Here is a 144,179-nt window from a genome sequence, read left to right as displayed (position 1 = left end):
AAGTATTGTGTATTTCTTCAATTATTATATTATTTAAGGATCAAATTAGTTCACTTGTCTAGAAATCGTGTATAAATTCAACTGTACCATTTTACGTGCAAACAAAAATATTTTGGCTTTTTTAAATCCTTTTTCTTTTGAGATAATTGTTTTGTCATACATTGTAGTTAGTTGTTCACTCCAACGTGAGGTTTTTAAATAAAGAAATTATTTCCTTCACAAAACTTCAGTTTTCAAATAAAATGCATAATCAAACACAATTTAACTTTCAAATATCATTTCCAACTTCAATTTCAAATAAAAAGATTTTCAGATTTTTACCAAATATATGTCCAAATTAAAACGCCTTTCTAGCTTAGGAAAATAAATTTTAATAAGACATATAAAAATTAACTATGTTTTTACTTTAATGAGAAAAATGTCACTATTAGCTTACTAATAAAGTGCCACGTCTTCCCTCGTACTCCACTTCACCTGAAAAAGGAATTATATGGCAGAGACAGTAAAAATCTCTGTCACTCATTTCTCCATTTCCACTGTACTCTGTAGATACTCCTCCTACCACTAACGTACAACGTACCGCTTCCGTCAGAGATTCTGACATTCTTTCCCGCCGGCAATGGCGAATCCCGGCCAACGGGAAGGGTACAACTTGGAGTACAGAGATAAGGTTGATGACTCATGGTATAGTGTACGACTCGTGTTGAAAGGCCAAACGTTGAAGTCGACACGATTTTCGATGCCGGAGACTTCAAGTCAAAGGAGGAAGTCGATGAACTGGTTGAAAGGTTCCGGTGTGTGTCGCCGCAGCTGCAGGATAGCGAATGCTGTACTCTCAAGGAAGGTATGATTGTCTGTAGTGTTGCCTGTAATGCTTTCGGTGAGGATGACATGCTGTTCTACGACGCTGTTATTGAAGCAGTGAGTTATGCATCTCAGTACTTGCTTATTTCCTCTGTATAATTTCATCTGTATATTAGTATAAGATAAGTTTATAGCTCCTGTGCGCTAAATTGAAGGTGAAAATCTATTTTTTAGCTTTTTTTTTCCGTGAAAGGTTTGCTTACTTTTCTGTACAACTGGGTAATATCTATTGTATGTGAAGATATGCATTACTTTACGCTTTAGTCCAATAAAACTTTCTTTTGCTTAAAATGAAGTTCAAAATCTGTTAGCAAAAGCCTTGCTATTACTTCACGTAATATACTTTTACCCGACGCGGTTTAGCATTTCAGAGATTTATAGGTCAATAGAAAATATAAAGAAGTTATGGTACTTTTTTATTTTTATTTTGTATAAATATTGGTCCAGTTTATATGGAATAACATGGTGAGTGAGGATTAGCCGACTTCAACTTATTTGAGATTGAGACTTAATTGATGTAATAATGTAAATATTCTTCTATTCTAGTCTTATAGAATTTTGTCTATTGCAAGGTGCTGTTACTATTTACTCTGTCAAATTCTGTCAGTTTTCCAACCTCGATCTAACACCGGAGAAATAGAAAATCGAGCTAACCGGACTCCAAGTTCCAATTTCTCTATGGTTATATTTCTGTTTCATTACACAATTTGATAAGGGATCATATTCTTGAAGCATATACTTTTCATTCTTCTGTATTTAGATTCAACGGTGTGTTCATTCTTTTTTATCAATAAATGAAAGCTTAAATTCTCTTAGCTTGCTTGACTTTGAAAATAATTAAGAAAGCAGAAAGTCTAAGTATATATATGTTATTTGACAAGTGACAGCGGAAGCTACTGAATTGCTTCAAATTTGACTCTACCTCTCTTTGGTAGATACACAATGTGGACCATTGATTTCCCAATGGAGAGGAGGAGGGTTTATGCACCTTCATAATATCTTGGCTTCACGGTCCAAAGGAAGGATACACTACTAAAAAAACAGTATAATTCCGTCTGCTATTTCCGACCGAAATCGGTCCAAAATTGATAATTTCCGACCGAATTCCGACCGATTTTAATTGGTCGAAAAACGATGGTCGCAAATGTGTACCGATCGAAATCGGTCGAAAATTTCCGATTGAATTCGGTTGGAAACATCAAAGCGTTAACTGACTGTCAAACTTTAATTTCAAACAATTAAATATTTTTTTTTAATTTTTAAATTTCCGACCGAAATCGGTCGGAAACTATTAATTATTTTTTTTAAAATTTTTTATTTTCCGACCGAATTCGGTCGGAAATTTTAAAAAATAATAATTTTATTTAATTAAATAATTAGTTGTAAATTGTAATAAATTATTAATTTATTTTAAAAAATAAAAATAAATTTATAATTGCCGACCGAATTCGGTCGGAAATCTGGGTAAAAACTGGGCAGAAAATGCCTATTTTTGAGCTACACCACCTGCCAATTACAATCAATATCCATCCTATAATGGCAATATTACATTGCTGCCATTCAACCATAATTAATCAACAACAATGAATATACTAACAACAATAATAATAATTAACTAACAAAAATTATTAACTAACACTAACAACCATTATCTAACAACAACAACAACTAATAACAACCACAACAACAACTACTAAAATGTTCAATAACAGAATAACAATATAATCATCATTCAAAACTAGTCTCAACTAAATATTGACAAGTTTAATACTTTGTTTAGCAATACACACCATTCAATAAATTTTTTATCTAGCATTATCTCCATCTTCACTCCTAGAACTTTCATCGTCGGCACATGGGGAAGGCTCACGAGACCGGGGAATGGGAAAAGCACCATTAGCAAGAAGATTGGCCAGCTGACCTTGAAGGAGATTAAATTGCCCACCCCTCCTTTCTAGCTGAACTTGAAGGGTACCAAATTGTTCATCTCTCTTTTTTTCTCTAGCCTTTGTCTCTTCAAGCTCTGTTGTCATCTTTGCGATCTTCTATTCCACAGACGATATAGTCGACCTATCAATCGCCTCGCCTTGGGCGAAAGTCCCTATACTTTGCAATCCAGCCTTGTAGCGCCAAAATAATTTATCTGAAAGGTCGTATGCTATCCCCTTTTTAGGACCATCGACAACATCCAACCATATCATCTGCGCTTCTTCGTTTGAAATGGGCGGTCGCTCGCCTTGCTCATTCGGTAGCAAGCTCTGAGTGTACTCCTCCACATTAATCTTGTAGCGACCCTTTATTTAAAAGATAAAAAATTACTAACTATATAATATTATAACCATTTATAGTAGTTATGAAACTTACATGTGTAGTCTCCGCCCGATCCTCAACCCATCTAGTTGGATCTGTCGGTGCCTTCTTCTTCCGGATGTGAGTCTCCATGAAGAACTCATCATGACTCATCTTCATCCCATATCTTTTTTTCCTACAAATATAATAAAACGTGTTAACGAAATTAACATATATAAATATAGTTCGGTAAAAATAGACCGAAATATTTTAAGGAATTACCAGTTGTCTCCCCGTATCCCTCATGCTCCTTGAACCCAGACAGTGCAAGGAGTCACCCTTCTCAGATGCTCGGGCCTTCTTTCCCAGTTCACTCTGCTTCTCGAATTTTTCGGTGACCCAATACCTCTGCAGATCCTCCCATAAATCCGGTAGAACCCATGAAGGCTTCTTGTTAACCTTTCGAGCGGAGCAGAAGGAATTAGAGAGTCTCCTACGACATTTGTACTCCCAATTTGCACAAATTTCACCGTTATACCGGTCCTTCCATGCACACTTAGTCTGCAAATAAAGTATGTAACGTTAGATGAAAATATTGTTAATATAATTCTTAAATAGATAAGAATTGTATTAAAACCTTAAATTGGTTGAAGTTGCACGGGATCCTCTAGAAAGTCACTCCAAGTTGGATATGGTACATTATACAACCCTCCAAGAATATCAGTGATTATCTTTGTAACCTGATGATAGAATGAACCTGCAACATAGCAATTACATTAAATAAACATGAGTAGCTATTCCCTTCCCTTAGTGGACGACTAACGGCCTCTAACTGTTCATAAAAATATTTTGCCTCTTCGTTAGGAGGTTGTTCAACACTTTCATGGGTTTCAAAATCGAAGTGCATCCCAAAAGCATCCGCAACCATTTCATGGTATCTAGGATGTTGAACATTATTCTCCACCGACCTACTACTTTCACCAATAACTACATTATGAAATACACCATCACTACCATCAATCTCTCCATGACTAGTCCACACAAAATAATTATCCATAAATTCTTTTTTATAAAGATGAGCCTTAACATCCTCCGATCCAAAAAATTGCAAACACTTGCACTTCACACAAGGACACCTAATCAACCCTCCAATCCGAAACGATTCAAGTGACATTGTATGCGTAATAAATTCCTTAACCCCTTCTATAAATTCCTTCCTCAAAAACCGATGATTAGGATAATTCCTATTATACATCCAACTACGATATTCCATCTACATAAAGAACAAATAAATTATATTAATCATAGTTCAAATTAATTTATAGAATTAAGTTACATAATAAACTTTAGTTACAATATAATTAATTTAAATAATTTGAGTGCTTATTAATTTGAAAGTTCATATATATCCCTAAATAGTTTTTTTTTTAATTCAATTAGACCATTAAAGGGAAATATAATTAAATAAAATAAAATTAGCTAACCCTAAAATTAATCATAATTAAAATTAGTTAAATTAAAAGAATTAAACCCTAGCATTAATCATAAATCATAATTAAACTAATAGAACAAATAATTGAAAGAATTAAACCCTAGCATAATCATAATCAATATAATTGAAAGCTATAAAATTATCTAACCCTAGCATAATAATAATCTTCTAACATAGATAATGCTAGCATAAACATAATCAATAGGAGTAAACCATAAATCTAATTAATCATTAATTAAGCCCTAGTTTATACAATAAAAAATTAAAATTACTTAAATTAAAAAATGTAGATAACTAACCTTGAAAGAGAAGAGAGGGGGTTTGATTTTGGGTGCTAAAAGCAGTGGGTGGTGGCGGCGGAGGAAGCAGTGGTGGCACTCGGCGGCCGAACAATGGCGGGGGAGGGGAGGGAGACGGTGAGGGGCTTTGATTTTAGGTGAGGAGGGAGACAAGAGTTGATTTTGGGTATGATTTTAAGTGGAAATGCAACTCGAGAGGAGAAGATGAGAAATGGAAGAGAGATAGAGAAAATGGGGAAATGGGGAAGAAGCCCATCTCTGGCAGATCTAAATTGGAAATTTTCGACCAAAATCGGTCGGAAAATACGGTCGAAAATATTAAGTGACATTTGACCGCTTGACCATGCCATTTCCGACCGAAATCGGTCGGAAATGTTTAGTTAATATTTAATAATTAGTTAACTACTTATTATTTATTATAAGTTATATATATCAAATAAGTATTAAATATTATTTATTTAAAAGCTCTTTATTATTTACACACACAAATATATAGTATAGTATAATATATATATATACTAAGTATAGTATATAAGCTATATTCGATATAACATTAGCTATATTAAGATGTATATATATATATAGTATACTATATATATATATATATATATATATATATATATATATATATATATATATATATATATATATAGTATTAGAGTTGTAGGTTAGGAGGTAGTTGAGTCTTGTCTTATTTCGTACCGTTGTGAGACTAGTCTGGTAGGGTTTCTGTCTAAGCTAGCTAGAGGCAATGTCGTGTCTTACTATTTTGCGTTTCAGTGTCAGACCTATTTATTAGTTATCGTTTTTGTTTTTGCTTTTTTTCGTTTTTGCTTTGCATCTTTCTTCTGGATTTCATGGTGTTCCTATTTTTTCTATGATTTTTGTGGTGATACTGATATTGTCTTTTTGTTCTCTTGAGCCGGGGGTCTTTCGGAAACAGCCTCTTTGCCTCTTCGGGGTAGGGGAAAGGTCTGCGTACATACTACCCTCCCAGACCCCACTAGTGGGATTTCACTGGGTTGTTGTTGTTGTTGTTGTTGTATATATAGTATAGTATAATATATATACTAAGTGTATAGTATATAAGCTATATTCGATATAACATTAGCTATATTAAGATGTGTGTATAATTAACTACTTATTATTTATTATAAGTTATATATATATCAAATAAGTATTAAATATTATTTATTTAAAAGCTCTTTATTATTTACACACACAAATATTGTTAAATTTATATTTTAATTTGTATAAAAGCGTTTTTCCGACCGAATTCTATCGGAAATATTGAATTATAATTATTTCGGTTGGTTAATTAAATATATATAATTTTTGTCTTGGGCGGGAAACAAAAAATTCAAACTTTCCGACCGAAATCGGTCAGAAATTCTGAAATATTTTAATATATAATTATTTTTGTACATTATATACAAGGATGACCAAATATTTGACAAATTTCCGACCGATTTCGGTCGGAAATTTGGAAAAATTTTAATAAATAATTATTTTTGCACATTATATACAAGTATGACCAAATATTTGACCAATTTCTGACCGAAATCGGTCGAAAAATTGGAAAACTTTTAATAAATAATTATTTTTGTACATTATATACAAGTATGACCAAATATTTGACCAATTTCCGATCGAAATCGGTCGGAATTTTTATTTTTTTGTTGTTAGAAAATTTTTGTTGACTTTTATGACCAAATACTCTTATTTTCGACCGATTTTGGTCGGAATGCCTTGGACGAAAATAACCTGATTTCTAGTAGTAATACTTAACCGCTACCAGAATTGAAGGCATGTGTACCATAAAAGGTGTTGCTCAAGTTGATCCTAAAATAGCTTCCTTCTTGAAATTGGTGAACCAGAATCTCGGAAAATCCTCTTGCATATTAATTTCTGCTTCGAAGAATGACAGTCCAGCATCTAAAGGATCATTTTGTGAAAGAACAGGCAGTAATCTGTCTATTAATTCATCCTTTGAGGCAAGTTTTTACTGTATAATGTTCATAAATTTGGGTTAGGATACATGCACCTAAAACATTAACTGCTTCCTTGTTCCATAGGAATTAATAGTGCCAAGAGTATTGTTGGTGTGACAACAGGAGGTTTGTTCTGAAACTCCATCACCTGTTATGATGCAATACTTTCGCTTTTTTTTTTTTAAAACTTTTTCCTTGTGAGCTGCAGCAACAGACAATAAATATAGCAGGGATTGGGAACAAGACGAAGATCTCGGAGGGCAATATCCGAGTTCCCATCTTATTCTTATTGAAAACTTGGAGAGAAACTTATTACCATCATCATTCAGGGATTTTATACATGAAAATACTTCTGTTTCATCAGAAGTATACATTTTACCAAGTCTATCTATGCCATATGCGAGAAGTATTATTGTGGTAGATTGTGAAGTGAAGCTGTTGGGTTTTTAAGCTTAAATGTAGCTTAAAATTATTAGGTTTTTAAGCTTAAATGTAGCTTAAAAGAGAGTGAATAGGAAATTGAGGGAAATTAAAAATATTTGAGTTTCCCTCCTTGACAAAGGGATATTGTCCCATATTGAAAGAGGAAAAGATTTTGATGGGTATATATACAATTGCACTTCTTCTAACTCTTAAAGAATTAAGAAGAAGGCAAGCCTCGCACCGTCGTCGTCGCTCGGCTTCGGATTGATTGATTAATTTTTTGGACCAAATTTATTTGTTAATAGTAAATATTAACAGAGTTGTTATTAAATATTCGATTTTTTGTAAACGGAATATTAATATTAAATCCAAACGTAATAGTATATGCCCTTCGTTTTTTGTAAAAGACATTTACAAAACAGTTTGCACCTCTTCGGATTTGAAGAGTTGCACCTCTTAAGTTTGAGCTCAACATTTTGCTATAAATACCAGTCCATTCTCTCAGATTTTCCATACGAATTTATGACTTTTCCTCATTTCTTCTGTATTGTTTTAACTACAAATAAAGCAACAGTAAGTGTGATTTGCTACCGATCTTTGTGTTCGCTGAAACACTGGTGTTTGAAGTATCGCTACACCAGTGTGTAATTCGTTCTATCCTGGGAGGAAATAATCCACAACCTTGGGTACTAGGAGGGGATTAAATTCCTTAAAGAAATACTGTGAAGTCAGTGGGCTCGGATTAAATTCTGTTTCGTTTACATTTCTGTTTATATTTATTTTATCTTCTCCAAAATTATTTTACAAATACAGTTCAATAACAAGCTTAAGGAATTTAATATTTTCTGTATTTGTGTTATACTCACTGTTTCTGAAGACTAAAACTTGTGTAGTTTTCTACTCCAGTGGAGATTAAAATCTACGTGATTTTAACGTTTGTTTGTGTCATTCTTTTACAGAAATGACGAATGACAACGGGAACCAGAATGTTCCTATAGTGACTGCCAATGCATCGACAAGCCGAACAACACCGGCATTGGCACCCGCAGAAAAACCCGAAAATTTTTTCAGGATTGATTTCAAGCGTTGGCAGCAGAAGATGTTCTTCTACTTGACGACTTTAAGTTTGTAGAAGTTCATTAAGGAAGATGTTCCTGTTCTGTCCGACGAAACTTCAGAAAATGAACGCTTTCTCGTGACTGAGTCGTGGAAGCATTCTGATTTTCTATGCAAGAATTACATTCTTAGCAGACTAGAGGACGATCTGTATAACATCTATAGTAATATGGAGACGTCAAAACAACTGTGGATAGAGCTTGAAAGGAAATACAAAATGGAAGATGTCGGGTTAAAGAAATTCGTTGCCGCTAAATTGTTGGACTATAAAATGGTAGATAGCAAGTCTGTTATTACCCAAGTCCAAGAATTGTAAGTGATTATTCACGATCTCCTTGTTGAAGGTATAAGTCAAATTAATACTAATGTTGAAAGTATTAATTATATTGCTTCTACTGACAGAATTTTCGCTGAATGTCTTGTCATCAATGAAGCGTTCCAAGTTGCAGCAATGATTGAGAAATTTCCTCCTTTGTGGAAGGACTTAAAAAACTACTTGAAACACAAACGAAAGGAGATGTCCCTTGAAGATCTCATTATTCGGTTGAGAATCGAAGAGGACAACAAAGCTGCTGAAAAGAAAGGCCGTGAAAACTCAACAATAATGGGAGCAAACATTGTTGAGGATACAAAGAGGAAGAAGTCTTATGGACCGAAAAGCAACTCAAGCAAGAAGTGGTTCAACGGAAATTGCTACAACTGTGAAAAAGCTGGACACAGATCTGCAGATTGTCGTGCTCTAAAGAAAGATAAGAAGAAGGGTCAAGCAAACATGGTTGAAAAGCACGAAGATATTGATGACTTGTGTGTTATGCTTTCTAAATGCAACCTGGTGGGAAATCCTAAGGAGTGGTGGATTGATTCTGGAGCCACTCGCCATGTTTGTGCTGTTAGAGAAGCGTTTGCTACATATGCTCTTGTTGGACCCGAAGAGACGCTTTTTATGGGAAATTCTACAACGGCCAAAATTGAAGGATCTAGAAAGATATTTATGAAAATGACTTCTGGTAAGGTGGTGACCTTGAACAACGTCCTTCATGATCCCGAGATTAGAAAGAACTTAGTCTCTATTAGACTTCTTGTTAAGAATGGGTTTAAGTGTATTTTTGTATCCGATAAGGTTGTAATAAGTAATAATGAAATATTTGTAGGAAAAGGTTACCTCACTGAGGGCCTTTTCAAGCTGAATGTAATGATTATTGAGAATAATAATAAAATTTCAGCTTCTTCTTACTTACTTGAGTCAAATGAATTATGGCATATACGTTTGGGTCATGTCAATTACAAAACCTTGCGAAAAATGATTAATTTGGAAGTATTGCCTATGTTTGAATGCGACAAATCAAAATGTCAAATATGTGTGGAATCTAAGTATGTTAAACATCCTTATAAGTCAGTTGAAAGGAATTTAAATCCTTTAGACTTAATTCACACAGATATTTGCGACATGAAGTCAATACCATCTCGCGGTGGAAAGAAGTATTTCATAACTTTTATTGAAGACAATACTCGATATTGCTATGTTTACTTACTTAATAGTAAAGATGAAGCAATAGATGCATTCAGGCAATACAAAAATGAAGTTGAAACGCAACTTAATAAGAAAATTAAAATGATAAGAAGTGATAGGGGCGGCGAATATGAATCTCCTTTTGAAGAAATATGTTTAGAATATGGAATAATTCATCAAACAACTGCCTCTTACACGTCCTAATCCAATGGGATTGCGGAAAGAAAGAATCGTTCATTAAAGGAGATGATGAACGCATTGTTGATAAGTTCTGGTTTGCCACAGAACTTGTGGGGGGAAGCCGTTCTTACGGCTAACCGGATACTAAATCGAGTACCCCATAGAAAAACACAATCCATTCCATATGAAAAATGGAAAGGAAGGAAGCCCAACTTGAATTATTTTAAAGTGTGGGGGTGTTTGGCAAAAGCGCAAGTTCCTAAACCCAAAAGAGTAAAAATAGGACCGAAAACCGTTGATTGTGGTTTCATAGGATATGCGACCAATAGTAAAGCATATCGATTTCTGGTTCATAAATCAGAAAACCCCGACATTCATAATAATACGGCTATAGAATCAGATAATGCTGAATTCTTTGAAAATATATACTCATATAAAAAGGAATGTGAGTCGATTGGTGAAGGATCTAAACGACCTCGGGAAGAAACAAAAGAAAGTACATTTAATTAGGAGGATCCAAGACGTAGTAAACGTCAAAGAACGTCTACTTCATTTGGACCAGATTTTGTGACTTTCTTATTGGAAAATTAGCCTCGAACATTTAAAGAAGTTATGTCTTCTTCGGAATCATTGTTTTGGAAAGAGGCAGTCAATAGTGAAATAGAATCCATATTGAACAACCATACATGAGAATTGGTTGATCTTCCTCCTGGAAATAAACCTTTGGGTTTTAAATTGATTTTTAAGAGGAAAATGAAAGATGATGGCACTATTGATAAATATAAGGCAAGACTTGTAGTTGAAGAGTATAGACAACGAGAATGTCTTGATTATTTTGATACACACTCTCCAGTTACAAGAATTACGTCCATACGAATGTTAGTAGCATTAGCTGCAGTTTATGGTCTTGAAATTCATCAAATGGACGTTAAGACGGCCTTCTTAAATGGAGATTTGGAGTAAGAAATCTACATGGAACAACCTGAAGGGTTTGTGGTTCCAGGTAAAGAAAAAAAGGTATGTAGACTTGTTAAGTCTCTTTACGGACTAAAACAAGCACCCAAACAATGGCATGCGAAATTTGACCAAACAATGTTGTCAAATGGTTTTAAGATAAATGAATATGATAAATGTGTGTACATTAAATATGTTCCAAATCACATAGTCATTGTTTGCTTATATGTGAATGATATGCTGATAATGAGTAATGACATTGCCAACATAAATGCGACTAAGCGCATGCTAACTAGCAAGTTTGATATGAAGGACTTGGGAGTTGCTGATTTAATTCTGGGGATTAAGATCAATAAGACTCCTCAAGGTCTGGCATTGTCACAATCTCATTATATTAAGACAGTACTTGGAAAATTCAAGCACTTAGGGTTTAAAGTTGCAAAGACTCCAATTGACGTGAATCTTGCATTAGCAAAGAACAAAGGCCAAAGCATATCACAATTGGATTATGCTCGTGTGTTGGGATGCTTAATGTATATCATGAATTGTACACGATCAGATATAGCTTGTGCTATAAGTAAACTGAGTCGATACACGAGCAATACAGGTCAATCTCATTGGATGGAAATGAAACGAGTTTTGGGATATTTAGAATATACCCATGACTTTACTTTGCACTATAATAAATATCCTGCGGTGATTGAGGGATATTGTGATGCAAATTGGATCACCGGTTCAACTGATTCTAAGTCCACAAGTGGATATGTATTCACTATTGGTGGAGGAGCGGTATCTTGGAAGTCGTCCAAGCAAACTTGTATTGCCCATTCTACAATGGAAGCTGAGTTCATAGCCTTAGATAAAGCTGTTGAAGAAGTTGAATGGCTCCGGAATTTCTTGGAAGACATTCTATTTTGGCCCAAACCGTTGGCACCAATATGCATACATTGCGATAGTCAAGCGACAATTGGAAGAGCTGGGAGCGTGATATACAACGGTAAATCTCGTCATATACGACGAAGACATAAAATCGTTAGGCAATTACTCTCTAGAGAAATTATCATGATTGACTATGTAAAGTCAAGCGACAATATATCGGATCCACTTACAAAAGGCCTAACTAGAGAGGTAGTTGAGAAATCATCGAGGGGAATGGGACTATGGCCGAGAACAAGCCACTGTGGCGGTAACTCTACCTAAAAGACTGGAGATCCCAAGATCTAGGTTCAAGGAGATCAAACAAAGTCATTAATGACGGTTCAACATTGTCAACTAAAAGTTTGGTCCATTCTCGTGATGAGACAATGTTCAGTACCAAAGATAAAATATTAATGCTTTTTAATGATTTCTAAATTTGATACGGGGTATATCAAATAGTGTATCTACGGGATGACACGTTTAGGAATCACCTATGTAAGTGTGAAGTGTTAGCCGCTTCAAGGGAAATTTTGTAAGGCCAATTCTCTACGCACTTATTAAACCAGGCAGTGTTCATGGCTAAAACGAACACAACAATGAGAGCCAAAGACGGTTAAGGGTTGGTTGTGTGACTTATGGTTGTCTAGGTATACACCAAAGTTCGACGGTTCAAAGATATCAAATCTACTAATTGACCGAGTATATCCGACATAAGTTCACTACGGAAAGTTCAAAGGGAAACCTACTTATCCTGATGCAATTAATCCTTGCTTGCGAATCACACAGTTTTTCATGCATATTTCCGTGATATAGCCATTCCCCATTTATGTGGGGGATTGTTGGGTTTTTAAGCTTAAATGTAGCTTAAAATTATTGGGTTTTTAAGCTTAAATGTAGCTTAAAAGAGGGTGAATGGGAAATGGGGGGAAATTGAAAATATTTGAGTTTTCCTCCTTGATAAAGGGATATTGTCCCATATTAGAAGAGGAAAAGATTTTGATGGGTATATATACAATTGCACTTCTTCTAGCTCTTTAAGAGTTAAGAAGAAGGCAAGCCTCGCGCCGTCGTCGTCGTCGCTCGGCTCGACTTCGGCTACGACTACGGCTTCGGATTTGGATTTGGATTTGGATTTGGTCAAATGATCGATTGATTGATTAATTTTTTGGACCAAATTTATTTGTTAATAGTAAATATTAAAAGAGTTGTTATTAAATATCCGATTTTTTGTAAACAAAATATTAATATTAAATCCAAACATAATAGTATATGCCCTTCGCTTTTTGTAAATGACATTTACAAAACAATTTGCATTTCTTCGGATTTGAAGAACAGTTTGCATCTTTTCAGATTTGAAGAACAGTTTGCACCTCTTCAGATTTGAAGAAACAGTTGGCACCTCTTCGGATTTGATGAGTTGCACCTCTTAAGTTTGAGCTCAACATTGGTTATAAATACCAGTCCATTCTCTCAGATTTTCCATACGAATTTCTGACTTCTCCTTCTTTCTTCTACATTGTTTTAACTACAAACAAAGTAACAGTAAGTGTGATTTGCTACCGATCTTTGTGTTCGCTGAAACACTGGTGTTTGAAGTATCGCTACGTCAGTGTGTAATTCGTTCTATCCTGGGAGGAAATAATCCACAACCTTGAGTACTAGGAGGGGATTAAATTCCTTAAGGAAACACTGTGAATTCAGTGAGTTCGGATTAAATTCTGTTTCGTTTACATTTCTATTTATATGTTATTTTATCTTCTCCAAAATTATTTTATAAATACAGTTCAATAACAGAAGTTTCAGCAGATACACCAGTTTTTGGAGAATCCGGCCCACCTTGTTGTGTCCTCAACTGGAAGGTATGCCCCATGCATTCAATTTCGTCATTGCTATAGCTGACTATAATAAATGCTAACATATCTATAAATACATAGGAGCTATAGGTTCAGGTAGTATTGTCCCGTTTCACAATACTGATTCCATGAAGCAGTTAAGCAATTTTTGTAACTATTTGCTTTTCTTTATTTTTCAGTCTCTAAAATTGGTTTACTCCAATCCCCAGACATCTATGTGGTGATGAAGCATTACGCCGTGTCTCAGTGCCACTTTCGTTTTTGATGCTTTTATAAGTTCCTAACGATTTAGGTATTCAAGATCGCCAAGTAATCCTCTCCAAATTTGTGCTAGAATTGTAGACCCTGTTGCTATTAATGCATAAAATCCAGATTTTCATGCTCGTGCATCCATCTTCCAGACTGTTAGGGAGTCGCGTGTTTCTCACTTGTCTTTCACAGACCATTGGTTATAACTGAAAGAGATTAAAGGTATGACATGATTAACATGTGGTCTGGGAGCTTGGGCTACGGACCTTAGGTAAGCCTTTACAACTTTATAGGTTACTCTTCAATCAGGTTGCAAGGCAACAAAGGATCCACCTTTCCTGGATGTGCAGCATTTCATAAATGAGTTGAGAAACATACAAAAGTTTAAAACAGTTTAAAAGATGTCCTATATGAGGACTGAGGTACTGGATAAAGTAGAAAAATTGCCCGTATATATAGATACCTGCTACTTGTCAAAAAAGAAGGAAAAAAAAAGAACCTGGATGCTCCATTTGTCACTTGTCAAACTCAATTACACTAAACAAGCAGGATAATATAAAGGTAAGAATGTAGAAATATAGGTCATGATTATGAGGAAGTTATGCTATTTAGGCGTATTAGAGAAAAGGTTCAGTATCGGAACCAAACTCTTCTTCATCAGTAGTAGTTGGATGAAATGAAGAAGAGCAAAGTCACACTGGCCCGGACCTTGTTGGAGTAATCGCCAACTCCTAAATCAAATTTCATGCACAGATAAACTTAATATATTGGTCCATGCACATCCATACCTGCAGACTGCAGTATAGTATCTCCATAGATTATTTTTTTAAATTGGAACTTGGACAAGTCATAAGCTTTTGATTTCTCGTGGTGAATAGATGTTCTATAGCAGTTCGTCGAGGTTGATTTCTGTTTACCCGAAAAATGGATAGAGTTGAATTTATACGTAGTTCCAAGGATATGTGGCGTAACTTAATACAAATTGTAAGGATAAATAGAAATAGAAATATGGATTGTAAAGAATACGAAATAGATAAGGTTGTAAAGAAAATGAATCTTAGGGAGTCAACAAGTAGAATCACTTTAAGAAACTTGAAGGGACGATTCATTACTATGGAAGAATATAATATTTTTATTACAATCTAAGCCTGACAAAAAACTTGCCCTTTCATAAATGATAACCATGCCCTTTATAATAGAGGGACCTTGCTCTAAGCATAATTAAAAAATACTCAATGGGAGACCCATGATAAATCAGTTTTTCCACAATTTCTGCCAAGATTCTCGCTAGTGGGATTGCAACGACTTTTGTCTGTGAGCTCGATCTTGCCTTGAGCCCTCGATCATGACTCGATCTCTCGATTCTGACTCGAGCTCTCGATCTTGGCTCGAGCTCTGGAATTGATTCGGGGTCAATGTTGGTTGGTCTCTGGATCATAAACATGATAGCTTTACTCTGTGTCATAGTTCGATTTGGATTCGAGCTCGGAAACGATGTCTAACTCGACATGGATCAGCCCCTCGGGTTCGAGACTTGTTTGTTCCATCTTCGGAGTCTCAGTTTGATCGATTATCATTCGAACTCGATCGAACGTGTGAAGACCGAAATCTATTTCGACCGTATACAGATAGTGCCCTCGTTTTCAGGAAGAATGTAGTGATAAACGATATGATTTTTTAACAGCTCGATCGAATTATAACCTGACGTCCCCATCGGGCTCGATCATGATGCATGTGATAGCTGTCCCGTCGGTTTAGTCTTTCAAGGCATTTAATGTATGTCAGACGGTGGTCGGCCACCGCTGATACTGAACCGCCATCGCTTAAGCCTATAAATAACCCTTCCTCTTACCATTTAACACTTTTACATCTTCAATCTTCCAAATTTCCCAAGTCCCTTTTCGTATTTTCTGATTTTACCTGCAAATCTGTGATTTCCCAAAAGCCTCTCTTCAATTCTACCAAATCTTTGCCACTTTCTTCTATTTCTCACCTTTGAATTCGAAAATGGCAAAAACATCACAAACCATTCCTCAGAAAGAGAAGGCTCCATCTTCACAGTGTGCCGCCGATGAGACACCGGCAGAACCACGGCCTGAGGAGTGCGTTCCCGGGGCGTATGTTCTTACTTCTGATTTTAAGGTCAATAAAGGTTTATCGGTCCCTGGCCGGTGTGAGCTGGTATCGAGGTACATGTGTTCGATAACTGAAAAGCACCTCAAACAGCTAAAGAAGGATTGCAATTGGGGTGAAAAAGAAATAATAATTCCTACTCCTGACGAAGATATCACTTCTTACGCGAAAGGGTTTTTGAATGTGTATACTTACCCTTTCACTTTAGGTCCCCTCGATTCCGTTATTATTGACTTCTGTCATCAATACCAGGTAACCCTAGGCCAGGTCCATCCTTCTTTGTGGCGGATCATTATCCTGATCCGATATTTTGTTAGCAAAATCGAGGGGATGTCGTTCACCCTCGACCATCTTATCCGATTGTACCGTCCTCGACTTTTTTGAAGAGGGTTAATAAAACTTCAGCGTCGGGCTGCCAAGGCTCTGTTCTCGAGCATTGACGAGGATAGGGATTGGGGTTGGATGGGTAGGTTCGTTCGAGTAAGGACTTTGGACCTGATTTCGGCTGAAAAGATGCCCTTTCCCGAGGAGTGGAATATGAAACGTAAGTGTGATCCTGCTGTTACTTCTACTTTGTTCTTTCATTTCTTCTCTCATCGACACTCCTCCTTTTGTGATGTAGCGGTTTCCTGGATGTCCGGAGCAGTTTCCGATCTCAAGAACTGGGCACGAGCTCTTGTTTCGACCTCCACATACGCCGAGAGCTCATGGCATGATTTGTCAAAGGGTCGGTGATAGGCCAAAAATCATGGTAAGCCCCTTTCTTGCACTCTTCGATAATTCGAACGAGGTGGTTTTCAAATATTTTATTAAGATTTTCCATATGCAGGTTTGGGTAAAGACGCAGTTTTGAGGCCCTTGTCCAACGAGGAAGAAATCTTGGCCTCTGTCCCAAAACTAGTGAAGGGAAATAAAAGGAAAAGAGCCTCCGTTCCGGAAGATCCAAAACCGAAGAAGAGGACGGCTCGTAAGCCGAACATGAATGCCATTCCTTTGACCGTGGAATCAGTTCTGCGTCTAAGGGATGAAGATGAAGATGAAGATGAAGATGAAGAAAATAATAGGTCCGCGCTGGCGGCCCGAACGAAGAGAACCAGCAATGCCCCATCGACAGCTGGATCGATGATGCTATATGAGGCTCTGCCTCGAACTGAGGATATACCGGTGAAAGATTCGGGTGGAGTCCCCGAATTATCAAAGATCGGAGATGTATCTCATCGAAGCCAACAGATGGGGGATATGACTGAAGGGGCCCTCGAATCCCTTCGAACCGAAGAGAATGCTCCAGGTGATTCATTCGGGGCAGCAGCAATCGAAGATTCGCCTACCTTTCTCGCTTTTTCCGCAGGGGTGATTCGGGAAGCCCAAGCTTTGGGGGCCTCGATCTAGACAAGCCTCACGATGGAGAGGATCCCTTTTATGACCTGTTCACCGGTATCGAGGACGTTGCCGGTACTGGTGATGAATCAGATCTTTTTCATGGGGTGCGGCAGGCTTTGAATCAGGTAAGCTTTTAAAATTATTTTGTCGGTACTACCTTTATGTTTACTTTTTGTTAACTTCATTTCTTGTTTCTTTGTAGGAAGCGGCAGTTCATCGAGAAGCATGTTCTTGGTCCCAAAACGAGCTGCGTCGATATGAGGCCGACCTTCAACGGGTTACTGATGAGAGGAACTCCCTAAGACTTCTCTTAGGGCAGAGAGAAGAGGAAGTAAAAGACCTTCGAGCTGAGTTGGCCAAGGCTTACCGAGATCAGACCGATTTGTCTGAGCAGGTAATGATACTTTTGAAAGCCTATGGGCTTGATACCGGAACGATGGCTAACTTTTCGGTCTCACAACTGCAGCAAAAAATCGAGATGATCGGGAAGCTTCGTGGGGAGGTCGACGTAATAAAAGCGGAGTGTTTGCAGTGGAAAGAAGGTATGGACCGCTTTGCTGCAGAAAAAGAAACTGCTCGAGTCCAGTTATCATCGGCTGAAACCCAACTTCAGAGAATGAAGGAAAAATGCATGGTTCAAGCAAGAAGAATAGAGGAGCTTGAGGCTCGGTTGGCCTCTGTACTTGCCAAGGCCGAAACTGATGCCGAAAAGGCAAAGACCGATGCGGATGCCCTCGTGGCCGTCTATCGGGCTGATGTTGAAGCTGCCCAGGTTCAAGCAAGAGAGGCAGCCGAGACCTCCGATACTCGAGCACATCGGGTCGCCGAACTAGCTAAGTGCCGATCTCGAAGGGAAACCCTCGAGAAGATCCATGCTAGTGGTTTCGATCTTGCTGAAGAGATAAAAAGGGCCAAAGAGCATCAGCTTTGATGATGCTCTAGTTTTCGATGGCGATGATGATGATGATGATGGGAGAAAGAGCGGATTTGAGAACGGGGGGGGAGCCCGATAAATAAGAGACCGCTCCTGAGGATGACCAAGAAGTTTAGTCCTTAGGTTTTATGTTGTAATCAACCATGTAGATAATTTTGTATATTGATAATTCTGCCGACTTGCTTCTGTTTTGTGAAGATTTTATTCATGCCTTTATGAATGTTTTTACAAGGATCTAAACAACTTAATCGAATGTGGACTTCGTAGTCTCTATGATTGATCGAGTGCTTTTTCAGACTTGAAGTAATGTAGCCCTTAGGCTTATTAATTGAGTCAGTGAGTGCTTGCTCGAACTCGAAATAAAAGTAGCCCGTAGAGAAATTTCGTAGGCGTAATGGTCGAGTGAGTGCTTGCTCGAACTCGAAATGAAAGTAGCCCGTAGGCTTATTAGTCGAGTGAACGATTCGAACTCGAATTAATGTAGCCCGTAGGCGTAATAGTCGAGTGAATGATTTGAACTCGAAATAAAAGTATCCCGTAGGCGTAATGGTCGAGTGAGTGCTTGCTCGAACTCGAAATAAAAGTAGCCCGTAGGCTTAGTGGTCGAGTGAATGTTTCGAACTCGAAATAAAAGTAGCCCGTAGGCTTAGTGGTCAAGTGAGTGCTTGCTCGAACTCGAAATAAAAGTAGCCCGTAGGCTTATAAGTCGAGTGAATGATTCGAACTCGAATTAATGTAGCCCGTAGGCATAATGGTCAAGTGAGTGCTTGCTCAAACTCGAAATAAAAGTAGCCCGTAGGCGTAATGGTCGAGTGAGTGCTTGCTCGAACTCGAAATGAAAGTAGCCTGTAGGCTTATTAGTCGAGTGAACGATTCGAACTCGAATTAATGTAGCCTGTAGGCGTAATGGTCAAGTGAGTGCTTGCTCGAACTCGAAATAAAAGTAGCCCATAGGCTTATAAGTCGAGTGAATGATTCAAACTCGAATTAATGTAGCCCGTAAGCGTAATGGTCGAGTGAGTGCTTGCTCGAACTCGAAATAAAAGTAGCCTGTAGGCTTAGTCGTCGAGTGAATGATTCGAACTCAAAGTAATGTAGCCCGTAGGCATAATGGTCGAGTGAGTGCTTACTCGAATTCGAAATAAAAGTAGCCCGTAGGCTTAGTCGTCGAGTGAATGATTCGAACTCGAAGTAATGTAGCCCGTGGGCATAATGGTCGAGTGAATGCTTGCTCGAACTCGAAATAAAAGTAGCCCGTAGGCTTAATCGTCGAGTGAATGATTCGAACTTGAAGTAATGTAGCCCATAGGCGTAATAGTCGAGTGAGTGCTTGCTCGAACTCGAAATAAAAGTAGCCCATAGGCTTATTAGTCGAGTGAACGATTCGAACTCTAATTAATATAGCCCGTAGGCAAAATGGTCAAGTGAGTGCTTGCTCAAACTCAAAATAAAAGTAACCCGTAGGCTTAGTCATCGAGTGAATGATTTGAACTCGAAGTAATGTAGCCCGTGGGTGTAATGGTGGAGTGAGTGCTTGCTCGAACTCGAAATAAAAGTAGCTCGTAGGCTTATTAGTCGAGTGAACGATTCGAACTCGAATTAATGTAGCCCGTAGGCGTAATGGTCGAGTGAGTGCTTGCTCGAACTCGAAATAAAAATAGCCCGTAGGCTTATAAGTCGAGTGAATGATTCGAACTCGAATTAATGTAGCCCGTAGGCGTAATGGTCGAATTTATCTTAATTCTGTTTGCGTAATAAATCTCCAAATAGAGGAATTTTTCTTGGGTATAAGATGTCGATAAAGAGGAGAACTTTCTTTGCAAGTCACTACACATGTGTTCATGTTTCGTGCCTGGGTTCGGGCCAACTACATGAGCATGGTTCGTTTTGACTATTTGGCTCTTACAACTTTTCCTATTGGAACCCTGTTGTTGCGAAATAACTTTCGTGCATCTGAACTTGATACATTTGAGGGCCTAATGCCTCCCAGTATTTGAGGTCGATTGTAAAGAGGCCCTGGATACTGTTGTAAGTGCAGCACGATCATTGGTTGCCTCGTTAAAAACCTTGCCGAAAAATCCATTTGGGATAAAACCGGTCTAAGGAAAAAAGAGTGCAACGCGTGCTTTCAGATCTATGGCTTCGTATCGAAGGATCCATCTTAGCTCCTGATCGGACTTCTGCAGGGGTCAGTTTTGAAATGTAGATGAATATGGAGGGGTTGTACCTTAGCAGTAGTATCGTTTTAGATGTGACACATTCCAATTACTTGATAGTTGTTTGCCGTTTATAATACCGAGCATGTATGATCCCTTTCCGACGTTCTCGAGAACCTGATATGGTCCTTCCCAATTCGGTCCTAGTTTTCCTTCGTTTGGATTTCGGGTATTGAGGGTGACTTTCCTTAGCACTAAGTCCCCGGGCTTGAAATGGCGGAGCTTGGTTCTTCGATTATAATATCTTTCGATTCGTTGATTTTGGACGGCCAATTGGACGAGAGCAGCTTCTCGTCTTTCGTCCGATAATTCGAGGCTAGTGTTCATAGCCTCGTTATTTGATTCTTCTGTTGTGTATCGAAATCTGGCACTGGGTTCCCCGACTTTGACTGGTATCAATGCTTCGGACCCATATACTAAGGAGAACGGGGTTGCCCCCGTACTGGATTTTGACGTCGTTCGATATGCCCAAAGGACTTCGGGTAGGATTTCTCTCCACATTCCTTTAGCGTCGTTCAACCACTTCTTTAGGTTCTGAATGATGGTTTTGTTCATTGACTCGGCATATCCATTACCACTGGGGTGATATGGTGTTGATAATATCCTTCTTATTTTGTGATCCTCGAAGAATTTCGTCACTTTGCTGCCCACAAATTATTTTCCATTGTCACATACTATTTTGGCGGGTATCCCGAATCGACATACGATATGATCCCAGATGAAGTCTATAACTTCTCTCTCTCTCTCTTACTTTCTCGAACGCCTGTGCTTCGACCCATTTAGAGAAATAGTCAGTGATAAATAAAATGAATTTAGCTTTACTTTGGGAAAGAATCTTTGGGGCATGCTTTGTTTAAATCCTTATAGTCCACACGCATTCTAAGTTTGTTTCCTTTTTTAGGCACTGCAACTATATTGGCTAACCATTCGGGATATTTCACCTCCCAAATGGACCCTATCTTGAGAAGTTTGGTTACCTCGTCTTTTACGAATGCGTGTTTTACCTCGGACTGGGGTCTTCTCTTTTGCTTTACCGGTCTGAACCTAGGATGCAAGCTTAGCCGATGCATCGTTATGTCCGATGGGATCCCTGTTATATCTAAATGGGACCATGCAAAGAAATTAATGTTATCGACAAGAAATTGAATAAGTTTCTTCCTGAGTTCGGGGATCAACCCCGTTCCCAGGTATACCTTCCATTCGGGCCAGTGCTCGATTAGTGTGACTTGCTCTAATTCCTCAATCATTGATTTGGTAGTGTCGGAATCATCGGGTACCACAAAGGATCGAGGGATCCTATGATCATCATCTTCTTCGGACTTCTGGTTATCTAGTCGGGTCAAAGCCGATGTCTGTGATTGCTATTTGGTATCTCGTTCCCTTTCTGAGCCCGATCCCTTTACTGGCAGAGGCAATGATATTGATTTCGCTTCCTTGATGGCGAACATTTCTCTTACGGCTGGTTGTTTTTCGTACACTGTTTTGACTCCTCTCGATGTTGGAAATTTGAGGACCTGGTGTAGGGTCGAAGGTACAGCTCCCATATTGTGGATCCATGGCCTTCCGAAAAGGGCGTTGTATCTCATGTCGCCTTTGATTACGTGAAACTTCATTTCCTGGATGGTTCCGGCCACATTTATTGGTAGAATTATCTCGCCTTTGGTGGTTTCACATGCCATATTGAATCCGTTTAGAACTAGGGTTGCGGGTACAATCTGGTCCTGCAGGCCGAGCTGTTCTACAACCTTCAATCTGATGATGTTGGCTGAGCTACCTGGATCAATCAACACACGCTTAACTTTAGTTTTATTCATGAGTACGTATATTACCAGTGCATCGTTATGAGGTTGTATGACTCCTTCTGCATCTTCATCACTGAAGGACAAGGTTCCTATGGGTGTGTAATCTTGAGTTCGAGATCGCTTTTCTCTCACAATCGATGTCTTAGTGCGTTTAAGCACTGGTCCCTGAGGGGTATCGGCGTCGCCGATGATCATGTGAATGACGTGCTTTGGTTCTTCTTGTTCATTTTGCTTGCCGAAGTCCCTGTTTTTAAAATGGTTCTTTGCCCTATCGCTTAAAAATTCTTGAAGGTGCCCTTTGTTGAATAATCGGGCTACTTCCTCTCTTAGTTGCCTGCAATCTTCCGTTCTGCGGCCATGGGTGCCATGGTATTTGCATATTTGATTGGGATTCCTCTGGGCAGGATCGGTCTGCATGGGTCAAGGCCATTTAGTGTCTTTGATGCATCCGATAGCCGATACGATGGCGGATGCATCAACGCTGAAGTTATATTCTGATAACCGAGGTACTTCCTTAGATCCGGCAGACCTATCGAAACTACTTTTGTTTCCTCGGGACCCTTGACCTCGATCACTTTTTTTGTTATTTTGCCGGAGGTTATGTCTCGATTCACTGACTCTGTGGCTTCCGTTGTACGATCGGTATCGATCCCTAATCGGATCCAGTTCTCCATTTGTAGCCCTTTGAACAGCGGGTTCAAAACCCAATTGATCGTCTTCGACCCTAATTTTTGATTGGTACCGATTGTGCACGTCGGCCCACATGATGGCTGGGTATTCGATCAGGTTATGCTTTAACCATCGTGAAGCCATCAAACTTTGCTCATTCAAACCTTGAGTGAAAGCCTGAACAGCCCAATCGTCTATGACCGGTGGCAAGTCCATTCGTTCCATTTGAAAACGAGATACGAACTCCCTCAGCATCTCGTTATCCTTTTGTCTTACCTTGAAGAGATCTGATTTCCTTGTTGCAATTTTTATGGTGCCGGCATGTGCTCTCACAAAAGAATCTGCTAGCATGGCAAACGAGTCGATGAAATTTGGCGGTAGGTTGTGATACCAAATCATTGCCCCCTTCGAGAGGGTCTCTCCGAATTTTTTTAGCAACACAGATTCTATTTCATCGTCTTCTAAATCATTGCCATTGATGGCACATATGTAAGAAGTGACATGCTTGTTGGGATCGGTCGTTCCGTTATATTTGGGAATTTCTGGCATACAAAATTTTTTGGGGATTGGTTTCGGGGCTGCGCTCGAGGAAAAGGGTTTTTGTATGAATTTTTTCGAATCCAACTCTTTTATCATTGGTGGAGCTCTCGGGATTTGATCGACCCTAGAGTTATAAGTTTCTACTTTTTTATCGTTGGTTTCGACTCGCTTTGTGAGTTCCTCGAGTAATTTAGCAATTTTGAGAGTAGTCCCCGATTCTTGCTCATTTGACTTCACTATGGCTGGTTCCGTTCTGTGGGTGATTTTTCGGGGTGGATTGGGCTCCGGCCTACTTTATAGCTGGGTTTGCCTCTGTAACTGAGCTATTGCTGCCTGTTGGGCTTGCAATATTTCGAAAATCATACGCAAGCTAACACCGTTTTCCTCGACGTTATGAGTGTCTCGAGCCGCAGACCGAGTGCCACCATGGATGCTATTCTCGGGTTCAGCATGTAGGTTCGCCTCAATGGCTACATGCGAATTGATATCAATTGGCGCTCCGATTCGAGCTCCAACGGTGTTGACAAGTGGTCTTTCAGTATTGGGTGTCAAGTTATTAATTTCGTCTTGAAGATCGGCCCCGTTATCGATCGGTGAAGCCATTTGATTGATGGTTATTCGTAGTTGATCCGAAATTCAAGATGTTTTCGGAAATAAGCGCAAAACACAATGGCGTGTTTTTTCAGATTCGTATCAAATAACCACTGTTATCCTTGGCCCCACGGTGGGCGCCAAACTGTTTACCCGAAAAATGAATAGAGTTGAATTTATACGTAGTTCCAAGGATATGTGGCGTAACTTAATTCAAATTGTAAGGATAAATAGAAATATAAATATGGATTGTAAAGAATGCGAAATTGATAAGGTTGTAAAGAAAATGAATCTTAGGGACTCAACAAGTAGAATCACTTTAAGAAACCTGAAGGAACGATTCTTTACTATGGGAGAATATAATATTTTTATTACAATCTAAGCCTGACAAAAAACTTGCCCTTTCATAAATGATAACCATGCCCTTTATAATAGAGGGACCTTGCTCTAAGTATAATAAAAAAATACTCAGTGGGAGACCCATGATAAATCAGTTTTTCCACAATTTCTGCTAAGATTCTCGCTAGTGGGATTGCAACGGCTTTTGTCTGTGAGCTCGATCTGGCCTTGAGCCCCCGATCCTGACTCGAGTTCTCGATTCTGACTCGAACTCTCGATCTTAGCTCGAGCTCGATTCTGGCTCGAACTCTCGAATTGATTTGGGGTCAAATGTTGGTTGGTCTCTGGATCATAAACATGATAGCTTTACTCTGTGTCATAGTTCGATTTGGATTCGAGTTCGGAAACGATGTCTAACTCGACATGGATCGGCCCCTCGGGTTCGAGACTTGTTTGTACCATCTTCGGAGTCTCAGTTTGATCGATCATCGTTCGAACTCGATCGGACGTGCGAAGGCCAAAATCTATTTCGACCGTATACAATTTTCCCAACCTCACCTGAACTCCCTATCTTTATGTAGGATATGCGTCTAGGAACAAGTTTGGACAAAGATCTGATGGTGGTCCATTCAGGAATAGAAGCATACAAAAGAGCAAAGCAGTTAAAAGATTTGTTTCTAGAGTTCACAACTCATCTAAAGCAACTCTATAAGAAGTTCTCTGTGGAAGAGATGATGATTTTTCATACACAGCAACAGTTCAACCAGTCTTTTATTCACAGAGCTAGGTGTGAGCACTAGTATGTAGTGGTATATTGCTCGTGTATATCTTGGCCAGTGCAACACGTACGTTTCTATAACATTTGAAGATTTAGGCTTTTATATATTTTATATTGTCAAAGTTGGAGTTCACTTTCACCTCTCCTTAAAAGGTGATTTGGTAAAGTCATTGTTCACTGAGCCTCTGAGAAATGCCTTTTAAACGAGCTTGTTATATACAGTATTTTTTTCAATTTTCATTACACCAATCGAACACGAAATTACACTATACTAGAAGCTTTCCTTATGTGAGAATTTAACATTTTTTTAAATGTAGTTCTGACCTTTGCCACGAAATTGTTTTTATCATATTTGCAAAATATAATTTCACGACAACGTGATTTAATTAATTTCCTTTTAATACATGTATATGTAGTCTTGCCCATCTTTGCGATGATACTGGATGTGATGTATCTAGAATCTTGCGTTCCTGTGGGGTTAAGTGTACCTCTAGCCACTATTAAGTCCGTTGTTCAAAAACTAAGCCACCTCTCAATAACTAAAATAAAAGTTAGGATTCACATTTGGCATTTGAATTTGGTTTCCGAATTATTCTGGGAAACGAATATATGGAAACTAATGTTTGGGAAATGGTATATACGGGTTGATATTTCAAAATATGTTTTCTAGAAACATTTGTATCAGTTTTGTGAAAACTTCATATAGATTTTTTTCTTCTGTTTCGAAAAATATTTTGATCTTTTTTCAAAAACCCAATTTATATTTTAAACCGAATGATTTTTGAGTGAGAAAAACTTCTCAAAAACCCAAAATCTAGATAGAGTGGATTAAAAGAAATGTAAGTTTGTATTATGAATTTCAAATTAAAATTTCTTTTACAATATACAATATAAACTAAATTATGGTTTTGTAAAAACGAAACTCAAATGTTAAAAAAGAAAGTTAGAGAAGCATAGCATTTTTGGACCCTCAGTTATTCATAAATTCAAATTTTAGTTTTTTTTTATATGACTAAGCATGTTTAAACTTCAATTTAGTGAAATATTTGTTTCCGGTCCATTTATGTAAGAATTTGTTTCATTTGGACTACTTTTACAACTCTTTCAAATGATATAATAATAGTATACATTATTCTTGTGAAGATTTACAAATAAAGGAATCAAAAGTGCACATTACAATAAATTGAAAGTTAAATTTGCTTGACAAAATATCACAAGGATCAGAAATACAATCTATTATATTTTGGGGACTACAAGTGCAAATTGTAATTCCAAACACAAAAAATGTTCTTCAGAAAAACTCTTTTTCTTCCAAAACCAGTAATCACAAAAACTAAACAAAATCAAATCTCAAATTTTTAGGTGATCCAGTTCAACTGTGAGGCTCTTGAGAAAACTATATGATTGTGAAAAAAAAAAAGGAATAAACAAAACGGGTGAAATACATGGGAATCTGCATCAATTGTTTAATTATTGATATACAATAGATGCTGAAATGTGGGGTTTAGTAACGTTATACTGAAGGATAGAAATTCCAAACTCAGAAAAGGGAAATCAGTGCAATAATATTCAATGGGATGGGGAAGAGGAATATACGAGGGAGTAATAGGAGTGGGATCGTTAACGTTACTGGGGTGGACGGGACTATGGTTCTTGAATCGGCGACTGTATAAAGAGTATGAAGAGAAGAGAGTACTGGTTCAGATCATCTTCAGTGTTGTTTTTGCTTTCTCCTGCAACCTTTTTCAGCTTGTCCTTTTCGAGATTATTCCCCTTCTTTCTAAAGAGTATGCTTCTTTTTTTTTCTTTTTTTTTTGCAGTGTTCATTTCTGCTTTGTATTGAGCTTATTGTTGTTTGATTTATTTAGCTGCGAACTAGGTTTGGAGAATTGTTTTGTTTTATTTACTATTGAAGGTAATAGAGCATTAATGGGATGAGAAATGTTGTTTATATTCCACTGTTCAGCTTAGTTGGGGATTATGTTATTTCTAGTTGGAGAGAAACAATTTCATTGGACCTATGACATGGGAATAGAAGAAATGATGATCTGGGGCTGGAATAATTACATCGTGATTGACATCCTGATTGATTAATGAATGAGCTAGGCATCAATTCTAGTTGTGTCGGTTATACGAATCCTCTATGTTTGAAATAATAGTTTTTAGTGTATAAAATGGAATGGTTAGTTTAAAAAAACGTCATATCATTTTGATATAATATGAATTAGTATTACCTTATATTAGATTGAATTGTTGGAGAAAAAAAAGTTTCCTAGAATTGTTGGTTATAACTATTTTTAATCAGCAGAAATTACTTGTCAGTAGGTCAATCTTTTGGGACAGAGGGAACAATATCTTCAGTTTGTTTTACTAGATTTGCACTATCTTTTAGGTATTTAGATCTTGTTTAAAATTAACCATTCATTGTTAATTGTAGGGCAAGATGGATGAATTGGAAGGTGGACTTGTTTTGTTTGATATTGTTACTAGTCTTCATGTTGCCCTACTATCATTGCTACCTGATGCTTTGCAACAGTGGTAAGTTGCTCTAACTATGACCATGCTCAATGGAGACTTCACTTTTCACCTTTTACATACCTTAGTTGAATCTGGTCTATCCCATTTTTTCCTTTTTTATTTATTTTACCTGTTCCGTTCCTGCTATTGATGAGAATTGGCCGAAGCTGCTTACTATGCTGTCATTTTAGTACCAAGATCCTTCATGGCACAAAATTATAATCCTTTCTTTACCTCTGGCATGAAGAAGTGCTAAGACTATCTTGAGGCCCGCTAAACATGATTTCATTTATTAATCTCTCTACATAATGTATTTTCTCAAATACTTTTAAAGTTCCGATGGAGGTTTTGTGGAGATGTTTGGAGGCTAGAGATGTACTTGTTGCCTACGTTAGGGTGATTAAGGACATGTATGATGGAGCAAAGACCCGAGTGAGGACGGTGGGTGGAGACTCGGACCATTTTCCGGTTATGATGGGGTTGCATCAGGGGTCGGCACTCGACCCTTTTTTGTTTGCCCTGGCGATGGACGTACTGACGCGCCACATCCAACGGGAGGTGCCGTGGTGCATGATATTTGCAGATGATATTGTATTGATTGACGAAACGTTAGGCGGTGTGAACGCAGTTAGAGGTATGGAGGCAGACCCTGGAGTCTAAAGGTTTCAAGTTGAGCAAGACCAAGACAGAATACTTGGAATGTAAGTTCAGTGGTGAGACTCAAGGAGGGGAAGGGGAGGTGAGGCTGGACTCACAGGTCATCCCTAGGAGAGGAAGTTTTAAGTGCCTTGAGTCTATTATTCAGGGGGAGATGGGGAGATTGATGAAGATGTCACACATCGTATTGGGGCGGGATGGATGAAATGGAGACTCGCTTTCGGTATTTTGTGTGACAAGAAGGTGCCACCGAAACTTAAAGGTAAGTTCTACAGAGTGGTGGTCAGACCGACGATGTTGTATGGGACTGAGTGTTGGCCAGTCAAGATCGTTCATGTCCAGAAGATGAAGGTAGCAGAGATGAAGATGTTGAGATGGATGTGCGGCCACACCAGGTTAGATATGATTAGAAATGAGGTTATTCGCGACAAGGTGGGTGTGACCCCTATTGAGGACAAGATGCGGGAAGCGCGGCTTAGGTGGTTTGGTCATGTGAGGAGGAGGAGCACAGACACCCCGGTGAGAAGGTGTGAGAGGTTGACATTGGAGGGCCTACGGGGAGGTAGAGGTAGGCCAAAGAAGAGGTGGGGAGAGGTGATTAGGCAAGACATGGTGAAGCTTCAGCTGACCGAGGACATGACCCTTGATAGGAAGGTATGGAGGTCGAGGATTAGGGTAGTAGAGTAGATAGTCTAGAGTGTTCTTAATAGTAGTATCGGCACGCAATCTCGCTTTCTGTTGGTAGTAGGTTTTTATTGACTAACCGTTGTTTTCTTTCATTGTGATCACCTTACTATCTTGTTGTCTTTATTCTGCTTTTTATATAGCTTTTTTGGGCTGTCTCTTCTTGTCTATATTTTCATTAATGTGGTGCTTATGCTTTCCTGAGTCGATGGTCTATTGGAAACAACCTCTCTATCCTCACAAGGTAGGGGTAAGGTCTGTGTACACACTACCCTCCCCAAACCCCACAACGTGGAATAATACTGGGTATGTTGTTGTTGTTGTTGTTGTTGTTGTTGTACTTTTAAACTATTTATAACATGTGATGTTGCTCATGTTTTATGGTTATTTCTAAGGAGAAAAAGTGATAAGATCCCAAGTATTGGATAGTTTATGTCCTCAGCAACTTAACTCCTTAGCTATTCAGGAAAAGAGAAAAGAGGATAAACCTGAAATTAGACTGCATTTAATTTCAGTCTAATTTAATTAGACTTTTTGGTTATCGAGAAGAGGATAATATCTAGTTGCTCCTGTGCTAATTTGATATATCTTTGAAGTATCCCAAGTACCGGATACTTTCTGTCCTCAGCAACTCAACTCCTTAGCTATTCAGGAAAAGAGAAAAGAGGATAATACCTAGTTGCTCCTGTGCTGATTTGATATTCAGTTTAGATAGATGTTCTTCGCGGAAATACTGAGAGTGTGTTTATAAGAATCTTTACAGCAGCGTTATTTGCACAATTTCCTTGTGTATGTATTACTCTTGCCAGAAACCTTAACTTTTCTTTTTCATGCACATGGAGGTTCCATGGTGGTAATCTCTAAAGTTTGAGTAGACAGTGTCCTTCTGCATGCTTGCTTCATCAATCTTTTTTTTTTTTTTTTTTGTATATTTTAATAATGGTGGTATCTAGATCAGTTGTGCACCTACTATTCCACTGGGTACCTGCTATCTCCCACCAACATTGGTATCAGGTAACTCTGCACATCAAGGCTTAGATAAAAGGGAAAAAATCAAATAGTGTTTTTGCCTCTCACTAGGATTTGAACCCGAGATCTTATGGTTCTCCTCCCACTTCATTGATCGCCTGGGCCACAATCTTGGATGCCATGCTTGCTCTATCACCTTTAAATGCACTTTATTGGAAGTACTATGCCTTTAAGGTAGAAGACAAGCCTTGTGGATTAATTGATAAGACATGAATTTAGAAAGCTATTTATTTTGGAACGAACGAAGACTTGATCTTGTTAGGGGTTATTCAGGCTAGCTTAGAATTTTAAGCATTTAGTACGCTTTGATAGAATTGATTATATGGTCTTGTGCAATTCTCAGCTCATGAGCTAACTTTTGTCGTTGAGTTAGGCCCAAGGTTATTAACTCATCCCAGTTCTTGGTTTATTCAATGTCGAGCCCCCATGTTGTATTGTCCACATTCTAGTTGTCCAACCTTGATTTGCAGGAGGGTTGGGGGATTTAAGTGTACCTTGTTGTATGAACATGTTGTCTGCTTATGTGGTCTTGGAACTTTTTTTTACCTCAGAGCTAGTCTTTTGGGTTGAGTTAGGCCCAAGATCCTTATTTTTAATGGTGTATTTGATGACACATCATTGTCCGGTTATGCAACTTCATTGCAAATCAACTGACTACTCCAAATTCTCCTGTAAGGGCCAACAGATAATATCATAATAGCCAGGAATAAGTAGGTCAAAGTCTTCAATATAATCATAGAGCAAATTGATTATATGTACTCCACTGCTGTTCCAACGTTCTCTCTCTCACGCCACAAGTTGCATAGTGCTATCAATGCTATGCATTGTTGGCTTTAAACCATAACAAAGATTTGTTCACACTCCAATCAGATATTAGATTGTACCACCTCAATCGCCTCTTTCAATGAATGTTCTGAATCTTGAGTTTTTATTTCAGGCGTGAGGAAGGAACGGGCTGCGGTGGGTGCTATCTTATTCTTGTTGGCTTTTCTATATGGTTTTTGGCGCTTGGGCATTCACTTTCCAATGCCTTCACCCGACAGAGGTTTGTATCTTTCCTTGTTGCACATGGATCTTGTTTCCACTCTCCTTGTTGATTTTCAGAATATTGCAATAATGTTCTCTAGGCCACATCTTTATATGAATAAATCATAAGGACATGACTATAAAGGACCAGAAGTTTTCCCCTCTGTTCTTACTGTAATTTACAGTATTTGCATAAAGAAAGAAAGCTACTCTTTCTGGCCATCCTTTTAAATCTTTTCTTCTGCATGTTTTCAGTACCGAACAGGAACAGACTCCGGATTTTTTCTACTTATCTTAGTTGTCATAGTGTTTGCTTAGTATCCGCATTTGATGAGGCGAAGCTGTAATGATTTGTAAAAACTTAGTTGAAATAGTTAAAAATGATAGAAGATAAAAATGTAAAATTGTCTAAATGTATTGTTAGAGTCCTGCATTAATTCAGGGTATGAGTGGTAGTCTCCTTTTATGCTTTTGGACAATCCCCACCTCCTTAGTTAGTGTTGGATTGAGTTAGGCTCAGTGTCCATTTTCTTAACATGGTATCAGAGTCAGCTAACCATATTCTTGGTTCACCCAATTCGCGCCTCAATGTATGTTGTTCACACTCAGGATGTCTAGCCTGGGTGTGCGAGGGGTTGTCAGAGTCCACATTGGTTGAGGGTATGGGTTGTAGTCTCCTTATATGGGCTTGGAAAAATTCTTACCCCGTATACTAACTTTTGGGCTTGAGTTAGACCCAAAATGCATTTTCTTGACAGGTCTCTTTGAAATTCATAGCCATACTCTATTGACATCATCCACAGTCCTAGTCACAGAGTTTAATGGTAAGGTTGGTGTCTATAATTACACATTAGACTACAAGCGTGGTCCACTTAATATATTTGAAGTGGATGAATAAATAATTTAGCATGAGTATTTCTATAATTTGTCCTCAGAGACTCTTGTCATCTTTGTATCCCCTGCAATATCATTATGTTTCTACATTTTTTTTCAGGATTTTTCACCATACCTCAGCTGGTTAGCAGGATTGGAGTGATTGGTGTGACTGTCATGGCTATCCTTTCAGGTTTTGGAGCAGTAAATTTGCCATACAGTTATCTCTCTCTATTTATCAGGTAAGATGTGAACATAAGATGTAGCTTAAGTTGGTGCAATTGAGTGCATACTCAGTTAGTTTATAGTTTATCTTCTAAGAGAGGGCACTGAACTAGATCAATTGTGAACTGTACAGTATATTCATTTCTGAAACCTCCTTAGTTCAATGGAGTAACTGTTATTGGTTAATAACCCTTTTCATTTACAACCTACTACACAGCCTTACTTAGACTGGTTTTTTACCAAATTTAATTTGATACTCCTAACATTTAGTCAAATATATGTTGAACTGAAGTTTATAGCAAAAGTAGTGATGTTATGTTTCCTTGTGTTGTTTATAGTAATCATATTTGGTTTTTGGTATCCTGACTCTTTCTGTATCGAAGAGAAATAGAGGAATCAGAGATCAAAGGACTGGAAAGGCAGCTGATGCAGTCAATTGAAACTTGTATTGCAAAGAAAAAGAGAATTATTCTTTGTCAAAGGGAAATGGAGCGGATCCAAGATTCGGAAGAGGTACTGATTAACTTAAGTTTTTTACTTTTGTATGATTGTATTACGTATACACATGCGCGCCCAAAAAAAGCACGGAAAAACAAACAGCTTACTGTCTGGAGGTGACCTGTGTTTTTTCCTCTTTGTCATCCTAGTGCAAAGTCATTGATGATAGCTGAGTTTCTATATGGGCTATTAGGATATTTTATGAGACACTTTATTATGCCTTTGTATACCCCTATCCTACCTGTATTGGAAGTTATAGGTACTCCGATCCTTGAAAATATCTAGAGTTGAGTATATAAAGTACTACTGCAATTTCATTCAAGTGATTCAACTGAAATGACCTGAGGCACGGCCATTCATAACATAGAAATCACACTTTGAAAGGGTGGCAATTAACTACAACTGTGGTTGCTGTAGCGTTTGTAAGTATATCTTGCATGAAGCACTTTCTCGAGTATCTCTCTCGTACTTTTTATAGATTGAGTAGCAATTTGTGACGATACTGATGCTTTTAAAAAAAATCTATAACTTGCTTTAGAAACCAAAACATAAGTTCTCTGGAATTATACTGCAATTGCGTGTATTTAAAAGAAAGGTTAGCTGATGTTTGCTATTTGAGTCAATAACTGAATTTTCACATCTGCTATTGCCAAGAGATAATAAAAGAAAGAAAAGGGAAGGTGTCGTTTCGTGGTTCTGAACATTTGCTGTCTCTTTATATTTAGTTTTGAAATGTGTTCCCTGATATGTTTCTGCTGCAGAAAACAAAATCTAGTTCCTTCTTTAAGCGCATTGTGGGAACAGTTGTAAGATCCGTTCAGGATGACCAAAAGGAACAAGGTTAGTGTATGGTCGAACATTTCTCTCCGAAAATTTATTGATTTAAGTGCAAAAATGGTACAAGATTCTTTTTTTTTCCCCACTTCTCCTGCATATACTGATTGTAATTAAAATATTCAAGAAGAAAGTTGATTATTACGATTCTGATTAGCAGGAGCAGAAGTGGCCAAGTAGGATGAAAACTCATCTTTTTCTATTTGAACTTAAAAACAATATTGTGGATTAACTGTAATTGTTTAAACAACACTTGATAATGACGAATTGAGTGGTGTAAATTGCATTTTGAAGAAATGACTCTTTTTGGTGGGCATCTTCTAGTAATATCGCATTTGAATGGAGGGAGAAATTATACTTGAGATAGATGTACTGATATTCCATCCCTGCAAATAGGACAACAGCTAGGTGGCTTCCTTTTTGTCTCTAATTACTAGGATCTATGAACATTGCCATTACTTGCCTATTGGTTCAGCTTTCATCTATTTAAGTTTGGTTTTTCCTCCTTTTTTTAAAACATCAAATGCGCTCGGCAGCGTACATGATACTTGTGTTACTTTCTAACAATCCTCTGACGCACTTCTCTTTGGTGTTGGATGCACGTCATGCATGAAGATATTAGAAACATGGAAAACGAGGTTCAGGCCTTAGAGGAGCTATCAAAGCAGCTTTTCTTGGAAATTTATGAGCTTCGCCAAGCTAAGGTTCATATTGAACTGTCTTATGCTGTACTTCTTTTTACTCCTCCGCCTCGTTAAAAAATGATCTAGTATGACCAATGTGATTGTTAAGAGTGTAATGTATGAATAAATTATCATATTGATTTGGTAGAAGAAGGTTAAAACTATAGTTTGAAGTGTGAAAAGTTGGAGTAGTTGTTCTGTAGATATAACATCAATGTTTGAAATAATGAGAAGTAGTTTCGAGTTACCTTCTCAAAAAAAGTAGTATCGAGCTATATTAATTTGAATTCACTAAAAAATAGTTACTCCCTCCGTTTCAATTTGTGGCGTAATTTGACTAGAGTGAGAATTTAAGAAGAAAGAAAGACTTTTGGAACTTGTGGTGTTGAACATGCCATGAGATTTTTGTGGCTATAAAAGCATGCTATTAAGGATAAAATGAGACATTTAAAGCTAAATTATTTCCAAATATAGAAATGTGCGGGAGGGAGTATCTTAATTTGAATTGTTGGAAAGGGTGGAAAAACATAAAGAAATATTAAGTGTTTTTGGGGAACATCGAATGAAGAAAGTAAGTCATTACCGCTCTTGATGGTGTGGCCTAATGGTCAGTAAAGCGGATAAAACTAAGGTTCAAATACCAATAGAGATGCAAGAACACCAGATGATTTTTTTTCATCTGCCTAAGCCTTGGTGGGCAGAGTTACCTGGTGCTTATACTTGTCTGAGGTAACAGGTAACTGACGGAATAGTCGAGGTGCATGCAAGCTAGCCCAGACACCACCATTTTCCTATCGTTGAAATAGAGGGAGTGCAAAATTGCTACTTCATTCCCTCTGAAATTTTACGTATCAGACACTCCTGTGCAATATAAGTTTTCTGATGCTGAACTCAGTGTTCTTGAGGTTGGAAACTTGTGCTTCCACTAGTATCACTCCTTGGCTTCTCTTTCTCAGAAAATCGCAGCCGGCTCACTTTCTTACTAACAGTTGGCACCTTTAATTATATCAAACAGACTACCATTTTGCAGGAATGACACACCTCGTCTCTGGTTAAAATATTAATTCTGCTCGCATGGTTTGAGCAAATTATGCAACCAAGAAACCTTCTCCTCCTTCCTTCCCCCTTTCCCCCAAAATGTATACATGTATGACAGTCAGCTTATGAAATTCGTTTTCCATTTGACTTCTTAGAATTCAAGTTTTCATGTTGCTATTTTTGTTGTTTTTACCGTATGAGAACATCAAAATATTCCTTTGTTTGTCTGCAAGCTCATAATTTTATGGTCCCTCTTCTTCTACAGCTCGTATTATCAAATTACTTTCATTTATTATTTAAATCAATTGGTTTGGAACTACTTACTTTGTATTCAGCTGATTAAATTAGTCCATCACGTCAGGAAGCTGCTGCTTATTCTCGAACATGGAAGGGTCACTTGCAGAATCTTTTGGGCTATGTGTGTTCTGTGTATTGTGTGTATAAAATGATAAAGGTATGAGAATAACGTTAAATTTGGTAAATTTAAGTACCTCTCACATGATGTCTACTCTTTTCCTGTTCATATGACAGGCCTATATTAATGTTAGCAGGAAACTTGATTGATGTACTTATTGTTGATTGACACTACTGCACAAACTTTTATGGTCTTCTTCATTTTCTATATCATATTAATACTTTCACATGGACGCTACAAAGTTTGTTCATATTGTGGATTTGCTGCACTGCACATAGGTCTTTCTATGATCTTTCATGTTGCTTTCACCCCTTCCAAGTTCTGCTTGTTATTGTTTGAGCCAGATTGCTAATTGACCAATTTAACTTTTGCAGTCTCTTCAAAGTGTTGTTTTCAAAGAGGTATGCTTCTAAACTAGAATTTAATCTTCTTAATGATTACTTCTCTTTATATAACTAATAGCTGAATCCTTGCATTTGACAAGCATATCATTATTTGACAGGCCGGTTCTGTCGATCCTGTGACAAGGACAATCAGCATATTTTTACAGTTCTTTGACATAGGAATAAATGTCAACTTATTATCACAGGTTCGTCTACTTCTGCATTATTTCATTTACTCATGGTATTCATGGTTATGGTGCTACTTGGATGATTAGCCTATCATCTGAGTGGAGCTATTATTTCGTTAATACATTTAGGAGATGAACCTTCAGAGACGAGGTTTGGAAGCTAGCTTCTAAATACTTGCATGAAATTGAGAGTAATTGGGTAGAAGATGAAAGTGCTTGAAGAAGGTGGCTTTTTATGTTACCTATAGCAAAACCACTGAAGGGAAACAAGATCAAGATTCTTGAGTTTGAAAAAGTGAAAGTTGAGAAGCTAATTCAACACATAACGGATGAGTAAGCACATTAAAAATTTCTAAGAATTAAATAAGATGTGGCATCTAAAATAACCTCATCGATAATAACGCAATCTTTAACAGTATACTATTGTATTTTAATATAAAGTCGAGGTTATCTTTACTACCCGAGTGAAATCAATTTTTTTTTTAAGAGTGAAATTAATTGTATATCATTTAATAGGGAACAGTGTTATGTTGGATAGGTGAAGGGGTCACTCATCACTGGTTGTATGAGTGACATTGTAAGCTTTAGGTGCTCATTCTGAGGCTCTTTCTTAGTAGTTTATTGTTTCTGCTAGTATTTCGTCTTTTATTTTCTGGACAGGAGTTATCTGACCATTGCTCCCTTGTGCAGTACATCTCTCTCCTGTTCATTGGGGTGTTGATTGTGGTATCTGTGAGGGGCTTCCTGACTAACTTGATGAAGGTAAATTTATGCTTGATAGTCTTTTTTCAAAGTTTGCTGGATGTCATCATTTATGGTTTATGAATCTAGAAATCTGTCCATCTTGTTTACGTTGTTTTAGTATATCGGTTGCTTTCAGATAACAATATAATTTCAATTTTTTTAAGGTTTAATCTTAAACATTTCTTCATGAGTAAATCCTCCAATTTGGTTGCACATGTACCTGCACAGATAGAATCAAGGAAACTACTTGACATCCTTTAACTGTTTGGAAATGAAAACTCAGCTTTTTATTGACTCGAGTATCCTTCAGCTAACTTGAAGCATTTTGGTATGTGCCCAGTTCTTCTTTGCCGTTTCCAGAGTTGGAAGTGGATCATCAAGTAATGTGGTGCTTTTTCTCTCTGAAATCATGGGAATGTATTTCCTGTCGTCCATTCTTTTGATTAGAAAGAGCCTGGCAACTGAATATCGGTATGGTTACTAATAAGCTTTTTATTTTGAATATCTGTTACTGAAGATCTTGTTTTATAATGATCAATGCTTTAAACTAATCAAACCCGGTTTCCTAACATGAATTGTTTTCTTCTCAATGCGACTTGCTGAGTGGTTTGCAAGAAAGAAACTTGAAAAATGGTTGGTGTGGGTAACTATGGCTATAACGTTGGAACTGACCATTTTGCGGACATGGGAAAATGATATTAAGCTAGTACCTTAGTCGATTTTGATACATGATCTGACATTGAAAAATTTTATCTGCACTTGATGTTTACACTATGCCCTAACCTAATTTATGTTGGCAGGATAATCATAACGGATGTATTAGGTGGAGACATACAGTTTGATTTCTATCACAGGTGGTTTGATGCAATATTTGTTGCAAGTGCTTTCTTATCTCTGCTTTTGCTATCTGCACACTATACAGCTCGAAAGGCCGATAACAAGCACCCAATTGATTAAAACATTTTCCTCAGTGAAGAGGCAATTTTTACTTTTAGGCCACAAGGAATTACCACTATTCTTTGTAATGTTGTATCGTTGATATAGTAGAAATTTTTGCATGATCAAAGCCCTCTGGTTTACATCTATTTGATATCTTCCAGAATTCAAGTTGACAACCCAAACTGTTCCTCCCCCCCCCCCTTTTTTTTTTCCTTTTGGAAAATTAAAGTACGCAATTTTAGTTATAAATCAAGTTATGCTCTGTGAAGAAAGTAGTATACCATGTATTGCACATTGCAATTAGTTCATACTTCCAATGCGCGCCAAAAGAGGATTAAACGTCAAACTAGCCACCACTAGAACTGGAAGCGTTTTGCAAAGTGAAAACTAAGTTTATGAAATGCTCAAGATTACACTGGATATATTGTTGTTGTTTGTCAAGACTCAAAATTATGCTAGTAGGGTGGTAAGGTTTAATCAGTATAATGCGGGAGAATAACTATAAGATCTCATGGATTAAGTTTTAAAGGAGATAAATAATAATAAAAAAAGATCTTTGTAAGTCCAGTTAGGGAAGGAAAAGAAAAAACGTGTAAGAGTTAAACGTAGCATTGACAGGCATAGGGAAAAAGTAGGAAGAATTTTAGTACAACTGAAACCGAAAGAGTTCGTTACTTCTTTCCTAGAACTACTAGTATATATATTGTCCAATTAATGTTCTCTCATTGGTCAATCATCAAATATTCTCTCTTAAACCTGTTTTGTTCAATCCATTCACTTCTTCCTTCGATTTTGAAGGTAAATAAAAAAGCAACCATATATCCAATACATACTGTTTTTGGCTCTAATTGATGAAATTGAGAGATGGGAATTGGGTCATTGTCAAGAATGGCAGTAACAGTGGCTCTAGTACTGTTGTTGGGGCTGTGTTGGGAGAAGGGAATTCATGCAATTAGATTTGTAATAGACAGAGAAGGATGTTTGTCTCAGAATGTAGAATACGAAGGAGACACTGTTCAACTCTCCTTCGTTGTTATCAAAGCTAACACTCCCTGGCATTATGCTACTGACACTTTGGTGGATCTTGTGGTAATCTCTTCCCTTCTTGAAATTCTGAATTAGTTGAGATGTGTTTATAACTTCTATTTGTTGTCTGTTTTTCCATGGAATCCATATCTTTTCTGTTAATAAAAAGGGCAGTCCGGTGCACTAAGCTCGCACTCTGCGCGGGGCCGGACCATTAGGGTCTATTGTACGTAAACTTACCCTGTATTTCTGCAGGAGGTTGTTTCCACGGCTCGAGCCCTGACCTCCTGGTCACATGGCAGCAACTTTACCAGTTACGCCAATGCTCCCCTTCATAACTTATAAAAATATATTGAGAAAAATCGATTCTTGTTTCTGTGATATATATATATATGTCGTGCGTATTCTGTGATTTATCTTGCCTATTGTTGTTGCTGCTTCCTTTTGCATCTTTTCTTGTGCCGAGGGTCTATCATAAACAGTCTCTCTACCCTCACAAGGTAAGGGTAAGGTCTACTGTTGCGGAAGCCAAATGTATATAGTGTGAATGAGTCATAATTACTATACCAAAAATTATGACAACCACTAAATAATAAACAAGACAATAAGACAACAATAAAAGAACACCAGAATTTACGAGGTTCGGCCAATTTTGCCTACTTCCTCGGACACAATCAATATTTTATTCCACTCCAAAATTACAAGTGAAATAATACTAAAGAGAGAAGATACAAATGCCTTAAGAAGATAAAAGGCAAATGAGAAGTGTACTTAAATCCTAAACATTAGACCTCCTTTTATAGGGTGAAATTCCCATTCAAAATTGTCATCCACCGATGTGGGACTTTTGACAATTTCAACAAATCTCCACCTTGGCAAAATTCCACATCTTCAATTTTCTCTCAATAACAAATTTTGGTTGTGTCTTCATCTTCAATCTTTAGTGTTCAACAATGTTGATCAAATCCAAACAATGTTGAAACTTGACCGCAGTCACCACTTTTGTCAGCATATCAGCAGGGTTCTCCGTAGTATAAATTTTCTTCACCGTGACTCAACCTTCTTCTATGATTTCTCGTACGAAATGATACCGAACATCAATGTGCTTCGTCCTTGCATGATAAACTTGGTTCTTTGCTAATTGAATAGCACTTTGACTATCACAAAAAATTATAATATTTTTTTGTTCAATACCAAAGCTCCTTTAGCAACCCCTGAAGCCAAATTGCCCTCTTCACAGCCTCTGTAATAGCCATGTACTCTGCCTCTGTTGTAGACAAAGCAACTGTTGACTGCAAAGTAGACTTCCAACTAACTGGTGCCTTTGCAAAAGTAAACACATAACCAGTAGTTGACCTTCGTTTGTCCAGATCACCCGCAAAATCTGAGTCACAATATCCAACTACAGACCGATTGCCTTCCTGCTCAAAAACTAACCCAACATCTACAGTACTATGAATATACCGTAGAATCCATTTCACAGCTTGCCAATGCTCCTTTCCTGGATTATGCATATATCTGCTAATAACTCCAACGGCTTGTGAAATGTCAGGTCTCGTACAAACCATTGCATACATCAAGCTACCAACAGCATTTGCGTATGGTACCCTTGACATATACTCCTGTTCAGTTTCATCCTTTGGCGACATAGTAGTACTTAGCTTAAAATAGGGAGCAAGTGGCGTACTAATTGGCTTAGTCTTCTTATCTATGCCAAAACGTTGTAGTACTCTCTTCAAATATTCTTTCTGAGATAAACAGAGTTTCTTTGAACGTCTATCTCTTATTATCTCCATGCCAAGAATTTTCTTTGCCTCACCCAGATCCTTCATCTCGAACTCCTCCTTCAGTTGAATCTTCAACTTATCAATTTCTTCCGAATTCTTGGAAGTTATCAACATATCATCAACATATAGGAGAAGATATACAAAGGAACCATCATTAAGTTTGCGCAAATACACACAATGATCGTATTTGCTTCTCTTGTACCCTTGCCACAACATAAACTTGTCAAATCGCTTGTACCATTGTCTAGAAGATTGTTTCAATCCGTACAACGATTTTTCAAGTTTGCATACCATATTTTCTTTTCCAGCAACTTTGAATCCTTCTGGCTGAGTCATGTAGATTTCCTCCTCCAAGTTTCCATGTAAAAACGCAGTTTTTACATCCATCTGAACTAGTTCCAAATCCAACTGTGCTATCAAAGCCAACATAATTCTAATGGAGGAATGTTTTACAACTGGAGAAAATACTTCATTATAATCAATTCCCTCCTTCTGATCATATCCTTTGGCCACCAATTTTGCTTTGTAGCGAACATCTTCTTGGTTAGGAAATCCTTCTTTCTTTGCAAATACTCATTTGCACCCAATTGTTTTCTTTCCCTTCGGGAGATTGGCCAATTTCCATGTATGATTCTGATGAAGGGACTGCATTTCTTCATTCATGGCAATCCTCCACTTATCTTCTTCTGAACTTTGGATTGCGTCTTTATAAGTGGTAGGAACACCATCAGCTACAATTGAGGTTGCACAAGCAACCGTCTCTATGAGACGAACAGGTTTCGTTATTGTCCTTTTTGGCCTGCTGGTTGCTATTGATTCAAGTTGTTATCAAGATTCCTGAGTTGGAATCTCCCTCTCTATTGGCTCTTCTTCCAGAGGGTAATCTTCATGAGTTTCCTCCTCTGCTTCTTGTGTAGGGAAAATATATCTTCCCTCAAACTCCACCTGCTTTGATGCACCACCAGTTTGTTTGACATCTTCAACTGTCACCTTATCTGTTATGGCAGATTCATCAAAGGTAACATCTCTGCTGAATATAATATTCCTTGTATCTGGACACCATAAGCGGTATCCTTTAACTCTAGAAGTAATCCCAATAAATATAGCCTTCTTTGCTCTCGGATCCAATTTTGACTCTTTCACGTGATAGTATGCAATTGAGCCAAACACGTGCAAAGAGTCATAATCTACAGCAGGTTTTCCATACCATTTTTCAAATGGTGTCTTGCCATCAATAGCAGCAGATGGTAGACGATTAATGAGGTGGCATGCATATGTAATTGCCTCAGCCTAAAATTCTTTGCCCAAGCCAGCATTGGACAACATACACCGTACCTTCTCCAGTAAAGTCCGGTTCATACGTTCTGCCACTCCATTCTGTTGTGGTGTATGTCTGAGAGTGAAGTGTCGGACGATGCCATCATTTTCACAGACCTTATTGAAATGATCATTTTTGTATTCACCTCCATTGTCTGTGCGAATACACTTGATCCTCCTGCCCGTTTGATTCTCCACCATCGTCTTCCATTTGAGAAAAATTCCCAACACTTCATATTTTCTCTTCATTGTATACACCCACACTCTTCGGAAAAAATCATCAACAAAGGTTACAAACCACCCAATGAAGGTGTTTTGGAAGGACCCCAAACATCAGAGTGTACATAATCCAAAATGCCTTTAGTATTATGGATCGCTGTACCAAATTTAACCCTTGTCTGTTTTCCTTTAACACAATGCTCGCAAAACTCCAAGTTGCAAGTCTTTACGCCTTTTAACAATCCTTGATCAGATAGAGCTTTCAAGGATTTCCCTCCAGCATGTCCCAAGCGCATGTGCCATAGCCTGGTTGCTTCTGCCTCTTTGTCATCACTGGATGTCATTGTCGCTGTCCCAATAACTGTACTACCACAATAGCGGTACATGTTATTGTTCTTCCGATTGGCCTTCATTACCACTAGTGCACCGGAGCATATTCTCATCACTCCATTTTCTGCAATGATTTTGAACCCTTTTGATTCTAGGGCTCCCACAGAGATGAGATTCTTCTTCAAACCCGGTACATATCGAACATCTGTTAATGTTCTGATCATTCCATCATGGCTTCTTAATCTTATTGAACCAATGCCATATGAGGTAAGAGGGCTGTTATCCGCTGTGTGGATGACTCCATATTCTCCTTCTTGAAAATTCACGAACCAGTCCTTGTTGGGACACATATGATAGCTACAAGCCGAGTCCATCAACCATATGTCTGATGATGTTGATAACTCTGTTGTAACTAATGAGAAGTCTGAATCATCACAATCAGCTACATTTGAATCCATAATGGCCTTTCCATTGTTATGTCTGGCCTTATTCTTCAACTTCGGACAGTCTTTCTTCCAGTGCCTCTTTTCTCGACAAAAGGCACATTCATCTTTGCTGGGTCTAGATCTCGACTTGGATCTTCCCTTCTTAGTCCTCGTTTGATTTTGAGGACGACCCCTCACAATTAGTGCTTCTCCTTCTCCGCCCTTCTGTTTTTCTCCCTTTCTTTGTTCATAGCTGTACAAAGCCGAACAAACTTCTCTGAGAGAAATTTCATCATTTCCATGGAGTAGAGTAGTTTCAAGGTGCTCGTACTCATTAGGAAGTGACCCCAACAACATCAAGGTCAAGTCACCATCATCAAAAGTTGCATCCATATTTTGCAAATCTGTGACCAATTTATTGAAACTGGTGATATGTTCATTCATTGTGGTACCAGGAATATAGGTAAAGCGAAACAGTCTCTTCTTCATGTACAATTTATTTTGACTGTTTTTCTTCAAAAATTTATCCTCCAGTGCTTTCCATAATTTACTTGCAGAAGTTTTCTTTGTGTATGGATATTTCTGCTCTCTAGCAAGGTAGGATCGAATGGTACCGCAAGCAACACGATTGATAATTTTCCAATCTCCCGAAGGAAAAGAAAACAATTGGGTGCAAATAGGTATTTGCAAAGAAAGAAGGATTTCCTAACCAAGAAATTCCTGGGTTTGTGAGATTTCACTGGGTTTGTTATTGTTATTGTTGTCGTCGTGTTTTGTGATTTGTGGAATGATGACATAGAATTAGTGAAGGAAATACTAACTAATTGAGATGAACAGGTTTAGGTGTAGATTGCTGAGAGTTTAAAATGCATGACCATCTCTCTAACAGCCTATTTCTGTTTTCAACACGCCATCTCACATGCTACCCTGATTCTTTTTTATGAGCCAAATTAAACACGTGGAAATTTTTCCTGATAATAGGTGCAGTGAGAGTCGATAACGAGTGGCAGCGAGACTCGAACTTTCAGCCTGCTCTGACTAATACCATGTTGAATTGTGACCATCTCATCTAAAACCTTAAGTTGTGTGAAAGCACACTTTTATTTACGTAATTATGTTTTCAACTTTTACCATTAGAAAGAGTCAAAAGCAGCAGCAGATGGAACAGAGCGAGGATTCTAAGGAAAAAGAGGAACAAAAAGATCATGACGATTTCATTGAATTACTCTTAATATGTGGCTAGTCCTGTCAAAATAAACTGAGCATAGGATCTAGAAAGCATAACAAATTACGTTTCTTATGTCTAGTGTTAAACTGTTTCTTCCATTTTCTTCATCGCAACGCTGTTAACGTTCAGTTCTGTTCAATTATCAGATAAAGGGGCCTTCTGGTGAGCCGGTTCATGAGTTTCGCGACAAAACTAGTGAAATGTATGAGTTTATGGCTCAGAGAAAAGGCATTTATCAGTTTTGCTTTACAAACAAGTCGCCTTACCATGAATACATGGACTTCGATTTACATGTTAGCCATTTTACACACTGCAATCAGCCTGCAAAAGATGGTAATAATTATCTTGGTTCATAACCATACTTTCTTCTTTCTTCTTCGGTCAGTTTTTCTTATTTTTTTCTTGCAACTCTCTATGGTTACACTTACACTGGGACTAAGCTACACTTCGTCGGAAAATTACACTGTATATATGTAAAATATTATATTTTACAAGTATATAACATATATAGAACACCCTTTGTCGGAATTGTTTTTTACTTCTTTCAAGTTTGAACACCCTAGGAAAAATTTCTGACTTCGCCATTGCACTTACAAGTGTAACGTTTTCATGCTAAATGCCTCCAGAACACTTTGATCCATTGCTGGAACAGATATCAAAGTTAGAAGCAGCTCTTCAGAAGATACAGGTTGAACAGCATTGGCTTGAAGCACAGACTGAGCGCCAGGCATCAGGTATCATCTTATGAATCTTTGCGTTACATTCTTCACCACCCGACCCCGAGCCCAATCCCGAGCCGACCCCGATCCCGACCTCGAACTCCAACCCCTGAACCCTGACTCCGAACTTGGACCCCGGACATGTCTTCTTGATGGTGGTGGGGTTAGGGTGAGGTGAGGGGTAGGGGGCCGGGGTGGCGAGGGTGTGGATTGGGGGGGTTGAAGGAGAGTTTTGGAAAATATTTTTCCTACTCTTGGTAGGGAAGTCATTTTGTTCACAAGGAAAATATTTTTCATATTTAAGCCAATCAACGACAAGAGTGGGTTGCTCTAGTGGTGAGCACCCTCCACTTCCAACCAAGAGGTTGTGAGTTCGAGTCACCCCAAGAGCAAGGTGGGGAGTTCTTGAAGGGAGGGAGCCGAGTCTATCGGAAACAGCCTCTCTACCCCAAGGTAGGGGTAAGGTCTGCGTACACACCACCCTCTCCAGACCCCACTAGTGGGATTATACTGAGTTCTTGTTGTGGTTGTATTTAAGTCAATCAACCATGGAAAAATTGGAAATATTTTTCAAAAATACCAAACACGCCTAAAGAAAGAAAAGAACTTGCTTTTTATTTGAGAAAATGCATATTGATGTGTGGGCTAATATTTTCCTACTTGAAATACAGTGAATGAAGGTATGGGGCGAAGAGCGATGGCCAAGGCCATTGTTGAATCAATAGCTCTATTTTTGGTTAGTGAGCTTCAGAGTTTCCTCCTGCGACGCCTTTTTGAGAAGAAGCTTAGTTCATCTAGAGTCTAAAGCAATGGCAGAGTCAGAAATTCTAATAAGGTAATTCGAAAAATGCAAGAATGCTGCACATGATATTCCAACCTGCAACCTAAGGCACTCATCAAATTAGGCAACTTGTGCTAGTCTTGCAAATCAAGAAAATTTTGATGTCTATAATGTATAGTGATTCCTTAGTTCGATACACAAATGATGATAGTTGAATGATTATAACTAAGTGTCATGTTCTTTACTGAATTGGATTATATTCTTGAGGTGTCTTGCCTCTGACTTTTGATAGGTTATAGGAGTAGTACTCTCCATTTTACTGCTTTACAATATGTAGGAGATTTGGATTTTGTGAATTCAGTAGTTATTTATCTCCAGTAAATGCTAGGAATACTTATTAAGATATCTTGGCAACTTACCACTTTAAACTAGTCTCTCTTTGATTTGGATTGTCTAAATTGTTTTTGATATGAGCATGTTTAGATTGGCGTGTCAAAAATTTCACGTCATTTATAATGTTGTAAATAGATAAAGAAAGGGCCGGTGTATGAAGCTCCCGCTATGCGCAGGGCCCGGGAAGGGTCGGAGGGTCTATTGTACGCAGCCTAACCCTGCATTTCTGCAAGAGGTTATTTTCACGACTTGAACTCGTGATCTCCTGATGGCAGCAACTTTACCAGTTATACCAAGGGTAATGGTGTAAATAGATAATAGGAGAAAACAATTCAATAACTACAAACTATGTGTGATTAATGAAGCTAATTTAAACAAACACCTTACAACAATGATAATTAGATAAATGTGTGCGTGTGTGTCTTTGTATAGCTCCCGATATTTATGTTTTCGTTGCAAGGAAAGCCAATCAAGAACGCCAATAAATCAATTAACACAACCAATCTGTCCTTAGCCTTGGCAAGAAAATAAAAATAATAGGAGCAATAATGTAGTTAAGAACTTAAGATTAAAAAAATAAACAAATATATATCATTCATATTTTGGCAGCAAAAGCCTGCAATTTGAGAAAATATTCCAAAATACAACAGCAAAAATCCCAGTATTCCTCATCAGATCTTGACTACAGCTCCAGTGTTATACGGCGCACTCGTATCGTCTGGTTCCAACCAACATCACTTTCCAGTGCAGCATGTAAGAGCTAAGACAGTTCATGATTCTGCCGCAGTAGATTGCATACAGCAGAACCATTTTTTCTGAAAGAAAGTGCACCCATAAAGTCATAATCTGAAATTTACGTATAAAATGCAGACATGCTACTTAAGAAAAAACTAAAATACTAATGCACAACTAATCAGTAATCATATTCACCTTTTCCAAATAGTGAAGCTCCAAAAATAATTGATGAAAGCAATCAATTCTTGGAGAATTTGCATAATAACATAGTATACTGCTTACTCACTAAGGTGGAATTCCTCGAGTTATTTGTTATTATCTTGTTTTTTGATGATATATGCATGGCATTTGGATTCAGGTTCTATAAAAGAAACGGAAGATAGTCTACAGTTTTAGTAGTAACTTCTAAGGATCTTGTAGGATGAGAATAATACAGTTTGAAGATAGTCTACAGTTTTAGTAGTAACTTTGTATTTAACTCGAGCATACAAAGAAGCTCGTTCTCTAAGTACTACCTCGTACAAAAAGAAGGCTACCCCTAGCCTTAAGTGTTTTCACTCTTGAAAACACACTTAGGAACCCCTTCCTAAGTTGCACCTGTACTGAAAGAAAGACTGCTCTCAGATTTTCCCTCAAGACTAACTCTTAGCCTTCGGGTGTTTTCACTCTTGAAAACACAGGCAGAAAGCAAAAATACAAATCATAAACAGAAATGCTCTGATATATGGATTAATCTACAAAAGCAAATTGTTCAACTATATAATGGATCCTTTGTAAATAATACAGAACATATCGTTACAAATGTTAATCTTTATTGTTTTGAAAAATGATAATTGATGTTGTACCACAATCGCCCTTTAGTTCAGCTGTTAGTATGGGACATACTATTAGAACACCAGTTCGAACAACATTCTCTATAAACGCAACTTAGTGTGTCCTTTTTCCTCAAACAATCAAAGTTGAGGGAGGAATGGTAACACGTACTAATACTATAATATAACACAAAGTACCAGAACTAATAGCCTTTTTTTATAAGTAGAACTAATAGCCATTATGTGGTTAACAACTTACTGACTGAGGTTTTCCAAGCATTGCTTTATTCTTGTGTGCAGAGTCACCTTTCGGTGGTGAGTCTATCTTGCCAGCTTTCTTCTCATTTCGAGCTTTATTAAAAATCACTGTGAATCCCTCAGCTGAAGCTGGGTCATTTACATCCCACTCTCCAAACTTAGGAAGCGGACGCCCTTTTTCCTGTAGAGAAATATAACTATCAGATTATTGCAGTTCTATAGTTCTATGTTATAAAGATAACAATAACAATAATAATAACATCAACAACACATTGAATTGACATGATAAATGCCTACTAATGATCAACAAGTCAAAGCATCACATTTCACAAATAGCTATGATCAGACAGAAACAAGAAGCATCATATCATCAACCCACCCCATCCATAAAACCTCCCCTCACATTTCACAAATAGCTATGATCAGACAGAGGGCTAGATTATGATTGCTGACGATATTGAAATGTCACAAGAGGTAATATTAGAAGCTGCAAATCATCACACAGGTACAAAAAAGCTACTAATGGCAGATTAAACATCGTCAAATAGATAAATATATTAATTAGCCTAACGAAATGGTATTTCCAATTAAAATAACCAAGCTATGGCTTGCACTAAGCAAATGCTTCAGTATTGCAAAGTAAGTCAAGCAGCAAAAGAGAGCACACACATAAGATTCTCAAGTGTATGCAAAAACCTACTGGGAAGGGGATGGGGCAAAGGACATAGGGAGCTCCGTTTATCCCATGGATCACTCCCCCTCCCCCCAAACACCCCCCCCCCCCCACAACACACAGAAAAGCATATGACCAGAACATGATTTTGAATCACAACTTGGTGTAGCATTACAATTTCGGGTACATTGCATTATTTTTGTCATGGTTTTTGTTGTTATCCAAAATAAAGAAAAGTATTCAGGTGCTGACTACTACGAATGAATAAAATCAAATATGCCAGCAGATAGCAGCTCGCCTGTTAAAGTAAATATTTCAGAAGAATAGGATTACATCAAAACCATATAAGTAAATTGTAGAAGCAAATATTATCATTTACTGGTGAATTTGTTTCAAAATATTAAGCAAAAGGTTGTAGCACACTGTTTTATCCAAAAAAAACTAGAAACTCACACAATCAATCTGTTTCTTAGCACAGAGAGAATTAGAATGACTGAAACAGAAACAAAGCATTAAAATAAAAGGGAAATGTCTGAGTATTATTTTTTTTAATGACGGTGGTGTTCGGGCAGAGCTTGGGCGAACATACTATTGTACCTGCTACCTCTAAACCAGTTATTTTTTTTCATCGGTTAAAGCCTTGACGGACAGAGTTACTCGGTATCTGTGCTGGTGTGAAATAGCAGGAACTCGGTGAAATAGACCGATCACTACCGTTAAAAAAAAAATCCCAAGATATTAACATTAACCTTATGAGCTTCTATTCTATTATTAGTTTCAACCACTTAACTTCTAAGAAACCAAAAATTCAATCTTTCAAATATAAAAGAAAAAGGGTTTCAAACAAGGGCAAGAACAAAAACCAAAAAAACAAACAAATTCACCATGAAAATAGATAGTTTCTTTCCTCAACATTAAAACAAGACACAAAATACATAGTAAGATCTCAAAAAGAAATTATACTAAGACCTAAAATATCATAAATCACCCAAAATAAAACATCTTAGAATTATAAACAATAATTTTAACACAAACTGGATAATTCATAAGCCTACTCTTCTCCTTTTTTCTTCTTTTCCCCCCTTTTTACCAAAAGGAACTCAGAGAAGAACAAAGAACTAGCCCATAATCAAAATCTTAAAAAGGGTATTTTTTATTTAAAACAAAAAAATAATAAAAGAAATGTAAAGGGGATTGAGAATCATACCGCCATGACTTCTTTACACAGAAACAGAGAGAAAACTCTTTCGGAAAACAAAACGGTTATGTCTCTTTTGGGAATACTATTTGATTTATTTATATTTGTAAAGTTTTTTTTGTGCTATAAATAAAAAAGGAAAGAGAAATTCTCTCCTTTCTGTCTCTGCAAATGGAAACGGAAAGGTTACAAAGAGGAGAATATGAGAAAGCAAAGAGACTCTCAAATGGAAGGTAGATAGATAGACGTACAGCTGGCTTCAAAGTGGGCCATCCTTCGATTGTGGGCCCACTTTCAGGTTTAATTCTCTATTTTCTTTTTCTTTTTGATGAATTTCATCATGATTTAAATGTAAATTAAGAATTTGTAACCCCACCTCATTTTGGGAAGATGAATGGTGTTTTTATTGAAAAGATTTATTCGTATATAAGTTTACTTCAAATAAATTGATTAAAAAATAATATTATATATTTTTTATATCATCACTATTTAAACTGCAAAGACTAATTACATATAATTTATTAAAAAATCTCAAGCAATCCTATTAAATATAGTTACTTGTGTAAATACTTTTTATACTGACAATGAATATAACTTAAATTCATTGATTAATGCATATTAGGTATTTATTAATTGGTGTCATCCATCTTAATAGTTGAGTAACACTTGTCATTATTCATTAATTCATACACTAATTTAGTATTAACATTGATTTTATGTAAGTTTTTATTGTCTATTTATCTTCACATGACCCAAACCTTTAATCCATGGATTAGTGATGGAGGTGCTCGAACATTAAAGCAAGTCTCACTTGTCTTAATTTGACATAAATGCGAAAGCTAATTATTCATTTCTTTCTAATTTAAATGTTTTAATTCGACTAAATAGGAATATGTTAAAATAAGAATCAAATACTTTTCTTTTCTGGTTCAATAAGGAGCCGAAAGTTAATCGATAAAAAGAATATGAACTCTTTTATTTTAATGAAAAATGTCCACCTTTTAGAGTGATCGGATAGGAAAAATGTACTGAATATTGAAGAAAATCTTATCGAAGAAAAAACCAATTTTTAAACAACCTAATTAAAAAGTATTTTCTTTATTCTTTTTTACTTGTCCACTATTGACTTTGGTTTTGCACACTTCTTAAGAAATAATAAATAAAATGCATAATTTATCATGATACTCATACTCATATTAATTGGTGTATAGTCTTAATAGATTTGGAAAATAATTTGGAATGAGTAATTAATGTTAATGACAAAATAAGAAAAATAAAATATTTTTCTCTTTATATACGAAAAAGTGACAAATAAAAATAAAATATTATTTTTAAAATATTTGATAACTAAAAATGAACGGAGTAAAAATAAATATATCTTAGAAAACGATATTATATTATCATAAATAGTCAGGAATTCAATACGCATGCCAGAACACAAGGGCGGAAGCGTGGTGCATATTGTGATGGAAACCCCATAAAGATTACATAGCTGGAACACAAGGGTCGAGGCTAAGATTGTGAGCCTCTATACTACAAGTTGATATATAGGCCATAAATAGTTTATGGTATTTTTCTCTTTACAACTGGATCCTCTTGTTTGGTTACCACTTTCTTGGAGTAACACTTTGATTTGTTTACTTCAATGACATAGGAATTTGTAATTTAAGGATATAATGTCTGCAATTCCGTGTAATTTATTGATGCTTCTTTTTGTTTTTCTAAACGGGGGTGAGGACGACACCAATGGACATCTCATACTTAGCTGGCTAAAATTAATGGTTTTCCTATGATTTTAGCTGCTATTTTCATTAATAATTCCAAATTAATATACAAGACGGCAACAACAACAACAACAGACCCAGTATAATTGCACAAGTGGAGTATGGGGAGGTTAATATGTACGCAAATCTTACCCCTACTTTCAAGAAGACAAAAATATTATTTCCAAAAGACCCTTAGGAAAAATAAAAATAAATTTGTGTACAAGAGCCTTAGGATATTGTAAATCTTCTTTTAAGAGCTAGTTGGAGTTGTATGACATGAGCGGAGGCCTTGCAAAAAGCAGGTGATTTTTTATATATACAGTAGTTTGCAAGCTATTGAAATTCAATTCTTTTTTTATGATGCATTAGCTAACTATGAACATCCTCTTATACCGGTTACTGGATATACATAGTTGTGTCATGATTCACCACATCACCATGCCACGTATGTGCCATTTGGCATATATTAATGCTTGAAAGCTTACATATGAGGGAATGCTAGCATTTGTGAGAAGATTATAGAGAAGTATGGACATTTCCGTAGGAAAACCTTAGATACCTATGGATTTGCTAGAAAAATCCTTGGAATCTTCTAGATTTGTAGAGAGTTCTAGAGAAAGCCTTATCTTGTAAATATTAAGAACTTGTGTAACAATTAATATTTACATATTAGCCCCTAGGAGACTAGTATATAAAGGGGGTCATTCATTTATAATTCATCAAGCAAAATAATCAAGTTCTATACAATAAAAAATTTCATTTGGCAAATTTCTCTTTGTCTTTCTTATCTAACATTCCCTTAGCGATCTTGAGTGTGTATTTTAGGCTGACTTGGCACAGCAAGATCATGACCGAATTGTGTAAGATCGTAAATAAGTTGTCAAATGCCGAATGTACGCTTAGTTCAAGACTAAGGACGTGACAGTTGTTACTTACAACTGGAAAAATGATATGCAACTCTATGGAATCCTCAGTCTTTTGTCGTGGTCTGATAAGGTTATGGCGATAGAACTTCTATCTAGTGAATGTAAAGTCACTAATGAACTCCTTTTTTTTCATGTAACAAATGTGGACACTATATTGCCTACACATGAAAATATTGCAAATATTGTGAGGATTAAGTGCTATGAGGAATGCAATTGGATTGCTGAAATCGGGAGAGGGGAGAGGGGATATCTGTCTTTAACTCTGAAGAAGCAACTTTCATTTATTTAGGAAGAATACAAATTGAAAGAACACTAACAAGGAAAAAGAAAAAAAAAACAGAGGTTGCACAATCATCTCTGGCTGAAGGCGCACCGCCACTTCTAATCCACCGCAAGCACCATGTAACCTGCAAATGGAAGCAATTGCTAAGGCAACTAAAAAATGACTCCAATGCAAGTGATAAGGCTTGTACTTAGAACTTTTTATTGCTCTATTTCTCCGCAAAGGGATGTTTCTTTTTTTTTTTTTTGGTTGGAGCCTTGGAGGTGGGAAGGCACTTCCCGGACCCGCGCATAGCGGGAGCTTAGTGCACCAGACTGCCCTCTCTGGTTGTAGGTGGGAAGGGGTGCGGCGGAGGGACAAGGACAAGAGATGGCAATTCAATGAGCAATCCCCTAGCGATTTAACCATTTCTTAGCTTATGTTGTGAGTCAAGGAGATATTGTTTTTCAATGTTTAACAGCACCAGTAACTACATTGTACAGCTGCTCTAATTTTATTTGAAGAACAAAAAAGATGATCATGAATTCAGTTGTTAATTGACTGGTGAAATTTTGGAGAACCCTTATTAAAGCAAGTAGCTCTGGAATTGTGGTTATCTTAATAAACATCCCTTACATACTATTCCGATTCTAATTACCATTCGCTAACCGGTTGAAAATCGATCAGAGCACCTCTGAAATCCATAGCAGCAAATGCAAGGATAGTATATATCCAATATCACATTGGTAAACTTAATTCTCAAATGAGTTCCCAATCTTCAGACTTACCAAAAGCCAACAAGGATTACACAAGCTCTAGGACAAGGGCTGAGGCACCTCCTCCGCCATTGCAAACACCAGCAGCGCCATATTTGCCGTTTTTCTGTCTCAATACCTGAAACATCACATTGGGAAAATGGATGTGAAACAAACATCAAAAGGATGATAAATTTTCAACAACCATGAATAGGAGACAAGATCATATTAAGAACTACAAGAAGCAACCATTTAACTAAAAACCCAAAAATTTATGACAAGAACCAAAAGTAAAAGTTGGGGGATTCCAGTTCATAGATTTCATGGTTAGCAGAATAAAGGACGAAAAATTTAAGAGAGCAGGGGAATGGCTATGTTCTTAACATTTATAATCTTATTCCAATAATAGTTATGTATTGCAGTAATAACACATACCCCAAGAAGTGTAACCAATATACGAGCTCCACTGCATCCAAGAGGGTGCCCCAAAGATACAGCTCCACCATGTACATTAACTTTTTCCTGAGTGAACAAACCAAAACGTTACTTCATTGTACGGATCATTCCATGCTTGTTGCCATACTAAATAAAGTACTGCAAACCAAATAATTTATGCCTTTATGTATCTTATCCTTGTTCCATTTTTACATAAAAGCATATACTGCAAATTAGTTTTCTAAAAATAAATAGATCCCATCTGAAAAAAACCCGAGGTTGAAGAGAGTAACAAATTTTGAATCTCAATAATACAGCCTATTGGAGAGATAGTGAACTTACTGGATTAAGACCAAGCAGCTTTTGATTTGCAAGAGATACCACCTGCAAGCAGATCTGTTAAGGAAGGTGCTCACACAAATAAAGCATGCTAGTTTAAAAGAACTAGGTAAGAGTGCATACAGCAAAAGCTTCATTAATTTCATAGAAGTCAATTTGAGAAGCCTCTAAGCTAGCACTTTTGATAGCTTTTGGAATTGCTAGAGCAGGTGCAGTTGTGAATAATTCAGGTGCCTGCAAGATTTAATTCAAATTTGAACATCAAGAGTGCAAGTCTATCCACCAGAACAGGAGACAAAAAGATATATTATCCATTAATACTAGTATTTTATTTGGAGGGTAGCCTTAAATCTTTACTCAAAGATAAAGTACCTGAGCAGCGTCAGCATAGCCACTGATCTTTGCAATCACATTTAGTCCAAGTTTTATCGCCTTCTCTCCACTTACTAAGACCAATGCAGCAGCTCCATCACTGAAAACGAAAGATTTCACTTGCCATTAATTTTAAAGAAAGGAAGACCAAGAATCTTTTGAAGTTCTGTAGCTAGTTCTTAAAAAATGTTTTTAAGGCAGCGTAGTAGATGACTAGAATAACTTCACTCCCTCTATGGATGCAAAGTGTAATATATTCACTTTTCAAAAGGAACCAGAAATGTAAAGATACTGTTACTGTAATTAGGTGATCTTTATCAGCTATATTTTGCGATGCAGTACTTTCAGAGAGATCGATAGTGCAAGTAATATTTAGAGTAGTTAAAATGTATTGGAGTAGGAGATGCATTTGTTTGTTAGGTTAACAAACAGTTTTTGTTAAACATGTGAGAACTAGCAGAACAAAATTAAGTCCACAAACCTTATGCTAGAAGCGTTACCAGCAGTCACAGTACCATCCTTTTCCTTAAAACTTGGTCGGAGTTTTCTCAATTTTGCACCATCAAACTGCAAGACGGAAACAAAATTATATGTGTGACAAAGGCAGGAGACGACAAGCACTATAAATGCACGTGACTATATCATGAACATCTTTTAAGTGCCAAAAAAGTAAATTCACATATCTGATCCTTTTGGTGCCCCGAAGGCATAAAGATGGGGTACTATGTAATTATTCCTAATATTCTTTAATCCCGCTAAAAAAGAAATTAAAGTGATTTCTATGCTGCATTTAATATTCACTTCTAGCTATTCTACTTCTCTTCTCATCCAAGTAGGTCTGAGGTTCAGTAAATTAAGTATCAAAGAGGACTTGATACTTGAAGAGAAGATGTGAAGAACAAAGCATGTATGTCATTTTGTTTTGCTTTGAGTGACAAAAAGCCAACTCAATGTACTCACCTTTCCTAGACCGTCATCCTTATCAACAATAATGGATGGTTTTCCTCTTCCCCCAGGCACCTCAACCTGCAAATTGTCAGGATTCGTCAGAACAGCGACAAACAAACTGTAACATGCATTTTTTGAGTATGGAGCAATATTTAGAGACCAAGAGCAAGTCATATTACCGGCACAATCTCCCATGCAAAAGCACCAGCTTCCTGAGCAGCGATGCCACGTTCAAAACTTTGAACTGCATAGTCATCCTGCATATATAAGTGAGACATAAGTACTGGACTCCTTCAGAAAATAAAAAGATTTTCAGCAAATTTACAAAGCAGATGGCTGATATCAAAGAAAAAACAGAATGCTACTTTACTTTGGTTTCAAATATGAGGAGTGTGGTAAGATAGATAATCTAAAGGGTTCAACTTCATATTAAAAAATAAAAAGAGAAATTAGAAAAGTGGGGGACAGCATGTATCGGAACCTTTAATTGATTCTCACAAAAGCGGAACCTTCTTCAAATGGTGGAATCTATTTTTAAACATCAAAACAAAGCAAAAGGAAAGATAGCAAGGAATTGGCATATAAGCAAAAATTAGATAAACCAAGAGCAGACAAAGCTATACGTCAGAGTTAAAATCAAAGCCGACCTTGCAGCACATCAAGTAAAAGCAAAGACGTGTGAAAAAGACAAACCTGCTCCTCTCTTGTGATTTTATGATTTTCAGCACATATTTCTGCACAAACTCCCATACCACAATCCTTATATACGTCAGTCAAACCATCTTTAAGCATTCCGTCAACAAGACTATCATGTCCAAGACGAGATCCCTTCCTGCAATCATGGCAATGAAGGGTATTGATAACACAGAATTGAAGTACCATAACTAATCAGAACTTCTTCAAAGGCAAAAATACAAGTGACCAGCGCAACAGTCTACCATGTTCCAAACAATAAATAACCATATAAAACTCGGTGGGGAGAGGTTAAAAAAAATTTGGCTGACAAAGAACAGATCATAAACTGGTTTAGGTGGAAGCATGAAAAATAAGAAGTGAGGAAAGCTGGTCAATAGCAATACGAGCTGGCTTTGCAATTGTTAGGCTTATTAAGAATTGGGGACATGTGTACATTGTTGAATCACAACACGGGTAGGTATGAAGTTGTAGACATTACTATGAGATGTGCCTAAGGAATGTGGGAAAAAATTGGGAAAGGGCATCATTCTTTGTAAAGTCCGTCATTCGAAAAAAAGTTTCAACTGTATCACTATCCTTCTTTGCTTAGGGGAGACTAGGGGCTTCACAGCTCAAACAAAATGTAGTAGCACAATGATTCGACTCTTGAAGAACGCAAACCTTGCTTCTGCAATGTATTTCGGAACATTGGACATGCTTTCCATTCCACCAGCCACCACAACATCATTGATGCCCAACTGGATACTTTGAGCTGCAAGCATAGTTGCTGCAAAGCCATAAGAATTATATCTTGTCAGAAATGAATACCACCTCTTTCACTCACATAACAGTTGTAAAAGGGGGAAGAGGTCTCTAGGAAATCAATATAACAGGAAGGTGCACACCTTTCAACCCAGATGCACAGACTTTGTTCACAGCTGTACAAACTACTGTATTGGGTATTCCTGCACCTAATGCTGCTTGCCTAGCAGGAGCCTGTCCCAGGTTTGCACTGAGGACATTCCCAAAGAATACTTCTTCTACTAGTGATGGATCAACATTAGCTTTCTTAAGAGCACCTAAAGTTCAAAGAATAGAGAGATTAATTGAAACTCAACGAAATTGCAATTGCCAGTGATCGGGGGTTTTCACAAATGAAATAACAGTGTAAAATAGCTAGAGTCCTACCCTCAATGGCTATTGATCCAAGTTTGGTCGCTGACAGCGAAGAAAGAGAACCAAGGAAGCCTCCCATTGGAGTACGGGCAACACCAACAATGCAAACATCTGTTCACATTAAAGCACAAAGAATGAGCAATTATCAGAGCGAACAGTTTGGAATTTTTTTTTCATGACATAGCAAACCAAATCTAAATAAGCATAGATCCAGCTATCTTCTGCACCAATTCATCAGATAAAAGGATGAGAGACATCAAACATAATGAAATTACTGTTTTTGACAATGGAGACTTTTATCAATCGATCATCTAGGCCTCTATACCAAATAAGTTGGAATCAACTGTTTGAGTCCTCTGTACTGGGAACTCCAGTAGAGAAGTTATGGTTTTGGAAAGGAGATTAAGATGTGCTATCAGTATTGGACTCCACGGCACATACTACATAAAATAAAAGTAGTAAGAACATTCCGTTGTAAAGGTTTTAACTAGCAATTTTAGTTTTTTCCCGTTTTAAGTGACTTTTTTCCGCACCGTCCTATCTATTTAAAGTCTGTTTTAAGTAACTGAATACAAGTGAACCTTGAAACGTGCATTTGAAGCTTCCGCGTTTCGTGTATATACAACTTACAATGCAAAATAAAGACTTGCTGAATGAAATCCACATATAGGAGCAAAAACTAAAGTCAGACACACCTATTTCTCATGGTAAGACAGACTTATAGCAATGATCACAGTTTCAGTTTATTAGGAACGTTGAAAACAATGAGATAGATAAAATATTTCTTTTTCCTGTTTATCTACAGAAGACAATATCCTCCAAATAGAAATCAAATGATTGTTTCCTAAACACTGTCTACAGTAAGTCAGTTTTTCTAATTTTAAATTTTACGCAAAATAAAAAAAAAAAAAACACAAGTGAAGAAAGTGCTAAGTTCTTGCTTAAGCATAAAAGAGTTGATCTTTGCATGCGAATTGCTTTAGGACCAAAGAACAGCCCTGCTCCTAATAACACGAGTACACCATGAAAATCATTTTTACAGAGATCTCATACTGCAATCACATCATCGCTAAATCGATTTGCTATGTTTTACATCAGAACAGTCTACACATATTCTACGTGAGGTGCTAAGATAACAAATGTGTTACCTCTAGGCTTGATGGAGTCTGCTGCAGCTGGAGCCATTGTGAATATGTATAAAGATGGATGTCTGTTTCAATAAAAAACAATCAAAAATTATTGTATCAAATCATAGCATAAGCATGCACGAATCGTAGCAAAAGCATGAATCATTTGACCCAAAAATTGCAGAAATTTCAGATTATTATATCAAATCATAGCATAAGCATGAGCTACTATCTTTGGCACCTAAAACTTCGTCGATTAATGAGGACAGTCAAGTCATTCCAACGAGAAAGGAAAAATAGCTGATACTGTTTGGCGGGAGCTCAGGTAGCTAGGGAACGGAGAGAAAGAAAAGGATTATGAAATATGTCTTAAAGCATTTTTTTTTTTCTTTTTTCTATTTCCTTTATATGAGCAGCATATTAAATGACACTAAAAAATAAACAGCAATTGTGACGTAATTAGATCTAGAAAATGCTCAAATGATCCACTGAAAACTGTAAATCTATAGTTGCTTCAACTGATTCGATCGCAGATCTAAACTAGAAAACAAATAAAAACTCAAAATTCAATCAAAAACTAAAACATGAAAGCATGAATTTGCATGGAATACGTATGAATTTGAACATTAAATTCGAAACACAGAAATAAACAGGGAAAAAATAGAGATGCAAATTGAGAAATGTTGTTTGTAGGGGATGATTAGCAAAGTGAAATTACCTCTGAGCGTCAATGGAGGAAAGCACAAAGACAGAGAGCAAGAAAAAACTACAAATACGAAGGTCCAACAGAAACTGCGGATATATATAGATGGCGAGTAGGAGTAGGGGTATTTGAGCGGGGGGTGGGGGTGGACAGGGAGCAGGGTTGTTAGTTATTAGTAGCAGAAGCAGTGTAGTGTTTGGGACAACGGAGGGGCTGCACGAGCATAAAAATAAAAAATTAAAAATCCTGGACCGGCTTAATTGACTGGCCCCTCATTTTTTTTTTGGTTTTGAAATAAATGACATTATAGATTAAATGTGCTTCATTCCCACAAAAAACTAATCAAAATAATTTATTATACGCTACTTAGAAACATAAGTAATTTGAGTCGAAAATAATAAAATTTTATATATGGAGGAACAAAAAGGATGGCTAACCTGTAATTTGAACTTCGAATTTGCTGCTATGAAGGAGAATGAAGTTCTCTTTGTATTTATAAAAAATAAAATTGAATATTCGTTATTTTTTGGAGATATTGGTAGACTAGCGGACAAGATAAAGAATTGAGAAAGACCATAATTAGGGTTTCAATCAATAAAAAAGGTCTTGACTTTTAAATTTAATACATTTCAGTTGCTTTTTTAAAACTTTTGAGTAATTACCAAACTGAATTTTGAGAATTTGGATATTATATGAATGATTTATTCAACAAATTTTGTTTTAATTTGAAAAAGTTTCTGAGGCTTACGCCTCACTAAAAAAACGCGTCTCACGTACGCCTCTTGAGACTTTCGCCCCACACCATCGCCTCGGGACGTTTTTGGTGCGCATCGCCCCGAAAACACCTTTTAAAACACTCGTTGCTACTAATACATTAATAAATTAACGATTTCCGGTAATAAATTTCCTGCAATAATAATAATAATGTAGTAACAGAATTTGTCGTCTCCCCTTACCTTTTCTATGGAAAAATAGATCTCTAACCATTTAACAAAAAAAATAAAATGATAAATAATTATGATAGACCAATCCGAACACCACAATATTTTGAAAAAGAAAATGTGTTCGAAAAGTTCCTTCTGATCAGTGAGAGGCCCAGAACAGTTATAGTCCCAAAAGACTTTAAAGAACAATCATCAGATTGAACGTGGGAGAAAAATATTTGAAATGTTATTTTCTCTATTTCAAATTGAATGCCTTGGTTTAGTTTAAATGAAATTCTTTTGAATAAATTTCATATCAATAGTAATCTATGTTGCTCAGACTCTTCAAAAATATAGTCGAATGCGTATTGGATTCTGCAAAAATAGTATGTATATATTTTTGGAAAGAATATTTTAGATACTCGGCTCAAGATAAATAGTGACATAAGAGTGAAAAATTAACTCATCAGTCCCACATATGTAATTTTTTAGTAGTATTTATGTCTTTCTCTTTCATAGAAATCATATTTATTGCGATTTAACCCCTTTTTAGTTTTCATAAAGGTACAAAATATGGTATCTTCATCATAGATATATCCGCCAATGCCATCTGTTCAAACGAGAATAGGAAAAAAAGTAGAGTCATTTCAATATATACACAAAAGTTTAGGTAATTTCTTTTTATGTGTTTAAATTTTGATGAGCTAAGTTTATCGTATTGATGTTTCAGTTTATCAAGGACATGACCTTTAATAAGAAGGTGTGAGGTCGAAAATTAGGGTAGAGAGTTAATATATAGTCGAGCGTTCTTCTTTTTAATACCAATAGTATTAGTGTTGTCTTGTATTTTTTTATTCGTAGATTTCTATTATTACCTGTTGTCAGAAGCGTATCTAGCTTTGTGATATCGGGTCAACTGAACCCATAACTTTTAACGCGTAACATAAATTTATGTGTAAAAATCCACTAAAATTGCAACAAATAATAGAAATGATCCACTAAAATTTATGTGCATCTGCAAGTTATTTCTTTCGCTCCGATTGTTACTGCTTGTTGCTACTGTTTTCTTTTTTCATCTTTTCTTGAGCCAAGAGTCTATCGGAAACAGTCTCTCTACCTTCTTAAGGCAGGGGTAAGGTCTGCATACATATCACCCTCTCCAAACCACACTTGTAAAATTACACTGAACTTATTATTGTTGTTGCTGAATTTATCGTATTGATAAAATATAATGAATATTAGATAAAATAATTAAAGTGCGTGCAAATTTATATATATATATATATATATATATATATATATATATATATATATATATATATATATATATATATATATATATATATATATATATATATTGTTGTGACGATAATCTTTCCACTTCCAACCAAGAGATTGTGAGTTCGAGTCATCCCAAGAGCAAGGTGGGGAGTTCTTGGAGGGAGGGAGCTGAGGATCTACCAGAAACAGCCTCTATACCCCAGGGTAAGGGTAAGGTCTGCGTACACACTACCCTCCCCAGACCCCACTAGTGGGATTATACTGGGTTGTTGTTGTTTGTTGTTTTCAATCAATTATTTCCATATTTCTTGTCACGTTTATTTCCTTTCATATAATTGAGAAAGTACGGAATTTTTTGGTTATCAGTAACCCAAGTTCTTCTAAAAAATAGGCTTTGATCGAGAATCTTATTTCTTTGGTTTCTGGATACTGAAATATGTCTTCTTATTTTTAAAAGTACTATACTACTCCTTTATTTAATAAAGTATTATATAAAGGTGTTGGAATTTGAAAACTATATAAAATGTTTATCTTCTTCCTTCACTTGTTAAATATTGACATGCCAAAAGAGAATCAAGTGAAAGGTCAGTTAGAGTAGCCGTTCTTGACTTCAAGCAGTCCAAATGGGCTGCTATAACAATGGCATTTGAACTAAACAATGATGTTGTTTTCTTAGCGCGGCCCTTTCAGTTTTCGGACTAGTAATAAAAAAATAACTAGTGTTTATAAAATCAATGAAAAATAGCCACTATTTTGCTGAAACTTTTGCTGAAACATGAAAAATTCTAGAATAATATGCTGGATTATGGAGCTCCTGCGTATAAATTTCTAGCATATTATGTTGGAACTCCAGCACGGAAAATTCCAACAAAATATGTTGGATTATGGAGTTCCTCCATTTAAACTTCCCGCATATTATGTTGGAACTCCAACACATTATAAAATTTCAGTATATTATATTGGAATCTCATATGCAAAAAATTCGAACTCCATCATATTATGTTGGAACTTTTTCGGATTTTTAATGATGTTTTTGTTCAGATTATATTTTTACATGAAAAAGTCGCTAAATTTCGATTACTTTTGAAATTGTGACCATTTTTTAATGATCAGTTGTAAATCTGATTATTTTTTATTTTTTCTCATTGTTTTCGGGGACAGAGTTAGGTGTCAGCTATAGATTCGGTTGGATAAAATAATTCTGGTCCAAACCTATATTTATTTTAAAAGATTTATTGAATATGTATAAATTAATTTAAAATTCAGTAATTTAATAAAATTACGATTCCCAATTTATAAGTTTCAAATCTTGGATCGGTCTCGTCATATTGCGCTGATCTTGTTTTGCTTTTAAGTGTTCGGATGGAGTTATTATTTTTTACCAATTATATTATTCTTTTAAATTCTAAAAAATTAGCACTTATTTACGTTTTCTGCTAGCCGGAATTGTTTCTTGTGTTTTTTTTTTCTCTGGGTTATGACAAGTGGCCAAACATTCTTGACTTAATCTTAAGGTTATGAGTCAAGACTCAAGAGTCAAGACAATAAAACGTTTAGTACATTGGTTAAATTTCCATTAAGGTATAGCATAAAAGTATAGTGAAAGGGCCATAATTAGAATGGTGAGTTCCCAAAAAGCTTGTTTGGATGGTTGTTACTCATCGTTTCATAATGTATCGTATTATATTGTATTGTATAGTTTTATGGATGCAATATTTGGATAGATTGTATCGTTTGATATTATTTAATAATATTTTATTATTTGATTCGACTGTATGGTATTGTAATGTAACTGATAAATTTATTAAAATATCTTTAATTACAGTAAAATTTAGATTTAATCAATAATGACTCATATAAGTGGTTTAAGACAACTGTTTTCGACTAAGTTATCACCCGTTCTATTTTGTATATATATAAAGTTATTCAATCCATGGAAACAATATCATAAACCTAATTAAAGAACAAAGTTAAAAATTATTAGCAATAAAAAAAGTAGAACGATGGAAGAAACAAAAAGAGAAGCGGCAGAACTAACCAAACGTTTACGAGATATGAACGAAGATTAGACAGTAGGTCTAGGTTAGATTTGGAGTTAAAATAATAAAATAAAGGAAAGGGTAAAATAGGATTAATAAGTAATAAATAGGGGTATAATTGAAAAGAAAAATACGTAACGATTCGACCACACAAAATCGGTCGTTACGCAAAATGGCTCTTTTCGTTATTACGTAACAATGGATTTAATAATACAATACAATAAATTTTAAATAACAATCAAAACAAACATTGTAATTATAATAACGATACGATACGATACAATGGGTAACAATCATCCAAACAAGGGGTAACAATTATTTGTGATTGATTGTTTGGTGTTTATCACCAACCCATTTTGCTGTGAATTTATGAGCCACGTTCTTTCTATGAATCAGGTCATCTTTTACAGAACTTCTGAACTTGTATGAGTTCTGCGACCGTGAGCACGTAATTTTTCTCCTGCGTAAAATTGCTCATAAACTCCTAAAAATAATTTTCTAATTAGCTTTGATTTTCTTAGAATTATTAGAGATTTTTCTCTATTTTTGCTGTTTGCATTTTTATGGTGTTTGCCTGCATTTTTAGCATAATTAGAAGCATTTTAAATCATAAGAGAGTCAAAAAATATATTATCCTTCACCCTTTACATTTTTAGATTTTAATTGCATCATTAGCATTTAGTTGCATGTTAGTTGTATTCATAAAAATAAAAATCAAAAAAATATATTTAGCCATTTTTATTCTTGTAGGTTCATTTAGTTAATCAATTTGTTAATTCAAATTTTATAATTTTAGACTAGAACAAGTGTATAGACTAATTTTGCGAATTAGAATTTGCTTGAGATATTTTTGAAGTGTATAATTGTGCAAAAGCTAAAAGGAAAGAAAATTGGGTTTGGTCGGCCTTCAAATGTTAAATCGGACCTTTTTCATGCGGCCCAACACAAACCCCGTACAAACCCAAGCCCAGGTCTCAGCTGTTACCCGGTCCAGACCCATTAACCCCCAAGCGACCCCATTTCAAGTTCTGTCAATCCTGGCCCTTCATCTTGGCCAATCCAATGGATGGGAACTCACTCCCCATTCTCTTGAAACTGTCCGAGACCACCCCACCCCCAAAACGACCTCTCAAACCATCTCTCGCCCTCTCTCTCTCTCATCCCCCGCCTATCTCCACCGTAAACCACTGGCCGGAAATCCTCGCCGCCGGCCAAAGTTATCCAAATAACCTCAAACCACCACCAATCAACTCCATTTTTCCTCCTATGTCCTGTCCCACTAAGATCGAACCTTCATTCTCGTCTCATTACCATTAAAATCTAAACCCTAACCGCCACTGTCACCTTTGGATTTCTCATTCGAACCTTGATCGTAACCTGCTGGAATCGACATCATTCGATAGATTTTGTTAAAATCCATCAATTGATGTTAATTTCGGTAGATTCCGTGATACGATCTAAAAATAAAGCAGTTGTGAGGAGTAGTAGTTTATGATTTTGGAGTAGTACTATGATTGTTGAGTCGGTCATAATAATTTTTAGTGATGATTACAGTTTAGTCATTTATCTTTCTTTTATTACTTTCTTTATTTACCTTCTAGTTCATATCTAGTTTTAGGATATATTAGCGTTGTATGAGTTATTTGGCATGGCATGAATGAAGATATGTTTAGCTTTTCTTAGTTTTTCTTCTTCCGTAGCTCAATTTCCATTTTCAGTTTCTGTTCTGATTGAAAGTTGCATCAGTGGTATCAGAGCGACTATCCTCGCTTTGTGGATATCCATTAATGGCGTTCCAAAATCCTCGGTATGTCTCTAATTTCACTCCCAGCCCATATGGTGGCCCTCCAAGTCCTAACACTTTACCAGGTTATGGAGGAGATGCTTATGATTATAGCAATATAAGATATGAGGCTTATTATAGTGGGTATCAGCAGCAATTTAGTTCGATTAGTCCTCAGTATGCATACCAACCATCGAAATTCTCCATTAGTTTCTCTAATTTTTAGCCATCTGGAGGTTACGCATGTGTTATCTACAACAACTACACTAGTTTGAGGAAATATGATGACTGCATTTCGCATCTATATACATATTATAATCCATATCCTATTGTTGCTAAAAGCTCCACCATCGCCTCTGTCGATTCACAGTATCAACGATATTGTAATAAGTGGAAAAATAGTTATGTCGTAGGCAAAAGACTCGTTGTTGATCCATATCAATTCTATTCATATTCATTTGAAGGAAATTGGAAGCAGAGGGAAGATATCCTATCGGGTGAATCGAATTTTTCATCTCTCGTGGAGGCCCAATTGGGAGAAAGTCTTACTCTTATGGGAGGCACGACACTAGATTCTACTATATTAGAACGAGACATAGAAGCCTCATCATTAGTTGTGTATGGGAAAACTAGTCTTCAAAAATATACGTACACATTGTTCGATGAAATGCCAACTGACGAGGAGGATGGTATCAACAGTAGCAATAACAAGGAGAATAGTGTACAATTGATGGAGTAATCCACTGATTCAGAATTTATTACTTAGGTTTCCATGAATTTTATTGATGTTGCAAATGCAGAACTCTTGCCGAAGAGATGAGATTAACAAAGGCTGAACATAATTTGATTATTGTTGAGTCATCACTTGAGATTCCAGAAGCTTCGTCCAAGAGGAATAGGTTAGAGAAAGCTGAGCTGTTGAAAGGGGAAATGCATCTTGTTAATCAGCTACTGTCGGAGCCAACGGTGAGTCAAAGGCTCGACAATGAGAGAGATGTGCATTGTGACCATGTGCAAAAGATGTTTTATGAAATGCCAATGTAGGAGTTAGTGGAGCCTCTTGACAATTTAACCTATCTCTCTAAGGATCGACAGAAATATGAAGCAATAAATGTTAACATGGTAGAATTTCGGGATGATACTAAGGTTTCACTAGAAAGAGAGAAATGGATAGGCGTCAAGCCATTGAAGGAGAAAAAATGTCCTGCTCCTGAACTGCTACTGGAGACCACTTAAAGTTCAACTAACAATGATGATTTTGAGTTGCTGATTGATAGTGTTTATAACATTTGCAGCCCTAGTATTGGTGTCAATGAGTCTGAGATTCCTCAATTCACACTCCTGTAGGACTCACATGATACACACACTCATAGACTAGCAATTGTAGATTCTGAAGAACACACACAATTCCAAAAAATCAGATCTGAAAATAATTCAAAAAAGAGAGTTGTAGTTTAATTATATGGATTCAGAAACAATTTCTGTTGCATCGCCTAGCAGTTGAAGTATACTATTACGGGATATTATATATGATTACAGCATACTGTTGTAGTATATTGCATATTATTACAGTATACCGTTATAGTATATTATATACTATAATATTGTTGCAATATAGCTATATACCCCTACAATATATTGTATATCATAGCGGTATACTGTTAGATAACCGCGTTCTTCTTCGATTATTACAATATACAATTGTAGTATATTATATACTATAAAAAGTTATTGTTGCAGTATAGCTATATACTCCTACAACATATTATATTATATAGCGGTATATTGTTGGGTAACTGTATTTTTTTTTCGATTTTCAGCTGAAAATTTTGATCTCAATCACCTCAAATTAACTCCAAGTGCAGTTAAATTTTAGTATGAACTTCCAGAAGGTACTATAAGCAATATTTAATAACACCAAAATCACAATTAAATTCTGAAAAATGACTAGGACTAGAACAAATAGCGACGAGAAAATATAAAATTTGTAGGGAGTGAGAGAGCGTTTTGTGGCGATGAAAGGTATTCAATAGGTGACGATTTCATTCAACAAGAGAAAATTAAACTACATGCTTGTAGTGAGTTAATTGAATCATAATTTGTAGATATTGAGCAAACCTCTTTTGTTGTATACACAAAATCATCATATAACTAAATAAAAATTGCTACTCCCTGCACCCATTAATTTGTCAATATTTTACTTTTTGAATATCATAAAAATATTGCCTATCAGATAAACAATTTTACTTATGAAAATAAAAGCAATTACAGAGAAATAAAACGTTTCTTACCTTGGATTGAAGGAAGGAAGATCACATGTGGGTTAGGTATATGTTCATTGCCCCTGAACCCTTTAAAGACTTTCTTGATTGGTGGACGAGTAATAATTTTATACGGAATATATATATGTATAGTAATTATTATCCAAGTGGGTACAGTCGGATAATTAGTTTAAGTTTAATAGGTAGTCCCCTTAAATTCGAGTGAAATTAAAAAATAGTCAGATTTACAAGTACTAATTGAAAAATAGCCACAGTTTCAAAAGTAATCAAAATTTAGCCACTTTTCACGTAAAGATAAATCTGAACGAAAACAATGTTCAAGATCCGGAAAATATTCCAGCATAATATACCGGAGTTCGAATTTTTTACATGTGAACTTCCATCATATTGGAGTTCCAGCATAATATACTGGTATAACATAATATGCTGGAAGTTCATAGACAGGTGCTACAATTTCCAGTATATTATGCTGGAACTTTCCGTGTGCTGGAGTGTGGAAGTTCATACACAGGTGTATCAATTTCTAATATATTAAAATAATAGTTATTTTTTTAATGACTTTACAAATAATGACTATTTTTTAATTATTTGTGTGAAAACTGACTAGCCCGTGCTATTTACAGCTTAAATTCCTCAAAATTTCACGGGGTGTTGCGAGTTGGTATTTAAATTCTAACACAGTTTTTAGATATTTTGCAAATATAGACCAAAGGATACCCTTCCATCCGCTATTTTTTATGCTACTGAATAAGGAAAGATTTGCCAATATTTTTTTCTGCAAAACTCCCGCAACCTTGGCATTTTCAATTCCAATACAGAGAAGAAGCCGTCGAGGAGAAGTAGTTAATCGTTGATGAGATAGCTCCGGAGCCCAACGCCGGTATGAATAAGCATTACTAGGATTTTGCAGTTTTAGATGCACATTTTTTTATTAGAATTACCTCTTATTATCAGGTGTTCTGATCTCATCAATTTCACATTTATTGCTTGTGATTTGTGCTTTTAGTTTATCTTTATTTTAATTGCTTTATATTTGTTCCTTAAACCCCAAACCTAGATTTTTAATATCACATTCTCTTTGTTGCTCACTATATTGTGTGTCCAACTTTAATTGGTATTGTTCATGCTTTTTGAAACATATACTTATACTATTATTTGAAGTTAAAAAGAGTATACCTGCATTAAGTATTCTTGATTTATGCTTCATTTTAGTTTGGTTGTAGCAATAAAAGTTGCATCTTTTGGAGTACTCTTGATTTATGCTTGAATTTAGGTTGGTTGTAGCAATAAAGGTTGCATCTTTTGGTTATTTTGCTGCCCACGTGAAACATTTAATTAATCTCGGCATTCTCTTTGCTGCTACTGTATTGAGTCCAACTTTAGCTGGTATTGTTCATTATTCTCGAAACATATATAATTGTCTGAAGTTAAAAAGTGTATACCTGCTGCGTTCAATATTCTTGGTTTATGTTTGATTTTAGGTTGGTTATAGCAATAAAGGTTGCATCTTTGTTATTTTGTCGCTCACGTTGATAGATTTGATTATTCTCGACTTCTTCTAGTAACATATTTTAGTATCGCGTTCTCTTTATTGTTCACCGTATTATGTCCAGCTTTAACTGGTATTTTTCATTCTTCTTGAAACATATATAATTATTTGAAGTTAAAGAAAAGTGTATATCTACATTCAGTATTCTTGATGTATGCTTTATTTTAGTTTGGTTGTAGCAATAAAGGTTGCATTTTTGGTTATTTTGTTGTCCACGTTGAAAGATTTAATTAATCTTGGACAGGTTTGCTTATTGAGGTTTTCATCTTACTTTTTTAGGAAGCAAAAGAGAAGATGTTGAAGTTCTTGTCGAAGGTGAAGATCCAGTTCAATGCCCTAGACCCACGCACAGCTTCATGTATGGAGTTTTTGGCTCAGTGTAATGCTCCTAAAGCCAAAGAATCTAATCCAAGCTGTCAAGTACAGGTCAAGCGCCGTACAGATGACCAACCACCTGAAATCACTGTCACGTTCGTCAACGGAGTCGAGCAAACCTATGACGCCACTTCTACACCCGCACAGAACATCCGTACTATGATTCTTGAGAAGGGTCAGTATCTTGAGACTGAACAGATGTTTCGTGAAGCTGGTGAGAAGTGGCCCGTTATTATTCCTGATGAAGAGCTCCAACAACCATTTCTTGGTATAAAGGTGCTAGCTTTCCCTTTTTCCATTATTGCTATGTGATTTTCATTTTGATGTGGTCGACGGCTCGCGGCAAATCGTTGAACATATTGTGTGCATTTCTTTTTCACCTGCTTATGTTTATTTTATGCGTAGAAAAATCTGATCTCTTTCTTATTTTTAGAGAATTTATTGTTTTGTTTTATATATGATTTTTGAAGGGGATGTGAGAGTTTATATGTGAGATCCTCTAGTGGCTTGTCAAAATTGGATGAAAAAGTGAAACTTTTTGTAGTATTAGAGGTGTTGCATTCAGGATTCTGTTACTGTGTACTGATGTAGTGGCAAAAAATGTACTTAATTCGGACAACTCTATGGAATTTCCAATTTTCTATAATTGTACCCTGATTAGTTCTTTTTGAATCCACTTATTTGTTCTTACCTGCTGGGGTATATTTCATGTTTTGGAACTGCTGTTTTCTGCTGTTTAATAGAACCATTCTTAGTTTGTTAGCATTTGTCAATACCCATCAGAATCAACCACTCCATAAAACTAAATATGAAGTGCTTCCAATTTGTACAAACTTGAGCAGAATGAAGATATCCTCTTGCACTAGTTAGTCGAAATTTGTGTACCTAATTGATTATTTGTATAGAACACAACCTTACTATCAGTGGCATAATAAATAGTAGAGCAAGAAAAACTTTTGATATATTTATAACACTTCCAGTTCTCTTTGATATTAAAAGCTTGCTTTGACCTACTTATCCAAAAAAAAAATCCTTGCTTTGACGAAACAGTTTGTTTCCCAGCTCTAATTTATGCCAATGTGTGTGACTTTGTGTCTGTGTTTGTGAATGTGTGTATTCTTTTCTTTTTTAATTTTTAATGATGTGTGAGACAGCACTTCTTAGAGAGCTGAAAGTATGTTTATCATGTGGGAAGTAATCAACTATCATTAATAAGGTGGACCTAAGGAGATGCAACCAAGATACTCATTTTGTTAGGCAGCGGAGGCCAGGCATATGCTTATGTATTTCCCCCTAATAGTCGTGGGCCATAAATAGGGCATTTGTTTTCCTAAGACATTACCTTAGATGGATCTAAAATCACATTAATCGGTTAGTCCAGCAAGATCCTAGAGATCTTAAAATTTTATCTGCAATGTCCCCCCATCCCCTGTTGTAGTCATTTTCAGGGATTATTATTGCAGATTTCCTTCCCCCTAGAATGGTTTCGATTCGCAAGAACCTCCCGTAGATATTGAAATTTTGAATTACTCTGAATGTATAGACTTGTATCCTTCTGCACCATCTTCTGCATCTATTCCCAGTGCTAAGCGTTGCTTCTTTCAAAGCTTCGCAAACTCATCGCAAGTTACTTTCATCGATTTTGATGCTGCTTGTAAATCTTCTGCTGCGTTCATAGAAAATAAACCATCTATCATAATCCTCGCTAATATCTCTTAACTCGAAGGACTTGTCCCCCGAGATAAAAAATATTCTCCAATCCATCACTAAGCTGAGAAGAGAGCTTCATCGGGAAAGTTGGTGGCCTGGGAGATCGGAGAGGAGAGAGGAGAAGATTTGGCATATTTCCCAATAGAGAGCATTTTTTGTTTTCTAGATTAGTGGAATTTTCCTATTGAGTTCCTGTAATTGCCCTTTCATATATTCTGTATTTGTTCCTGCCCAATAAAGGGGTTTTATATCTCCCTTATTACTTTATATAAGTGATGTAATGGTTTTGAGGGGCTTTGTGGATTAAAACCAGACCCTTGGAAAAATTATGTTAAAATAAATGTATAAGAGACTTTGAGGAGCTTTCTGTTTTAAGCTGATCATTTGATAAGAGCACGAATTTATTTCCTGGTGGTTGTACTGATTTTGTTGCCATCAAAAGAGTTACTCTTGTTGTGATGCTTCAAGATCAATTGCTAGTTACTAGTCTAGGAAGGCGAGTACCCTAGAAGCTCCTGTCGGAACAGCTAAATGCTAGATGCAGAGTGTCAAATAATGAGCAAGACATGCCCACAGGGGTGAATTATGTGCTGTGACATCTCGACAGTATATGAATGTAACAACCCAGCCCGCTAGTGATATTGTTCGCTCTGGGCCTAGGCCCTCACGGGTTTAAAATGCGTCACTAGGGTCTAAGGCTTGTAACTTATATACCCAGCATCCCTCTTGTGTTTTGCCGATGTGAGACTCTGACTAAAGTCTGGGGTGTTACATGCACCCCCTCTTATGGACTCAGCGTCCTCGCTGAGGTTTGCCCCACCGCATGGGATTCGCCTAGACTCAGCATTGAGATTTGCCCCGGCTAACCGGGATTTGCCTAAACTCAGTTGAACTCTGACCCACCATCGGCAAGGCTGACACAAGAGTGACTCTGATACCATTTTAACAGCCCAGCCCGCTACTGATATTGTCTGCTCTGGGCCAAGGCCCTCACGGGTTTAAAACGCGTCACTAGGGTCTAAAGCTTGTTAAGTTATATACCCAACATCCCTCTTGTGTTTTGCCAATGTGGGAATCTGACTAAAGTCTGGGATGTTACAATGAACGGTGAGGTGAGGACGGGGTTCCAAGCTTTATGAGTTACATGGCACCTGTACTTTAGAAGTTTTTAAAGAGCTTGAATGAGTCGAAATACTCTTATCATGAAGTTTTAGAACTATGTAAGATCACATGCTGATTCAAACTCAGCAATGTTTGAGGAGCTTTGCGCTTAGCTGTATGAAAGACCGGAACTTGTGGAAGAAAATCAATTTTTATTTTGTGAAAACTTGGGGCCCAGCTTTTGAATCATTTGTTAGAAACTTTGCAAGATATTGCTTACTGAAAGACAGCACATTCATTAAGTTGGTCGTGCAGTCTGGGAACACTTTCTTATTCATAATAGAATGAAACTCTCTATTCTGTCCATGAAGTGGTTGATTAGGCTTAGTTACCCGAGCTCTTTTTCAGAAAAGAACAAGAAAAGGCTAAGTAAGACAAGGAAAAGACAAGACTCCTGAAAGGAAAAGGCAATGGGAAGTGTTTGTTACAAGGAGATATGTGCTTTTAGATGTTGAAACTTATGAACCATGGACGCCAGATTTAAACTCATGCAGTCGATCAATACTTTTAGGTCTCGAACGTACCTTAAACACCTATCTAATGTGTGTCTATTTTCCTGAATTTCTGTATTTTGAGTCGTGTTGTCCTCTGTTTGGACCATTTGTACACCGAGTCTGTCTATTTCTATGGGTTGCTTTGCTTCATCTTTTCCCTATCGTTCCCTGCTCTTTACTTCCTTTATTTTTTTGCTGTGTTCTGCTTGTCCCAAAACTGTGCTTCGTTCTGAATATGAAAGAGATTTGGACATTTAAAACTACATATATGTCCTTTTCCAGAGATATTATTAATTATAAATCTCTTTCATCCTTTTTCTTTTTTAGAAAATGATTAAGCTTTCTAAGAAAATTATGTCTAGCACATACAATATCCTGCTCCCCAAATTTGAAATTATTCGTAGTTGTAAAGACCTTGTTCCGTATTGGACTCTTGCCTATTCGAGAGAGATAGAGAGAGACCACCGGTTCTGAAAATAAAGAGAAAAGTTTTGTCTCTGTTTACCCGAAAAACGGATAGAGTCTAATTTGTATATAGTTCTAAGGATATGTGGTATAGCTTAATACAAATTGTAAGGATAAATAGAAATATCAAATGCGGATTGCAAAGAATGCAAAATAAACAAGGTTGGAAAGAAGATGATTTTTAGGACTAAGCAAGATGAATCAATTTTTGAATCTTAAAAGAATAACTCTTCAATATAGAAGTGTATGGTGCTTGAATTTACAATGTAAGCCAAAAAACTGCCCTCTACAGAAATGTAACCATCCTCTTTATAGTGGAGGATCCTACTTTATATATAATTAAAAATACATAGTGGAGAACCCATGATAAATCAACTTTTCCCTAATTTCCGCCGAGATTTTCTCCCTCAGTGTATTTGCAACGGCTCTTGTCTGTGAGCTCGAGCTCGATCGGCCTCGGTGCTGGTCGGTATTGCTTCTAGAGCTCGATGTGGACTCAGAATCCGGGCTCGGTATCGGTTGGTCTCTACCCCTTAAGCTCGAAATCATCTCATCATAGTTCGATTTGGACCCGAGCTCGATAATGACTTCGAACTCGGTATTTGACCTATACCTGAAATCTGAAGCTCGTTCATACCTTCTTCGGACTCGATATTACGAAGTCTTTTTTCGATCTATTATGTTTCGACCTCTATCAATTGTACGAAGGCCGAAATCTATTTCGACCATATACAATCTCTTTTCGCTAGCTAATTGTACCAACAACGAGTTTGTCTATCTGAAAATTTGTTATTCGTAATGATATACTATATGGTTATGGTTCTAACTTTATTTTAATTTCAATTTTTCAGCCAAAGAAGGCCGAAGAGAAGAAGCAGTGACCACAGCTACTCACATTTAGCTTGTTGGAGCATTTTCTCAGCATTAGATCAACTACATGACATTAGAGTTCTAATTCAGATAGATGGATCTTCAAATAGGGGCAAAGCTATCTATCTTTCTTGTTTGATGTATGTTGACAAGAATATTAGATTTGTACTAGATCATAAACATGCTGTCCATTCTGTTGTGAGACTTTGAAATGTCTTTCCTATTTCTTATTTCTTCTAACTTTCTCCCTGCCAAAGAATAATATTTCCTTCTTAAAGATTTGATTTCATGTTGGAATTGATTCTGCTTATACTGTATCCATAACCATGGTATGGGTATTCAAGGGCCCTCTTTAAGTTTACCAGACAGTAAAGTTTAGTAGCTTGGTTGAAGAAAGCAGTTCCTTAAGTGGCAGTCTGTGTTTTCGGGTATTTTAAAGTTGTGTCATGTGATCAGGCGGTCACGGGTTCAAATCGTGGAAACAGTATCTTGCAGAAATGAAGGGTAAGGCCGCGCACAATAGACTCTTGTGGTTCGGGTCTTTCTCGGACCTCGCGCATAGCGGAAGCATAGTGCACCGGGCTGCCCTTGCCCCCGTCTCAAATTATCTGTCGTGTGTACACGTCTCTTGAGAAAATATTACTTAGAAGGGTTTTAGACTATTTTGCCCTTATTTATGTCTTGAGATATGATCTCTTTTCATTGAATATTTACTCCATTTATGTAATATCTTCATCTTCAAGAACAATTACTATTTCGGGTAAAATAGAAATAAAATAATTAATTTTATCTTGAATTTTTAAAATGACAAATAATTTAAGATAATTATTTTTAGAAATCACGATAGATAATTTGAGATAAAGGAAGTAGATATTTACTACTTCTATTTCGAATATTAGTCGTCATTTATTACTTTTTTTGTTCCGAAATGTTTCAGTTAGTGGAGTATTAATTTTTGTTCCGAAATGTTTCAGTTACAGAGATGCATTTCTTTAGATCTTTAATTTGTTGAATATCGACAAATTTTATTCACTTTAAATTTGATAGTTCATGATTTGGCTTCTAATAATATTGTGTCTCATGTTTTTTCTTTGTTTTTATTTTCAAAGGAAGAAAGTTGCGGTTTAATTTTATCTATTTTAGCTTTATTTTCTTTTTTGCTTGATTTAATCGTCAAGTGTGAAAAACCAGTTTCACAATTTGATTGCAACAACATACTCAGTATTAGGGGTGTACAAATAAAAACCGACAAATCGCACTATCCCGATAATCCGAGTCAAATCGAGAAAAAAAAATTCGACTATGGTTTGGTTTGATTTGGTTTAGTGTTGGAAAAAAAAATCCGACCATATTTGGTTTGGTTTGGTTTTAACTAAAAAAAGTTAAACCGAAATCAAACAAACCCGACATTATATGCATAGAAGTTTTAAATATATTTAATACATAAAAATATTTATGGTAGTGTAGTTTATAAATATTTCTTAAACTTTTTCATAGTTTTATCTTTTAACATATTATTTCAAGCTTGGGCTTATAATTTTTGGATGCTCCAATAAGTTTTATAGTCCATAAATATTAGTAACTCAAATAAATCCTAAACTAAAATCAAATCAATACTAATGCTAATAAAAGACAATCAATTCAATTGTATTAGGCATGAAAATAGTATTGGATATCTATTTTTTAGTTTTTCCACGGTTTAGATAAAATGTATAACTTATTTTTTTTTAGTAGTTAGTCATGTAAATAATAGTACTTATTAGTCATAATTTTAAATTATATTTTTTTCATTATGTCTTATTAATAATATTTATTATTATCTTTATTGTTGAATATTTTAGTACAATGCCATGACTCATCTCATATTTATGTTATTTTATTGAAAAACAACTCATATAGTTCTGTCTTATTACGATTAAAGAAATATTTTGAGCACAAATTTTACGTTTTGTGCTATGAAGACTTTATGAAGAAAAACCCGAAAAATCCGAAAAATCCGTAAAAAATCGAGATTAAAAAACCTGACTTTTATTGGTTTGGTTTGGTATTTAGATTTAATAACCCGATATAATTGGTTTGGTTTGGTAATTAGAAAATCCGTATCAACCCGACCCATGTATACCCCTACCAAATATATTTTCACAATATGTTATTTAGAAAAGGTAATGTATACCCCTACCTTATGGGATAAAGAGGAGTAGAAATGACACTAGGTAGTGCGTCCTGAATTTCACTTTTTCAGTTTAATTTTTCGGGACAAAAATATCCTGAAGTTAATATTTTTAGTTTAAAATTTCAGGACAAACAAGTACATGCTAATATCTAAATAACATACCTGAGAGTGACTATCTGTGCACTTGTTTGTGATAGATCCTCGGCCAATTTCACAATTTGTTTGTATATTCTAAATTTGATTGGCAAACTATAATTTTAAGTGTGTATCGAATTTATTGAACCACATAAAAAGACCGAATTTCCCATTTAACCATAAATTTTGGCTACTTTTTTTTCGAAAAAAATTAAAATTTTTGCATGGAATATGATAATTTTTTATAAAAAAAAAATTAAAAAAAATTTCAAGTTCAACTTCTAAAATTTTCTTCTCACTCATAAAATTTCAATTTTTTTTCTCAAATAAAATGAATGTCTAAACACAACTTTAAATTACAAAATTTATTTTGTAACATAACTTAATTTTTTTTTAAAATTTCAAGCAGATTTATGTCAAACGCTAGCTTAATATGAAATAATATTGACAGATTTTTTAAAGCCAAAATTACCAAATCAAACCTTTTAAAACTGCGTAGATGAACACCCTAGGAAACTTCGAATTACACTTCTAGGGTTCAATAACAGTTGATGCCGAGCTGCTCCATTTCTCACTACACTATCTCACTGTTAGTTCTGCTGCATTCTATTACTAACGAAAAAGGAAAATATAAAAGACCATCTTCCAAATTCTCCAGTAGGAACTGAAAAATTCCAAAAACAATGTGGAGGAATTTGCATAGAAAAATCACAAGATGTATTGAACAAAAAGCTACATTTCATAACACAAATTATTATTGCAACTCTCCTCAACTTCCCCAGAATAACCAAATCTTGGTCCAAGAACTCACCCAAATTCTCAAACACAAGAAATGGAAAAGCCTCATTGAATCCTCCTCATACTCAAACCTACGCAAGAATCTAAACCCACATATAATTCGCTCTGTTCTTGGCCAACAACAATTGACTGACCATCTTGAACGTCTCCTCAGCTTCTTTCAATGGTCAAAACACAAAGTTGGTATTGACTCAGATTTGAATATTCACTCATATTTAGTTGCTCTTTTATTTAGTAATAGCTTGTATGGTCCTACTAATACTGTTCTTGAACTTTTGATCAGTTTTGGTTTGCCCCCTTTAGATGTTTTGAGTTCTATTCATAATTGTAAAAAAGAATTTGATGGGTCTAGAAAAAAATTTGATCTTGGGATATTTGGGTTGTTGATGGATAAGTATAGAGAAAAGGGGTTCTTGTTTGAAGCTTCTGGTGTTGTTTTTGCTCATAAAGATCTTGATTATGTGCCTAGTTTGTTTTATTGTAATCGCTTGTTGACTGATCTGTTGAAATCTAGCAACTTTAGATTGTTTTGGCAAGTCTGTAATGCGATGCGTGAAGCGAATGTTACATTCGATGCCTTTGCGTATACGAATATGGTGGATGCTCATTGTAGAGAGGGGAATGTTAGTGAGGCCAAGAAAGTTTTTGCTGAGATGGAAGAGAAGGAGCTTTGTCCGAATATGTTTACGTACAATTTTTTGATGAAGGGGTTGTTTAGAGGTGGACATGTAGATGAGGCAATTGAGCTTAAAAATTGCATGTTAGCCAAGTCGTTAGTCCCTAATATTTATATTTATACCACGATTATTGATGGGCTTTGTGCTGCGAATAGATTTAGAGAGGCGATAATGGTATTAGCTGAGATGACTGAGAGGGGAGTGAAGCCTGATACAGTTGTTTATGAAGCTTTACTTAACTATTACTTGAAACATGATGATGTGGGCAAGGCTTTCAAATTGAAGGATATAAAGGACGCTAAAGGCGTTGATTTAGCCGTGTGTAATACACTTCTTCGTGGCCTCTGCAAGTGTGGTAAGATGGAGAAGGCACAAGAACTTGTGGATGAGATGACTAGAGAAGGTATCGAGCCTGATTTGACCACTTATACCTTGTTGATTGAGGGACATTGTCGTCAAGGTTGTAATGTCACTACTGTTTTGGAGCTTCTTGAAGAAATGAAGAAGAAAAATCTGGCCCCTGTTGAGTCAACCTATTGTTTGATAATTGATTGTCTCTGCCGCAATAAATATCTGAACACGGCTAGGTCTTTTCTTCAAGACTTGATACAGGAGAATTGGAAGCGAAATGTTCATACCTGGAGAACTTTGTTGATGACTAATGCTCGTAAAGGCCACTCACAACGGTTGAAGATGACTTTGGAGGCAATGCACGAGCAGGGGATTGAGCCAGCTACTCCCCATTACAATATTGTTATTAAGGGCCTCTGTAGAGCGCGGAAGATGAAAACTGCTCACGCTTGTTTGGTTGAAATGCTGGATAGAGGCCTGAAACCCGACCAGTATACTTATGAAGCCTTCATTATTGGATATTGTGGAACGGGGGACTTGCAAAATGCAGATAGCTACTTATCTCAGATGCTACATCATGGGTTTAAGCCCAACAAAGCTATTTATAGTGCTTTGATCAGTGCGAACTGCAAAAGAGGTAAGGTAAGCGAAACTTTTGGGGTATTTAGAAGTATGCTTGCTCTGGGGGTTCTGGAAGCGCGTGAGGTCTACCTTGTCCTCCTTCGTAGTCTGTTGGTGAATGGAAAAATGCTAGAAGCAGCTGAAGTCATTTCAGAACTTCACAGCAAGAATCTAGTTGCTGACGTTTCCTCGTATGAAGCTCTCATCTGTTATTTCGTTAAACACTGTGAGATTGAAAAGGCCTTTACTCTTTATGAGGAAACACAAAACAGAGGTATCCGTCCCAGCTTACGTACTCGCAATCACTTAATTGTTGGGCTCTTTAGAGCAGGTCAAACGGAGAGAGCTAAAATGACATTAGATGTCATCTTAAAAGAAGGTTCAAGACCAAATAGAGCGACATACACTGCCGTGATATGTGGTTTAGCTAAAGGAGGACAGTTGTCCGAGGCATTTGGCTTGTTTGACTCTATGATACTTAGGGGGATGTCTCCACGTAGGATCGTTTATAATGCTCTTTTTGATGGATGCTGTAAGACTGGGAACTTGCAGAAAGCTCAGGACTTGCTTCAGGAAATGTTGCAAATGGGAATAGCTTCTACTAAAGCTTTTAACACATTGATTGATAGATTCTTGAAGAATGGAAATGTGCTGGAAACTATGCAGTTGCTGGAAAAGATGATAGAGGGATGCATTGAACTTGATCACGACACATACGCGACACTCGTTGAGCAGCTATGCAAGGATGGACTGATGAAGGAAGCAGAATTGGTGATATCAGAAATGCAACAAAGGCATCTCTTGCCTACCACTGCAACTTACAGTAGAATTTTTCATGGCTATCATGTGATAGGTGGGAGATCAAGACTTTGTGCCTTGTTCCGAGAAATGGTGAAAAAGGGTGTCCATCCCGAGAATGGCACTCATTCTGTTGTTCTGGATGCTTTCTCTAAGGAAGGGAACTTACTTGATGCATTCGAGTTATTTATAGAAATGTTGAAGAAGAGCATGCCTCTAAGCGTAAGTGCCTGTGAGTCACTGATTGAAGCATTATGCTTGGATGAGAAGTATGATAAAGCATTGGAATTTCTTCTTGAGATGGGGGAGAAAGGGTTTGTGCTCAGCCATACGACCTGTAGTGCTATAGCTCGTAGTTTTTCACTGAAAGGTGATACTGATACAGACGAAGTATGCCAGGTAATCACGGCTATGGCAAGATTTGGTTGGATTTCAGACTCCACTACTTTCTCTGATTTACTTAAGGATAGTAAAGTAGGTTCGTTAGTGACCGATGATGATGAAAATGATTCGCCCGAGGAGCATGCTGTGAGAAACCAAAGTACTGCTTCTTCAGAGGATGCAAAGAATGTTTTGAAGCAAGTTGGTTAAATGCTGTGTGTTCATAAGGCGATGAGAACAGCTGCTTCTCTGGAAGTGGAAGACAGCAAGAGATTTCACCACGGGCGTAGCTACACTAGAACCATTTCAATTTGGAGGCTTCTAGGCTAAAATGGATGGCAGCTTCTAGTACATAACATGTTGATCACTTCATGAGGTAATTGAACTAGTCTTGTTCATCTTCTGATTTTTTTAGAGTAAGAGCTGTTTAACCATTACTGTATTGTTAGCTTACCTTGAGCTCATCCCCAATTTAACTTTACCATTTTTCAGGTTTCCGTTTACAACTGAACCTGTTAGCTCAGATAAGAGGAAGAATATTTTGTTCCACTCGAGTTAAGGAGAGAGTTTCCTAAAACCTTCAGGAGTAGTTTCATAACAAACAAGAAAAGTAAAGAATAGATTTAACTTACTGTTACATTTTCTTACTCTTTTTGAAGTTTACAAAAAAGAGGAAGAAGGCTACTTAACCATAGCAAGATCTTGTTGCACTGTATATGTGTAGGGGTTGCAAAAGTAGCCCAAACCCATTTGACCCGCCCAACATGCCCAGGTTTTAACGTGAGTTAGTGCTAAGTGGTGCAGCTTGTTGGTTCTCCATAGTGACAAGGCATTCTTAAAGCTAAAGGGGCTCATAGCTCTTTGATCACATTTGCCTACTTAGTGTTTTCCTCTTTTTATTATTTGTATTAGAGTAGTATTTTCTCATATTTTCACCTTATTTACAAATGTCTACATAGTATGGACGTAACTGTAAATTGTTCTCATTAACTTTTGTTGGAACAAAGAGTAAATGTTGAATAAAGCCAAATGAAATGAGAATTCTTGATATGTTGTTGCACATACTTTGGAATTTTGAAGAGGATATGACCTATCATTCCTCTCAACAACATCACTTTAGAATGCAATTATATTCTGATGTTTTTAAAATATGAGCTTTTGAACTATTGAGATTGAGAGAGAGTAATTCCAGTCTGGAGATAAAGTTGCATTCCTTAATTTGAAGTATAAAATATAAATTTATTGCTATACATAAATCTGGACATGGTTACAAATATAAGGAACATTTCAGCTCCCCCCTCCCCCTCTCCCCCACAAAAATAATAATTTAAAAGAAAAAATAGACAAAAGCCAAAAGGGGGAAAAGGAGGAAATGTATAATGACTTTAAATCATTTTCTCAAATTTATCAAGTTTGTTCACTCTTTGCATGGACCTAATAAAGAGAGCAAGGAAAACACCTGCATACAAAAGATAAAGTTAATCTTTGGCAGCAAAAACAAGTATAATTCATATTAACTAAACCTGAGGTAAAAAGTCACCTGCACCAATAAAAGATCCATTTGCAAATATTTGACTTCCTTGATTGCTAAATGTGACACCAAGATTTAGGAGGGTACCCCCTATAACTGTGTACATGGTCGCCATTTGAAGAATTGTAGCTTTTCGAGCTGCTCTCTCGGACTTAAAAAGATCACAATTTCAAGAAGTATTAGAAAATGAAATGATTTGCATTAGACTATTTGTTAAAGATGTTCACTCAATGGAGATCATAGCCTGTGTCCCTAAGACTATAAGCTCGTTAACCAAATCGAATAATTGATGCAAGTCACACTAATTTCTATTGGACTAATTACCTCAAGGACCCTAACTCTGAGTTTCAAATCTCCGGATTCAAGCTGTTTAACGATCTCTTCTATCCGCTGAACTCTGTAAGGCATGGAAATAGTGTATGTTCGTGCCTGAAAGTATTTCACATAAGGTGGTATATACATCAGTGATACTTATTTGAGAGGATCTTAAAGCAAGACATTGTTAGCAAGAAGCAAATTAAGGTTTGATAAGGTACATCATCGGCTTGCTTCCTTATTTCCTGAACAAGCTGAGGACCACTTCTCTGTTTCTGTCTCAAGTCCAAGAGCTCCTGCAGGATAAATCGAATAATATTAGATGATAAAAGGGGCTACATTTTATTGTCTGAAGGTGTAGATGTTTGATCATCAACCTGTGCATATGGTGCTGCAATCTTAGGGAAGGAGAAATCAGGATCCAATATATAGCCGATTCCTGCAATAATACAACAACAGATGGATTTTCAGAGAGAGAGAGAGAGAGAGAGAGAGAGAGAGAGAGAGAGAGAGAGAGAGAGAGAGAGAGAGAGAGAGAGAGAGAGCACCTTCAAGCGTGGAAAATGCCCTGAGCACAAATGTAAAAGTCGAAGGAAAACGGAATGGTTGATCAGTTGCTATAGCAAACAAATCCTGCAATATCATCCTCTTGTTACATTGAGAAACATGCAAAGGTAGTTGGAAATGAAAGTAACCTCTATTTCTTCAAATTCCAGAGCTACTGAGATTAATTCTTTGAATTCAAGATTTTGCAAGTTAGTTGAAAAGCCTAGTGAGCGTGATCCAACCGGCTTCACAGAACTGCTAATGATTCAGAAAACCATTAGAACTAATACCCACACCAGCTAATTCTTTTTGCTTAATCATTGCTTTGTTTTGTTTGCTTGATGCTTGTTGGCCAACTAAATTATATTTTACTAGCCACCTCTTAAGTTCTAATCCTTGACAGTTATTAACAACCTCTTAAGTCCTTTAATATGTAATATAGAATACTGGTATACTAACTATTAATAGCGGACGAAGAAAAAATGCAAGCATCTATGGCGCGTGAGAATAAGAATTGCTTCAGCTATGAAGATAACTTCTTATTTGATAGCAGTGCGTAAAAAAATGTCAAAAAGCAAGTGCCTAGACATGGAACAAAAACAATGCAACACATCTGTCTAATTTCCTAAACCATTTTCCAAATTCTGATGTGGACTTTCCAAAAAACAATCTAGGATCTTGACAAAGTGAGTTTCAAGCAAAAAGGGATGCCATGAGAAACTTGGGCTAATCGACGTAAGCACTTTTGAACGAGTGAATCATACAAATATTTGAAGCAAACATAATCAACCATATATTATTCTAGTCGATATCCTAATGTGCCAGAAGTACTAAGAAACTTTGTTATTTTTAAGAAAAAATTGCAAATTCTGCGTACCTCACCGATTGCAGACAAAGTCTGCTGTTGATCTGGTCTTTGATTCAACAAGTTATCTAAGAAAAACTGAACAGATCTCCTCACCTAAGAAGAAACAAAAAGTTTTAGGTAGTGTCAATAGATAGCCAGTATTAGACAATCCCTTAAATTCATTCGCTTTTTTCTTCCTTTTTATTTGCAGGGATTGGGGGTTAGGATATGTGCTTACAGCTGACATGTCTCCTGTAGGCTGAAGCGCTCCCAGATCAATTAGCCCTTGCATAACCTGTGTAGACATAATATCTGTCTTATTAATGTGTACAAAGAATTGGCTCTATTTACTCCATAGTATTTGAAAGCAATCTCCAAAAGCAAGAAAAATAAGTAAATGTCCTTCGACAGAAAGGAGAAAAAACAACAACAACAACAACAAACCCAGTAAAGTCCCACAAGTGGGGTGTGGGGAGGGTAGTGTGTACGCAGACCTTACCCCTATCTTATGAAGGTATAGAGGTTGTTTCCGGTAGACCCTCGGCTCAAGAAACAGACAGGAGAAAAACCACACACAAAAAGAAAAAAAGAATTTTTAATAAAGAAATGTGTTAATCATAGAGCTGGTTGGGACCATAACAATAGCAGGTGGTTTTGCATCAGCTTAGAGTAAGACTACTGAAGAGTATAAGCTTAGCTCAGCATTTGGGTTCCTAATTATTTTTTTAGTATAATCCAACAAAAGAAACAACTAGACTGACCTTTTTCGCGTCCTTTTCATAAACAGCATAAAAAACACCCAATAATCTCTCTCTTGTGAAACTCTTGATGTCTCCCATCATACCAAAGTCATAATAGATTAAAGCTTCGTCAGTGTCAATTGCAAGATTTCCCGGATGTGGATCAGCGTGGAAAAAACCAGTCCTCAGTATCTGCAATTAGGTAATGCCAGGAAAAATAGTACCAAACACAAAGGAAAATAGCAACTACCTAGCTGATTCGCATCTATACCGCTGGTTTTAGAATGATCACAAAATTAAGTAACTCACCTGAATTAAGTAGGCTTCAATGGCACGTGACGCAATTCGGGATCTGCTATAACCCCGTGCATCTATTAGATCCAACTGGTTGATCTTTATCCCTGCTCATTAAGGTAATGAAATCTTAAGCAGATAAATCGAATGAAAGTGTTTATTGAATAAAAAGGAGAAAGGACAGAGAGGAACCTGGGACATATTCAAGAGTCAAAACCTTCGTTGCTGTATAGTCCCAATATACCAACTATTTTGGAACAGAGAAAGGTAGCGTTAAGAAACAAGGTATAAGAAAGTGACTTATAGTAACAATCAGCAATAGAAGGAAGAAAAGAATATATTATTGTCTTGGAACTTGGAAGGAAACATACAGGAACTCGGACCCACTTTATATTGCGAAAGTCTCGGCGAAATCTATCAGCATTCTTCCCTTCATTTATATAATCGATTTCCTCATACAATATCCTGAAAATTTTCATGAAGACAAAGTTTAGAAGATATTAAGATAATCCCATCCTTTCTTTTTTAACATAACATTTGGGGATTCTTATTGAATCTCAATCAAATGGTGACTTGTTGGGCACTGAATTATCCAAAAAATAAGTAGAGGATATAAAATACTGAGTAAAGCAACTCTAACTGAGAATCAAGGTCTGTGGTTCTTGCAGGATAGCAGATATGCATTCTTTAAGTTGACTTCTGAACCTTTATCGGCCCTGAGGTCACATGGTCTTGCGCAATTTTTACCCTCAAACTTCTTTTCTAAAACTTCCTCTTGTTTTACATAATGTGAAGACCAATATCAACGCAAGGGGTTCGAGAACTATAAAATAGTACTTCCTTCAGCACCAATTAGATGACTTCATTGGCTAGAATGAAAAGAAAGGTTGAATTGTTTAACTTATGCAGCAGGAGATAAGGAAGTGCGTTTGAGTAATAAAGTAGCATTAAGGGGTGAAAATTGCTTGTTCTAGCTATTGCCACATAGTCTTAGCTTCTTGAGAGGATGGACTAGAATATTGTGGCTTACTTAGCACATTCTTCATATATTCCTATCCAGTCCCGAGTTGGACCGCCAAGAGTTTCACTTTTCTGAAAGTACTCCGCAATCAACTTTAAATTTTCTGCATCAAAAGAAGAATGTTGGACTTTCCAGTAAACACTAAGCAAGATTGACTAACTTTAGTGCATAATACTTACTCAGATCAATGTCAAATAGTTTCTTTAGACCGGGTCTCTGAACTTTTACAACAACTTTCTCTCCATTATGTAAGATAGCCCGATGCACCTAAGAGCATTATATGAACAAAAAAATCAGGAAGAATTACTTGCAGCGCATTGAAGACCAGTTGCACAAAGTCGTTTAGTGTCATCAAATTTGACGGAATGTATAATCTCAATTCAGAGATTAAAGAGGACATTTCACTTCTAAGATACAAAAGAAAAATATAAATAAACCAAACACCTGACCAAGACTAGCTGCTGCAATGGGTTGATCTTCAAACTCTTTATACAAAAGATCAACTGGAACTCCCAGCTCCTTTTTAATAAACTCTTTTGATTTCTTGGGGGAGAAGGCAGGTACTCTGTCCTGAATGATTACAATGCAATATAAAATCAAAGTCATGCTCGGATAATTCATTTTCAAGTGTGAACTAATACACAATTTTGCAAGTAATTGAGGAGAGCAGGTTCACTTTCTCAGAGAGAAGCCAAGTTATACCTGCAATTTAGCAAGCTCATCGACAAATTCTCTAGGAAATAGATCAGATCTAGTAGAGGATAACTGCCCAAGTTTGATAAAAGTAGGACCAAGCTGAAGCACACATTCTCTTAACCATGACGCAGTTCCACGTCTTCTGATTTTCTGCAGGTATAAAGCTTGTTACTCATAATGCTCGTAAAATAACATAATCCGAGGAGACGAGGAAGCAACAAGAGAGAATCATTGCATGATTTTTGCTCCGGACTTGGTACCGTGTTACCCTCAAATATCAATTCAAATTGAATAAAGAGAGAAGAGAAAAACTAACCTGTTTATCTTCAGTGAAGCCTCCCACATATGTCCATTTTGCATTGTCCAAGAATACGCGAACCCGTAATGAAAGGACAAAGGACCACACATCTACACTTCTTTGGACTGAGTTGTAGTTCTCATTAGCCCAGCTGAAACCTTCATCTGAAGGTAAAACCTTTAGATCTTCGACGGGCGGAAGTTCTTTAGATTTTTGTTTCTTCATAGGGGCAGGAGCAGCAGCTCGCTTAACTATACTTGCGCCATTAATTCTTTGTGTGGATCCATTGACTATCTCAGCACCATTTACAGATGACACTTTTCTCTTTGTAACTTCACTTGTAGGTACCATCTTAACTGGACGACCATTTATACCAACTTTTTCAGGGGACTCCGTCTGTTGCATTTGCACTTTAAGCCGGTGAATCTTTCTAGGTGGTTTACCAGATTGTTTATCATATTTCGACAAAAATAGTATAGAGATTGAGCCTGAAAAACTGAGATTGTTTACATTACTTCCATGATTTATCAGTTCTCCTCTGCGGCAATAACAGCTTTGAGAAGCCAACATTGCCGCCATTTATGATATGAAACCTGAACATGAGCCAATTAAGAGATCCAAAAAGTTGATTAGAGCCAGCAATGAACAAATCAACTACGTGGTAGCTCATAAAACATTTAACATCTACGACTACGAGCAATTTGAATGAAAAATATAGTATTGCCCAACTATATCACTGATAAATTTGGTCATCTATAACCAACATCAAATTCTTTACCCAATCACTAGCCTCCTTCGAAATAATAATAATAATTGTTTCCCATTAGTGCCTACTTCTACGGCTCGAACACGTGGCCTATAAGTAACATGGAGACAGCTTTAGCGTTAATTTATGAATCGCGTGCATCCATTCCGCTCTATGCAGGACCATATACTTAGTCTTTTAAGGCAAGTAGATTCGATCCGTCAATCTCAGAGGTATCCTAACAACAGTTTGGTCAGTTGTATGTAATAAAAAACAAGCAGACAATAACCTGACTATATGAACGTATTCATTAATAATTGAGAATCAATGAAATCAATAAACATATTATCTAAGAAAAAAGAGAATAATAGATTCCATTAGCAACAAAAGCAGGAAAAAATTCAATCTTAGGCTCACACTCTTAAAGTTTCTCATACAAATCCCATTATAGCAATTGTCAAAAAAGTCAAACTTTCCCCACCCCACTTATCAAATATACATTAGAATTTAAAATACTAAGAGGGTAGAAGCACTTACAATGAACTGAAGAAGAAGAACAAGAATCAGAAGCCTTTTTATATTATCAATCAATCTTTTATTAGAATTCTTGTGGACCCTTTTAAAAGAACTGAGTTTGGTTTCAGTTTCTACTGCCAGTTTTTTGGGTCACTTGTTTTGGTCTGTTTGCTCTTCTAATGCTCAAAAGAAAGCTGAAAAAAGAGCAAACACTTAACGTGCACTCTTGGCACCTCCTTTTTGATATTTTTGTTTCTTTTCAATTTATATCATAAAGTTTACATTTTTCTTCTTTCTTGAGGTTTTTTTCTACCAATTTGAGTGAAGAAACTAACTAACAGACAAAGAACAGAAAATGAGATATATTGAAATGAATAGGCACCACCATTTTCATTGGTGGGACTTATTGTAATTGCGTTGTCCACCTAATTTCCTCTTATTTCTTTTGGTTTACTGTTACTGGTCTCTATTGCTCTGACGTGTTCATTTTATTCTCCTTACAACTCATACTCTCACTGTTTTCACATATAAAAATAAAAATCAACAAAGGGACGGACGGGAAGGAACGTAAAAAGGTTTTAACACACGTTAGTATAAGAAATCTTTACGTAAGTTATTAGCAAATTATATGTCTTATTTTTAAGATTTTTAAAAAGGCTTGCCTGTAAATACATATCTTATTTTCTTACACTATAGTGTCTTATTTCATTAATGCGACTACTAAGAAAAAAGGTTAGAAGTACCAATTATATTCTACAATATTAAGGGAACATGTGGTACGCAGTGGCGGAGCCAGAATTTACACAAAGAGGTGTCAAGATCTAAAGAAGAAATTAAAAAAAATGATTCTACTAGTGAAACAACAAGAACAACAATATTTTTTTTCTTTTCAGACCAAATTTTTCTCATATGGTGAATCAAGCAGAAAGCTAGATAGACACTAAACAAACAAGCTGACAATTTGTGAACTGCCCAAAACATTGGGAATAAACACATACTAACGAGCTTGAGAAAGCAGACAAGGGTAGGTTCAAAGGAAGACACCATTTTTTATTCATCTGAGCTACATATAGCTATAAGAAGCAGTATAGGGGAAAAGAGGAACAAATCAAGAAGATTCAGCACATCAGATAATACACACCCAACAAACTATTACAAGCAAAAGCTGTGACGAAAAGCATGTAACTCTACCTTAGAAGCAAAACCAAAGTTACCACAGCCTAAAGCAAAATAATATTATATTATTACAATGGTACTCGACGAGGTTTCATTTCTCGAAATGTTTTTATAATATCATCATTAGATATAGTATTAAATACATCTTTTTCTACATAAGGCACCAAACAACCACTCAAAAGTTCATCATTCATTCGATTCCGCATGTCATTCTTGATAAACATCATTGCCGAAAAAGCTCTTTCAATCGATGCAGTGGCAACTGGCAAAAGCAAAGTAAATTTCACCAAGCAGAATACAAGAGGGAAGTTTAAATTCTTCTTTGTCTGAACCAATTTTCTTAAAAGATCACAAAGTCCATTCAAATTGGAGAACCTTTCATCAATATCACATACATCAATAATGTATGTCACAAGTTGATTCTCAAGATCACCCATACTAACTTCATCAAAGACATCAGGATATAATTTTGCCATTTTCATGATCTTCTTGATGTCAAAACTAGAAAATGAGTCAATTGGATTCAAACAAGCAACTCCATGAAGCAAATTAGTAGTCAATTCGTCAAAACGACCATTGAGTTCTTGAATTTGCCAATCAATAATCTTACAAAACACATCAACATGATAATGATGCAAAGTAGTATGATCGATAGATTTACGTCGTGATCTTAAAGAGTTAACGTATGGCTCATCAAAATTAGGTATCAAAATGCCATACTTGATACTAAATGTAGATACTTTTTCAATAAGTGAATCCCATTCATCTTCTCTTAAACTTTGCAACCTTCTCTTTGCTACTTCTACAAGTAGCATGGTATTTGCGATATCTTGCTCCTTTTTTTGTAAGCATTTATTTAGCTCATTTGTGATTGCTAAAACATCTATCATCAAATGCAACATGAATGAAACCTCAAATGTTTGACAAGTTTTGAGATATCCTATTGCCTTGGCTATGTCATCCATCAAACGTGCATCAACAACAAGTACTTCAAGAACATCAAAAATAGAGCCAAACATAAGAATAAAATTTTTAAAAGATTTGTAATGAGATCCCCAACGAGTATCATAAGCTCTTGAAAGACCAAGTTCTTGATTCAAGCCTCTACCAGTTTTAAGCTCACCCATATCTAATGCCTCTTCAATTCTTTCCTTTTGAGATTCTCGAAATTCATCCATACGCTTAAAAGAAGATCCCAACACATTCAAAATATTTGAGACCAAAACTACAAGTTCTCCTACTTGAATATATTTTTTTGAAACCGCAACAAGAGTTAATTGAAGTTGGTGAGCAAAACAATGAATAGAGTGAGCCGATCTACTTTCTTGCCTAATCAACATTTTAAGGCCATTGAGCTTACCTTGCATATTACTTGCTCCATCGTAACATTGCCCATGAACATATGATAGACTTAAGGAATGTTTATCAAGTAAATCAACAATTGCCTTCTTTGAATCATTGGAGAAGTCATCTGATCATTTTGAGGAGCATATTCCAATACATAATCATGAATTTTATTACATTCTTTTGCATACCATGAGAGAATTTCAAAAAAATTACCCCTGTTAAATGATGTTTTAGATTCATCATGACCCCGAAATGCAAATCCTTGCTTCAAAAGAAGTCTTACGACATTAACCGAAGCAGTTAAGCGAATCAAGTAATCATGCTTAACTTGATCAGATTGCTTCTCAAATGCATATATATGTGATGACCCAAAAGATCATCTTATATTTTAGAACTCGAATATGCGCTCTTAAGCCTTAAAAATCTCATTTTTACCCTTCTCGATTTACGTGCACAGTCCGGACAGTTTTTCGGAAAGCTTTTATGTTGAAAACTAATGAAAATAAGAAGTTTTACCTTAAAAATTGATTTTAGTTGACTTCGGTCAATATTTTTGGTAATCAGGCCCGAATCTGTATTTTGATGGTCCGGTAAGTCCGTATCGAATTATAGGACCTGGGCGTATGTCCGAAATCGAATTCGGAGGTCCCTAGCTCAAGTTATGAATTTTTGATAAAAATTAAAAGTCTGAAAATTAATTATTTTTAAGAATTGATTGATGCTTGGCATTATTGGTATCATGTTCGTATTTTGGTTCCGGAGCTCGGTACAGTTTCATTATGATATTTAAGATTTGTCAGTGAAATTTGATGAGAAACGGAGTTGATTTGACGTGATTCGGACGTCTAGTTGAGAAGATATGAATTTTAAAGTGTTTTTGAGAATTTCATTTGATTTGGTGCTAAATTCGTAATTTTAGGTGTTATTTTGACAATTTGATCACGCGAGCAAGTTCATATGATATTTTTAGACTTGTATGCATGTTTGGTTTGGAGCCCCGAGGGCTCGGGTGAGTTTCGGGTAGGCTACAGAGTGATTTTGGAACTTAGAAATTTGCTAGTGTAACTGGTGTCTGTAGCAGGCCTCTGATCTCGCAATTGCGAGATCAAGCTTCACAAATGCGAACCAAGCAGGTATGACAATTGCGAGGTTTTTATCGCAATTGCGAAGAAAGCCTAGGCTAGCAGTTCTCGCAATTGCGAAGGGGGTCTGGGGAAGGGCATGTTCGCAAATGTGAACTTCTACCCGCAATTGCGATGGGCAAATTGTCGCAAATGCGACATACTCTTCGCATTTGCAAAGGCAGCGAAAATGTGAAGGTTCTCGCATTTGCGATGACTCCCTCGCATTTGCGAGCTTCGCAATTGCGAAGCTCGGGTCGCAAATGCAACATCCGCATCTGATAACTTTAGACTTAGACGGAATTTTTCATTCATTCTTCATATTTTCAAAACCCTAAACCTTAAGAGGCGATTTGCCAAAGATAAAATCTTCCCCAAATCATAGGTAAGTGATTCCTAACTCTTTTCTTTCAATCTTTTACATCTTATAACAAGATTTCAACCTAGAATCTAGAATTTATTTGTGGTGAAATTAGGATTTTTGGGTAGAACTTAGGAATTTCAAAATTTGAGGATTTAGACCTCAATTTGAAGTCGGATTCCAAAACTAATTACATATTCGGACTCGGAGGTGAATGAGTAAAAGGATTTTGGTCCGAACCTCGGGTTTTGACCAAGCGGGCCCGGGGTCCTTTTTTTAACTTTTGGAGGAAAATTTGGGGAATTTAATTTATGCAATATAATTGATTTCTTAAGCAATATTTGATATTATTGAGTCATTTTTGAATAGATAAGAGTGGTTTGGAGGTGAATTCCAAAGGGAAAGCTATGATTCAGAATTAAGTGGCCTTCAGAGTGAGGTAAATGTTGTGTCTAACTTTGGCTTGAGGGAATAGGTATTGTGTGAGTATTTGCTACGTGTTTTGTTGTTGAATACGATGTATAGTTGAGGTGACGAGCATCTATACGTTGTGGTCGAGTCATAACATGCGAGTGAAATTCCATTTCTTGCAAATTGGTAGTCTTAAATCTTGTTATCCATGCTTATTGTTGTTGTTGAAATGCTGAGAGACTTGTATCCGGTTCCACCAAGGTCGATAAAATTGTGAATATTGATTCGAGGTTGAGATGTTAAATTGTGAAAGTAATCATTGATGAAATATTAATTTCTTGCGAAACTTCTCTCTAACCATTGTTATTGATTCTGTGAATTGTGAGGAAGAGTGTAAAATATGAAGAGTGATGCCGTGCATGATTTATTTATATTGCGAGAAAGAGTGTAAAGCACGAAGGGTATTGATTTCTTTGTGAAAACTTCTCTCTATCCGTTGTTATTGATTCTGTGAATTGTGAGGAAGAGTGTAAAGCACGAAGGGTGATGGCGTGCATGATTTATTTATATTGTGAGGAAGAGTGTAAAGCACGAAGGGTGATGCCGTGCAAGATTTATTTATATTGTGAAGAGTAAAAGCACGAAGGGTGATGACGTGCAGTCTTATTTGTTACTTGGTGAGGTTGAGAGTAAAAGCACGAAGGGTGATGCTGTGCAATTTTCTTTGCTGTCTTAATTGCTCAATTCGTTTAAGGATTCCGGTTCAATTTTGTCTTTTCATTATTCTCACTTTTTTTATGTTGCATATCCCCCACTGTATGTTCCCCTCCCATTATTTCTGCATTATTTCTTTATTTATTGTTGTTGCCACTAGCATGATTATACTGTTCAGGTTATATGTGGGTGTCTTGTCCTAGCCTCGTCACTACTTCGCCGAGGTTAGGCTCGACACTTACCAGTACATATAGTCGGTTGTACTGATTTTGCACTCTGCACTTTCTGTGCAGATTTTGATACCGGCTCGGGTTGATCGAGATTCTGCTATTGGTCCGCTGTCCGGTGACTCAAGGTAGATATGTTGGCGTTCACAGACCTTGAAGTCCCCGTCTATCTTTTCTGTTCTACTGTTTCTTCCATTCAGACAGTTGTATTTCTTTCTGACTATTACTTGTAGCAAATTCTAGAATGCTCCTGAATTGTGACTCTAGATCCGTGTGGTAGTAGTTAGTACAGATTTATGATATTCCGCACCTGTTATATTTAATCTTAGTTAATTATTATTAATTACTGAATGAAAATAAGGAATTGGTTAATGATTCTCTAATGTTAGCTTGCCTAGCAAGTGAAATGTTAGGCGCCATTACGGTCCCGTCGGTGGGAAATTTCGGGTCGTGACAGTTAGTATCAGAGAACTAGGTTGCTTAGGTCTCACGATTCACGAACAAGCTTAGTAGAGTCTGGAGGATCGGTACGGAGACGTCTGTGCTTATCTTCCAGAGGCTATGAAGTTTAGGAACAAGTTTCACTTCTTTTCTTCTCTGTTGTGCGATTTTGCTTTCTCAATACCGATTGAAATCTTCTACTCTTATTCTCTCGCAGATGGGGAGAACACGTACCGCTTCCTCAGCTGAGCAGCAGCCAGAGCCTCCAGTGGCAGCTCCTACGCGGGGCAGAGGTCGAGGCCGAGGCCGTGCCAGAGGCCGAGGCAGGGGCAGGGGCAGGGCTCAGCCTAGGGCTTGAGCAGCAACCCCAGCAGTGGAGCCTCAGATAGAGCTTGACGAGGAGGTTCCAGCCCAGACTATTCCTGTCGGACCAACTCAGGTTTAGGAGGGGTTCATTGCTACCCCAGTACTTCAGGACGCTTTGGTCCGTTTGGTGGGCCTTATGGACATTGTGGCCCAAACTGGCGCATTTCCCATGGCACCAGCAGTATCTCAGGCTGGAGGAGGAGCTCAGACTCCCACCACTCCCGCTCCGGAGTAGATAGCTCCCCAGTATCAGGCTCTAGCAGCTCAGCCAATCGGATTAGTTCAGCCGATTATTGCGGCACAGGTCGGAGATGGGCCAGCTATGTCTTCTGAGGCCTTATGGAGATTAGACAGGTTTATCAAGCTCTTTCCTGTTCACTTCAGCGGTGCTCCTTCAGAGGATCCCCAGGAGTATCTTGACAGCTGTCACGAGGTTCTACAAAACATGGGTATAGTGGAGACCAATGGGGTTGATTTTGCTGCATTTCAGATGACTGGTTCCGCCAAGAAATGGTTTGTTGACCAGACCAGCTGGGTCGCCTGCTCTTACTTGGGACCAATTCTCTCAGCTCTTCATAGAGAAGTTTCTGCCTATCACATTGAGAAAGGAGCGTCGCCATCAGTTTGAGCGTCTTCAGCAGGGCAGTATAACTGTTACTCAGTATGAGGCCCGTTTTGTGGAATTGACCCGTCATGCCATTCTTTTGCTTCCCACCGAGAGAGAGGGTGAGGAGGTTTATTGATGCTCAGCTTATCAGATTGCAGATGGCTAAGGAGACAGGGAGTGAGATTTCTTTTCAGGCGGCTGCTACTGTCGCTAGACGAGTCGAAATGGTTCTTAATCAGGGAGGTCAGGGGTCTGACAAGAGGCCTCGTCATTCCGATGAGTTCAGCGTTTCCTCATCTAGAGGCAAGAGTACTTTTGGTAGAGGCCATCCTCCCAGGCCGTTTCATTCAGCGCTCCAGGCATCCCACGGTGCCTCAGGTGGTCGTGGCCCTCAGATGAATTATTCCGACCAGCTAGACTACAGTGCACCACCAACTCCTATTAGTGCACCTCCACTCCAGAGTTATCAGGGTGGTTATTCAGGTTGACAGGGTCAGTTTCAGGGTCAGCAGTCACAGCAACCGAAGTTATGTTATACTTGTGGTGATCCGAGGCACATTGCTAGATTTTGCCCTCGAGCAACGGGCAGCTCACAGCATCAGAGTTCTCGTGCCATAGTTTCGGCACCGGTTGCTGCACCACCTGCTCAGCCAGCCAGAGGCAGGGGTCAGGCAGCCAGAGGTAGAGGCCAGACTGTTAGAGGTGGAGGTCAGGCCGTTAGAGGTGGAGATCAGCCAGCTAGAGGTAGTCCCAGGGACGTAGTTCAAGGTAGTGGGGCCCAGCCCCGGTGTTATGCCTTCCCAGCCAGGCCTGAGGTTGAGTCATCTGACGCTGTTATCAAAGGTACTATTTCAGTTTGCAGTAGAGATGCTTCAGTTCTATTTGATCCGGGATCTACTTACTCCTATGTGTCATCCTATTTTGCTTCCTATGAATAGTAACTCCGGTATCACCTGAGTCCAGTAATCGAACTCCAAGACTAGCTAGCTGATCAATCTCATGGGCTATCCCACACTTCTCTAGCTGTAAATATGACAGGCTACCCATAGATCTACGGTTGAGGGCGTCGGCTACTACATTCGCCTTTCCTGGATGGTATAAAATATCAACATCATAGTCTTTTAGTAGCTCCAACCATCGCCTTTGGTGTAAATTCAATTCCTTTTGATTGAAGATATATTAAAGGCTCTTATGATCCGTATATGTATCAACATAAATGCCATACAAATAGTGCCTCCACATCTTTGGTGCATGAAGCACCGCGGCTAACTCTAAATCGTGGGTCAGATAATTCTTCTCGTGCTTTCTTAGTTGTCTTTAAACATAAGCGATTACTTTTCATGGTCGTTCTGCCACTTGTTGCATGAATACATGGCTTATCTCATTGCCCAAAAATACTGGAATTTCCTGTAACTCATATGATCTCAAATATCATCTTTTGATTTTTTTTCTTCCCGTTCATTAGCCACGATAGGTGCCACTTTCTTATGGAGTGCATACAATGTTGTAGTGAGACTGTTGTTACAAGACCATTTCTTCCTTATGTCAATATGCTTAAGTTTAAGCCTTCTTCCTTATTCCCTTAGCTAGTCTTTCTTTGTAGTACTTAAGAGTGACCCTTTGACTCTTGTAAAGCTGCGATCTTATTACATCGTATACCCGAAAGAATTTTTTTTGACGTTCTTACTCACCTATAATTATCCTTAATTACTTACCTCCACGCCCTTGTGCTCATAAGGTTGATTATGAACTGAAATATTTGACTGTACAACCCAACTCCTATCTGAATATTTCTCAAGGATTACGATGTCATCATATTTGTGAGACTGAATTCCCTATGTTGGGTTTCACTATGTTTATCTTGCACAACCTGCCGCTTTGTCTATATCCTCTTGTTTAGACATGGCTAGGATCTTCTTGAATCAACTACTAACTACAAGTTAGTCCATTCTCATATCTATATTCTGTGTAATCTCTCTTGGGTTATATCCTTTGTCTTACCTTGTCCCGCACACTGGCTCCTTATGTATCCAGTGTTCATTTGCACTTATTTATCAATAGCATCTAGTGATGGAACCCTTACTGCTTCTCCCCGTCGTCATGCTTACATAATGTTCTGGAATCGTATCATATCCGTAGGATCTGAATAAATGCAATCTCATTCCTTTCGCCTTTCTACCACATTCTTCCTTTACTATTTCATAGTTACCTTAACCACATAACTCCGACTTAATACCATATCACACCATTTTCCCCTCTTTAGGGGAGCACTAACATTTATTTCTATGAAGATTTACCTATAAATGTTTCACCTCTTCATATTTGGCATTTTTTCACATCTTCACAGACTCTTACTTGCCTTGCGGTAACCCTTCTGTACCAGGGATAATTTAATTTCTTACACACAAAGGTGACACCTAGTATAACTGGCACACTTAGTCCCTTAAGCTTAACTCTTCTCACAATGTTTGTTTTAGGGAAACGTCTTCCGGAATGACCTTTAAAAGTTATTCTTCTGTTGTCCATTCAATTATCGCCCGGAACGCGATCTCTGAAATTCTCACGATGTCAACTATTATCAAATCCTTTGGTCCCGAATTCATGTTCATTTTATCTTATTCACTAGCCCATACTAATTTCTATTACTCCGGGGGTCTAACTTTTCCTTCTGGTAATCACGTATGAATCACCAACTCATTTCTCGATATGGGGACATGACTTTATGGCTTATACTCTTTTATTGTCTCAAGGCATGTAACTTCTTGTCCTTTCCTTCACTTGACTATAGAATCTGTAGTCCTGTCATATTTTGATTTACCGTTATCATCCATTTATCACAAATTACTCATAATGCTTCATTTATTTTCTTCTTATTCTACTGCTAATATTTCTCTATATCACCTTATTATGAAAACTTCTAACATTATTTCACTTTTAGCCCCCCTTGATTCAACTCACTGGCTCTTCGGATCGCCTAACACTCTCTCTTTACTAGGGACGAGAGCCGTACAAAGGTAAATATTTATCCCTTATAGGATTCCAATGCCAATCTTCTGAAATTTCTGAACATTCTAGTATTCATATCTAATTGTACTATTCTAGAGTGCACCATCTGAGTGTCTCACAAGGAGAACCATTACCATGTTTGCAATATCCCTCGAAAATGTGAGCTAATGATAACAATCCATCCACAATTTTGGGTTACTCTAATCCCACTTGGATACTGATATCCCATCCTTCTCTAAAATTATATCTATTAGCTCCCACAGGGCATAACTGAAATGGGTATTGTCAAGTGAATATATCTTTGTTATTATTGAAAGTAACTCAGAATGCTTATATTTCTCTGCCTGAATTGTAAATACAGATAATCTTCACTAACTGGATACCTTGTATCCTTCTTCACCTAGCTTCTTTTACTTGTTGAAACTTGTATCTACCTTCTGATTCTCTCATTGGTTTTTACCATAGGGGTAGATAGATATTCATGGCTTAGGGCTCCTTATCAAGAGGCTCACACGTCGTAGTACACACATATCTACTGAAGGCCTTACATTTACTCATCATAAGCATGACGCAAAATCGAGTTCCTCTGACTCAACTCTTCCACAACCACATTCAATCTCTTACCAACTGTCTTTCTGGATGTAGATATCGTTGTATAATGAATAAAATAGAATTTGGGAATTTGAATTTTTTACAACTGAGCTCTACCACACGATCTAGAGTAAGAAGAAAGAGTAACAGTCCTAAATGCCTTGTAGCCTCCTGCTTATAAGTGTGGTGCACAACATACCCATAAACAAGACTCTACTAATATTAGTATCACAATAGCAATCATAGAAAAATAGGAACATCATGAAATCCAGAAGAAATATGTAAAGCAAAGGGAGACAATATTAGTACACGGCTTGTAGACTCCCTAGGACAGAACTACTCTAATACCACCTCTGTCACGACCCAAATCGACGGGCCGCGACGGGCAGCCGGTACCGTACTCAACCGAGTACCAACGTAATGTATCTTTCGTATCATACTATCATAGGTAAATGAGCCGGAGAGGCTGTCGTGAGATAAGTAGAATAAAACATGAGGAAATACTCAATATAGAGTGACCCAACTTGATATACCGACTTCTACATATGACGTACTGGCCTATAAGGTCGGCATGATTCTTAATATACTCAAAACATAGGCCGACAAGGCCATACCAGTATCCGTATACATGACATCTGTCTACAAGCCTCTAAGAGTACATAAATATCATAAAGGTCGGGACAGTGTCCCGCCATACCAATAAATATATATTCAAATCATACTGACCAAATAGGCAACTCCGGAGCAAGTGGAGTGCACAAACACCTTCTGCTGAGCTGATAGCCTACTAGGAGAACTCTCAACCTGTCTATCGGGACCTGCGGGCATGAAACACAAAGGAACGTCAGTACAAATAAAGTACCGAGTATGTAAGGCATAACAGTAGTATATAAAAGACATGAAAGAAACATGGAGTAAAAAACTCAACCAGTAATTCTAAATAGCTCTGTGAATCATGAAAAATTATAATGTCATGCATGTGCGTATAAATGTCATACCATACATAGGTATATGCGTACATAACATCATCAAGCCGCTGAGGGTATCCCATCATATCATCTCAGCCACTGTGGGCAAAATCATCAACGTATACCAGTTGATCAGGTGGTGGTGCATATATAACACCGTAATATTTTCCCATATCCTATATATATATATATATATATATATATATATATATATATATATATATATATATATATATATATATATATACACACACACACACACACACACACACACACACACATATATAACGCCATCTGGTCATAGTTCAATGTACATGTATAAATGAATGCAATGCATGAGAAGTACATCAATAAAATCTTTCGGAATGTCATAAGACCACTATTTCTTGATTAATATCATGAAGTAAACTTTATCAACTTACGTATTTTATGAGACCCATAAACAAATGATAGAATAATAGGACACATGAGGAATCAAGAACATAAGTATCTCTAGCATTTCTATGAATAGAGTCATTTATGGAAGTTGCGTATTTTGCTCGTTCCGTTTGTATTATTTGGATCATGCCAAAAATAAAGAAGGGATAGCCTTAACATACCTTAACTCCATTGATTCCTTAATACCTTCCAAGCAATTCTTCAAACAACTCAACTCAATCTACCATAGCATAAGGAGATTTAAAATTAGTGTTGAGTAAAGGCTAAGTCCGCAACTTAAACTAGTAGCTCGTTTATGTAAATTTGGACAGCATCTCCCCTGTAACTAGGCCCTCCTCTAATACCATATACCAACAACAACAAGAAAATAACAATAACAACATGTAAGCATCATTTTACAACCTTATCTCCATTACAATATACCACAAAACTGCCCTCACACCCTAATCACTTCATACATAAAACGACAACCAAAGTAGTGTCAAACAACCTAAAAAATGTAACGACGAACGACCAACCCACTATTCCGTCATTAGGTAGTGTTTCTCCACATCATTTGTCCTCCAAAACCTTATTAAACAGTATAAAAATAGACAGCCCAAAGGCAACACGAAACAACCCACAAAACAGTCCACTACAAGTCAAATAACTCGAACTCACGGCTTCCGATCACCGTCCCGTGAGTTCTAACTATTAGGAAACGAATTTATCAACATTTCTTGACATTTAAACACTTAAATACAGAAAGTAAACGTTTTCTTAAATATGAAGTACCTTCCAAAATTCAAACTACAAAGAAAAAGAGAGGCGATATAGCGATACTTACGTCGTAGGGATCATTTTAATGTTATCGCTTCTTGATTCCGTGCCCGGGATGATAATATTCTTTGAAATACTATTAGAGAGCTCAAAGACAGGTTCTATGGTTTTCTATGGTCAGGTTCTATGTGAAAATGAAGAGAGTGACGAGTTAAGACATATATATCAATTTTTGAAAAGTCAAAGAGGTGCTAGCTTAGCACTCTCTCATTCGCCTATTTTCCGATGCTTATATCTTTTTATCCGGATGTTGTATGAATGAACGGGAGCGTTGGAAACTACATCCCAAGAACTTCAATTTGATATATCATATGTCCCAAAAAGACCTGATATAGTATACAAAATTAATTTTTTAAAAAGCTATGTTATAAGGCAAATCCTTAGTCGGTGTTTTTGCAACTTTAATCAGATTTTTCTCAAACTTCATATTTTCTATCCAAACATCATATATAGCCACATTATGACTTTAAAAATTAATTAAATTATGATTAACAAGTCTCATATTCATTACATTACCTTGGGACGCACATGGTGTAACATTTGACTCTTTTCATGTTGGTCTGCGAAAACAAAGTCCGGGTAAGGAATTCTGTTGATCGAGGGGAAGGTGTAAGGCATTCCCCGAATTCCATGGTTCTAACACGGTTACTTTATTGACTTATACCCGGCTTGAATTAATTTTGGATAAACTATGATTTATTTAATTTTTAGTGCTTTTCCTATGTCCGCTTTTATCTATCTATCTATCTATCTATCTCGCTTTTATTTATTAAAAAAATATTTAAAGAAAAGATTTGAATAATATTAAATTATCCTAACCGCACCACGCAAGCGAATGCGCGATCGAGACGAATTTTATTATTTATTTTTTCTTCATAATTGCGCTACGCTAGCGAATCCGCAATTATGGAGATTAACTAAATAACAATTAATTAAATCTAACAGATATGGTATAAAATTAATGAATTAATTTATTAAAATTTAAACATCGCGCTACGCAAGCAAATCCGTGAATTAAGAAGTTAAAGCATGCCTATTAGTTGCTTAGTGCTCTAATAAATTATAAAAGAGGATAAAGTTATAAAGTTATTTTAAAATAAAAATCTGATTTTTTATTGGGGCTATTTGATTAAATAAAAATATAAAAGATGAGCCAACTTTATTATTTGAAAATAAGGCCGGCTGCCGTTGCCAACTATTGGAAATGGGCTATGGCAGAAAATGGCCTTTGACCCAAAATCTTTTCTTTTCTATTAATTTGCAGACCCCACAGTTTAATTCTACTTTGCCCATCTTGATTTGCATCATCCAAACAGATTCACTTTATTCATTTTATTTCTTTGTCCGAATCTTATCTGACCAAATCATATTTCATGTAAATTATAGAAGGAACGTCCTTAACCCAGGCATTCAAACAAATTGCAAATGAAATAAATAAGTCAAAACAAGAAAACATCTAAAGATACCAATTAAATTAATAAGCGAAAAAATCATTCAATTTAAAGAAACCAACTAGAGTAAGCAAATATTGTATTTGAAACATTAGATAAAAAGGAACTTTATTGCTGGTTATTTCGTTACTAAGCTTTGAATGTTGTATAAATTTAAACCAGAATCAATATAGGCTATTTGACCTCATTTTGAAGCTTAACCGTGTGACCCAGATTCAATATAGGAACAAAATTTCAGTATTCATTCATAATTATTAAACTCACATTACAAGTTGAGAAAAATACCTAGATTTCGGAGATAGAAGGACGAAGCAGAGCAAAAAAAAAAACTAGCAAACTCACTCCAACCAAAACGAGCCAACAACAACAGTGATATTCCAGCAGTAATCAGACCCCAAGACTCAACAAAACCAAAAAACAGTGATGTGTTTTGGACCGAAAAGCACTAAAGATCGAAACCTTAAATGTTTTTCTTGCCTAAAACCTATTGGGAATAATCTTTTCAGAAGTTTTTCTTTTTCCCTCCCCCTTCTCTGACTATTGTGTTTGTGAGTGTATGTGAGTGAGGTCAAAATCTGTGGGTGGAGGAGGAAGAAGGTGGGATAGGCGGCTAGGTTGAAGAAGGCTGCTCCCCCCCTTTTTTGGTGTAGAAGAGAAGTCCGTTTATGGAGGAAGTTTGGTGTGTTTTAATGGCTGAAATGGGGTATAGGGTTTGTGAGTGGGGGACAAGCATGAGGGACAAGGAGTGAGGGACAAGAAAAAGTGGAGTATAAAGAGTGGGGGACAAAGAGTGGGGAGCAAAGGAAAGTGGAGTGGGGACACGCGTGAAAAGATGAGAGCGGAAAAAATGGAGTGAGGAGTGAGGTATTGGTGAGAAAATATTCAAGCATGGTCAAAAATTAGGTGCTCACAACATGCCCCTCTTTGCTTGGAAACATGAAGAGTTTTCAGGCAAAGAAAAGATGAGCGATATGACTAATTTTTGGCCATACCATTATTCAAAAGGGAAGAGATAAGAGAAAAGAGTGCGACCGAGTCTTGGTTATGGACAACCTACATATCCCTAGTTATAAGGGAATCATGTCATGTGTATCTTAAGAAAAGTGATGGAATGATGAGTTGGAGAGTTGAGTGAGGTTTCGTCGATGTTCCGGTATGTAGTCTAGTTATTACATAAAAATCAAAAGAAACTAAACAATCCTATCAGCTATGAGTTACAAGATTCAATATCTATAAGTTTTCTAAAACTTGATCTTGAATCTTCACTGGTTCTTTACGTAGACTCTGATCTGAACCTTGATGCTTACTAGCTGCAGGTGCTAGTTCATTCTTCTACGGCTTCTTATGATCAAAACGGGAAATGTAAGGCTCGCAACTTCAGTCATGTATTGAGCAGTCCATGCCCTTTCCATATACTCTGCATTTGGATTCATTTCCTTTCCTTTTCTTTATTCTGGATTGAGAATTCTTCTTTTGGTCATCTCAAACCCTGTGCCTTGAGGTAAAACCTGCTCAGAAACCAAAACAAATAAACGAACAAAATATTTCTGCCCCAGATTTCACTAGGAAAATTTCGTGAGTTATTGTAACAAAATTCTAAACTACTTCTTTATTAAAAGCACTAAAGTGTCGGGAATGGTGTACCCTAGGAAAACATGATAATGATTTTTTTTCCTTTTTTTTTGGTGTACCCTTATTGTCAAAATGATGTCTCAACTAAAGATTTGGTGTACCTTATGTTGGAAGAATGTGGCCAGGGAATGCTATACCCTATATTAAAATGATATCAGGGAGTGGTGTACCCTGTATTTATGATCAAATCAACTAGGTAGTAGTGTACCCTATGTTGGAAAATACAACTAGGGATTGGTGTACCCTATACTGGTAAGGAGATCAGGGAGTGGTGTACCCTGCATTTAAGCTCACATCAACTAGGGAGTGTAGACCATATGTTCGAAAACATAGATAGGGAGTGGAGACCCTATATTGAAAAATATAGCTAGAGATTGGTGTACCCTATACTGGTAAGGAAATGTAACCAGGGGTTAGCACCTTGTATTACTCAAAAGGTAATGTAACCAGGGGTTGGCGCCCTGTATTACTGAAAAGGAAACGTAACCAGGGGTTGGTGCCCTGTATTGCTGAAAAGAAAATGTAACCAGGGATTGGCACCCTGTATTATTGAAAAGAAAATGTAACCAAGGGTTGGCGCCTTGTATTACTGAAAATGAAATGTAACCAGGGATTGGTGCCCTGCATTACTGATATGAAATGTAACCAGGGGTTGGCGTCCTGTATTACTGAAAAATGCTGAATCCCCCTAGGAGAAAAGGTTCTACCTGGGTTAAGCTACGTAAAACAACCTGAGCAAAGAGTACTTCTACCCGGAACTATGAGCTGGATCCCCCTAGACGAAAAGGTTCTACCTGGGTTAAAATACGTAAAATAACCTGAGCGAAAAATACTTCTACCCGGAAACTATGAGCTGGATCCCCCTAGGCGAAAAGGTTCTACCTGGGTTAAGCTACGAAAAACAGCCTGAGCGAAGAGTACTTCTACCCAGAACTATGAGCTGGATCCCCTAAGCGAAAATGTTCTATCTGGGTTAAGCTACGAAACAACCTGAGCGAAGAGCAATTCTACCCGAAACTATGAGGTGGATCCCCCTAGGTGAAAATATTCTACTTGGGTTAAACTACGTAAAACAACCTAAGCAAAGAGTACTTCTACCCGAAAATTATAAGCTGGACCCCCTAGGCGAAAAGGTTCTACCTGGGTTAAGCTACGAAAAACAACCTGAGTGAAGTGAACTTGTACTTGGAAACTATGAGCTGGATCTCCCTAGGCAAAAAGGTTCTACCTGGGTTAAGCTACAAAAAACAGCCTAGGCGAAGAGTACTTCTACCCGGAACTATGAGCTGAATCCCTCTAGACAAAAAGGTTCTACCTGGGTTAAGCTACGAAAATAATCTGTAAGAGTGATGTATGCTGAAAATAAAAGAAAATAGAGATTTTGCGATACTCACCTTTGGTGACATTCGTTCTTTAGGAATCGCCATTCTGCACTGCTTTGTTCCTGCTGCAAACAAAGAAAAATTATGAGTTTTAAAAAGTGGTGGTCGGTTTGTGGCCTTGCTGTCTTTGGCAGCTTGGCTTTGTGCCCATCTTCTTTTGATGAAGATTTCAACCTGCCACTAGATGTTTCGTGAATACCACTTGCATTTCTGGCCCCGGAGAGCCTTTGATTTTTCAAACTTTTACATGACGGTTGGTCGCGTGGGACTTAACCTTTTCAACTTTATTTTTGCCTTTGTGGTATTTCACTTTCGACTTCTTTCCTCCAATAGCCTCCCTTATCCCTCCGCCCTGACAATATCAATAGCCACCCTTATCGTTCCTATGGCCACCCTTATCTCTCTTATAGCCACCCTTATCACTCCGCCCAGACAATACCCCAACACACATAACAATAGTAAAATGCCACCCATATACCCACATAATATCAACAGTAGAATGCCACCCTTATATCCTCAAAATAATAACTCAACAATTTACACGGAATATCATCACGACAACATAACAAAAATCAATTCATATCATAATTTGCTCAATGGCCACAACAATTCCGAAGATATAACAAATCAATTAATTTCACAACAAATATCCCAAGGCTCCACACAATATATATAAAACCTCAAAAACAATCCACAGAGATAGAAAATAATAAGCATAAGGCAACGCCTTCATTAATCCAAATTTTGATAATTATATTAACATTTCTTCTTAAGCTCGTTTAATTAATTATTTGAAGAGGAAAAATCCATAATGAAATTAAATTCCAGAAATATCAAATCATCAAACTCACAGAATTCATATAAATATACAGGTAACATTCACATCAAATCGTCATATAAAAACAAATTCAATAAATGCGAATTGAGGCGTGCCAAACAGATGATTAAATAAATGCCAACAATTATCCAATTTACTACACAATATGCCCAAGACTTTAACTCAAATATAGCCCGAGTACGTACTCGTCACCTCGCTTACACGGCTTTTCATATTTCACAAATGGCACATAATACTCGATGCCTAAGGGGTAATTCCCCCACTCAAGGTTAGGCAAGACACTTACCCTTTTGAAGTTATGTGTCACGATCCAGTTTCACCTATAGGTCATGATGACGTCCAACACTACAGCTAGGCAAGCCAACCAGTAATTTAAACCCATATTCAATTCTTTTAAAATTAACTGAGCAATTAAACTCTTCTTAGTTGCAGGAATTTAGTAAATTAGAACAACCAAGAACAAAACTCAAATCCAAACATTCTACTAGTGTGTGTGCCCAGACCTGGTGTCACAAGTGTATGCGCATCTAGTAGATTATACAAAAGAAATTATAAATACTGTCTAGAATGAAATCGACAAAATAAAAATTCAGGAAGAGGCACTAGTTGTTACAGAATGGCTCAGAAGAGCAGCTCACCACTAAGCCTCTGGATAACGCGGGTGCGCGCCGATAGGTCCAACGATAACACATGTCTCAGGTCGTGCACAAAAAGTGCAGCAAATGTAGCATGAGTACATAAACAACGTGTAACTAGTAAGTATCAAGCCTAATCGTGAAGAGGTAGAGACGAGATGACCGACTTTGACACTCACTAAGGGTCAATAATAATAATTGAAATAAAACTAGAATATCTAAATCAACATGATTCACAGAGTTAACAATAATTTTATTTAACCAGCAAAAATAATTAAATTCCTTCAAATGCAATAATTTCCAATCTATTAATTAAATTCACCAACTGAAATTAAAATAGCAAAGTTTTCCTAACAGTTCCATAGCCTCCTGAAGATAATTCCAGACGTCTCCGTACCGATCCGCAAGACTCAACTAAACCTGCTTGTGACTCATAACACCTATGAACCTAGAGCTCTGATACCAACTTGTCACGACCCCAAATTTCCTCCGTAGGAGGTCGTGATGGCACCTAGTCTCTAAGACTAGGTAAGCCTATCAATGCGGAATAATAATAAATATCTGAAATAATTAAACTACAATTCAAACAATTTCAACTCCCAAAAACTGGTAGAAATAAGTCACAAGCTTCTAAGAATTTATCCTCGATGTCTCTATATAACAGAGTTTAAAGAAAATAAGGAAACAACATGATAATGATAGAAGGGGACTCCGGAGTCTGCGGACGCTGACAGATATACCTCGAAGTCTCCTCGTACAGCTAGTTTACTGATGCCTGGTCTAATAAGATGTACCTGGATTTGCACAAAAAGATGTGCAGAAGCATAGTATGAGTACACCACAGCGGTACCCAGTAAGTGCCAAGCCTAACCTCGGTAGAGTAGTGACGAGGTCAGGTCAGGCCCTACTGGAAAATAAATAATGACATGGTAAAATGTTTAACAATATAATAAGATAAAATGACAATGAAAATAAATCAAGTAGTATGTCACCATTTAATTACACCAAATAATGGCAATTAATACCTCGTGGAAACAAAACATAATATTTTTCAACTTTAAGAAAATCACAAAAATAATCAAAGACAACTGCGACCATAAATCAATATCCACAAGGGCACTCCCGAGGTACCGCCTCGTAGTCCCAAATCATAAATAAATTCACAATATCTCATTTTCTTATATCACCGCGGGAGCTTTCACAATTTATTTTAAAGAAAATATTTTCTTTCCAGAAATAGCATCCCGCGTTTTAGCCATCCTTATCACACCGCATGACTTCTAGTAGTTTCCCCTACTAGCCACGCGTATCAAGCCATCCTTATCTCACCGCATGCGTTTCAATACCCAGACCTTATACCACCGCATGCGTATTAATATCACAATATATCACAATTTGCACCTCAAGTGCCCAAATATTTCAATTTGCCAAAATTAATCAACAACAATATTTTTTCATAATAAAGAGCTCACAACTCATTCCAAAATAAATCAACAATAATATTTTTCCATAATAAAGAGTTAACAGCTCATGCCAAAATAATTCAACAATAATATTTTTCCACAATAAAGAGCTCACGGCTCCATCACAATGAGTATGAAATCTCACAAAATATTCGGGAATAAATAACTCAACAAAATAGTATTTCAAAATTTTAGTACGTTGCTTCAATACCAAATTTAAAAATGTCAAATAATTCATATTAATAATATTTAATTTAAAGAAAATCACCCTTCAAATAATGCACAGAATAAAAGAAATCAAGTTTCAACTAAACATGTAAAACAATTAGCAGGAAAAGTTCAAGCAAATTTAAAGTTTAAACATTTAAATCAATGATGAAGAATATAACAAGGTAAAATTATTTAATTAATATGCAACAACGATCTACATAATTTAAAGACATAATCTTTAACTTTTAGCCCGTGTACACACTCGTCACCTCATGTACATGACTTTCAACGCATTTCAATTTATCACTTCAATACCAATCCTATGGGAAATTTCCCCCACACAAGGTTAGACAAGTCACTTACCTCGACTTGCTCCAATTTAACCAAGTAGTATAACTTTTCCTCGATTTTCCGACTCCGATCGACTAGAATCTAGTCATAATTAATTCGACACAGTCAACAAAAATTATAGAATCACTTCCATAAGAAAAATACTACATTTTTCAATAAAAATCCGAGATTAACTCAAATATTTCCCGTGGGGCCCACATCTCGAAATCCGGCAAAAATTATGAAATATGAACGCCCTTTCAACCACGAGTCTAACCATACCAAAATGACTAAATTCCGATAACAATTTGACCCTCAAATCCTCAAATCTATCCAAGAGGGTTTTCAAAAATTTTTCAACTTAAATCACCAATTAATTGTTAAAAACAATGATGGATTCGGGTAATCTAACCAAGATTGAGTTAAGAACACTTACCCCGATGTTTTCTCTAAAAATCTCCCAAAACTCGCCTCAATCCGAGCTCCAAATCGTTAAAAATAGAAAATGGGATGAAGTCCCATTTTCAGAACTTAAACATTCTACCCAGGCTTTTTCTTCTATGCGATCGCGGCCAAAGGCACGCGATCACGAAGAACAAAATAAGGTTGCCCAGAATTAACTCAAAGGGATCGCGGATATCCCCACGCGATCGCAAAGCACATAGTTCCCAGCTCTACGCGATCGCAAACAATGCCACGCGATCGCGAAGAAGGTTTAAAATACCAGAAATCAGAAGCTACCAGCAGTGCTAAAATGAAGGAAAATACTCCGAATACCATCTAAAACAACCGAGCCTCTCGGGACCTCAACCAAATATACCAACAAGTCCTAATACATCATACGAACTTAGTCGAGTCCTCAAATCACATCCAACAGCACTAAAAACATGAATCACACATAGATTCAAGCCTAATGAACTTTGAAACTTTCAATTTCTACAAACGACGCCTGAACATATCAAATCAAGTCCGATTGACCTTAAATTTTGCATGCAAGTCATAAATGACACAACAGAGCTATGAAAATTTTCGAAACTGGATTCCGACCCCGATATCAAAAAGTCAACTCCCCGGTCAAACTTCCAAACTTAAATTCCTATTTTAGCCATTTCAAACCTAATTTAACTACGGACTTCCAAATAAAATTCCGAACATGCTCCTAAGTCCAAAATCAGCATACGAAGCTGTTGGAATCATCAAAATTCTATTCCGGGATCGTTTTCTCAAAATGTTGACCGAAGTCAAACTTAGCATTTTTAAGGCTAACTCAAGGAACTAAGTATTCCGATTTCAACCCGAACACTTCCAAATCCCGAACCAACCATCCCCGCAAGTCATAAAATTATAAAAGCACATAAGCAGAGTTTTATTTAGGGGAACGGGGTTCTAAAAGTAAAAATGACCGGTTGGGTCATTACATTCTCCACCTCTTAAACAAACGTTCGTCCTCGAACGTGTTTAGAATTATACCTGGAGTGGTGAAAAGATGAGGATAACAGCTGTGCATCTCATGCTCGGTCTCCCAAGTCGCCTCCTCGACCGGATTATCCCTCCACTGAACCTTCACGGAAGCAATGTTCTTTGACCTCAACTTTCGAACCTGCCTGTCCAAAATAGCCACTGGTTCCTCAACATAAGATAGATCCTTATCCAACTGAACTGAATTGAAGTCTAACACATGAGACGGATCGCCGTGATATTTCCGAAGCATAGAAACATGGAATACCGGATGAACTGCAGAGAGACTAGGTGGTAGTGCAAGTCTGTAAGCCACCTCTCCAACTCTTTCAAGAATCTCAAAAGGCCCAATATACCTAGGGCTCAACTTGCCCTTCTTCCCGAATCTCATCACACCCTTCATAAGCGAAACCCGGAGCAGGACCCGCTCACCTACCATTAATGCAACATCACGAACCTTCCGATTCGCATAACTCTTCTATCTAGATTGGGCTGTACGAAGTCGATCCTGAATCAATTTAACCTTTTCCTAGGCATCCTGAACTAAGTCTGTACCCAATAGCCTCGCCTCGCCCGGTTCGAACCAACCCACTGGACACTGGCACCGCCTACCATACAAGGCCTCATACAGAGCTATCTGAATGCTTGACCGGTAACTGTTGTTGTAAGCAAACTCTACAAGTGGTAAGAACTGGTCCCAAGCACCCCCAAAATCTATCGCACATGCACGAAGCATATCCTACAGTATCTGAATAGCGCGTTTGGACTGCCCGTCCGTCTGAGGGTGAAATGATGTACTCAACTCTACCCGAGTACCCAACTCACGCTGTACTGCCCTCCAGAACGGTGATGTAAACTGCGTACCCCGGTCAGAGATGATAGATACCGGTACACCGTGAAGTCTGACAATCTCGCGAATATAGATTCGAGCCAACTGCTCGGAAGAGTAGGTAGTCATCACAGGAATGAAATGAGCTGACTTGGTCAACCTATCCACAATCACCCAAACTGCATCGAACTTCCTCTGAGTCCGTTGAAGTCCAACAACGAAATCTATAGTGATTCGCTCCCATTTCCACTCCGGAATCTCTAACTTCTGAAGCAATCTACCTGGCTGCTGATGCTCATATTTCACCTATTAACAATTTAGACAGCGAGCTACGTACTCCACTATGTCTTTCTTCATCCGCCTCCACCAATAGTGCTGTCTCAAGTCCTGATACATCTTTGCAGCACCCGGATGAATGGAGTACCGCGAACTATGAGCCTCCTGGAGAATCAACTCACGCAAACCATCTACATTATGCACACATAGCCTGCCCTGCATCCGTAATACATCGTCATCTCCAAAGTGACTTCCTTGGCATCACCGTGCTGAACTGTATCCTTAAGGACAAGCAGATGGGGGTCATCGTACTGACGCTCTCTGATACGATCGTAAAGAGAAGACTGAGAAACCATACAAGCCAAAACTCGGCTTGGCTCAAAAACATCCAATCTAACAAATTGATTGGCCAAGGACTGAGCATCCAAGGCTAAAGGCCTCTCTGCTACCGATAAATATGCTAAGCTGCCCAAACTCTCCGCCTTACGACTCAAGGCATCGGCCACTACATTGGCCTTCCCGGGATGATAAAGAATGGTGATATCATAATCCTTAAGCAACTCCAACCATCTCCGCTGCCGCAAATTTAGATCCTTCTGTTTAAACCGATGTTGTAGACTCCGATGATCGGTGTAGACCTCACAATGGACACTGTACAAATAATGCCGCCAAATCTTGAAGGCATGAACAATAACTGCTAACTCAAGGTCGTGGACTAGATAATTCTTCTCATGTACCTTTAACTATCTGGACGCGTAGGCAATCACCCTACCGTCTTGCATCAACATTGCACCGAGACCAATACGCGATGAGTCATAATACACAGTATAAGACCATGAGCCTATAGGTAATACAAATACTGGGGTTGTAGTCAAAGCTATATTTAGCTTTTGGAAGCTCTCCTCACATTCCTCGGTCCACCTGAGCGGAGCACCCTTCTGGGTCAATCTGGTCATAGGTGCAGCAATAGAAGAGAAACCCTCTACAAATCGGCAATAATATCCTGCCAAACCAAGGAAACTCCGGATCCCTATAGCTGAGGATGGTCTGGACCAACTATGCACTGCCTCAATCTTCTTTGGATCTACCTTGATTCCATCGCACGAAACTATATGACCCAAAAATCCCACTGAATCAAGCCAGAATTCACACTTTGAAAATTTTGCATATAACTTCTTTTCTCTCAAAGTGTAAAGCACAGTTCTCAAGTGCTGCTCATGATCCTCCCGACTCCGAGAATACACCAGAATGTCGTCAATAAATACAATGATGAAGGAGTCAAGATAGGGCTAAAATACACTGTTCATCAGATGCATAAATGCTGCTGGGACATTGGTCTGCCCAAAAGACATCACAAGGAACTCGTAATGACCATACTGAGTCCTAAAAGCAGTCTTCGGGATATCGGGTTCCCGAATCTTCAACTGATGATAGCCTGAACGCAAGTCAATTTTAGAGAATACCCTAGCACCCTGAAGCTGATCAAATAGGTCATTAATACGTGGCAATGGATACATGTTCTTCACTGTAACCTTGTTCAGCTGACGGTAATCAATACATATCCGCATAGAATTTCCTTATTCTTCATAAATAAGACAGGAGCACCCCAAGGCGATACACTGGGCCGAATGAAGCCTTTATCAAGCAATTCCTGTAACTATTCTTTTAATTCTTTCAACTCTGCTGGGGCTATACAGTATGGTGGAATAGAAATGGGCTGAGTGCCCGATAACAAATCAATGCCAAAGTCAATATCCCTGTCGGGTGGCATACCCGGAAGATCCAGTGGAAATATATCAGGAAAATCCCTTACTACAAGAACTGACTCCACGGTAGGAGTATCAATACTAACATCTCTCATATAGGCCAGATACGCATCACACCCCTTCTCAACCATTCGTTGAGCTTTAAGAAATGAAACAACCCTGCTAGGAACATGATCCGAGGTACCTCTCCACTCTAGCCATGGTAGACCTGGCATAGCCAACGTCACCGTTTTGGCGTAACAATCAAGAATAGCGTGATAGGGCGACAACCAGTCTATGCCCAAAATAATATCGAAATCCACCATACTGAGCAATAATAAATCAGCTCTGGTCTCAAAACCACTGATAATAATTAAACACGACCGATACACACGGTCCACAATAATAGGTTCACCCATGGGTATAGATACATAAACATAAGAACTCAAGGAGTCACGTGATACGTCCAAATATGGGGCAAAATAAGATGACACATAAGAATAAGTGGAGCCTGGATCAAATAATACTGATGCATCTCTATGACAGACCGGAATAATATCTGTGATAACAGAAACGGATGCAACGGCCTCTACCCTAGCAGGAAGGGTATAATATCTGGCCTGGCCTCCCCCTCTAGGGCGACCTCTACTTGTCCGACCTCCACCTCTAGCTGGCTGTGCAGGTGGAGTGGCAACTGGTGCAGTAATCATGGCCTGAGAAACGTGAGGGCCCTGTGGAATAGGTGGGGTCTGAGAAATCTGTGGAGGTGCACCCCTCATAAATCTGGGGCAATCTCTCATAATATGACGAGTGTCACCACACTCAAAACAAGCCATCGGAGGACGTGACTGCTGCGACTGGCTCAGGCCTGATCGACTAGACTGCCCGCTGAAAGCACCTCGTACAGGAGGTACAGTCGACACTGGCGGTGCATAATATGGAACCTGAGGTCTAGGAGTAGCCAGAATACCACTGGAAGCTGGAAGTGCTGAATGAATAGGACGGCTTAGATAACCTCTACCATGACGGGCTGCAACTGGGGCACGAGAATTATTATATGTTCCAGAATCTCGGGGTCTCTTAGCTTCCCTCTCTTCCCTCTCCCGAGTCCGTATACCTTCCAATCTCCTAGCAATTGACACCACCTTTTGGTATGTGATTTCCATCTCTAGCTCTCGGGCCATACTGAATCTGATACTAGGGTGGAGACCCTCAATAAATCTGCGAACCCACTCTCGAACAGTAGCAACTAAGGCTGGTGCATGCCTAGCCAACTCACTAAATCAGACCGCATACTCTGACACGGTCATAGAACCCTGGCGCAGCTGCTCAAACTCTGCGCTCCATGCATCTCTAAACTCTGAGGAACATACTCCCTTAAGAACATATCTAAAAATTGAGTGCAAGTGAGTGAAGATGCCTCAGCGGGACTATCCAACTCATATGCCCGCCACCACTGGTAGGCTGCTCCTCTAAACTGGAATGCCGTGAAAGAAACCCTACTAGAATCCACAATACCCATAGTACGAAGGATACAATGACATTCCTCCAGAAAACCCTGAGCATTCTCTGAATCTAAACCGCTAAAAGTGGGAGGGTGGTACTTCTTGTACCTCTCGAGCCTGAGCTGCCCCCCTCTGAAACTGCTGTCCTAATCTCAGGCCGAACTGGGGCAACTGGCTGCACTGGTATAACCTCTGGGGCATGGTCAAATTAGGCCCGTGGCTCTGGAGTACGGGCGGCGGGGGTCTGTGCTCCTCCCCCGGCCTGAGATGTGGCAGGAGCAAGAGAAATTAACCCTGCCTGAGCTAGAGTGCCAAACATGCTCAAAAACTGGGCAAGAGTCTTCTGAAGAGCAGGAGTAGTAACATGCGTCTCAGGTGCCTGTTCTCCAACTGGAGCTACTGGTGGCTCTACCGCAGCAGCTCGTGCAGGTGCTCTAGCTGCACCACGTGGTCTTCCTAGGCCTCTGCCCCGACCCCAGCCTATTAATGCTCCAACAAGGGGCGCAAGTGTCTGATCATCAGATCCAGTTGTGTGTGTCCTCACCATCTGTGAGAGAATATAAAGATAATGGTTTTGAACTTTGAATTCAACAATTGCGCACGATAATTCCTGAAGATAAGTATAGACGTATCCGTACCGATCCGCAAGACTCTACTAAACCTGCTTGTGACTCATAACACCTACGAACCTACATCTCTGATACCAACTTGTCACGACCCCAAATTCCCTCCGTAGGAGGTCGTGATGTCACGTAGTCTCTAAGACTAGGTAAGCCTATCAATGCAGAATAATAATTGAAATCTAAAATAAATAAACTATAATTCAAACAATTTCAACTCCCAAAACTCGGTAGAAATAAGTCACAAGCTTCTAAGAATTTATCCTCAATGTCTCTATATATCAAGGTCTAAAGAGAAAAAGGAAACAACATGATAATGATAGAAGGGGACTCCGGAGTCTGCTGACGCTAGCAGATATACCTCGAAGTCTCCTCGTACAACTAGTTTACTGATGCCTGGTCTGATAAGATGTACCTGGATCTGCACAAAAATATGTGCAGAAGCGTAGTATGAGTACACCATAACAGTACCCAGTAAGTGCCAAGCCTAACCTAGGTAGAGTAGTGACGAGGCCAGGTCAGGCCCTACTGGAAAATAAATAATGATATGGTAAAATATTTAACAATATAATAAGATAAAATGACAATGGAAATGAATCAAGTAGTATGTCACCATTTAATTACACCAAATAATGACAATTAATACCTCGTGGAAGCAAAACAGAATTCTTTTCAACTTTAAGAAAATCACAACAATAATTAAAGGCAACTGCGGCCATAAATTAATATCCACAAGGGCACTCCCGAGGTACCGCCTCGTAGTCCCAAATAATAAATAAATTCACAATATCTCATTTTCTTATATCACCGCGGGAGCCTTCACAATTTATTTTAAAGAAAATATTTTTTTTCCAAAAATAGCATCCCGCGTTTTAGCCATCCTTATCACACCGCATGACTTCTAGTAGTTTCCCCTACAAGCCATGCGTATCAAAACATCCTTATCTCACCGCATGCGTTTCAATACCAAGATCTTATACCACCGCATGCGTATTAATATCACAATATATCACAATTTACACCTCAAGTGCCCAAATATTTTAATTTGCTAAAATAAATCAACAACAATATTTTTCCATATCAAATCAAGTCCAATTTACCTCAAATTTTGCATGCAATTTATAAATGACACAACAGAGCTATGAAAATTTTTGAAACTGGATTCCGACCCCGATATCAAAAAGTCAACTCCCCGGTCAAACTTCCAAACTTAAATTCTTATTTTAGCCATTTCAAGCCCAATTTAACTACGGACTTCCAAATAAAATTCCGAACACGCTCCTAAGTCCAAAATCACCATACAGAACTGTAGGAATCATCAAAATTCTATTCCAAAGTCATTTTCTCAAAATGTTGACCGAAATCAAACTTAGCATTTTTAAGGCCAACTCAATGAACCAAGTGTTCCGATTTCAACCCGAACACTTCCAAATCCCGAACCAACCATCCCCGCAAGTCATAAATTTATAAAAGCACATACGAGGAGTTTTATTTAGGGGAACGAGGTTCTAAAAGTAAAAATAACAATTTGGGTCATTACAACAAGAAATGAGGACATTTTCTTATGTACCTCCGGAAGGAGAGTATATTTATTATAGATTAATTCGAGAGGATGAACAAATTCTTTTTTAAAAAAATTTAATTTAAGCAGAAAATTAAGTATATAAGATTTTCATCTTTTACTATCTTTCCCTAACAATTCACAATATATTTCAATTATTTTAATTAAATAAAGGATACAATTTACACACATAATTTATGCTTTGAGTCCTAAAACTACCCGGACTTTAGCATATATAGTAGCTATGTACAGACTCTCGTCATCTCGTACGTACGTAGCCCCCATAATTAACAACAATTATCAAATTAGACAAGAGAATTACCTTGTCTCAAAGTCCACTTTCCGATCAAAATATCGCGTAAAAACCTCAATTCGATGCCGAAAAATCCGAAACTATCCAAAAGTTATATAAAATAATTAATACATGTTCAATAATTCAAAATTCATCTATTAAATAAACTACCCTATCCAAAATGGTAAAATTCCTAAAATTCACCCTAGGCCCACGTGCCCGGATTCCGAAAAGTTTTGGATGAAAACATTCCCCATAATCTCAAGAACTCAAATATATAATTTCTATCCAATTCCATAACCATTTTCGTGGTTAAAATCTCATTTTTATACAAATCTAGATTTTTCATCTAAACACTTGATTTCTAAGATTTACCGGTTATAATCGACCCATAATCTATGTATTTAACACAATGTGTATAGAATTAACTTACCTCCAAGTTGTTAATTTAAATCCCCTCTCAAAAAGCTCTGAAAGCGTCCAAACATGGAAGAAATAACAGACAAAAATGGACTGAGTTTCGTCCGTTTTAAGGTTCTGTCCAAGCAGGTTTTTCGCACCTGCGAAGGAGTAACCGCACCTGTGGCTTCGCACCTGCGGAAGTTCCTCGCAGGTGCAAGTTTCACTTGCCTGGACCAACTTTGCATCTGCGCACCCTGCCTCACACCTGCGCGTTCGTAGGTGCGCAAAAATGTTCCGCACCTATGGTGGCAGACTTGCTCCTCAGCTTCGCACCTGCGGTTGCCCATGCGCAGGTGCGATCATACCAGAAGCTGGAAGCTTCAGATCTTCTTCAAAATTCCAAAATTGATCCGAGCCTCGTCCGGTTAATACTCGGGGGCCCCCGGGCCCCGCCCGAACATACCAACAGGTTTGAAATCATAAAACGGACTTGCTCGAACTCTCGGGACATGTAAAACAACATTAAATCTAAGAATCATACCCCAAACCAAATTGATTCAACTTAGAAATTTCAAATTCTTCAAACTTACTCCGAACGCGCCGAAATATACTTATACTACTCGGAATGACACCAAATTTTGTGTGCAAGTCTTAAATCACCATATTGAACTATTCCCAAACTCAGAATTTCAAACGGACCTCAATTACTCCAAAACCTATTCCAAACCAAATTTAAAGAACTTAAACCTTCAAATAGTTGATTTTCACTATTAAGTGCTAAAACGCTCCCGGGTTATCCAAAACCCGATTCTAACATACGCCCAAGTCTGAAATTATCATACGAACCTATTAGAACTATCAAATCCCGATTCTGGGGTCGTTTTCTAAAAATATTGACCGAAGTCAAACTTGGCCTTTTAAAGCCAAACTAAGGAACCAATTGTTCCGATTTCAATCCGATCACTTCCAAATTCTGAACCAACCATCCCCGCAAGTCGTAAATTATTAAAAGCACATTCGGGAAGTTTTATTTAGGGGAACGGGGTTCTAAAAGTCAAAATGACAGGTTGGGTCATTACATTCTCCACCTCTTAAACAAACGTTCGTCCTCGAACGGGTTTAGAATTATACCTAGAGTGCTGAATAAGTGTGGATATCTGCTCCGCATGTTTTCCTCGGCCTCCCAAGTCGCTTTCTCGACTGGTTGGCCCCTCTACTGGACTTTTACTGCAGAAATCCTCTTGGACCTCAACTGGCGAACCTGTTTATCAACAATGGCAACTAGTTCTTCTTCATAGCCCAAACTATTATCTAGTTAAAACCGTGCTGAAGTCTAACACATGTGATAGGTCGGCATGATACTTCCGGAGTATAGATACATGGAAAACCAGATGAACTCATGATAGACTGGGAGGCAAGGCAAGCTCATAAGGAACCTCCCCAACTCGTCTCAACACCTCAAATGGGCCTATAAACCTTGGGATCAACTTTCGCTTCTTCCCGAATCTCATGATTCCCTTCATCGGCGAAACCTTCAAGAGAACTTTTTCACCCATCATAAATGATAAATCACACGCTTTTTGATCTGCGTAACTCTTCTGTCTGGACTGCGCTATACGAAGTCGCTCCTGAATCAACTTTGCCTTTTTCCAAGGCATCCTTCACCAAATCAGTACCATATAATTTAGCTTCATCGGGCTCAAACCATCCGATGGGTGAACGACATCGCCGACCATATAGAGCCTCAAATGGATCCATCTCGATGCTGGATTGGTAACTGTTATTATAAGCAAACTCGGCCAAAGGCAAGAAATGATCCCACTGACCTCCAAAGTCAAACAAACATGCCTGAGCATATCCTCCAAAATCTGAATTGTCTGCTCTGACTGCCCGTCGGTCTGAAAATGAAAGGTTGTGCTGAGCTCTACATGGGTCCCCAATTCACTTTGTACTGCTCTCCAGAATTGTGAAGTAAACTGAGGGCCTCTATCTGATATGATAGAAATTGGCACACCGTGCAACCGAACTATCTCCTGAATATATATATCTAGGCCAACCTCTCTGAAGTATACGTAGTCACTACAGGAATAAAGTGTGCCGACTTGGTCAACCTGTCAACAATCACCCAAACTGCATCAAATTTCCGCAAGGTTCGCGACAACCCGACTACAAAGTCCATAGTAATGCGTTCCCATTTCCACTATGGTATAGCCATATGCTGAAGTAGGCCAGGCCACTTGGCCTCTGGTGCTCATATTTAACTTGCTGGCAATTTAGACACCTAGCTACATGCTCAACGATGTCCTTTTTCATTCGTCGCCACCAATAATGCTGCCTCAGGTCACGATACATCTTCGTAGCACCTGGATGAATAGAATACCGAGAACTGTGTGCTTTCTCTAGGATCTTTTTCCTCAGCCCATCCACTTTAGGAACACATAGACGATCCTGGAGTCGCAGAACACCATCCACGCCAATAGTAACTTCCTTGGCACCACCCCGTAGTACCGTTTCTCGAAGAACCATTAAGTGTAGATCATCATACTGGCGAGCCTTGATCCGTTCAAATAGTGAAGACTGAGCTACAACACATGCAAGAACTCAGCTGGGCTCTAAAATATCCAGCCACACAAGTCTGTTGGCTAAGGATTGAATATCCAAAGCTAATGGCCTCTCCTCTGCTGAAATGAAAGCCAAACTACCCATACTCTCCGCCTTTCTACTCAAGGCGGCTGCAACCACATTCGCTTTGCCCGGATGATATAGGATAGTAATATCATAATCTTTCAGTAACTCCATCCATCTGTGCTACCTCAAATTTAGGTCCCTCTGCTTGAACAAATGCTGCAAACTGCCATGATCAGTGTAAACTTCACAAGATACCCCATAAAGATAATGCCTCCAAATCTTAAGAGCGTGAACAATCACAGCTAACTCCAAATCATGTACCAGATAATTCTTCTCGTGGGGCTTCATCTGACGTGAAGTAAATGCAATAAATCGCCCTTCCTGCATTAATACACAACCCAAGACAATGCTTGAATTGTCACAATACACTGTATACATCCCCGAACCGGAAGGCAACACTAACACTGGTGCTGTAGTCAATGCTATCTTGAGCTTCTGAAAGCTCGCCTCACAATCATCGGACCATCAGAACGGAGCACCCTTCTGGGTTAATTTGGTCAAAGGTTCTGCAATAGATGAAAAGCCCTTCACGAACCGACGATAATAACCTGCTAAACCTAGGAAACTCCTGATCTCAGTCGCCAAAGTGGGACGATGCCATTTCTCAACTGCCTCAAACTTTTTGGGATCAACTTTATTACCCTCACCCGATTCAATATTCCCCCAAAATGCTACAGACTCTAGCTAGAATTCACATTTGGAGAACTTAGCATATAACTTTTTTTCCCGCAACGTCTGAAGCACCACTCTCATATGTTGCTCGTGCTCTTCCTTCTTGCGCGAGTAAATCAAAATATCATCAATGAAGACAATGACAAACGAATCAATATATGGTCTGAATACCTTGTTCATCAAATCCATAAACGCTGCCGGTGCGTTAGTTAAACCGAAAGACATCACCAGAAACTCATAATGACCATATCTAGTCCTGAAAGCAGTCTTCGGAACATCCGAATCCCAAATCCTCAACTGATGGTACCCTGACCTCAAGTCGATCTTAGAGAACACCCTAGCACCCTGACACTAGTCAAATAGATCATCAATACATGGCAACGTGTACTTGTTCTTAATAGTGACTTTGTTCAATTGGCGATAATCAATACACATTCGCATTGTACCATCATTCTTCTTCTCAAATAATACCGGTGCACCCCAAGGCGATACACATGGTCTGACGAACCCTTTGGCTAATAACTCCTCAAGGCGTTCTTTCAATTCTTTCAGAGCCATGGGATACAGTAGGATAGATATAGGCTGGGTATCTAGAGCCAAATCAATACAGAAATCAATATCACGATCTGGTGGCATGCCTGGAAGCTCTGAATGAAATATATCGGAGAACTCCCGAACTACATGCACTAAATCAATAGTCGGAGTCTCTATAGTAGTATCCCGAACATAGGCTAGATAAGCTAAACAACCCTTATCAACCATGTGTTGAGCCTTCATAAAAGAAATAACCCGATTAGATGCACTAACAGACGAATTCTTCCACTCCAACCTAGGAAATTCTGGAATAGCCAAGGTAACAGTCTTGGCATGGCAATCTAGGATGACATGATATGGAGATAACCAGTCCATGCCCAGGATAATTCAATATCGGTCATCTCAAGCAATAGGAGATATGTTCTAGTTTTATAACCACAGAATGTAATAATACAGGACTGGTAGATCCGATTCATAATAACAGAATTGCCCATAAGAGTGGATACATAAACAGGAGTACTCAAGGACTCACAAGAAACACCTAGAAATTGAGCAAATAGAGATGACACATAGGAATATGTAGATTCTGGATCAAATAATATGGAGGCATCCTTGCTGCAAACAAAAATAATACCTAAAATCACGGCATCTGAGGCCTCTACATCTGGTCTGGCCGAAAAAGCATAGAACCGAGCTAGAGCGCCAACTGGCTGGCCTCCACTTGGATGACCTCCACCTCTAGGACGCCCCCTACCCACCTGTCCTCCACCTCTTAGTGGTCGAACTATTGGTGGAGCAACTGGTGCGGTAATCATAGGCTGCTGACCCTACTGCACTGGTCTACTCCGAAGTCTGGGGCAGATCTCCGTATGTGACTGGGATCCCACACTCGTAACAACTCTTAGGTATAATGGGCTGCTGACTAAGAATCTGGCACCGGTGACCTGAATACCCACTGGAAGAACCCTGAATAGCTGGTGGGCGATAAGAACTCTTTGGTATAGCACTAAAATAAGGTCGTACTGGAGCACCCCGAGGAGGCGGTGGTGCTGGATATGGGGGCCTGCTAGACTGCCCTCTCCCGAACTGACCTCTACCCCCAGACGGAGCACCTCTGAACTCTCCAGAATATCTAAATCGCTTATCTCTCATAACCTGCTCTCGGCTCTGCTGACGCACACCCTCAATCCTCCAGGCAATCTCCACGACTAGCTCATAAGAAGTACCCATCTCAACCTTTCGAGCCATAGGGGCTTGAATGCCAGTATGTAAACCCGTAACAAACTTCCGCACTCTCTCCGCCTCAGTAGGGAGTATCATAAGTGCATGGCGAGATAACTCAGAGAAGCTTGCCTCATAATCGGTCACTGACATCTGACCATGCTGGAGCTGCTCAAACTGAAACACAACTCTTCCTTCTGGGAGGGTGGAATATACCTGTCCAGGAAGATACGGGTGAACCTTTCCCAAGTCATGGGAGGAGAATCCGCTGGTCTACCAAGAAGATAAGACTTCCACCATCTACGGGCTCTGCCCTCTAGTTGAAAAGTAGCAAAGTCAACCCCATGAGACTTCAATATCCTCATGTTGTATAGTCTATCCTTGCACCGATCAATGAAATCCTGGGGATCCTCATGTCGCTCACCCCCAAAGACAGGAGGATATAGTCTAGTCCATCTGTCCAATTGATTCTGCGGATCAGCGGCTGCAGCTGGCCTAGGCTCAGGTGTAGCTGCTTCCACTGGCTGGGCTCCACCCACGAGTAGTGCACCCTGGGTCTGATATACAGCAGCTGCCTACCCATGAGCCTGCGTGGTAGGGGTCTGTGCTCCCCCGCCCACCTGAGATGTGGCTGGGTCTGCCGAAAATAAATCGGCCTGAGTCATAGTGTCCATGAACCGCAACATACGACCCATGACATCCTGAAATCCCGGTGCAGATATGAAATCCACCGGAGCTGGCTCTGCCACAGACACCTCACCCTGTTCCTCAATAGTGGGATTCTCTGCTGGATCCACTGGCGGCATAACTGGAATAGTCCTAGGACGTCCTCGCCCCCTACCATGAGCTGGAGACCTCCCTCGGCCTCTACCTCGGCCTCTGGCAACTGGAGGAGTAGCTCTTCCCTGGTTTGGAACCTCATTAGAGCGCGTTCTCACCATCTATGAGATAATAAGAGAAAGATATTTAAAACTACATCAATTGCACGATGGAAGATGAAGAAAGGTAGTTTCCTAACACCCTATAGCCTCTCGAAGATAAGTACAGACGTCTCCGTACCGATCCGCAAGACTCTATTAGGTCTGCTCATAACTTGTGAGACCTACGTGAACCTATTGCTCTGATACCATGTTGTCACGACCCAATTTTACATATAGGTCGTGATGGCGCCCAACACTACAGCTAGGCAAGCCAACTAGTAATTTAAACCCATATTAAATTCTTTTAAAATTAACCGAGTAGTTAAACTCTTCTTAATTGCAGGAATTTAGTAAATTAGAACAACCAAGAACAAAATTCAAATCCAAACATTCTACTAGTATGTGTGCCAAGACCTGGTGTCACAAGTGTATGAGCATCTAGTAGATTATACAAAAATAATTATAAATATTGTCTGGAATGAAATAGACAGAATAAAAATTCAGGAAGAGGCACTAGTTGCTGCAGAATGGCTCAGAAGGGCAGCTCACCACTAAGCCTCTGGATATCGAGAGTGCGCGCCGATAGGTCCAACTATAGCACCTGTATCAGGTCCTGCACAAAAAGTGCAGCAAGTGTAGCATGAGTACGTAAACAACGTGTACCCAGTAAGTATCAAGCCTAATCTCGAAGAGGTAGAAACGAGATGACCGACTTTGACACTCACTAAGGGTCAATAATAATAATTGAAATAAAACTAAAATATCTAAATCAACATGATTCACAGAGTTAACCTAAATTTTATTTAATCAGCATAAATAATTAAATTCCTTCAAATGCAACAATTACCAATCTATTAATTAAATTCACAAACTGCAATTAAAAAAAGGTATCGTAAAATTATTATTATTAGGCACGATTTCTGCCGAGGTCGTACGACCCGATCCATAGTGTCGTGTACACTGCCGAGGGACATGCGACGCGATCTATAGATGCATCTATACTACCGAGGCGTTCGGCCCGCTCCACAAGAAAGGAGGACATTTTCTTATGTACCTCCGGAAGGAGAGTATATTTATTATAGATTAATTCGAGAGGGTGAAAAAATTCTTTTAACAAATAAATTAATTTAAGCAAAAAATTAAGTATATAAGATTTTCATCTTTTACTATCTTTTCCTAACAATTCACAATATATTTTAATTAATTTAATTAAATAAAGGATATAATTTACACACATAATTCATGCTTTGTGTCCTAAACTACCCGGACTTTAGCATAGATAGTAGTTACGTACGGACTCTCGTTACCTCATGAGTACGTAGACCCATAATTAATAACAATTATCAATTTAATCACCTATGGGGTAAATTCCCCCTCACAAGATTAGACAAGAGACTTACCTTGTCTCAAAGTCTACTTTTTCGATCAAAATGTCACGTAAAAACCTCAATTCGATGCCGAAAAATCTGAACTATCCAAATGTTATATAAAATAATTAATATATGTTCAATAATTCGAAATTCATCTATTAAATAAATTACCCTATCCAAAATGGTAAAATTCTTAAAATTCACCCTGGGCCAACGTGCCCGTATTCCGAAAATTTTCGGATGAAAACATTATCCATAATCTCAAGAACTCAAATATATAATTTCTATCCAATTTCATAACCATTTTCGTGGTTAAAATCTCATTTTAATACAAATCTAGGTTTTTCATCTAAACCATTGATTTCTATGATTTACCGGTTATAATCTATCAAAAATCTATGTATTTAACACAAGGTGTGTAGAATTAACTTACCTCCAAGTTGTTAGTTGAAATTCCCTCTCAAAAAGCTCTGAAATCGCCCAAACATGGAAAAAATACGGACAAAAATGGACTGAGCTTCGTCCGTTTTAAGGTTTTGTCCAAGCAGTTTTTTCGTACCCGCGGCTTTGCACATGCGGAAGTTCCTCGCAGGTGCGAGTTTCACTCGCCTGGACCAACTTCGCATCTGCGCACCCTGCCTCACACCTGCGCGTTCGCAGGTGCACAAAAAGTTCCGCACCTGCGGTGGCAGACTTGCTCCTCAGCTTCGCACCTGGGGCTGGTGGCTCGCACCTGCGGCTGCCCATGCGCAAGTGCGATCATACCAGAAGCTGGAAGCTTCAGCTCTTCTTCAAAATTCCAAAATTGATCTGAGCCTCGTCCGGTTAACACTCGGGGCCCCCGGGGCACCGCCCGAACATACCAACAGGTTTGAAATCATAAAACGGACTTGCTCGAACTCTCGTAACATGTAAAACAATATTAAATCTAAGAATCATACCCCAAACCAAATTGATTCAACTTAGAAATTTCAAATTCTTCAAATTTCGAACGCGCCGAAATATACTTATACTACTCGGAATGACACCAAATTTTGCGTGCAAGTCTTAAATCACCATACGAAACTATTCCCAAACTCAGAATTTCAAACAGACCTTGAGTACTCCAAAACCTATTCCAAACCAAATTTAAAGAACTTAAACCATCAAATAGTTAATTTTCACTATTAAGTGCTAAAATGCTCCCGGTGTTATCCAAAACCCGATTCGAACATACACCCAAGTCCGAAATCATCATACGAACCTATTGGAACCGTCAAATCCCGATTCCGGGATCGTTTTCTAAAAATATTGACCAAAGTCAAACTTGGCTTTTTAAAGCCAAACTAAGGAACCAATTATTCTGATTTCAACCCAATCATTTCCAAATTCTGAACCAACCATCCCCGCAAGTCGTAAATTATTAAAAGCATATTCGGGAAGTTTTATTTAGGGGAACGGAATTCTAAAAGTCAAAATGATAGGTTGGGTCATTACATTATGCCGATATTCCAAAATCGCCTTCTTGCTTGAATTGACCTCCGGACCGCCCAAATCTATCCAAATTAATTGCATAACTTTATTAAAATTCATCAGAAACAATTCTGAATAGTAATACGCCGACTTAAAAATTTATTCCAAAAAGTCAACAAAAGTCAACGCGGGGTCCGTCTCTCAGAAGCCGACATAATTTTTATGAAATTCGAACACCCATTCCGATACGAGTTCAACCATATCAATTTTATCAAATTCCAATAACAAATCATCCTCTAACTCTTGAAATTTTATTTTTGGAAGATTTTGCAAAAATCTTGATTTCTTCCATTAAAATCCGAATGAAACGATGAATATAACCATAGATTCATGAAATATAATCACTTTAGGATATAGAACACTTATCCCAACCAAACTTGTGAAAAATCCCTCCAGAATCGCCTAAATCCAAGCTCCAAAAATCCAAAATAAAAATGGCAAAATGACCATTTTTGGTCCTTATGATTCTGTTCAGGCTCCACACCTGTGGACAATATAGCCGCACATGCGGCTCCGCAGAAGCGAAACAAGGAGCGCAGAAGCGAAACTCGTCGCAGATGCTATCGCTGGACCGTAGAAGCGGCCTTTGCACCTGTGTGGCTGCCTCTGCAGAAGCGACGCCACAGGACTTGCACCAATGTCGCAGAAGCAACCAACAACCTCGCAGAAGCGGCTCCACATATGCGATCAAATCTCCGCAGATGCGGATACACCAAAACACTGCCCAACACCAGCTTTAGCCAAATTGTTCCGAAACTCACCCTAGCCCTTCGATACCTCAATCAAATATACCAACACATCCTAAAACACAATACAAACTTAATCGAGGCTTTAAACCATGTCAAACAATGCCGAAATTACGAATCGCGCATCAAATTGAATTATGAGTTTTCAGATCTTCCAACTTCTATATTTTGCGCCGAAACGTATCAAATCAATCGGGAATGACTTCAAATTTTGCACACAAGTCATAAATGATGTAATGGAGCTATTCTAATTTCTGGAATCGAAATCTGACCTCATTATCAAAAATTCAACCTTCGGTCGAACTTTTCAAAAATCTTTTATTTTTCAACTTTCGTCAAAATACGTCGAATTGTCCTACGGACTTCCAAATCCAAATCCGAACATACGCCTAAGTCCGGAATCACTATACGAAGCTATTGATATCATTAAAATTCCATTCAAGGTCGTTTGCTCAAAAGTCAATTCTCCAGTCAACTCTTTCCATTTAAACTTCTAAATAAGAATTGTTCTTTCAATTTAATTTTGAATCTTCCAAAAATCAAATTCGACCACACCCGCGAGTTATAATATATATTGCGAAACTTCTCGAGACCTTAAGTCACCGAACGGGATGTTAATTCTTAAAATGACAAGTCGGGTCGTTACAATATGAGGCACATTAAGATGATTATGGTCCATTCTTTAAAAATATGACTTGTGATAAGCATTGTAAATGCAGATCCATTCCTGAAAGTGAATGTAAAAATATATATTTGATGCAAATTATGCATAAGAATATTCTTATGCATGGTTGAATAAATACTACAACCCCTACGAGAGGTTTGAGAAAAAGATAAATATGAACATTACTGTGTGGTTACATGAATATGTTATCGGTCGTGTATATGTGGTATGCCGAAAATATTTATCCATGTCTTATAAAAGGTTATTAAAGGCAAAATTAAAGCAAGAAATGATTTTGTTTATGATGATTTTGACCATGACAATCATTATGATATGATTTTATCTGTAAAAGATGCATTCAACATATGGATGGTGTGACAAAAGATCTTGCAGTATAAAATCAATTTAAAACTCTGAAAGAGCTAATTTGTTACTACCTGTATACGTAAAATTGTTCATGATATTGATATTGTAGCAAGTCTCAAAAGAAATTTTTTGAGTTTCAAATATATTAGTCAAAGTGGTTGGCATATTGAGACTATAAATGAAAGGAAGATTGATTATCTTCATATTACTTTAATCATACCAGGTAAATATAAGAGGTCACCCGATTTTTCTTCTATTTGTACTACACAAGTATAAGCATGATGATGGAATCATATGCCACAAGTAAACTACATCTTTACTGAAACAAATATTAGTTGGCATGACCGGTTGGCCATCCCGGTTCAATTATGATGCGAAAATTAATTGAGAATTCACGTATATTGAAGAAATAGAAGATTCTTCAAGAATTCTCTTGTGCTGCTTATTCTCATGATATACCAGTTAAGGATTGGGATTGAATCTCTTGATTTCTGGAACGAATAAAAGGTGATAAATATATGGGCCCAGTCACCTGCCATGTGGAATATTTACTATTATATGATTTTAATAGATGCATCTATTGTATGGTCACATGTGCATTTGTTATTAACTTGCAGTTTGACTTTTGCAAGGTTGCTTGCTCAAATTATTAGAGCATAGTTCCAAAATATAAATATGGTGATTTATCTTGATAATGCTGGTTTAAATTCAAGTTGGTTTAGCAGAAATTATATGCCTCAAATTATAGCTAAACCATTGGTTATGAGAACAAAACTCAGGCTGAGAAATGTTTTGGTGATCCCAACATTAGGGGGTGAAAATGGACAACTGAGAAAGTGATACGTGGAATGAATTATTATGAATACATATAGATCTTTGTACAGGAAAATATGAACTTGAAGTTCAAGTGATAATTCATTTGCAAATTATTGCCAGACGCATTTGCTGACCCAAAGCTAAATGTCATATTTCAGCTGCTAATGCTCCAAATAGAATAAAGTCCATGAGGGACAGAGTCTATGGCACGTAAGAAGCATAACAAACCAATCAGTTTCAAAGATAAAACTCCTTGAAGAAGGAGAGGAGCAAATGTTCAAGATGGTCATAATAAGGAGGCAAGAGCTCTAGAAGAGAACCACGACATAACACTTCATAAGACCTCATGGGAGAGGCTCAGGTACCTGAAAATAATGAGATCTCGATAAGTTATGTCTTTATTGAGTGATGATGGAACCGATGCAAAATGATCGTCGATGATATTGTTAATATAATGTGGCGCTCAATATTATTAATATTGACGAGGATCTTGAGCTCAAATCTGTCATGAAATTTGGACAGATAAATGATTGGCCAAATGAAAAATACGCAATGAAATTGACTTCACCTGAAAAATGTAAAGTTGGACGGATAGTCCCAACACCTAAAAGTATAAAGCCAGTGGTAGTATAAATATATTCTTGTGCGGAAAAGGTCAAGTCGATAGACATAAAGACGGCTTGTGACATAAGAAGATTTGTAAATATCCTGGCATTGATTATATAGAGACATGTTCTCCTGTGGTGGATGTAGTCATTTCAGGTTTTAATCTGGCAATACATGAAAAACTTGATATGCTTATAATGGAAATCATTGAAGGATTTAAATTATTCTGAAGTATATTAAGGTTCCCAAGAAATTGTCACGACCCGGAATTTCCACCGCCGGGACCGTGATGGCACCTAACATTTCACTTGCTAGGCAAGCCAACATTAGAGGATCATTAAACCAATCCTTATTATATTAAGTAAATAACAACAATTAGCTAAGATGAAATATAGTGAGTGCGGAATAATATAAAAATTGCATTAATTTCTACCACCCGGATCTGGAGTCATAATTCACGAGCATTCTAGAATTCACTACAAGTAATAGTCTGAAAGAAATACAACTGTCTGAATGAACGAAACAATAGAACAAAAAAGATAGACGGGGACTTCAAGGTCTGTGAACGCCGACAAATCTACCTTGAGTCTCCGGATAGCGGTTCAATAGCAAAATCTCGATCAACCTGAGCCAGTACCAAAATCTGCACAGAGAGTACAGAGTGCAGTATCAGTACAACTGACCCCATGTACTGGTAAGTGTCGAGCCTAACCTTGACGAAATAGTGACGAGGCTAAGGCAAGGCACCTACAAATCAACCTGTACAATTTAATAGTGTATATACAAATAAAAGTAATGAAGAGCTAGACAGGAAACATCGGGAGGGGGAAACATGCTGGGGGAAATACGAGATAAGGAACTACACCAGAATGATAACTGGAACAACCAATATACTATGAATCAACAGAAACAACGAATACAGTAAAGGAAAAATGCATGGCATCACCCTTCGTGCTTTTACTCTCAATCTCACCATAAAAACAATAGAAACGACATGGCATCACCCTTCATGCATTAACTCTCATATCATGGCACAACATCACCTTTCGTGCATTAACACTCACAATATAGCACGACATCACCCTTCGTTCTTTTATACTCACAATATGGCACGACATTACCCTTCGTGCATTAACACTTACAATATGGCACGACATCACCCTTCGTGCATTAACACTCCCCCTTACCATAATGCAATGCATAAATAACAACAGGGTGATAGAATAACAAGTACAAGCCTTACTTTAACATTTGATTCCACAATATCAATCTCAACTTTGAAATAAATACTCGATTATCACCAGAAAATCCGTAAACATGATAAGAACGATCAATTTAACAACACTAGTATAAACACGTAGTAATTAGGCATAGGAAAGAGACAATATAAGAAAAATGGGAGAAACAGGGAAAACAGGTAAATTGGCGGCGCATAAGTACTTGTCACCTCACATATACGCCGCTCACATGAGTTTCACATAACAAATAGTCTGAGGTTCCTAATTTCCTCAAGTCAAAGTTAGACACAACACTTCCGAAGGCCACTTAATACTCAATTACAGCTTTTCCTCTAGAATCCACCTCCAAACCACTCGTATCTATTCAAAAACTACTCAAAAATATCAAATATTTCTAAAGGAATTAATTACATTGCATAAATTTAGATTTCCCAAATTTTCCTCCAAAAAGTTAAAAATCGACCCCGGGCCCGCTTGGTCAAAACTCGAGGTTTGGACCAAAATCCATTTACCCATTCACCCCCGAGCCCAGATATATGATTGGTTTTGGAATTCGACCTCAAATTGAGGTCTAAATCCTCAAATTTTCGTAATCCCTAGTTTCTACCCAAACCCCGAATTCTACCATGAAAACTCTAAATTTTAGGTTGAAATCTTGTAAAATGTAGTGAAAGATTGAAAGAAACCAGTTTAGAATCACTTAGCTATGATTTGGGGAAGAAATGGTCTTTGGAAAATCGCCTCTTGTGTTTTAGGTTTTGAAGATTTGGGAAATGAATCAAAAATCCCGTCCAAAAGTCATTTTGATTAGCTACAGATGTCGCATTTGCGACATGAACTTCGCAATTGCGAAGCTCGCAAATGCAAGAAAGGTATCGCAAATGCGAACCTGTCGCATTTCTGCTTCTGTCACAAATGCGAACATTTTGTTCGCAAATGCAGAACTGGGATCGCAATTGCGACCCCTTTCTTCGCAAATGAGAAGAACCCCTTCCCTAGACCAACTTCGCAAATGCGAAGACTGTACGGCCCAGCTACTCTTCGCAATTGCGATGAGTAGCTCGCAATTGCAACATTGTCAGGCTTCGCAATTGCGAACTCTAATCTCGCAATTGCGAGATCAGAGGCCAACACCAGATCTGGAACACCAGCAACATTTCTAAGTCCAAATTTCACACCGTAGCCTATCCGAAACTCACCCGAGCCCTCGGGGCTCCAAACCAAACATGCACACAAGTCCAAATACGTCATAAGAACTTGCTCGCGCGATCAAATCGCCAAAATAACACCTAGAACTAAGAATTTAGCACCAAATCAAATGAAATTCTTACGAACACTTTAAAATTTTTATTTTCTCAACTGGACGTCCGAATCACGTCAAACCAACTCCATTTCTCACCAAATTTCACAGACAAGTCTTAAATATTATAATGAACTTGTACCAGGCTCCGAAACTAAAATACGGACTCGGTACAAATAATGCCAAACATTAATCAATTCTTAAAAACCATTAAATTTCAAACTTTTAAATTTTCATTAAAAATTTATAACTCGAGCTAGGGGCCTCCGAATTCGATTTCGGGCATATGCCTCGGTCCCATATTTCCATACGGACCCACCGGGACCGTTAAAACATGGATCCGGGCCCGTTTACCAAAAATATTGACTGAAGTCAACTAAAAATAACTTTTAAGGTAAAAATTCTTATTTTATCAATTTTCAACATAAAAGCTTTTCGGAAACACGCCCGGACTGCGCACGCAAATCGAGAAGGGTAAAAATAAGATTTTTATGGCTTAAGAGTGCAGAATCGAGTTCTAAAATATAAGATGAGCTTTTGGGTCATCACAAAAATTTATTAAATAAAGCTTCAGCAAATTCTTATGTGAATTAGAGCGATCATGACGTACATGATTTGTTTTTGTGTCTAGTACAATTGGTGCACTAATGTATCTTGCTAGAACTATGAGCATAACAATATGCAAGCAAGATATAGTTTTATTCCTATATAAAGATATTGGAATACTATTAGGATTATATTGCAAAAGGAATCCTTGATATAGATTTGTTTATTCTAATAAATATTGCCAATTTTTGTTGGTTATGCAAATGCAGGCATTTTCTGAAGTTCGTTCTTCAAACAATCTATTTGTATGTGAGGGTAGTGCGATATTATTATTTCACAAGGCAATCAATTGTTGATACTTATTCAACAATGTCAATAAACTAGCAACTGATAAATCAAGTCATTCATCACACAACCGGTGTGTGACTTTACTTTGAAGAGAAGACTCCAATAATAGTAAAGACGATGATGTTTGTTTATCTCAATTGAAAGACAGATAAATTGAAGGACAAAATAAATCATATATTTCATCAAAATTCTTTATCAGACACAATCTTCACCGAACGGTGAAATAGATATTCAATGAATTTGTTCGCTTGATAATTTGTTGATTCTATTCAACGAAGCATGATCAACCTCAACATTTGAGAAGTTGGTATACAGGATCGGAACACATCATCTAGGTGAAATAAATTGATATTTTCATCAGGGGGAGACAAATACGCGCTATACTCTTTTTCCCTTAGCTATGGTTTTATCCCAATAGGTTTTTCTGACATGGTTTTTAATGAGGCAACAAGCAATGCATATTAAATGATATGTGTACTCTTTTTCCTTCACTATGATTTTTTTTCCATAGGGTTTTTTTTCCTAGCAAGGTTTTAACGAGGCACATTATCTATGGACATCCAAGGGCGAGTGTTATAAAATCTTGAATTATGGTGGATGTCCATAACCACCAAAGGAGTAATGCTCACTACTCTTCTCCATTATCTCCATAACTTTCACTACTAAAATACTTATAGAGTTATGATTGTAACTCCATAACCTCCCCATGATCTTCCTCCATGATCTCAAATGCTTAATGACATATTCAATGATATATTTTTTTACTTTTTATGCCTATATAAAGGCCTTGTAATAGATGGAAAGATCAACACAATTGAAGAAGAAATAAAATCTCTTCCTTCTCTCTATCTCCATTTCTTGTTCATGTTTTACTAAATTACTTTTATTTCATTAAATATGTCATTGAATATATCATTAAGCATTTGAGATTATGGAGGAAGATCATGGGGAGGTTATGGAGTTACAATCATAACTCCATAAGTATTTTAGTAGTAAAAGTTATGGAGATAATGGAGAAGAGTAGTGAGCATTACTCCTTTGGTGGTTAAGGACATCCACCATAATTCAAGATTTTATAATAAAGAGAAATTATTGCCTAACTTTTTTTTATAGTTAGCATAAAAGTTCATCGAAACTATCCTTGTAAAAAGAAGTGAAAATATTAGGTGCTAGCCAATTTTCGAACTGGTAATTGAAAAATAGCCAGCGTTTGTAAAGTTATTCAAAAAAGCCACTGTTCTGCTGAAATACAGAAAGTTCCAGGATAATATGCTAGATTATGTAGCTCCTGCATATAAACTTTCACAATATTATGTTGGAACTCCATCACATTATGTAATTCCAGCACATTATGATAGAATCTTATATGTAAAAAATTCGAACTCCAACATATTATGATGGAATTTTTCCTGATTTTAAGTGTGTTTTTGTTTAGATTTTATCTTTACATGAAAAAGCGGCTAAAATTCAATTACTTTTGAAATTTTGGCTTCTTTTCAATTAGCAGTTGTAAATCTGGCCACTTCTGATTTTATACTACTTCATTAGCGTAATGGTTAATGAAATGCTAAAAATCATACTGGACCAAAGTCAAAATAGTAGCAAATTTTTAAAAAGGGAATGTTACACAAATGTCCCCAATAAATCCCAACTTACTAATCTCTAGCCATTAATCATAGACTTACCAAAACTAGCCAAGCACATATAAAAATTAAAAATCCAAATAAATAAGGTACTTTCTCTCCAAAATCACACGCAAAGATCTCATTCCATACTTTTAAGCGTGATTAGAAACATTATATGCAAGACGGAAAGGAAATTTCATGGATGAGCTAGCAAATAAGGTGACGAAATACAAATAAAATATACACAAGATTCCAAAAATCTAAGTAAAAAAGGGCCTTTTTCAATGGGTTTGGTTGAAATTCATTGAAAACACATAGATGAGTCAATATACAAAATTTGAGGAAGATTGGAGGTGATTTGGTATCAAAATTCGTAGTTAAAATCGAGTTCAAAAAATATTCTTCTGCGATACATGTATCTTACACACAGGTATACATGGATATACATGCGATACACATTTGATACATATGTAATACACATATCATTTTTTTTTCATATTCGTCTTCTACTTCGAATTTTCAATTCAAACCATCTCAAAACTCCACCAAATCATCCCAAAATCGAGATTCAAGCTCCTTAAGATATACCCAATCTATTCTAATAACACCATTCAAAAGAAAATATTTGACCAATTTTTTTCTACAAATAGCTAATTGGCTAATATTAGTAATATTTTATGAATTGACCAATTTTTATTATAAGTTATTTATAAATGGACATATCTGGTAGTTTCCCTTTAAAAAATGGTCAAAGATCTGGAACCAAATACTTACATACTTCCCTACTTGATCCAAAAGCTTTAACTACTTGGTTAATTAAGCCTTGGAAAATTTGTACGTAGTATGACACCTATGCAAATTTGTGTTAACTATATTTGGAAAAATTACACAGTATAGCCGCTCTCAAATATATGGCTAGCGAAGGTAATTATTTTTTGCCGGACGACCGAATGTGTAACTAGCCCAATATATGTGCCCGATATAGTAGATTCATACACAGAAGCATACTAGCATCTGTATCCAAGGGAAGCTATATGAGCTTTCAATGTTTAATCAAATTTTAAATTAGAGGGTAAATATAAATTTTGAGAGATGGGTGTTTTAGGGGATTAGCCAACGACTAAAAACGACCATCTTTGCAAAATGTTCGTTTTGCAGCGCTTAGCTAGTAAAAATTGCACGAGGCGCCCTATTTGGTCGTCCCCATTTAACCTATACCCATATTTTTAAATTTTTTTAACCTATTCCCTAATTTTGACAACTTCAGACGCCTCCTCTTCTTCCTCCTGACCTATGCACTCCTTTCTTTCTCCTCTTCTTCTTTTCTCTCTCAAACATATGAGACTTTGTATAAGTATTATTGATTGGACCTGTAAAGTTTTTATTAAATCTTATCAACTACCATATTCTATGTTGAAGGACGAGTAAATAAAACGCCACAAGATGGTTAAAGTAGGTGTGATTTGTGTCTTTCCCTGATCCATCCTTCTTAAACATACAACAACAACTGACTACTACATATCCTCTCTTCCAAGTTACCTGCCACAAGAATGGCACATGCATGTGAAATTTATTATACACAATAGTTGCTCTCGCGATCTCTTGGAATTAGCTTACCCCTTGCTTTATGATATCATCTGCAGGAAAAATGACAAAAAGGGCTGCAGAACTTAAAAATAAAAGATAGGAAAAATAACTTTAGAACATTATCAAAAAAACCAGTTAAAACTTCAGCACAATTTGGCTTAAGTTATATTTTAAAGCCATCTAACTTCAAAGAAAGGCAGAACACAACTTCAGCTTTAAGACTGCTGAAGTTTAGCAAATATAAAACAAAAACTTCATGTAACGACCCGACCGGTCGTTTTGAGTATCACATCCCCATTTCTCAATTACTGCTCAATTTATGCTTTACAGTTATTTTATGAATTACTGGGTTAGTTGGTTCGGATCAGGAAGAAATTCGAAATGAAATGAGACACTTAGTCTCATAATTAAAAATTTAAGTTAAAAAAGTTGACCGGATGTGGACCTATGTATAAAAGACCTCGGATTTGAATTCTGATACTTCCAACAGATTCGTATGGTAATTTTGGACTTAGGAGCGTGTCCGAAAAATTATTTGGAGGTCCGTAGTGAAATTAGGTTTAAAACGCCGAAAGTTTAATTTTTGGAAAGTTTGGCCGGGGGTTGACTTTTTGATATAGGGATCAGAATCCGATTCTAAAAATTGAAATACCTCTGTTATGTCATTTAACACTTGTGTGCAAAATTTGAGGTCGATCGGACGTGATTTGATAGGTTCCGGAGCCATTTATAGGAATTAGAAATTTCAAAGTTCATTAGGCTTGAATTTGGATGTAATTCATGGTTTTAGCGTTGTTTGAGGTGATTTGAAGGTTCGACTAAGTTCGTATGATATTTTAGGACTTGTTGGTATATGTGGTTGAGGTCCCGAGGGGCTCGGGTGAGTTTTGGATAGTTAACAGATCAAATATTTGGACTTGAACACCTGCTGGAATTTTCTGATATCTAATGCTGTTTTCCTTCTACGCGATCGCGTGAATGTGTCTGCGGTCGCATAGGCTTATTTGGTCAATGGAGGTTTTTGTTCTACGCAATCGCATGGGGATATCTGCGATCGTGTAGGGTTAATTTGAGGCAGTGATATTTTGTGCTTCGCGTTCGCGTGAAGCGAGACGCGATCGCGTAGCTATGTGAGTTTGTTATTCGCAAACGCGTGAAGAAGGTCGCGTTTGCGTAGAGGAAAAGGGGCAGAATTGGAAATCACATATTTGTACTTCACGATCGCGTGGTTAGGTCCACGATCGCGTGGGAAAGTCCACGATCGCATAGAGTTAAATATGGGCGATGGAAATTATTCTTCGCGATCGCGTGGGAATGTTCGCGATCACGTAGGGCAAATGTCTGGGCAGAGAGTTTAAGTTCTGAAAATGGGACTTCGTCCCATTTTTTAATTTTTGACAGATTGGAGTTCGGGAAGAGGCGATTTTTACGAGTTTTTCAAGAAAAATAACGGGGTAAGTGTTCTTAACTCAATATTGGTTAAATTACGTGAATCCATGGTTATTTTTATCATTTAATTGGTGAATTAAGTTGGAAAAAATTTGAAAACCCTCTTGGTTTAATTTGGAGATTTGAGGATCGAGTTGATGTCGGATTTGAGTCAAATTTGTATGGTTGGACTCGTGGTTGAATGGCGTTCATATTTTGTAACTTTTGTCGGGTTCCGAGACGTGGGTCCCATGGGCGATTTTTGGAGTTAAAATTCGAATTTTTATGAAAATTTATATTTTCATATGGAATTAATTCTAATAAATTTTATTGACTGAAACGAATTATTTGTGACTAGATTCGAGACATTCGGAGACCGATTTGCGAGGCAAAGGCATAGCAGAGTAAAGAATTTCACGCTTTGAGGTAAGTAACAGTTTAAAATCTGGTCCTGAGGGTATGAAACCTCGGAATTTGGTATCATGAGATTACTTTGGAGGTGACGCACATGCTAGATGACGGGCGTGTGGGCGTGTACTGAGAAAATTGTGACTTGGTCCGACCCGTGGAAACTGTAAAGCTGAATAACTTGTTGATAGTTATGTACTCTCTATGTGATATGGAAACTTGACTGTAATTCTTGCTAGAAACCATGTTTAGGCTATATGTTGGTATTGTTGGGACCCACAGAGGTCATGTACATGTTGAATTATCTTGCCTAAATTGTTGTTTTGTACTCAGTCACAGCTTACTTGATTATTTTATCTCAGTCTCTATTGTTCATTATTGATGTATCATATCATTGTTGTTTGGGTTAATTTTTATGATTTTTGAGAGTCCGAGAGACTGGAGAGCTTTATGACTGAGTGAGGCCGAGGGACTGATTGTGAGATATTATACTATTGCACGTGAGATGGCCGTGCAACACGTGAGTTGGCCGTGCAGATCCTTATATTATACTATTGCGCGTGAGTTGGCCGTGCAGCATGTGAGTTCGTAGTGCGGATCCTTAGCACAAACTTTCTTTGTGAGATTATAACTCCATTAGTTTTATAGAGTATCTCCAGCCCCAGAAAATAATGCAGTTTACCCAAGTCTTTAATCTTGAAGTTGTCATGTAGGAATACCTTCAGCTCCTCTATCTCCTTTTTGTTTGTTCCTGTCAGTATCACATCATCTACATATACTTCCACATATACAGTTGACTTAGATGTCTTCTTATAGAAAAGTGAGTAATCATGCATAGACTGGGTGTATCCTTTACAGCACAGTGCTTCACTCAATTTGGCATACCATTATCTACTTTCTTGCTTAAGGCTATACAAGGACTTCTTGAGTTTACATACCAGATTTCCACTATCTACTACTAAGCCTTATGGAACTTCCATATATACCTCTTCATGGAGGTCCCCATGAAGTGAGGCATTATTCACATCTAGCTGGAATATGTCCCAGCCTTTCTTAACTACAGCAGCTATGAGAGCTCTTACTGTTGTCATTTTCACCACAGGACTGAATGTTTCTGTGTAATCAATTATAGCTTGCTGGGTATAGCCCTTTACCACTAACCTAGCCTTGAACATCTCTATGCTATCATCTGCCTTATGTTTCACTTTATACACCCACTTGCACCCTATGGCTTGTTTCCCAACTAGTAGTGGCACTAGCTCCCAGGTGTTGTTGGCATGCAATGCTTCAAACTCTTGTGTCATGGCTACTTTCCAGGCAGGGTTCACAGCTGCTTCTTCATATGAGTTAGGCTCTCTGTCACTGCAAATACTTCTCACAAGGCATTGAGTATCCTGGTTCAGATCCTCAGCAGGTATATGATTATGGGGAGAAGATAAGGCATTGAGAGAAAATGGTGCATTGGTTTGGTTATGGGTATTAAGCTCACTGGTATTTGATTTCATCTGGGGTAATTTATGGATATAATCCTTCAAGTATGTGGGAACTTTGTGTGTTCTATGAGATTGTCTTGGTTGTAAAACATGCTGAGGTGAGGTATTCCTTATAGATCTTATTGGTGAATTATTTTGTGAGTTTTCTGGAATAGGTAAATCTACAGTATTGGGAGAGTGTGGTGAAGGAGATGGATTAAATTTCAAATCTGGATATGTGACATTTGAAATCCCTTGATCATTTGGCTCACTAGTTGGAGTCTGCTTATTGTTACTAGACACATGATTAATAAAAGGAATGGATTTGAGAACATAGGGAAAGGAAATAGTATCCTTAGACATACTAAAATGAAAGATATTTTCATTAAATACTACATCTCTAGATACAAGTGTTTTCTTAGTGGCCAGACTGAGCACTTTGTACCCCTTTACCCCAAAAGGATATCCAATAAATACATGAGGTGTAGTTCTAGGTTCAAATTTATCTTTGTGGACCTTGGGCACTATAGGATAGCACAAGCAACCAAAACTCCTCATATGAGAGTAAGTAGGTTTTCTGTTGTATAATAGTTCATATGGTGACTTGCCCTTGAAATGAGAAGATGGCAGTCTATTTATTATGTAGGTTACACATAGGATGCATTCACCCCAATATCTTAGAGGCAATTTTGACTGAAATAAGAGGGCTCTGGCAGTTTCTAACAAGTACCTATGCTTTCTTTCTACTATGCCATTTTGTTGTGGTGTATAAGGGCATGTCTTTTGGTGGATGATCCCTTTAAAAAGAAAAACTGATGTGCCTCTGTGTTGTTAAATTCTAGACCATTATCTGACCTTATAGATTTGATAGTAGTGTTGAATTGGTTTTCAATCATTGATATAAAGTTTTTGATGACATGCAGGGCATTACTTTTGCTGGTTAATAGGTGGGTCCAAGTGGACCTACTATAATCATCCACCATGGTAATGAAATATCTGAAGTTATCATGAGTTGGCATGTGGTAGGGACCCCAGAGATCAACATGAAGTAGTTGAAAGATTTTGGTGGAATTGGTGGATTTTTCTGGAAATGGCAATCTCCCATTGTTGCGACCAAACACACTCACGCAAGTATACGCGGTCGTCAAGTAATAAAGTGACTAAAAGTCGGATGTCGAACCCACGAGGACTTATGATTAACTATTAACTAACTTAGCCTATCTTAATTATCTAAACAAGAATTAAATCTAAAAATATTTTATACTAACTAATTAAATAAGAAAAATATAAATAATGAACTTTGAACAGAGAAAGAGCAGATTTTTATGATATCAATGTAAGAAAAACGATCTAGGGTTATGGGCTATCTAACAATCCTATTGTATTCTTCAATTGAATTGACCGACTAATTTATCTAGCTTATTGGTTGACAGGGTCAATATTGCTCATAAGAATCTGTCGAGTTCTTACTCGCCTATTCAAGCTAACCTAACGCCTATATGTCTATGGAGTTAGAATCAACAAGAACGCATTTATAATTCCTGTAAATCAACCAAGCAAGGCAATTAGGTATATGTCTATCCTAACCACGAATCCGTTCCCCGATGCCCGAGTTCAAGAACTTGCCCTACTCAATCCTATATGCAATATAGAATTCCCACTTTCGAGTTCAATTCTAGATTCGTAGATAATATTCAATTGGTGATCAATCAATTAAATAATTAAGTGCAAGATTGAATAAATAAACTAATATGATAAATCAAGAAGTCAAAATCAATATCCGAATAACAATAGTCATGAAAGAACCACAACCCTAGAACGTGAAGTTTAGCTCCACATAGACATGGTAGCCAAACAACAAATCATACAAAGAAACATAAAAATTACTAAGTTTGGTGGGAGAAAGATGAAACTTGATGAATTTCGGCCTCCACAGCTTTTTCCTGGCTTTTTTTCCTCTTCCCAATATGTTAGATAACCTACAGGAGGCGTTTTTGGCTTATATATTGCGTACAAAAGTCGTGGGCCAAAGCTCTCCTATTCCTAGTCCAAATCGGCTTCAGGGATTGATGCTAAGGTGGATGCGACGCATCCACCTTGTCCTCCATTTCAATTTTTTGCCTGCGAAGGTGGATGCGACGCATCCACCTTGTCCTCTATTTCTCAGCTTGCATGCGATGGTGGACGCGACGCATCCAGCTTCACTTCTACTTCCCAGTTTCGCACGCGATGGCCCAACTTCACTGCTAAGGTTGCATGCAGGATGATGTTTTCCTAGGTTGGATGCGACGCATCCAACCCTTCTTCCTCTAGCTAAACCACCTTTTCTTCATATTTTGCACTCCGAACACCTTAAATCGTCACACATAACTTAATTAGTCATCAAACCAATAATTACACCATGTTGGGTGTTTTAAAGATTAAATAACATCAAAAAGTGGTTAAAGCATGGGCAAAGTAACATCAACACATATCGAAATATGCCAAACATCACTACCCCACACTTAAACCTTTGTTCGTCCTCGAACAAACCATCCTATAGTAGACGAAACAAAATTAAACTCTTATCATTCAAAGCACACTGCACCTATGACCGTGGTTATTTGCTACAATTAGGCTCTAGACTATGCATCAACACACTTCCCTTTTCTTATGCCCTTCTTTAAACATATTCGAACAAAGACAACATGCTCACAACAATCCTAACCTCAAAAACCAACTCAATGTCACAATGCACTCATGGCTTGAACAACCAACATCATAGAGAAGTCTAATAACGTTACCTATCCCTCGTGAAACCATGTGCCCTCACAACAAAAGCAGAGAGAGTAAAATCAATCCACACATTCATGCTCACAAAGAAAATCGCTCACTCTCACAAAAGAAGTCGCATGCATGCAGTTGGTACCATAGGCTTGCCCTTAATGTAAATCTCTACTAATGTAAGCTCGCTCGATCTAAAATCAATTAGGACTTTTTCATGGTTGTAATGTGGGCTAAGGGACGGGTAGGATATATTTTAGGAATAGTGACTCAACTTCCTAAGCACTTTAACACATCATCAAATAACTTAAGCGCAAATTCTTCAACACCACTTCAATTTCACAAATAATATCACCCCAACAATATTTCCTCTTTCTTTAAGCACTACTTTAATTCATACCCACTAGCAAGAATAAGACAATAATTTATTCCTCTATATTTTTCTTTCTTTTTTTTTTTTTTTCGCTAGTGGTGTATTATTTTACAAAATAAGTGCACCCTTCTTTCTTTCATTGGTTCCACTCAAAAGTCACCCCACACTTAGTCCCTTCTTACTTCTTTTAGTGCTCATCTAACAATTAAAGTGCTTTAAGAGGTAAAAGGATCAAAACAATATCAATTAAGAATAAAAAGGGTATAGGCTTGTAATGTGGGTACCAAATAAAAGGTCTACAGGCTCAAAAAGGGTTAACTAGGGATAGATTTTATTTGTGATAAGCAATAAGCTCAAAAAGATCAAAGAAAGCCTAAAATTATTTTTCAAACCGAGCATCACCTAAAATTTCGCTTCAACTCACATACAGGGCAAGTTCTAGACACAAGTACAATACATGGACAACACAAAAAAAACTCACCACACATGGCACATGACTCATTAAGGACGGTTACATTCCGACTCTCAAACAATGCAAGTATTCACGGAGCAACGAGATATTAAGCATTAAGCGCAAAGTGAACACAAGTCAAGAAAATGAGAAATAGGCTGCAACAAAACATGCTATCCGTTTTAACAAGGCATCATCAATAATTTCAGAGTGAGAAGGGAAGATATTACATATGTAAAAGCTTAAATATGCCAGTATCCACCAAGTCAAGGTCACCTAGGTTCATCATTCTTCCTCCTTTTATTCCCTACATTCCTACTCTACTCTAAAAAGAAAACAAAATTACCCGGTTCAAACTACATCCCATGGAAAAGAACCGAGGCACAAAGAAAAACCACAGGGGATTATTACTATCTACAAAGATACTATATATATATATATATATATATATATATATATATATATATATATATATATATATATTTATTTATTTATTTTTTTTTGAATAAATAATGATAAACTGATAGATAAACTGATAGTTACTCCATATAGATGAATTTACTGCTATTTTATGCCATTAATCCAGTGAATATATTAGTACATTCATCCATACATCAAACATAAATCACCCCCACCCCACACTTAGGACTGTGCGTTGTCCCCAACGCACACAAACAAGGTAAAGTAGGGTGAGAAGGACTCCCTTAAGTCAAGGTGGAGGGCTCATCCGCAGTCTGTGGAGGAGCATCTGCATCCATAGCATTCCTATCATCAACAACTGGTGCTGATTCTGTATCAGGTGTTACAGCGACCTCAATAGGCCTGTTGAGTGGAGCCTCGGTGACTATGGGAGGAACAGGAGTGGATGGTCCGGCAGTGGATGATGCAATCAGCTGGGAGATGTCTGTACCTTCACATTGAACCAGAGCTCTGAGGAGTAATGATATCTCCTTCATCATCGTGGCCTGCTCGGTCTGAACTCGGCTTAGATCCGCACGAGTCTGTCTCAACTCATCCCTGGTGGCACTCAACTCGACACGAGTCGCTATCAGCTCAGCCCTGTTCTCTTGCATATCTGCTTGCATATGCTCAAATAATTGTTGGACGGTGAGCTTAGAAGACCTTCCCTTGTTCGGCTCCAGAACATGAGTGACATCATATGGTCCTGGAGCTTTAGCCTCAATGTCATCATTCTCCTTGTCCCATAGTACTCCCCTCTCTGTTAAAAAAGCCGTTAGGGTATTAGCAAA

The 144,179-nt window shown here is 37.5% G+C and overlaps 8 protein-coding genes across 8 annotated transcripts; 4 read left to right on the top strand and 4 right to left on the bottom strand.

Annotated features, from left to right (window-relative positions):
- Nucleotides 1-26,840: 26,840 nt before the first annotated feature.
- Nucleotides 26,841-38,380, top strand: LOC107795463 (GPCR-type G protein 1). The gene is made up of 13 exons (XM_016618107.2): nucleotides 26,841-27,307; nucleotides 27,958-28,058; nucleotides 31,345-31,452; nucleotides 32,428-32,548; nucleotides 32,915-33,044; nucleotides 33,791-33,869; nucleotides 34,479-34,567; nucleotides 35,946-36,038; nucleotides 36,374-36,400; nucleotides 36,502-36,588; nucleotides 37,261-37,332; nucleotides 37,655-37,785; nucleotides 38,115-38,380. The coding sequence occupies exons 1-13, from the start codon at nucleotides 27,093-27,095 to the stop codon at nucleotides 38,269-38,271; spliced, it is 1,410 nt and encodes a 469-aa protein (XP_016473593.1). The 5' UTR covers nucleotides 26,841-27,092; the 3' UTR covers nucleotides 38,272-38,380.
- A 531-nt stretch (nucleotides 38,381-38,911) lies between these two features.
- On the top strand, nucleotides 38,912-46,513 carry LOC107795464 (transmembrane emp24 domain-containing protein p24beta2-like). Its single transcript, XM_016618108.2, has 4 exons — nucleotides 38,912-39,342; nucleotides 44,732-44,918; nucleotides 45,212-45,319; nucleotides 45,976-46,513. Exons 1-4 carry the CDS (start codon nucleotides 39,118-39,120, stop codon nucleotides 46,107-46,109), a joined length of 654 nt encoding a protein of 217 aa, XP_016473594.1. The 5' UTR covers nucleotides 38,912-39,117; the 3' UTR covers nucleotides 46,110-46,513.
- A 518-nt stretch (nucleotides 46,514-47,031) lies between these two features.
- Nucleotides 47,032-50,358, bottom strand: LOC107795462 (protein NOI4). The gene is made up of 3 exons (XM_016618106.2): nucleotides 50,164-50,358; nucleotides 48,285-48,464; nucleotides 47,032-47,293 (listed from the first exon to the last, which is right to left on the bottom strand). Exons 1-3 carry the CDS (start codon nucleotides 50,167-50,169, stop codon nucleotides 47,249-47,251), a joined length of 231 nt encoding a protein of 76 aa, XP_016473592.1. The 5' UTR covers nucleotides 50,170-50,358; the 3' UTR covers nucleotides 47,032-47,248.
- Nucleotides 50,359-53,064: 2,706 nt separating this feature from the next.
- Nucleotides 53,065-59,858, bottom strand: LOC107765596 (acetyl-CoA acetyltransferase 2). Its single transcript, XM_016584264.2, has 15 exons — nucleotides 59,654-59,858; nucleotides 58,957-59,018; nucleotides 57,821-57,919; nucleotides 57,538-57,711; nucleotides 57,314-57,419; nucleotides 56,651-56,789; nucleotides 56,137-56,214; nucleotides 55,970-56,035; nucleotides 55,491-55,576; nucleotides 55,010-55,109; nucleotides 54,761-54,871; nucleotides 54,641-54,682; nucleotides 54,299-54,385; nucleotides 53,897-54,002; nucleotides 53,065-53,253 (listed from the first exon to the last, which is right to left on the bottom strand). Exons 2-14 carry the CDS (start codon nucleotides 58,991-58,993, stop codon nucleotides 53,913-53,915), a joined length of 1,215 nt encoding a protein of 404 aa, XP_016439750.2. The 5' UTR covers nucleotides 58,994-59,018; nucleotides 59,654-59,858; the 3' UTR covers nucleotides 53,065-53,253; nucleotides 53,897-53,912.
- An 8,828-nt stretch (nucleotides 59,859-68,686) lies between these two features.
- LOC107765595 (uncharacterized) lies at nucleotides 68,687-74,847 on the top strand. Its single transcript, XM_016584263.2, has 3 exons — nucleotides 68,687-68,826; nucleotides 69,775-70,146; nucleotides 74,552-74,847. Exons 2-3 carry the CDS (start codon nucleotides 69,790-69,792, stop codon nucleotides 74,579-74,581), a joined length of 387 nt encoding a protein of 128 aa, XP_016439749.1. The 5' UTR covers nucleotides 68,687-68,826; nucleotides 69,775-69,789; the 3' UTR covers nucleotides 74,582-74,847.
- Nucleotides 74,848-77,398: 2,551 nt separating this feature from the next.
- On the top strand, nucleotides 77,399-81,552 carry LOC107765594 (uncharacterized). Its single transcript, XM_016584262.2, has 2 exons — nucleotides 77,399-80,880; nucleotides 80,997-81,552. The coding sequence occupies exon 1, from the start codon at nucleotides 77,562-77,564 to the stop codon at nucleotides 80,712-80,714; it is 3,153 nt and encodes a 1,050-aa protein (XP_016439748.2). The 5' UTR covers nucleotides 77,399-77,561; the 3' UTR covers nucleotides 80,715-80,880; nucleotides 80,997-81,552.
- Nucleotides 81,553-81,698: 146 nt separating this feature from the next.
- Nucleotides 81,699-88,463, bottom strand: LOC107765593 (protein ACTIVITY OF BC1 COMPLEX KINASE 7, chloroplastic). The gene is made up of 18 exons (XM_016584261.2): nucleotides 88,075-88,463; nucleotides 86,811-87,385; nucleotides 86,501-86,644; nucleotides 86,243-86,368; nucleotides 85,978-86,065; nucleotides 85,808-85,901; nucleotides 85,149-85,242; nucleotides 84,970-85,024; nucleotides 84,793-84,884; nucleotides 84,505-84,675; nucleotides 83,982-84,038; nucleotides 83,774-83,857; nucleotides 82,899-82,983; nucleotides 82,728-82,789; nucleotides 82,572-82,646; nucleotides 82,360-82,464; nucleotides 82,045-82,186; nucleotides 81,699-81,963 (listed from the first exon to the last, which is right to left on the bottom strand). The coding sequence occupies exons 2-18, from the start codon at nucleotides 87,369-87,371 to the stop codon at nucleotides 81,890-81,892; spliced, it is 2,109 nt and encodes a 702-aa protein (XP_016439747.1). The 5' UTR covers nucleotides 87,372-87,385; nucleotides 88,075-88,463; the 3' UTR covers nucleotides 81,699-81,889.
- Nucleotides 88,464-89,297: 834 nt separating this feature from the next.
- LOC107765601 (uncharacterized) lies at nucleotides 89,298-90,407 on the bottom strand. Its single transcript, XM_016584268.1, has one exon. The coding sequence runs from the start codon at nucleotides 90,405-90,407 to the stop codon at nucleotides 89,298-89,300; it is 1,110 nt and encodes a 369-aa protein (XP_016439754.1).
- Between the last annotated feature and the right edge of the window lie 53,772 nt (nucleotides 90,408-144,179).

This window comes from Nicotiana tabacum, chromosome 2 (genome assembly GCF_000715075.1).
Source record: "Nicotiana tabacum cultivar K326 chromosome 2, ASM71507v2, whole genome shotgun sequence".
Taxonomy (NCBI): domain Eukaryota; kingdom Viridiplantae; phylum Streptophyta; class Magnoliopsida; order Solanales; family Solanaceae; genus Nicotiana; species Nicotiana tabacum.
The sequence above is the reverse complement of the archived record's forward strand: the minus strand, read 5'-3'. Positions and strand labels throughout refer to the sequence as shown.

Coding starts and splice junctions, on each gene's coding strand:
- LOC107795463 (XM_016618107.2), top strand. CDS start 27,093: ATGGGATGGGGAAGAGGAATATACGAGGGAGTAATAGGAGTGGGATCG. Junction 36,039..36,373: donor GTGTGTATAAAATGATAAAG/GTATGAGAATAA, acceptor TAACTTTTGCAG/TCTCTTCAAAGTGTTGTTTT. Junction 36,401..36,501: donor AAAGTGTTGTTTTCAAAGAG/GTATGCTTCTAA, acceptor ATTATTTGACAG/GCCGGTTCTGTCGATCCTGT.
- LOC107795462 (XM_016618106.2), bottom strand. Junction 47,294..48,284: donor TGCTTGGAAAACCTCAGTCA/GTAAGTTGTTAA, acceptor ACTTTCTTTCAG/AAAAAATGGTTCTGCTGTAT.
- LOC107765595 (XM_016584263.2), top strand. CDS start 69,790: ATGTTGAAGTTCTTGTCGAAGGTGAAGATCCAGTTCAATGCCCTAGAC. Junction 70,147..74,551: donor AACCATTTCTTGGTATAAAG/GTGCTAGCTTTC, acceptor TCAATTTTTCAG/CCAAAGAAGGCCGAAGAGAA.
- LOC107765593 (XM_016584261.2), bottom strand. CDS start 87,371: ATGGCGGCAATGTTGGCTTCTCAAAGCTGTTATTGCCGCAGAGGAGAA. Junction 84,885..84,969: donor GACTCTTGAATATGTCCCAG/GTTCCTCTCTGT, acceptor CTTAATGAGCAG/GGATAAAGATCAACCAGTTG. Junction 82,187..82,359: donor TCAGAGTTAGGGTCCTTGAG/GTAATTAGTCCA, acceptor GATCTTTTTAAG/TCCGAGAGAGCAGCTCGAAA.
- LOC107765594 (XM_016584262.2), top strand. CDS start 77,562: ATGTGGAGGAATTTGCATAGAAAAATCACAAGATGTATTGAACAAAAA.
- LOC107765601 (XM_016584268.1), bottom strand. CDS start 90,407: ATGGATGAATTTCGAGAATCTCAAAAGGAAAGAATTGAAGAGGCATTA.
- LOC107795464 (XM_016618108.2), top strand. CDS start 39,118: ATGGGAATTGGGTCATTGTCAAGAATGGCAGTAACAGTGGCTCTAGTA. Junction 39,343..44,731: donor ACACTTTGGTGGATCTTGTG/GTAATCTCTTCC, acceptor TTCAATTATCAG/ATAAAGGGGCCTTCTGGTGA. Junction 45,320..45,975: donor GACTGAGCGCCAGGCATCAG/GTATCATCTTAT, acceptor CTTGAAATACAG/TGAATGAAGGTATGGGGCGA.
- LOC107765596 (XM_016584264.2), bottom strand. CDS start 58,993: ATGGCTCCAGCTGCAGCAGACTCCATCAAGCCTAGAG. Junction 57,920..58,956: donor AGACTCCATCAAGCCTAGAG/GTAACACATTTG, acceptor TAATGTGAACAG/ATGTTTGCATTGTTGGTGTT. Junction 54,386..54,640: donor AGCTGCTTGGTCTTAATCCA/GTAAGTTCACTA, acceptor TTGTTCACTCAG/GAAAAAGTTAATGTACATGG.